Source organism: Scleropages formosus, chromosome 3, assembly GCF_900964775.1.
Source record: "Scleropages formosus chromosome 3, fSclFor1.1, whole genome shotgun sequence".
Taxonomy (NCBI): domain Eukaryota; kingdom Metazoa; phylum Chordata; class Actinopteri; order Osteoglossiformes; family Osteoglossidae; genus Scleropages; species Scleropages formosus.
In genome coordinates, this window is record NC_041808.1 from 6,629,409 (window position 1) to 6,773,587 (window position 144,179).

The following is a 144,179-nucleotide window of genomic DNA, read 5'->3' on the forward strand; positions in this document are numbered from 1 at the left end:
GTGTCTACTATGTAAATAAATACAAATATGAATATGAATATAGAATAGATGGTAAAGTACCAAATACAGTGCCAGACACACTATTAAGAAAAAACTACCAAAGTACCTGGGCGCTGGAGGGCTTTGGTAACCTTCTCGGGTGGGAATCAGAAGTCGAGTATCGAAGACACACAACAAAAGACCCAGTACAAATACAGTACCAAAGACATATAACCAAAGGTAAAGTACAGATGATGAATTACCAAAGTACCACAGGTTCTCGGTTCTGGATCCGTTGTGGTGGGACGATCTCCCCCTCTCGCTCAGAACTGCTGAATCTCTGTCCACATTTAAAAAGGGTCTTAAAACCCACCTCTTCCAGACTCGCTTCGCCAATCATCTCTTAAGTTCATGCAAGGTGTAAATGTTCATGGACTATAACTTTAAGATGATGCCCAGATAGACCTTTACGTAGTTACTCCTGCAATGTACAAAAATATTTGTATGTTTCATAAAAAAGAAAAAAATTATTACTAGGCGATCAAGAATCGTGGATATTCTGATAAAGTTTTATGCAGCTACTTGTGTGATTAACATTGGTTCATATGGTGGAAAGAAGCTAACCGTACTGAAGAATCACGCATCTCTATCTATGCGTCTTTCTCTCTATGAGATGTACGTTGCTTTAGAGAAAAGCGTCTGCTGAATAAATGTAAATTTAGGTAATGTACTAAAGGTTAAGTACTGACTGAATACCAAAGACAAATACAGTACATGAGGCAGAGTACCACAGGTAATGTACAAAACATTCAGATTAATTACCCAGGTATAGGGAGTACAGGTAGGTTCAAGGTTCAAGATTTATTGTCATCGGTACAAGTATAGTGCATTTGTGCCATGGCTTGTGTTCTCAGCGAAGGTACCTGCAGACGCAGGAGGCATTTCAACGCACGACTGAACAAAGTGGCAATGAGGATGACCTCCATACATATTTAAATATGCATTCATTAATATTTTGTCTCGTGATGGTGTTTGTCTCCAATGTGGACCACTTGTAAGCAAACACGCGTCGCTCCACAAATTTTCAGACGCAAACGTTTTACACGAGCTACGTGTATTTGTTTTAATTCAGTTTTCTTGGCAGTAAAGAGTGCCCGGACAGAAGAATAATATGGGGCCACCTTAATTCACCTTCTTTCCACAGTTTTTACAGCTCGTGCCTGGTGTTCCTGAATGTCAGTGAGCTGTAAGAAAATGATGAATATCGAACATGAACGGGATGAATTGTTCAGCAAGCCAGATGAAATTTTGGCTTGCGAAAGCAATGAATTTTTATTTTCAGTTATTTTAAATTAGCTTGTAATGTAGCTCAAAGTTAATAAAAAAATTAAATATCTTATGGTAAATAAAGAAACATCTTAATATCTTATTTTTTATTTATCACAGCTATATCAAAAGGTGGTTATATACTGCAACCCTTAACAAAGTTGAGGAATGTCGGAATTATTACCCTTTCGTTGACCGAGACCTAGTGACTGCAGGTGAAAACGAAGTATAGTGGGGTATCACGTCTCAGCTGTGTTCACGAGTTGAGCATTTTACTTTAAACTATTATAATTTCCATAATTTACAAGAAGCTGAGCATCCTTCAGTTCAGGGGTGCTGGTATGCAGATCGCTCTCCGTGTGTCTTTCTTGCTCCCCGCCAGGGATCGTGGCGCTCTGGTCCCTCGCCATCCTCGCCTTCGAGCGTTTCTTCGTCATTTGCCGTCCTCTCAAGAACGTGCGCCTGGGGGGTCGTCACGCTGCTCTGGGCCTGCTCTTCGTCTGGACCTTCTCCTTCATCTGGACGATCCCACCCGTGTTCGGCTGGAGCAGCTACACGGTCAGCAAGATTGGCACCACGTGTGAGCCCAACTGGTGAGAAACGGTGACGCGCATACACGCAGACTTGCTTAAAACGAGCCGCTTCGAAGCACTTCTGGTTTTGGGCAGCAGGTGGCGTAGTGGTTACAGCTGCAGCCCTCTAATTAAAGGACCCAGGTTGGAATCCTACCTCCTGCTGTACTACCCTTGATCGAGGTACTTATCCTGAATTAATCCAGTAAAAATTACCCAGCTCTATGAATGGGTGAATCGCTGTAAGTGGCTTAACAGTGTAAGTCACTGTGGTGAAAAGCATCAGATAAATAAGTCAACGTAAAGCTGTAAATTTGCCAGCTGAAAATGCAGAAGAGTTTGAATATTTCATCAACTCGGTGGAACGTAGTTTTCACCGTATCCAGTCATGTCCCAGAATTCCTCTCGGAAGCTCGAAAGCTCTGCTTCTGCCGTCATTTGTTGCATTAAATAATTTAACTCATGATGGAACCATTCGAACCGTGGTTGGAACCCCCCTCCCAACATCCTGCCCCATGACGCCACAGGAGAGCGGTGTCCGTCAGGCAAAGACTTCGTTCCGACCTTCCATCACAGCTGGATTTCCGTTTTCAGGTGTGTGAACACAGCCCCCGGACACTGAACCGCTCGTCGTCTGCATATTCATAAAAAGTGAGAAAATATTCACTAAAACTGAAGATGGATCTTTATGAAGATCAGGTGCAGCGATCAGTATACACACACACACTGGTGTGTTTATTCTCATAAAGTGAACGGTTCTGAAGCCCTGCAGCAACACCCATCTTCCATTCAAATTGTGAACAACTGCAAACCTGCTCTAACTGCAGATGATATTTTTAAAAAGGAAAAATATTAACGAATCGCATTAGTAATCTAATATGAGTACATTGAAATCACACTTCGAACCGAGGCGCCACGAATGATATATCGATGACAAGATTTCCGTATTGGTACAGTGACAAGTTTGTCTTGTCTTGCTCCGTAATCGCAGTACGAGGCACATCGGCTAAAACAGGAAAAACGGAAAGTGGTGCTTTATTAGACTGAATATTAAACCGAATATTAAAATCAAAGAAGAGAGGAGACAGAGAATCTAGCTGTCAACATGAACAATGCAAAAGGATTTTAAAGTACAGGAGAGGACATGCATCAGCCAGTTCACCACGCACACACACCCACACACCGCACAACTCACTGTATCACATATAAACAATCACACACTCCTTTCCACGGGCACACACTCCCTGTACCGTGCAGATACAGGACACACACAGACACCGTTTTCAAATTGTGGTTGTAACTGAGCTGCTACTTCCACAGTAAATCAAAGCAAGAAGTTTCCATTAAACAGGAAGCTGTTTAATTGGTCATCTGGGTGGGTGAGAAAGTTCTCCGTAATGATTTGGAGTTTTTATTTCATAGCATACGAGATTGATGTAAATGCAGATTTTGAAATAATAAAATAAAAAGGGCCAAATGTAACCAAAAACAGCCATGACCAAACCAAAAAAAACTTTGACCGTCATCCTTTCCCATTTGGACTGTGGTTCACGTCACGACTGCTTACCGTTACAACCATCTCAATCTCCCAAGCAGGTTGAACCAGGAAACCTCCAACAGCTGAGGTTTACTCTGGTAAATGTCACAGCTGAACAGTGTACGAGTCTTCTGGAAAGCTCCTTCTCCACCATGCTCGTGATACACCCTGTGTAGCTGTGGCTGGAAATGAAACCCTAGACTCCTCTTCATTATAATCTCTCCAGCAGCATCTTCTCATCATCCTCTCTTCATCAACATCTCCTCATCATGTCCTTTTCATCAACATCTCCTCATTATCCTCTCTTCTTCAAAATCTCCTCACCATCCTCTCTTCTGAAGAGGAACCCAGTGGAGAGTAACATGGTTGTAACTGAACAATAATGCCGGGTATTTTTCCCAGGTATTCTTCGGATTTTTCGGACCACACCTACATTATCACCTTCTTCACCACCTGCTTCATCCTGCCTCTGGGAGTCATCATTGGGTCATATGGAAAACTCATGCAGAAGCTGAGGAAGGTGAGCTGAGTGATCATATTATAATGTCCTGGAGAGGGATTTTGTGCACTTTATATGTATGTATGTATGTATGAATATATAGTACTGTGCAAAAATTTTTGGCACTTGGGGAAAAGCTGTAAAGTGAAAATGCTTCCAGAAATAATGCTTTTAATTAATCAACTTCCTACAAAGCTTAGTAACCGTCCATCGTCAAGAACCTCTCGTCGTGAGCTGGGTCGCGGTGGGCTTGGCTGAGTCCTGCTCTCTGGTGGGTCTGGGGTTCAAGTCCTGCCTGGGGTGCCTTGTGGACTGGCATCCCGTCCTGGGTGTGTCCCCTCCTCTTCCAACCTTACGCCTATGTTGCTGGGTTAGGCTCTGGTTGGGATAAGTGGTTTCAGACTGTGTGTGTGTGTGTGTGTGTGTGTGTGTGTGTACTTCCTTTCTTTAACACATACAAAACCCTTACTGTAATACTGTAACTTTTTGCAAAAGGAATGCTTGGAAATCTAAAATATGCTCTTTCCCATTGACACTAATGCAGAAGACATTGAATGACCATCTAAAACAAATATTTTTGTAAAACATCTAAGTGCCTAAGACTTTTGCACAGTACTCTATCTATCTATCTATCTATCTATCTATCTATCTCTATCTATCTATCTATCTAGGCCAGTTTTAGAAGAGACAATTATCTGTAATTATTTGTGCTCCAGCTAATTATGAATATCAGAGAAAAGTGGGTTGTTGTTTAGGTACTCATTATAGTTCTTGTTACAAACAAGTCTGCTGTTCTAGAGGAGCTTTTACTGATGAAATACTTTTATTATCGGTTTTCAAAATCGAGCACTTGCAGAAGTGACTGTTGTTCCAGATGTTTTATTTTTACTGATGTCATCTTACTCTGGACTGGGGAAACCCTGAACCTGCGTGACGTGTGGTATGGGTTCTAGGTGTAGATGTACCTAACGTTCTCACATGACCTCATGTGTGTCCTCAAGAATCACTGTTCACATGTGACGGGCCAGAGGGCGGCAGAGTGTGGCAAGGCGCCTCATTGTTTGACCTCCACGTGCAGGTTTCCAACACGCATGGGAGGCTGGGTAATACCCGCAAGCCAGACCAGGAAGTTGCCCGCATGGTCATTGTGATGATTGCAGCATTCATGGTGGGATGGACCCCCTACGCGGCCTTCTCTATCACTGTCACCATCTGTCCAACGATCCATCTGGACCCGCGGGTTGCCGCCATTCCCGCCTTCTTCTCCAAAACAGCTGCCATCTACAACCCCATCATCTATGTCTTCATGAATAAGCAGGTGCCCTTCCAGTAACTATACTTTTCAACTGGCCATTATTTGTAAAGGTTTGCTGTTCAGTTTCCCTGGAATTGCTCTTCTGTTTCCCCAGGTGCGCATAGGTTTGAAACATTGCCTGTTATTTTTACAGCGCTTATTGACACATTGTGGTATTTTACCTTCATTGCATCTCCATAAAGCAACTATTAATAGCAAATGTTCTGCATCACAGGTAGTTCTGTCACTGTGATCCATTCGTTCCTGTGGAGTGTGTAGAAGTGTTACTGTGCAGTACGCCACTATGACAGCTGCTGTTGGTATGTGAACATGACCTGATGCCTCCCTGTAATGCTTCCAGTTTAGGAAATGCCTGATCCAGCTTTTCAAAGGCAACAGTGCCGCCCTGAGCACACACCTGAATCCCACGTCAGATCGAGCGCCCGGCACGGCAGAGAGCAAGCTAGGCGAAATGTCCACCATTGCGGCCCGTATCCCGGTATCTGGTAGCAGCGTGGAGAGACCCGAGGAGGAGCACAGCGAAAGCATCAGCACTGTCACTGAAAACAGAGTGTGTCCTGTTTAGGGAAGGCTGCTGCTGCTGCCCCACTTGCCTCTACCGCATGACACATCCATCAATGAGAAAACCATCTGCTTCTGCCCAAATGCATCTTGTGACCCTGTACAACGACACCTGGTGGTTCAACACACACAAACACAAAAGTAGCTCCCTTTTCCACACATATGAGTCCACCTGATGCCCTGTTCCTACAGCAGATTGTCTACAAGCACGATCCACCCCAGTAGAGGATATGTTCACGTCTGCCCTGCAGCGCTGTTCTCTAGGCCAACTTCACGGGAAGAGGATTTAGGGGAAGATACACTAAGAACCACATGGGAAAGAAGGCATTTTGCACATACAGGCAGTTTCCATGGAAACCAGAATGTACAGTTGTGAGATATATCCTCTCAACTTTATAGTGTTTTTAGTTTTTTCAATTACTTTGGGACACACATCTTCTCTGGAAGGCAGTTAATAAGGACTCAGAGAGCTACTATTACCTCTGCTACACGGCTAGGTAAAGTAGCACCACTGATTTATATCTCTCTCAGTCTCTCGAATGTCCTGCTGTCTGTTCTATATGTAGATAGAATCTCTTCTATAGGTGGACGGACAGACTAATGGAATAATGTTCTGTGGACCAAACCTAAAATCTCTTTCTAACCATGAAGAATGGTGGTGGGCATAATGCTGTGGGGCTGCTTTGCTGCCTCAAGACCTGGGCAGCCAGCCATTCAGAGATCCCTTCCCTCTCTGTCTGAATTCAACTCCTCACATGGATAGCTAATACTGCATCACAAAAAACTGTACTGTACATTTTTTTCAAATGTCCATAGATGTAAAACTGAAAAATAACATCATAATGAAAGCTGCTGTAAGACATGGATTGTTAAAGCACTCTTTCACCCATCAGTGAAGCTACAGGTTTGCAACACATCTCACACTTAAAAGTAGAAAGGAAATATGAAATCGGCAGCTGTGTTACAGAATTAGAAACAGACTACAAAAGCTCTTGCTTAACAAATAACAGCAGTGCAATAACCCAAAGCATGATGGGTACAGAGTCAATGTGTCTTAGGAATAATTTTCTGGACAGCATTTATCTGCCTGAATATAATACGTAGCTCTGTAAATGAAATACTGTGATTTAGACATTAATTCAGATATTGATGTTTATTTGTAGCATGTCTGTCAGAATGTTTCCGGCGTTAAAAACGCCCCTTTACTGTAGACTGCCATATTGTACTTATATCACTGTAGAGGGTGACAGAGGTAATAAAATACAGTTGAAAAGCTGTTTGAACTTTTCTGTATCATTATGCTATGGATTTATCTGTACACACTACATAGTGATTTTGCCCAGAATAGATGTGTTCCTGTGTTCATGTGTTAATGGCAGGGGGTGTTAACAAGGAGCTGGAAATGGTAAGAACATCAGGCCACATGTTATAAATAATTAATGCAGAAATCCAGCTAATTCCAATGGGTTCACAAAGTTATTCTTGCAACCGTGACACATTTGGGTGCAGAATCTGAATGGTTCTTGATGTTGTCCTGAACTTTTGCATTTTTTTGAACATTGTACTAGAACATACCACCTAATAATGGAAATAGAGGTGCATGCCTTATAACATAAATGTTCCACCTTATTCTTTTTTCAGTGGTTAACTTGTCCAATAATGCTGTGAAAATATTTACTTTTAACACTTAATTTGCAAAGCCCAAAGTGTCTTCTTTAATGTATTCCCTCGTAAGTAGTTATATAATGTATACTTCTGGAGATATGAAGTTTTAATTGAGAAAAGGGAAAACAGGGAGAAACTGAATTTTTAAGGCCCTGTTCAAAGTGGTATGAATATGAAAACTATAAAAAATTAATAAAGAGGTTGCCATCAGACTAAATGACTGAGTGCAGTGAGTGTAAAGGCGTTGTTCTGGGAATAATGGGGAAACTGTGTTTCCCTCCATTGCTGGACTTTTCATAGGTTTCATGGTTTGTGATGGGGATTCTGAAGATGAAGGAGACCAAACCAAAAGACACCAAATCTAAAGCGCACACTTATCCTTTTGGTCACTTCCAGGGCCTTCATGAAGCTGATGAAGGATGAAGGTGAAACTGATGCGACTGTGACCAAGGTCTAGCTGAGTTTGGTGCTGGTAGCCAACTTTTTCCTGGTTGGTCTGAAAGTCAATCTTGAATCCAGAACAAGATGAGGCTGTTTGTGAAAAATCATTAGTCCTGGAGAGGACTTCAGGGTTTGATCTACAGTCACTAGTTCAGAGGGTTTTTGGCTATACAGTACATTTACAGTGGCTGAATTTTTCAGTGTTTATGGAGAAATGATAAACCCTGTCATGTGTGTTGCTTTAGAAATGGTCCGATATTTACCATCATATTTCAAACGCAATTGGATTCATCCTTTGATGATTTTTTAAATTTTCATCTCACAGGTCACCTGACAGCTTATTTGAATATTCTTATGTGTGTGTCGCAGTGACACTGCCCTGCCTATAGGAGGCGATGTTACACAATTCTGAACAGCACTGAAAAACCTCCAGAACCACTATAATTCTATCTCATGGACTGAAAATATCGTTTAAAGCCTTTCAGCCTCTTCAGTGACTTCTTTACTTTAAACACATTTTGTGCCCATCTGTGTTGTTCTGTATTTTTTGCTGTTTTTTTTTTTTTTGCATTTATTTTCTGCTCTAATAGGCTCTGATTATCTGTCTTTAGCTGGTTTATATATTGTGTTTTGTCTGTCTCTGTTGGGCTGCTCTGAGATGTGTGTCGATGTATTATCTGTCCTAATTAGTTCCTGAAAACTGAATGCTGAAAAGCAAGAAAATACTGTTGTAAAATTACTTATTCCATTAATTCTCTGCTGGCATCCTGAACAGTTGAGAATTAATGGAATGAGTAATTCCATCCAGTGCTTCCAGGATAGGGTCCACATCTTCACAACCCAGATCAGGACAAGTGGTCACTGAATTGGATAGATTAGCCCTAATTCACCCCAAATCCATGCCAAGTTCACACCAAAATTGCACTAAAGGATGCCTAATATTACAAGGAAAAAATAACACACTAAAATGGCAAGGTGGCACAGCGAGTAGCACTGCTGTCTCACAGCGCCTGTATGGTACGAGAGGACATGGGCTTAATCCACTGCTCAGTCTGTGCGGAGTTTGAATGTTCTCCCCGTGTCTGCATGGGTTTCTCTGGGTGCTCTGGTTTCCTCCCACAGTCCAAAGATATGCTGTTCAGGTTCCCCCATAGTGTGCGAGTGACAGAGAGAGTGTGTTCCACTGATGTATGGATGAGTGACCCAGTGTAAGTAGTGTATCTAGCAGTGTAAATCACCTTGGTGAATAAGGTGTGTGGGCTGATAACACTACATAGAGTTCATTGGAAGTCGCATTGGAGAAAAGTGTCTGCTAAATAAATAAATGTAAAAAATATAATAAATAACAATCAGTAAAACCATTATTTAATTTTTTAAGCTGATCTTCTCTACAAAGCTTTTTGGAATCTTGTGAGCGGTAATAGCAATAAACATGGTCCTGTATATAATGGTTTCCCCACTATTCTATATCTGAAAGTATTTGCGTTTCGAGGTGAGAACAATATATTTTGTTTTAATTTCATTATCTTTCACGTTTAACTTCTTTTTGCAATGTACCGTTTTCTAATTCACGTATAATTTTCTAATTATATGTCTATCTAACTTTTTAATTTATAAATTGAAGTGAGACCACAGGGATCAACAACTAAACTGAGAGCATAGGTACACTGTTCCCACAATGCAACGCTTCTCACAGTTTCTTTAATGCACCTGCTTGAAGTGCGGACTCCAGACTTGTGCCGGATGTCTCAGACAGGATTTACGAAAATCTGGACTGGTTAAAAATAAGTAATATTAATAATTGCGAACTGGAAATGTGACAAACTGGGGAATGAGTGTACATAGTATTGTAAGAATTCTAAACACTATAGCACAACGGGAGAGATAAAATAAACTCAGTTTTGTTCAAGGAAGGTTCAAAAACCCATGCAGTTTGTTGGTGTTCAGCTGCCCATTAGACCCCCTGTGTTTGATCCTTTACCTTTTTACCCCATATGGGCGTGAACTGTGGTTTCTACGACAGCCAAGGCCTCACTCCCTCATTCCCTGGAAGCAAATGCCGAATGTGTTTCTGTTTGTGTTATTTGTCTGTGGTATCTGTGTCCTGCTGTCCAGTCTGCTCCTCCCCAACAAGCATCTGTTTGACGCCTCCCAGCTCCAGGCCTGCCTTCTCTCAGCCCGTTTTTCACTGTTGTTTTCTGTCATGGTGTCACACCGGAAGGAAGCCGTCGGACCCAAGTGCAGAGCGCGGAGTTTAATAGAAGAATACAGGAACCGCAGTCAAAAACCAAGCAAAGGGTCGCCGATGTACAGACGTGATCGAGAGGACAATCCAAAAGCCGTAATCTGGGAAACAGGCAGGAGATCGTGGAAACCGTCGAGTCGAGAAAAGGATGGGAGAGGAAACGGGAGGACAGGGTAGAGGACGGGTGGAATGGGAAAGGTAGGCGAGGTAACGAGCACCCACTGATAGCGAGGAGCAGGGCTGAAGCAAGGTTCCGCGTCCGCGTGTGCTCCGAGCCGCCCTTTCATGCACCCGTCCCCTGATCTGCCGCAGGTGATCCTCGTTGCGCTGAGGGGGGCGTGACAATAACCCTTTTACTAGGAGATTTTACCGGTGTTTTTTTCGGCTGTTTTATATTTTGAGACAGCAGATTTCTACAAAACAGACGGACAATACGTAAAATCCCGAATGTGCGCAGTGTTATGTAAAACACATCACTTACAACATAGCTTTAAACATTCACCTTCTTTTATTTTTAATTGTTCTGAGTTTCTGCTATAACACTCATTTACATTGGTGGCTATTAAAGTAATGTGCCAAAAAAAAGGAAAAGTACAGTCAGTAATTTCTGTGACTGGCCTCTACTGTGGTTACAGCAGAGCTGTTATACCATTACATACAACATGTGGGCTCCAATGCCTTGCAACTGCAGCAGTGCCACACAGTGGCCAGTCTTGGAACTTACTGACTGTACCGTGTATTCAAATTTTTCTGTTACAGGCTGGAGTTCAGATCACAACCCCACCTCTCAGACCAGTTAAAAACCCTATTTGAAGAGACTGGGCTTCTGAGGAGGAGATGCATTTTGGAACTGAAGGCTGAGAAAGTTGGGTTTGAGAAGTTTGGGCAAAGATTTTCTTGAGAAAGTTTAAGTGGAGATGTTCAGGCAGTAGTGATTACAGACGATCACCTGTTGGAGTTTCTCCTCTAAATTTCTATGCCCTCATTAAAACCATGGTAATATATTCACTTTTCGATCCAACAACATGAAGTTTCAACCAACTAAGAATAAGTTTTGTTTACCACATAGAAGTCTTCTCTTATTGCACCTTCCTATGCATTGGGGAACAAAAACTTATTTAAGCTCATTCACAGGATCTCCAGACTATTTATATGCATTGTTCTCAGGGACATCTGAACTGTGCTTTAACTGTAAGGCCACTTCAGGCATTTTTATATCTTTGCTCTGGGAATATGACAGAATACAAACTTACTGGCATGCCATTCACTTAACCATTCAAAAAACTTCCATAAAAGTTTGATTTTTTCTCCTTTTATTTCCTTCTTAAACCACAACCCAAACTAATATTTGATGATGTTATGGAACACAGGCTGATTACTCTTACACACTTAGCAAAGAAATGCATTTTAACACCTGAAGTTCCCTCTGTAAATGTATGGATGAACAAAATGTTTTATCTTATTCCACTTGAGAAATTAATGTTTGGTCTGCATGATAAGTCAAAGGAACTGTGGAATTTCTCAACACCCTTCTGGACCTTATGAGATCATAGCTGTGAAACATTGTATCCTTTGACCTTCTGCCCTCCTGTATTTTATGTATGTGGAAGTATTGACATTTTCTTGGCATCTCTGTCTCTACGTTGCTGTGACCCAGGTCAATACTTCCACATACATAACAGGAGGGCAGAAGGTCAAAGGTTACAAAGTCTTTCTCTGTGCATCAGTGTTTTCTCAAATGAGGGTTGTGGCTCCTGAGAGGCTCATGTTCTGGGTTATGCTTGGATGGATAAACTTCACTTCAGGCAACTATGAAGCGCATGTCTGCAACTGAGGAAAGGCAGCTGCTCTGGATCTTCATCACCATTCTCTGAGGAGCTGTGCTGGCTTCAGCTTCCTATAACCCACGTTAGTTGATTCTGTGAGAATCCCTTGGCACTTTGAGGTTCCGTGGACCACTAAGGCTTCAGTGCACATTGATGATCCTCAACATGCTGAAACTCTAGAAGGGTCTACAGCACATCGAAGGCTATCAGTAAGCTTAGGCGTTCATTAACATTACAGTGGAACAGCATCTTCAGCAATGTCATGTGTCCTGATCCATATTTATTAATCATTATCTGATCATTTACTCTAAAAAACTGTAATTAATCTGTGACAGATTAATATACAAAGAATAGAAACATAAACATCCAAAGTTTAATACTTTTATGCAAACACAGGATTTCTAGAAGGATCATCAGTTCTTCTGGAGGACATATAAATGTACAGAGCTTCTGATACAACATATCAGGCGTTTCAAAATATTCAGCCCCCTTGGACTTTCTCAAATTTTGTTACAACATGGAGTCATAATGTATTTAAATGAGAATTTTTACCACTCATCAGGACAAAGTACCTATAATGTCAACATGAAAAAACCAGACATTTTAATAAATTAGTTAAAAATAAAAAAAAAAACAGAAAACGACTGAATGCAGAAGTATTCACACCCTTTCTTTGACACGTCTAAATTACCTCTGAATTATCCAGCTCTCTTCTCTAAATCACATAATTCATCAGAGTTCCACAAAGTCCAAGTAGTTCTGCCGTGTGCCGCACACTGACAGCTCAACACTTCAGATTTATACACATCTACATTCTGTCTCTTTCTGCATTTTGCTTTTGCCCGAATACAATGAGACAAAGCCACCGCTGACCAGTAATCCTCTGGACTCGGGTCCTAAAGAATTAGTCAGACAACAGACCACATGAAGCCCAAAGTGATTTCACTGACGCAGTGTGTTCCAGCTGTCTGGTGAAGCCCTTTCCCTCCACTGCGACATCTGACATGGCTCCAGGCGGGTTTCTTACTTGAGTTATTTTACATGAGATGGCTGATCTGGTGAGCAGGCCTTTCATTTATGCACATTGCGTTATTCATCTATTGACCCGCTAAGATTTACCTAATTTTCCACTTCAAACGAAATTTCTTAAAAGCAATATTGGGTTTAATTATACATGCTTATTATTAATGAAGAGGGCGCAGTGGGTTTGGCTACGTCCTGCTCTGGTGGGTCTGGGGTTCGAGTCCCGCTTGGGGTGCCTTGCGACGGACTGACGTCCCGTCCTGGGTGCGTCCCCTCCCCCTCCCCCTACGCCCTGTGCTGCCGGGCTAGGCTCCGGATCACCGTGACACCCACCTGGGACTAGCGGTTTTAGACAATGTGTGTGTATTTTAATGACTTTGTACTCCCTGATCTCATAAGTGCTCAGTCATAGTGTACGTAATTACGTTTAACAATTTTAATAATTTTTAAAATCACGGAACGTCTGTATGCAGCGACTGGTGTAATGCCTTATGGTTCATGTGATGGTATGTGACAAGTTGACTGTGTTCAAGAATCACATGTATACATCCGAACCTCTCCTACTACTGATGAAGTGCACTTTCTGTGTTGTTCTCTCAGATGTACATCGCTTTGGAGAAAAGCACCTACTAAATAAATAAATGTAAATGCTGTTTCTGAATCCTGGTTCTTTGGAGACACAATGATGAGAGGTGGTCACTTGGTTTTACAGTGTTTATTCATGCTTCCAGATGTTCGCCTTCTCTGTTCACACAAGTCCCCAGTCCCCTAGTTACACCAGTGTCTCATACCCTTTTACTGCTGCCTAACAATTTGCCACTATGACCCCTAATATCTGAACTGTAGTGGAGAAGCAAGAATAAAAGCAAAGCAAAAGTATTGCAGAATGTACACAAAGAATACTGCAATTATGTGATATTTTCAGATATGATAATAATATGACAATATTGCATAATTAGCGCTTAGGAACAGAAGCAAGAATAAAAAAACAAAAGAAAATCTGGAATGCAAAACAAAAGAAATGTGGAACAAATGTGAAAGAAAATATTATGAAAATGTGAAATTAAAGGATCGCACAGAAACATGAATGAAGGATAAATTTCAGACATGGGACGAAAATATCAGGCACGTTACAAAGCGACATGCTGGAAATTGTTGCTCAATTAAACAGTCAGTGAGCAATGACTTGCTGATTGATTGGTCGATTATAATGTTGTCTCATTCAGCTGTCAGCACGAGTTTCGCTTTTATTAGTTTGTGGGCAGCAGACCACTGTTACCGAGTGATTTTTGCAGAAACAGTGGATAATCAGTGATTGATTTGTCTCCACCGACTTATTGTGTCCTTTAGGGTTCAGCCTGGGGGTAGCTCATTACATTCATTGATCTAGCTGATGCTTTTCTCCGAAGATACTTACAGTGTTACGCTCCTTATCATTATTTACCCATGTATACCGCTGATTGAATTTTCCTGGAGCAGTTTAAGGTAAATACTTGGTCAATGGTACTGCTGCAATAGGTGAGATTCAAACCTATGACCTTTGGATCTAAAGGCAATGGTCTTCACCTATCTCCATCCTACCTCCATCTACTTCCATCCTACCTCCACTCTACACAATGTGTCTCTTTTTCTGCTGTGTTCAATTTGATGATTGCTATCTTCACTGAAACTAGATTTTTTTGCCTCTGTGATTTCATTTATCTTGTTTATACCCATTAGGCAGTATTATTAGTGACTGATGGCTGCAGTTAAATGCAAACAAATAGCATGGAAACCATTGGAGCTGCGGAACAAGTCCTTGGGGGGGAGGAGAGCGTTATTTCCGGCGTCTTGGACGTTCTCAGACCAGCCTCCTGTCTAATCCCATTAAACCCCCCGTGTTGTTTGCAAGACAGCCTGTGAATTTCAGCTCATTGTGGTTTGTGCTGGAGAGCGGCCAAACCCTCCGCACTGGAACCTCGCAAGTCCACGTGAAAGGAAACTCCTCTGTGACGACACGGATCCTCTGTGGATTATTCTTTGTACTCCGCGGGTCTGCAGCTGCACGAAACAGATATCTGAAATCCTATTAAAAACATGCGATTGAGTTGACATCTTATATATTCAAATGTGAAAAACATAGTGACAGATGTCCTCTGTATTATTTTTGTAGGCATTTTTGGTGGTGAGAGTACAGTACTAAGGCTGCTATATGACAAATAAATATATGTTTCATACACACAGACACACAGATACACACACAGACATAGACGAGGCCAAAAAGTGTCCTCAATAACATTTTAACTTTATCATAATATATACGGTATATATACACAAGAGTGTCAAATTCTAATATATATTTATTTATACAGGTAGTCTCCTACTTCCAGCATATGTGACTTAAAACCAGCCAAACAGTCCCAAAATTTTGTTGTATTTATATTATTTATTATTCCATAGGGCGCGGTGGCGCAGTGGGTTGGACCGGGTCCTGCTCTCCGGTGGGTCTGGGGTTCGAGTCCCACTTGGGGTGCCTTGCGATGGACTGGCGTCCCGTCCTGGGTGTGTCCCCTCCCCCTCTGGCCTTACGCCCTGTGTTACTGGGTTGGCTCCGGTTTCCCACGACCCCTATGGGACAAGCGGTTCAGAAGGGGGGTGCGGTGGCGCAGTGGGTTGGACCGCAGTCCTGCTCTCCGGTGGGTCTGGGGTTCGAGTCCTGCTTGGGGTGCCTTGCGGCGGACTGGCGTCCCGTCCTGGGTGTGTCCCCTCCCCCTCCGGCCTTATGCCCTGTGTTGCCGGGTTAGGCTCCGGTTCCCCGTGACCCCATATGGGATGAGCGGTTCTGAAAGTGTGTGTGTGTATTAGTATTATTTTAACAAAAACAATGAGTGAAATGAGTGAAAAAATATAATAAAGCTCTATTATACAATTAAGCATTCATGCATGTAAATAGATTATCTATCCTTATGATTCATATAATATAAGGGAATTTTCATCTTATGTAACTTGTAAGTCCAGGACCATCTGTTTGCATGTACAGTATATACTGTATGTACATGTGGCCATTACTGTGGTAAATTTATAAATTTGGGTGTTTGTGTGAAAGAGACCAGAACCTGACTCAAACAGACCAACCCAACCTGATCCCAACCAGAGCCCAACCTGAAACCAACATGAGCCCTGAAACCAACATGAGCCCAACTTGAGCCCAACCTGAACTCAAACTAAATTCCAACCTGATCCCAACCAGAGCTCAACCTGAACCCAACATGAGCCCAACCTGAACTCAAACTAAATTCCAGCCTGATCCCAACCAGAGCCCAACTTGAACCCAACCTGAACCCAACATGAGCCCAACCTGAACTCAAATTAAATTCCAACCTGATCCCAACCAGAGCCCAACCTGAACCCAACATGAGCCCAACTTGAACCCAACCTGAGTCCAACCTTAGCTTGGACAAAATCCTAACCTGAAACCAACCTGAGCTCAGCCTCGGTCAAACCTGACTTGAACAGCAACCTGAACCCAACCTGAACCTGAAGTCACGTGTATCTCCACAGTTCATGTATGTGCATTATTAATATTGCATGGAGCTCCTCCTCAAGCTGAGTTGGTTAAACACAATGCTATGATTTGGCACAAATTCAGGCCCCAAAGCAGTTAAATGTAGCATAATCCAGGCAGCTATTTTTGTCTCACGTCAGTTTTACCAACTGTTTGAAGTCCGACGGCATGCGCCGAGTGCCGTGGAGAGCCTCTCCTCTCGATGTGCGAGAACACACTGTTAGAACAGCGAAGCGAGGCGCCGCCGCAACTCTCGGACAGCATTCGCGCACCTCTGATGACCACCAGTAAATGGACCCACCTGTCCTGACCTCACCTGCCGTTCCAGATACATATTTACAGGAGGATGTTTGAAATGAAGCAAAGTTGAGTTTGTACGACACCGCATACAGTTATGCAACATTACACGTAAGTATTACCTGAGATTACGATGTTAAACTGGAGCTGGTAAATGTGGCTCATGTTGCAGTTTTCAGTGCCTTCTTCTATATATTTTCAAGTTACTGTGATGTGTGTTTGAAACGAAAAGCTTACGTTTCAAATTTGAATGAACTATGCAATTTTAATGAAGGTGGAATTGCTGCAAAATCATGATACCATTGGAACACTTTCATATATACCGTATGAAGATGAATAGGAATATTATACCATATATTATACACTATATAATACTGTAGGGATAGTAATAAGAAAATATGATTTTACAAAAGCATACAGTGGAAAAGCTGTAATATAAATAACATTTTATGATGTGAATTATGTATATTTTCCTGTCACTGATCAGAATTTTGGTTGATGCAGAATTGTGTTTGAATCTCAGTGATAGAGTGTGTGTGTGTGTGTGGTGTGTCTGTTATACTGTTTATAACATCAGAACACTCTCAATTCAGTGGCATCTGAGGGCTTTATGAACACCTAGATGCTTTGAGAAACAACATTTGATGGTTTTACCTTTGAATTTTGAATATACGGTTTTAAAACCCCTGATACGTTGAGATGCTGTCTTTATAAATAAATAAAATAAAGAAAAAAATTAATTACTTTACTGGTTTATTAATTCATTCATGTAGTTATGCTTTGATTTACTTGCTAGCTTGTGTGCCTATTAATAAAAAAAAACAAATCAATTGACAAATCAAAGACCGTTGGCTTGCTGCTAAACCCTCTTATGGCTCAGATTCAGTTTATTTTTTGATTCTTAGACCTCATTTTCTGGAATATTCCGTTACAGTGCAGATCCTTGGTTTTAGAAATGATAGAAATCCATGCGTGTCCTTAGGAAGCCGATAAGCCCGCAAATTCCTCTTCATACAACCACAATTTTGCGCGCAGCTCTTCAGTGTGAATGCAGTGTCTGGACGCGCCGAACCATGGACAACACGTTTCACCTTGGACAGTTCCAAAAGCTCTGTGCATTGTGCTGTGAAGCTCTGCGAGGTTCTCGATTCGAAGTGATCAGACGCCCAGCGATTGAAGCCTGGATCTCTGCATATGTGGACCTTCAAAGGAGGCCACTGGGGAAGCGAAACACACCCAGCGATTAGAATCAGCAGATCTTTGATGGAACAAATGGTTCACGTGGTTTTAATGGTTCACGAGGCTTCAGCGTCCCGTCACTAATGTGCGGCGGTGGGTTAGGAGGAGCCCCATTTACTTCAAAACGGAGCTGAACGGTTCACTTAGTTTTTCACTCCCCTTGTTTAATTCACACATCACTTCGTTTCAGATTTTTATAAACCCTGCTGAATACGCAAGAAAAGCGTGAGGAACGATATCGCGGTAAAATGATGGATGATACACCATTGTTTCTGGGGTACACAGGCTTTCAGCTCTGAGTTTACTTGGTGTTCAGCTCACTTTTATCAGCAAACCATGGGAAATCAGACTGGACTTTGGAGATGAGACTTTATAACACAGCTTCCCAGCCGCACCCAGTAATAGACAGCAGGGGCGTAGTTGTTAGAGCTGACATTTCCCACTGCAATGACCCAGGTTTGAATTCCATCTCCTGGTGTACCAGCTGTATAAAAGGGTAAATCACTGTAAGAAGCTGAGCTTTGAGAGTTGCTTTGGAGAAAAACGTCAGATAAATAATGTATTATGGTGATGGGAACCTAAGCAGAAAAACAGGGAATTAGTCCAGAAATGTATTAATAATAGACTCACTCACGTAGAATGAAACGGTTGGATTTTTATAGTATGTTATGATACATAATTATGAACCTGGGTATGATAGTGTGACTGTGGGTGGCTGTAGGGTGACAGTTGCTGAAATCGCAGAATCTTTGGCTAAATGAACAATTGAGATTATTACTTTGCTCATTATTATTCCATTGGCATCAGTTTTACCTGAACTGTGATCTACTTTTGAACGTCTCCCTTTAGGAGTTTTTCCACTATTGTTCTCAAAACAGTTTCCTTTCTCTAGCAGTGATGGGACATTTTAACTGGTCTTGGCGGCGCTATCATGGTAAGACAATGATATATGGCAAACAGTCTATACATTTCAGTTTACAGGCAACACTGACGTGTGGAGGTTTTTGAAACAGAGTACGAACAGTGATGGAAGATGCAGTACACTAGTTTGTTTAATATAATATTTAATTATTTCAAATTTATATTGTTTAATGATATGGGGGCATGGTGGCACAGCAAGTAGTGCTGCTTGTCTTACAGCGCCCTGGGGTGGGTGTGAGGAAACATGGATTTGATCCTGCTCAGTCTGAGTGGAGTGTGCATGTTCTCCTCATGTCTGTGTGGGTTTCCTCTGGGTGCTCTGGTTTCCTCCCACAGTCCAAAGACATGTTGCTTAGGTTCCCCCACAGTTGTGTGAGTGACACAGAGAGAGTGTTTCGCTGATGTATGGATGATGACCCAGTGTAAGTAGTGTATCTAGCAGGTGTAAGTCACCACGGTGAATCAGGTGTGTGGGCTGATAACGCACATAGTATCCATTCTAAGTCACTTTGGAGAAAAGCATCTGCTAAGTGAATAAATGTAAATATGTGACATTAAAAAAAATGTCTCATGAACAGCATTGGGTCACATCAACATGATAGAATCAGTACCACCACTTGTTGAAATGGTGTAAATGCAGAGGTTGTACCCATGATATGATTTTTTGTTCAGGGTTTGATTGTGCCCATTAAATGAACCTGAATGGTGGTTACCAGATGATTCCTAATGACATAAAGAACATTGAATGAAGACATATTCTGTTTCTATACTTATTCTAGATGATCTCAGCAGAAACCCCACAAGAGATGTCTCTGCTGAAGGCCGGAGGAGCTGTACTTTACATCCTTCTCATCAGCAGGTAGGAGAGCATCTCATAACGCGTAGAAGAAGGATTCTTGCGAGGTGTGTTTGTGAAAATTTAAATGCGATCGAATGTGAAAGTGTGTCGAACCGTGTGTGTCTGGTGCGCATATGGGTCAGCGCTGAGATTCTAACACTCCAGTGGAGTGGATGTGGGTCAGTGTTGAGAAGAACATATTGGTTGGGAAGAGTCAGTCAGGCCTGATGTGAGGAATTCACAACCACGGATATCAAGCCGCAGCCTTAGCATCTCACCTCATAATAGCTCCTTTGAGTCATTTTTTTGTCTATAAATAAAGTGCGAATAAAAAAAGGAAGAATACATCTCACCCATGATGGTTATATAAGGCAAGTGACAGGAGCTCTGCAAAGTCACATGTTTTGCACACAGCAGCGATTGTATTAAAACGTGAGCTGATTTCCACCGACCTCCGTGTCGTTATCCTTCCTCGGCCGTTGCTGCGATCGCTTTGCCGCGCGTGGGGGCAGTTCCTCCTGGGGGGTTGTTTGAGGAGACACTGGGGTGGTCTGTCACACGCACACTTCCCATCTGTGAACGCTGCACTCTGGGACTCGCATGAATAATAAGGGGTAACACTGCAAGACTGAATTAGCTCAACTCCCACATGCCCACAATGCATCAGAGCTCTGGAAAAAAAAAAAAAAAAAAAAAAAAAAAAATTTTTGGCATCATTTTGACAACATTAACTGGGGCTCCTGTTAGTATCATTTCGTTTAGCTGACACTTTTCTCCAAAGCCACTTACAATGTTAAGGTTACAATTAGTTACTGATTTATACAGCTGGGTAATATAAGTGGAATAGTTTTGACATAGGTACCTTACACAAGAGTACTACAGCAGGAGGTGGGGGAATCAAACCCGGGACCTTGGGTCTAAAGGTAACAACACTAACCACTACACTACCCTCTATTCGTTTTCTCATACCCTTTGTCTTAAAACACATGTTTTCTAACGCATTTCATCTCATTTTGCTGTTTCACACTTATTTTCCAAAATATTTTATTTCAAAGCGCTCTTTGTCTCACAGTTTTGTTTTAGTGTCAGTTTGTCTCATTTTTGTTTTGCAGCATCAGTTTCAGTGTCATTCGTCTCAAAGGTGTTGTTTTCTTCGACGGTCTGTTTTCCCGATATTGTTTCACAGCGCCGTTTGTTTGGCTATTACGTTTGTCTTGTATTTGGTCCCAAAGAGTTTTGTTTGGCTGCTTTACATTTACAGTTTACATTTACATTTATCCGCTTAGCGACGCTTTACTTTACATTCTCTCAAAGCGCTTTGGCGCTGTTTAACAGTTTTATTGTTTTTCGTGTGTATTTTTCTTTCTCAAATTCGACATTTCCTTGTTTTATAATATATTTATCACGCAGTGCTATCTGTTTGACAGTTTTTTTTTTTTTTTTTTTATGGTGTCATTTGTCCCAAGCTGTTTGACAGACAAAAGTACGATTCGGCAGATTTTTTTTTGTTTGCCTGTGTGTTTCTCAAAGGGATGTTTGACAGTTTATTTTCCAGCGTATTTAGTGTCGATGCAGTATTTGTGACAGTTCTGTTCGATTTCCGCTGTCGTTTGTCTCCAAGTACTCGACAGAAAAAAAAGTGCTGCTTATTGGTCAATTTCGTCTGTTTTCCGTAGTTTTCTGGTCTCAGAGTGTGGTTTGTTTGATAGTGTCCTGTCCCTCCCCCTCCAGGATGATGGAGGACTCCGTTTGCTCTGCTGAGGTGAAGGAGGGAGAAGTTCTTCCCCCCACCATACAGAAGCTGATGAAGGGTTACAACAAGTACTTGAGACCTTTCTTCGAGAGTATGTAGACGAACCGCCTATTCTTATTTACAAAATAACATTGAAGTCATCACTACGACTTTTTCCATGTATCCTCAGTCTTATTTCCGAGTTTCCATGACTCCAACATCTCCGGATTTTGTTTCCTCCTCAGATGGTCCAGTCACTGTGGGGATGAGCTTGGACATCGCGAGCATTGACACCATCTCAGAAATTAACATGGTGAGTATGCATCGCTTGTGTGTGTGTGTGTGTGTGTGTGTGTGTGTGTGTGTAAAGTTAACCATTATTGCTGCTTCCTGTGTTTCTAGGACTACACTGCCACTATATTCCTAAGGCAGCGCTGGACAGATGAGCGCCTGTGTTTCAATGGGAATAAGAGTTTAAGTTTAGATGGTCGACTGGTGGAGCTGCTTTGGGTGCCTGATACCTTCATAGTGGACTCCAAGAGATCTTTTCTTCATGACATCACAGTGGAGAACCGCCTCATTCGCATATTCCCCAACGGAACGGTCCTCTACGCGCTCAGGTATTCATGCTGGGTGTTTCAACAATCATCTTTGAGTCGATGTGCTGGACAGCAAGGAATGAACCTTGGGTGTGTGTGATGGACAGTCTTACTGGTGTGTGTGCTCTCTGGATGTGTTGATTAACCACATGGAGCCAACGTTCAGCCATTGCTGAGCTCCACACCCTGCTGTACGGTTCTCACCAGACTTTCCTTTCCTCCCGCGTCCAGGATCACCACACTGTGGCCTGCAACATGGACCTCACCAAGTACCCTATGGACAAGCAGACCTGCACCTTGCAGCTGGAGAGCTGTAAGTTGACAACCCCTGCAGTGTGTTTATCTGTGTGAGCATGAACTTGTGTGTATTAGTGTGACCTTAAAGATGTCGCCATCAAATTTATAAGGAGCTGTGTTCGCTTTAATTCTGTAATAATCCAGAAGTGACATTGTACTGTTATGGTCCATATCTGGAAGGTCCTTCTGTAAAAAGTGTATAGGAGACCTGAGTGAATTTTCTTCTGCTAGAAAATTTTACGTTTGATTTTTCAAATTCAGGAAAAGTGCTTTGATCAAGTTTTATAGTTGAAATGGCAATTCAAACTCTGCACCTTCAGCCACAAGGCAATGGCTTCTTCCAACGGCAACAACGGCTGCCCCATGGATGAACATGTACTGTATATACGAACCCTTCTTTCTTAAATCCTTTAGGTGTATATGAATAATTAACGGAAATCAACAAAAGTTTAATTTTTTGGCAGGGTCCCCCTTAGCACCGTCTGCGTTTGACATTTCTTGACTCGATGACTGAAGACACGTCTAACAGAGACAGTGTGTTTGCTGTCTTCATGTCCAGGGGGCTACAATGTGAACGACGTGATGTTTCACTGGACTCGGGGTAATGAGTCGGTCAGCGGTCTGGACACACTTCAGCTTGCCCAGTACACCCTGGAAGACTACTACACATCTGAGTCCGAAGCTGTTTATGAAACAGGTAAGAAAGGAAGGAGCCCAACCAGCTCAGAGGGCAGGACTGACATACACACACGCGCACACAGATAGTGGAAAGAACAAGGTAACTCTACCTTTCTAAAAGCTTATCTGAGATTCTGGAGAAAAATTTCTGTGGGTTAGGGGTTGGTTACCAGAGCCCCACCTGAGTCTTTTGCTTACAGGTAACTATCCCAAACTAATCTTCCACTTCAAGCTGAAGAGAAGCATCCTCTACTTCATTTTGGAGACATATGTCCCCTCCAGTGCTCTGGTGGTGCTTCCTGGGTGTCCTTTTGGATCAGCTTGTCTTCAGTTCCTGCTCGTATCTGCATAGGTACCCTCACACCTGGGCTCAGCGGTGTCATGTCTTTGTCTGCATGTGCTGTATAAATGAGCTTCCCACCTACAATGCATACAAAAACTATTCACCCCCAAAACCTTTTCATATTATACTGTTTTACGGCACTGGATCACAAGGGATTTCATCAGGCTTTTTGACACTAACATGAAAAATACTTTTTTATGCAAAAGTCAAAGCACATTTCTGCAAATCAGTTTTGAACTAATTAGAAATAGAATACATGACATAACAGGGCATAAGTATCACCCCCCGTACAATGATGGATGTCAATCAGCTGAGGTGCAGCATTGTTTTCTTAAGTCACTTAGTAAGCTGAATGGACATTATCTGGGTGCAATTAAGGTGATTTATGTGATTTTAGGATAAACACAGCTGTGTTTTGAAGAGTCCACAGGTGGCTAGTCGCTTTTCTAACAAATACTACACCATGCAAATCAGCAACAAGGTTCTTGAAAAGTAAATAATATATATCTATTATAATATATCATAGTATACTACAGTATATATCTTATTCTCGTATGAATTTCCATTTTGAAAAAAAAATTGCTTTTCAGTTTGTTAAAGTAAAAATTTGTGTTCTGTATGTAATATTTCTAAATGTATTGTAATTACAACAAAAAAATCCCTCATTTATAAGTTCAAATTTAATTTTCCCTTCCTCATAATCTGTATGTATCTAGATGTAAAAAAATATATATTTTTGTCATATGTATGTGTACCTTTATTCATTTAGAGAAAGACATCGATGGGGTGTCAGATTAATTCTAGCCTAGTGGTGCCAAAAATCCAAGCCCCGGCCCTGGGCCTATGTCACCTCTGAAAGAGTCACGACCCTCAATAGCTGAAATGGGAGAGAGAATTATGTTTCGCTTTGACATTTAACTAATATTTTCGTTGATTAATGTCAAAAAAGACAAATTAACCCATTGTGATTCAATGCTGCAAATCAACAAAATGCGACAAAGTCTGAGGGGATTGAATACTTTTTATAGGTTCTCTGTGCCCAGCAACACACTTCTTAAGCAGTAGGTCCCCACCTCACCTTTACCTCTTATATCTACCGTGTAACACAGTGATGTCGACATGTCGCTGCTACAGGAGTGACCACAGTTCTGACCATGACGACGCTAATGATGGGCGCTCGCACCTCCCTCCCTAATGCCAACTGCTTCATCAAGGCCATCGACGTCTACTTGGGCATCTGCTTCAGTTTCATCTTCGGGGCTCTGATTGAGTACGCAGTGGCGCACTTCTGCACACTGCACCAGCCTCATTCCTCCAGTGCGCTCACGGTGAGGGCGCTTCATCTTCCATGTCTTTTCACAGCAGTCACTTCGCCAGCTGATCTTAGGCCAACTGAACCTATTGACCCAACGTGCCTGGGTCAACCACCTGCCATATAGGGGTGCCACCTCCCGCTTTAGAAAGTGAAGAACAGAAAATTTACAGAAGCGGGGGACATACCAAGAAAGGAGCTTTTCCAAATTAAAACTGATCAAACCTTATCTAAGCTCCAACCAGGCCAAGACAGACTCACAGCTTCATAATAACATCCTTAGAATGTGTGAAGCAACAAACTTAAACGGACAAAACTTTGAGTTTGCGGAACAGAAAAGAGGAAACTTTCTTTATAGTTTTGTTTAGAGATGTTTTATGTCAAATATAAAAATCATAATATAGATGAAGGTACCTGGCTGTCCTGTGATGTGGCTTTCTGGTTTGTGATGCAGTTTGGTCAGGAGATGCGGGACTGGGAGGAGGAGATCAATGGCAACGTTGCTCCCGATGGAAGACGCTCCAGCGTGGTCAACATAGGGAGCCTCTGACACCCAGCTGCACATCTCGAGACCAGAGAACAGCGCCCCCAGCGGACATCCCCAGAAAGACGCTGGACGACTGCGTGCGGTGTGTGTCCCTCCTCAAGAGGACGCTCCGCTTTCTGAACTGCTGTCATGTGGAGAACCCCCATTACATAGACAACTACTCACGCATGACCTTCCCCCTGTCCTTCATCATGGTCAACCTGCTGTACTGGATCTACTACCTGTACTTCTAAAACCTTTTTTAAACACCAGTGTGAGTGACGGGGGGTGTGAACGAACATTCACATTTACGTCTATTCGAAAGACCCACACTTTTCTTCAAAGATACTTAGTTTACTAAAACATAAGAGAACAATCCACACCATGCATGTTAATTTATCGATTATGGGAATGAAAATAGCTTGTCTGAAGATTGGTCATGTTGTAAATATACACTGATTATGGATACACCAAATAAAACACCTCTGATGACTGCGGCGCTCGTTATCCAATTCCTTTCCATTTCTCATCCGTCACTGGAGAACAGACATTTTTCTAAAGGTGCTAAAGTCAACATGTGACACCTACCTCCCAGTGTCTACAACAGCTTTTGTTCTAATTTAAATTGTTTACATTTGATTTCTTGGCTTCTTTTGTCACAAATAATATCAAAATAGTCCTCTGACTTGCTATTAGGAATACCTGGGTTACCACACACCTGGATCATGTACACTCCTGTCACAGTTCACTGAACCTGACAACATTTTAAGGCCAGAAACGATTTTACGTGATTATACTAGACCAGCTGGATGCTATATGTGTGAATAACATGGTAAAACCTGGGTCAGTTAATTTTATACCCATCTATGTATCTAGTATATATTGATCTTGAGCTCAAGGTGTATTTAGTTTTATGTTTGTTCGTTGTGGGGTAACCATGGCAACCACTAGAAACATCCCCTTTACACAGTTTTTCAGGGCTACTCTGCATGTCAAGGCAATTCATTGTGCCTGTCGTTGGATTGCTGTGTGGCTGCTAATTCATTTGGATTTCAATACAATGGAAGTGAGAACCAAAAGTGAGCCATCCCTGAAAAACAACTGAAAATGTCTCTCACCAGTTTTCCGGACACGGGCATTTAAATTTGAATTAATACGAAAATGACAATGTCTTACCAATAGGTGGCGCTATAGTTTCAAACATGTCTATGGTTTGAGATGGAGAGGTTGTGGAATCTTATCACATTTCATTTCCATAACATGTTGCTTCCTTTCTTGGGATTATCTTGTCATTTTTGCAACAATACTTACCTTCCTCTTTAAACAATATTCAAGTTCACAATGTTCATTGTCCGCAGTCTAGATCTTCCCTTTCGGGCCGGAAGCCAAAGGAACATCAAGTGCCATCCAGCAGTGGATATTTTTGAAACAGGGCTATTTTAAGGTCCTATTAGAAGACTCTTCAACAAATAAACAAGTGTTAAATGCAAATAAAGTAGGAAACTTTAAACTTTATTATAACGATTTTATAAGAAATTCACATTTAGAATAAATTGCACAACATGAAGGTGCCTTTGTGACCAATCAGAATACGTTTATCATGTGTTCTGAACTGTCAGCACTCACTGGTCTGATGATGATCATTGTTTTAGCAGCTTAACTCAATTTGGGACAAAAACAAGAAGACAAAAGGGGGGAAGGGGGGCAGCCCATGTGAATTTGGAGCTGAGATCAGACTGGGGTCAGAACTGGGGTCTCGACCTACGCAGAAACAAAACTGGGGTCCCGCAGTGTGTTCAGTGAAGCCATCTAATGAAAAACAGATCATAACCTGAAGGATTAAGGATATAGACCAAATGTGGTGGTCATGGGTTCAAAAGTGAGCTGGGCTCCTACTGCCTTCCTCACTTTTCAAGTGTCTTTAACGGTTTGTATGAAAAACCAGTTTCATTTTACTGAAGATTATGAAGACAGTTTGGTTTTAGGGCAAAACCCCCCATGTTAGTAGAAAAGCCGGTAGGCTGTCCCTTTCAATTTGGGCAGAAGCGCTGGTCTGCCTTGAAGCAGAGATGGTTGGGACCATCTGCATGTCTGCAGGGGCCTGGCCGGAAAAGGAGAAGGAGGCAGAAAAAAGTAGAAGCAGGAAGAACAAGAAGGAAAGATAAGAAGAGGAAAGAAAATGAGAAAGATGGAGAAACAAGAAGAAGGAGAGAAGGATGAAGAAAAGGCAGAGAAGGAAGGAGGAGAAAGGAAGAAGAAGGAGTTGTTGGAGGAAGGAGAAAGAGGGAAGACGAAGGGTTAAGAACGGGACAGCGGAGGAGGAGGAACATGAACATGACGACGCCCTGAACTTCAGATCAGATGAGTCTCAGGATGGAAAGTGGACTGAAAGATGGAAACACCATCTCACTGGGGGCGTTTTACTGCAGGATTACTTTTTTGTTAATATATTACTTATTACTGTGTTTTTTTGTTTCATATCCATCTTACAGTTCACAGTTGATAGGTTTACTGCATGTTTTTGTGGGATTTTGTGCATTTTTTTATGCTTTTTAATGTTGATTTCACACCAGTTTCATTCACTAAAATAGGTGATGACAGTATTTTATAATCCAAAGCTGTTTATTCCTGTAAGGTTTTGAATCTTTGAGTCTTGCATCTGAAGGTCCCAAGTTTAAATCCCTCCTCCTGCTATAGTATCCTTGGTCAAGGTACTTAGGTAATCCATAACAGGTACTCTGTAAATGGGTAAATCAGTGCAAGTAGCTTCGTGTACAAAGCTAACACTGCTGGCTACTTTTAAAGTATGGAGTTCCACAAAAGGTAAACGCATCACTCTTGCAATATGTGACATAAAATTACACCTTTATTACTTACTGACTTTTGCTTTATGTATATTTGCATAATTATAAATATAGTTCTCCTGAATGACAATCTTGGTACCCTTTTCAGATAATTACAGTTTATCACATACCAATATTACCTTGCTTCAATATTAAGGTCATGATCTCATACAGGTAGAAGACACAAAATCACAGGAGCTGTCACTCCTTATCACCCTTTGACTGTGTAGGTCAAAGAAACACATTAAATACCTGCAGTTGGATCTCTGTGAAAACAGCGAAGGCTGCAGGGTAAAGTGTGTGAAAGATGCTTTATGGAGAGAAGGTGCTGTAACAAAAGTGCTGCACATGACTGAAGGACCCTGTGATGAATGAGGGAAAAGCCTCAAAACAGTGAGAGTCCATTTCTTCCTCTGATGTGGAGATGAAGCTCTGCAGAAAGAGTTCAGGTGTGTGAACACACACACACACACACACACACACACACACGTGTCCAACTATTGGGAGAACGTTGCGAAAGTTCAAGTTCATGCAGCGATGTGTTTCAGTACCATGGACAGTGACACACAACATGGTGGAAACCTGGACCACCTTACATGGGTGGATGATGGCAGAATCACGTAAAACAAATATATGAACATTTAAAGGGGCAGAAGGTGGTGCAGTGGTTAAAGTGGCTGCCTCTGAAGAGGAGTCTACCTTACTGGATGGGTAAATCAAAGTAAGTCGCTTTGGAGAAAAGCACTAGCAAAATGAACACAGAAATTTCAAAATTATTTATGCTGAAATAGTTCAGTAAATGGCAATGTTTGTGTTTTCATCTGCTGTGTCAGTGCTGCCAAGACTGGAAAATTATGAACAAGTAGTTTTTTAACAAGTAGTTATTTTTATCTGCACTTTAAGTTCAGTATCAGTGAACACTAAGAAAAATTAATGCTAAGAATGCTTAAAATGTAATACTAACAAAAATACTAATACAAGCTTTAGTCTCACTGGCTTCTTTATTTTTCATTCAATATTAAGTCATGCTATTACTTTAAAGAAATAAAAAACCAAACCAAACCATCAAAGGTTTCCTTTTTAATCACTGCTTTTAAAATTAAATGAAAACATTCAAAGTGGCAAATTAGTTAAAAAACAGACCCAGTCTGTAACACAAAGCCACCAAAATTACATTTATAAATTTAAAAAAAAAAATCATTGTCACTACACTAATATTTTATGTTGTGAGTCTATCTCAAAGTATGTGGGAGAAACCGAACTGCAAAGTGTTCTTTCTGTTCAAATCAAAAAATGGATTTTATAAAACATTTATTCCCATTTAAACAACTTCTCAATAAACACTGATAGAAAAAGTGCAACTTACAGTAACGAGGAGCGCAGATTCATCGTGTTTCTCGCCTACACAGCGTTGTCACTTGAGGACAACAAAGGCAGTGGGGTTTTAAACATGTCCTGAAACACAGAGGTGGTCTTCACTTGGGTTCCAACATGGGATGGTGCTGTGTGAGCCTGGCGCCCCCATGTGGCCAGAGGAAGGACTGGCAGGTTGTGCACTGCAGGAGCAGCAGTGTTCTCATATTGCACGTCGCCCTCCTGACCTGGGGGCACCCCTGGGGGGTCCACGGGACCCGTGGTCAAGGACCGAACTTCCATTGTGCCTGAAGTGTCTCCGGTTTGATTGTCAGAGCTTGCTGCGGGGGCTTCTTGGGTGCTGTTGTTGAGCAGAGGGGTGCAGGAGAGCGACTTGTACTTGTGCAGAGAGTCCACAGCGTGAGCGAAGGCGGGCCAGGACAAAGTGAGTTCACCGAGCATTTGGTATGGACGTCGGGGGTCCTTCAGCACCACCCCTGGTAACAGATCCAGAGGAATGACCACTGGAGTGTCCTTTAGCCTCGCCTCAGTGTCCTGCTCTTCATATGTGGAACCTCCACGTACAGCAATGGGCTGAAGACGGCCCACTTTAGCCTCGATCTTCTGGTCCTCAGCATCAGAATCTGAAAGCAAGTTACCAGCATGGTACAAACAGGAGTATACTTACTCATAATCATTCATTCATATAAGTCTACTTTACGATTCAAGATTAAAATTTTCTACATTTAACATTCTGTACAGAGTTATGAACATTCCTATAGGGTTTGCATACTTTCAAACAGGACTGTATATTAATGTTCTTTTCTCAGACAAAACTCCTCCTCTCTGTGTGTTTAGCGAGTGACACTGGAGGAGTGTGTTCCACACAGCTGCTCAGCGCTCACCTCCAGGGGGCACAACAGGATGTGGGCTGGAACTGGGGCTGTTAAGTGGTTCCAGGGGAGGCAATGGAGAGAACAGGCTTTCAGCTGGGTTGTCTGCAGTGACCAACGACACTGAAGGGAGTGGGGGCCCTGACAACAGACTGGAACTGTTGTAGAAGTTGGGCCTGAAAGACAAATACACATGGTAAACGTCTTCATAGACAGCAGCTACTGTTTGACTGACACCCCGTGACAAGTGTCAACAATGCCGTAGAAGTGAACCTAACCATGGGTACTGACCTGAGACCCAGCTGCAGTGGTTTACTGTCAGTAGACGGAGGTGGGGGCGCTGTGGCCGAGGGAACTGAATTCTCCTGTTTTCCCTCATCTTCCTCATTTTTGTTTAGAACCTGCACAGAACACACTCGTTACTTTTACTCATTTATCCACTTTTGTCCAAAGCGTTTTACAACGTTAAGCTGTTTACACTGATTTACTCACTGATTTGTACTGCAAAGTAATTTTACTGAATTTAATTTAAGGCAAGTAGGTTGATCAAAGGTATACAGCAGTAGGTGGAATTTTAACCTCTGTCCTTGGAATCTGAAAGCAGCAGATTTATCCACTATGCTTGAAGATGGTCTATTATATATGGAATAAACAGACACAATGATGTAAAAACTATCTGTTAGAAAAGTGTGTGTGAGGAAAAGAAATTCATCAGGTGACAACCAAACATGGCCAAATTACTTCTGCTCAAAACTTCCACACAACAGTCATTGGATTGAAGCTCACATCTCCCATCTGTACAGAGGTTCAGAAACACCGACCTTCTCCAACAGGGGTCTTGTCACCTCTGTCAGGGGATCATGGGAAAACTTGCAGTGGTCTCCTTGGTAACACTTTGTCCCTGTGTGGAAGAATTTGCACGGATAGTCATCTGAGGACGTGGTCAAGGACATAAACGGGGCACACAACGCTAGGAAACCCAGCACTGTTGAACGTGGTAATAGGAAGTCAGCGCTGTAACAAACATAAGCAATTATTAATTATGCAGAGTCAAAACCACATAAACACAGAACTAAAACACACAGACTGTAGAAACACTTGGCAGTTATACACTGAATCTAACACCCTGGAGTCGTTCAGATTACCATGACGTCCTTGCTGTCACTTTTTAAAAATCACCCGCTGAACCAACCACTGATGAGTTTATCCAACTGAAGGAAAGAACTCTTATAGTACAGTACGGTACAGTACAGTACAGTAGTAACTGTCAAGGATACTGTGCATGTAGATACAATCCGCTCCTTTGGTGCAGAAGCCCAGTACGTAGAATTTACAGAGTTCCTGCTTCTTGTCCGGAACCACAAACTCATGTTCAAACTTGCACGCTTCCTCCTGTCACAGAGGAGATAATATTAATATAACAACAACAACAACAACAATAGAAATGATCAACCGTAACTGTTCATCGTCTCCTGTTTGACAGACTGCGAACTGATCATTCGCCCTGATCACGCCAACATTTCTGTTAAATGTGTTGCGTTACGGCTGTGGTTTCACAGCACTGTTGAGTCCAGGGTCGTACTTTGATGCACCTCCCGCTGAGAAAGAACTTGCAGAAGAGTCGTCCGTCACGCTGAATCGCGTGCTGGCTGATGAATTCCTGCGACAAATACGGCTGTTTCTTCACAAAGCTCGGGGGGCCGTTTACTCTGCCCTGAGGAAAAGACAGAGTGCTCGATAAACAATCCTGAAACTCAGTGCAACGTGACACATGTACATTACTGCAAGGTTTACCTTTCTTCATTTAGCAGACACTTTTCTCCAAAGCAACATCCAATGAACACTATGTAGTGTTATCAGCCCACACACCTTATTCACCAAGGTGACTTACACTGCTAGATACACTACTTACAACAGGTCACTCATCCATACAACAGTGGAACACACTCTCTCTGTCGCTCACACACTAAGGGTGAACCTGAACAGCATGCCTTTGGACTGTGGGAGGAAACCCACGCAGACACGAGGGAGAACATGCAAACTCCATACAGACTGAGAGGGGATCGAACCCACATCCTCTCAAAACACCCAGGTGCTGTGAGACATAAGCACTATTCGCTGTGCCACCGTGCCACCGCTGAAAGGTTCAAAAGGAAAACATGCCATCTTCAGAAAGAGGTTGGGCAGTGCCACAGCTCACCCTCCGGCACTGCTGTCGGTCTTCTACTCTGTTGTCCTGCTTTTTGCCCTTTTTTTTCTTGCTCTTCTTGGGAATCTTTTGCCCCCTTTCCTCCATGTCTAAAATGGGCACAGAAGATACACACTGATTACAAGTGTCATTTTGGCAGGGTAGGTACTTTGCTTTTTTAAAAAAAAGAAATATATATATTTAAAAAAATACTGTTACCACATTAACTCCCAGTATCCTACTTCCAGGAAATGATTTTAAACTGTGGTATATGACCTTGTGGGAAGAGATGATAAAAATATCCACTGAACATGAAGATGACTTGTTGGGCCATCCTGTGATTCAGTTCTTGTCTTTAGAATCAGTTTTGGCTTCCAATTCGTACAAGTTTTTTTTTTTTTTTTTGTTTTTTTTTTAAAAAAAAAAAAAACATTTCCTTCTGCAAATTTTCTTCCCCCTCAAAGTTAAAACTAAACTATAAAAGTTTAACTATTTTTCTTTACATTTATTTTGCTCAACTTTAATTACTGGAACAAACAGGTTTTTTATTACGGCAATTCTTTTATAAATACCGATGTCCTATAATTTGGACACTGAAATGTGTCCCCCTCCCCCCACACTTTTCCATCTACTGTGTGGCTGATGATATTTTTTTTCCAGATGCAAGAAAATCTGAGTTGACAAATATTCAAAACTGTTGAGAGACAACTTTAGAGAATTTTAAACATGTACTGTATTTTTCGGTTCTTAATGAAGTAAAATAAAAGCACAATTACATTCATCCTGTTTTTGTAATTTTTATCATATCAGTAACCATCATTGCGTTCATCAAAAAATACATTTTGGACGCCAAGTAAACTATATATAGGACAATAATTTTTTTCTAAAAGTTTCGTTTTCATTTAAATTAACATTTTTGCTATACATTATAAAAACACATCACATATATGACCACAGTGAAAAAATGGGGGGGGGCAATTTAGGCATTATTGTTGACAGCAACAGTTTTGTCCAACACACAGTTTGCATCACATTCTCAGTCTCACGCTTGTTTCTGCAGACCTTTCATTGCAGGCTCTTTACCGCGGTGTGGACCATGCCCTACTGGGGCAACAGCTCCGGGTCCCTGGTTCCGAACCCTCTGCACAGCGCAGCCACTGTGGTGTGCTATTTGCTGCTGGGGACCAGGATGCATGAAAGATTCAGTTTGAGGGCAGAGACAGGTGGTGGGTCATAATCATTTAATAAATAAATAAATAAATAAATAAATAAATGGGGGGGAAAAAAAAATCTGTACACCGAAGCCCTGGTTTCGAACCCTGCACCTAGTAATGCATAAACTACATACTCATATGCATTAAAAAAGTAACAACACAATTTGCTCTTTTGCTGAAATGCACTTCTGAGCTGAAAAGGAGCAGTAAACCTCCAGAAAAGCAGACAGTAAATGACGAGTAAACAATACCAGGAAACACTCGAACTCTGAATGAAACATGACACAGTGAATCTGAGTGCAAAGAGATGCAGTCCAAGCAGAGTTTACTATTCTCAATGAGTACCTGAGTACTTTGAATGAGTGTTCAAGTACTGTGAATGGGTACCGAGCAGTACAGAGGACAACAGACCTGCGTGTGACCCCTCCTGGGTGTGCATCTGTCTCTCTGGTTCCCCTCAGAGTGCTGCTGCTTATCACTCCCGACACTCTTCCTGGACTTATTTCTCACCTCTTTCTCTTCAGATTCTCTCTTTCTTTTGACGCTGAAAGAAAAACAGATCACGTCACAAATAAGAGAAAACATGTACCAAACTCAGTTGAAATCCCCAGCCATGGAACTAATGGAAGAAACACTCTGAGATCATGTTACAGGAGCGGCATTTCAGGTATGAAAAAACAATTCAATCACTGCCATCATATCAATAATTCAATTTTTGTGACACATAGCGCTTTAACGCAGGCATAAGGCAAGAAAAACAGACACAAACAAAGACAGTCGACTAATGGCTACCATAATAAAGTACTTTTATAGAGCTACAAGTATGCCTACTGGCCACTGAAACAAGAAACAAAAACTCCCAACTGAAGGCTGAGGGAGAAAAAAAAAACCTCTGGGGGTCCACGGGCCAGTGGTTGCCCACCCCTCCTGGGCATTCTAGAAAGTAACAATTGTAAGCCAGTGTAACAAGTAATAATGATTACGTTGCTAAATGGCATCTTGAATCCCCAGCTTAGCATAATCATTAATCATTATCAACAATTAAAACTTTGCTTTAACTGAAACAGGAAACTCACAAACATCTTTTTTTGGAACTGCTGCAATGACAGGAGACAAGTTGGACACCCAACATCAACCCCCAGCAACTTCAACAACCATCTTATTCAATATGAATTGTACAAGAACAGTACAAGAATAAGTTTTTCTTAGTGTAATAGTGTACACACACACACACTTTCTGAACCGCTTGTCCCATACAGGGTCGCAGGGAATCGGAGCCTAACCGGTAACTCAGGGTGTAAGGCCGGAGGGGGAGGGGGACACACCCAGGACGGGACACCAGTCCATCACAAGGCACCCCAAGCAGGACTCAAACCCCAGACCCACCGGAGAGCAGGACCCGGTCCAACCCACTGTGCCACCGCACCCCCTCAGTGTAATAATAATGTTAGCAAAATATTAATTCTGGCTGAATATCACTGTTGTGCAGTAGTATATTAAATGTTAAGTATGTGAGTAAAATAAGCTAGGTGAGTAGTACAGCAGTAAAATATAAATATTAGCAAAACATTAATGTAAATATTTGAGAAATGAACACCGTGGAGTAAGAATGTTAGTGGAATATAAATGCTAATGAGAATATCACAGTATGTTAATGAAAATTCCACTATTATGATTAGCATATATAGAAACATAGAATTAATTATCATTATTTATAGAAGCATTTAAGGCTGTGAATGTACAAAATCATGTTAATGTTACATAAATATGAATGTTGTGTAATAATGTTAGCGCGAAACCAATAATGTGAATATTACAATATGAACCGTAGAATTGGTTGTGCAGTAAAGTAAGAATGTTAGTAGAAAATGAATATTAATTAGTATGCTAATCGATATGCTAATGAGAGCGCTGCTGTGCTGCGCACTGTCATGCCGAACCTGTGGCTGTGCGCGTTCCCGGTTCCTCCTCGATCCTCTTCTTGGTTCGGAGGCGAAGAGAAAAGTTGCGCGAAGTCCGAACTGAAAGTACACATGACAGCACAGCGACTAACGACCGCAAACGCGAAACTACAAAACCCTACGCGGTCAGGGCTGAGCTTCACGTGCTGTTTAATGTTTTTATTTCACGTCACGTGGTGTTGTTTGTCTCATGCGTCCCACTCGTCAGCCTCCTTCAGACACTTCCCTGCCTCCTTGCCTTCATCGAACCCGCCACGTGTCCGTAGACTCGCCAACGTCACTCAAGGGTTATGAAAAATCCGTAATTATAAGAAACACAGGAGGACCTCCTTATTGCACCGTTCGTACTGTTGAAAGCAGTGAGTCGCCAAATCACTTCCCGGACGCACGTGGACGCCCACGCACTCTGCGTGCATCCGCCTCTTTGGTCCGACCTGCAACCGTTCCTCAGAGTCCGCTGTAATTTGAACCGTTAAGTCAAGCGTCAATACTTTCCATACGTTAAGAAAAAAAAAAATATTCTCATATAACGCGAATAGCTAAAACTGCATGTTTGGCAGTCTTAGTTTATTGTAGTTTTTACGTAGCCCTAGTACAGTGAGTTCGAACTTGTATCTCGGCTTCTTCAACACAGTGATGATGATGATAAATTTATCGTGTTGCTTACATTCTTCATCTACATCTTCGTGGAAAAGAAACAGATTAATAACTTTTGCAGACAGAATTTTTTTTTAACTTCATAGTAATACACGACTATAACCTTTTCTGTGTAACCACTAGCTTTTGCCACACGGTTGTGAAGTTGATCAATAATTTTAAGCGTTAGTGCTGCTCATCAAAAGCATCAACTCAAATCACCATCGCTGTATTTAATTATTAAATTATATTTCATAAAAGTTTGTGACAGTCAGTTATTTCCCTGCATACAGCTGTTGAAAAACCAAATATCCCCAATTTGCACATTTTACCACTGGTACAGAATGTGACACCGTAGGCCAAGAGCTCTGGGCTGTTTCCAATTCGCCCGCTAAATAACCCACTAATAACCATTAAGTAGCCAATCAATAAACAGTTTCTCCAAGTTATTCACCTATGTCTATGTCAGAGACTCACTCCCTCCTAATCCAGTTTACAGATAAGGATACACGTGCAGATACACGTGCAGGTCTGACCAGACAGGACATCCGTTAAGGTTTATTCACATGCCGCTCGAATACAGATCACCTAATGACCTCATAAGACCTTTAAAACACTGGAGAAAATGATCACGGCCACATTCCTGTTATAAAACAGTGAGCAGTGGTGTAATGATGTTAAATATACACTTATAGCACTACCTTACAGTGCTTGGGCTGGTTGGATGTAGGTTGAAATTGAGCTCAGTCTGTGTGGAGTTTCCATATTATCTCTGTGTCTGTGTGGGTTTCCTCCAGTGCTCTGGTTTCCTCCCACAATCCAAAGACATGCAGTTCACTTGACAGACAATTGGCTGCTGTAAATTTCCCTTAGTGTGTGTGTGTGTGTGAGGGGGTGCGGTGGCGCAGTGGGTTGGACCACAGTCCTGCTCTCCGGTGGGTCTGGGGTTCGAGTCCCGCTTGGGGTGTCTTGCGACGGACTGGCGTCCCGTCCTGGGTGTGTCCCCTCCCCCTCCGGCCTTACGCCCTGTGTTACCGGGTAGGCTCCGGTTCCCCGTGACCCCGTATGGGACAAGCGGTTCTGAAAGTGTGTGTGTGTGTGTGTGTGTGTGTGTGTGTGTGTGTGTGTGTGTGTGTGTGGCTGCAATGTGATGGACTAGTATCCTGTGTAGTGCGGCCCTCCCCCAGCTTTGTGTTCACTGATTCCAGGATAGGGTCTGCACTATTGCAACCCTGATCAGGACAAGTAGTTATGGAAACTGAATGAGTGATTTCATAATGTAAAATTTCTGTGATCATGTGTACATGGACTGGCTTGAGACTATATGTGAGATTCACATAAAAAAATAACCCAAACATTCCAGCCCAATAGTATACAACAGCAGATGCAAACAAACGCGGGAGTATGAAAGCGAGACTGTAAAGTGCCAGAACGTAACTGAGAGCATGGGCACATGGTTCCCACAATGCAATGCATCTCGCAGCCATTTGGTGCAATTTTCAAACGCCACCTGATGTCACAGACCATGTAAATGACAATTTGGATCAATTACCAGTAAGTGCTATGATTTAGGCTGGATAAGTGTACAATAGAATACCGGGAGACTGAGAAATGGGCAATTAATGTCCTTTAATTTTAAAACCACCCCAATTTTGACAGATTATGGTAGTCATACCCATATTAAGTTGCTTGACTCTTCCTGGAGTCTGAAGATTGCTGCACGTGAACCTACAGGTGAAGCTCATGAGACACGCTAATCTCATCTGCTAAGTACGGTGTGATTTCCTAGAGCTTAACAGTCACTTGGCAGCACAGGCTTTTCCTTACATAGGCAACGCATGAAAATCACATGTCAACCAGAGTATGTCAGTGCCTCTTTTATTAATGATAACGGATGCTACTTTTTATTGGATCTTTTAAGGCCTTTCTAAGAAATCCTAAGGAAATCCTAGGGAATGAATCAAGTCTTATGCACTGTGACTCCAGTAAGATGTCTAGGGGGTTAACAGCGTAATCTTAATCAGTCTTAATCTTCGCCAAGTTGCTTTGCTGCACGTTTGTTGGAGGCACTACACCTTCCTTTTAGCATTGAACCCACATGAAAGGGAGTAAACTAAGGAGATCTCCAAGCAGACTGGCTGGATGTGGAGAACTGAAAGAAGGGCTTCTCTAACCCAGGAGGGTAATGTTCCCTCAGCAGCATGCAGCAAGATTTCATCATATTTGGGCTTTTTTAGAAAATTCAAGTCAAACGCAGAGTTTATATCCTACTTAATTTTATGCTTTATTAAAATGCCTTTCCCTCCAGTTCGCCTGCATCAGAGAGTCTTCTCCCCAGGAAAAAACAAGACCACCAATGGACACCTGTCCTTACCCAGTAGTACAACAGGCGATGATCAAGAATTGAAGCTTGAGAGAAGCACTTTCTCTCGGAGATCTCCGGATAAGAAGCACATGTGTGGAAAGATTCAGCAGAAGAGCAAACTTCCCATTCATAGACCTGCTGCCAAGCTGCAGGTAGAAGGAAGGAGTGTCTGTTCGGCATCACCCAAAATCCTGACCAACTCCCAGGACAACAGGTCAGGTTTGACACGTAATGGTTGGTCAAGGAGCTGCTGGACAAGCAATGGGGATGAGGAGGGTGAACAGTTTTCACTCAACCTGTCCTCTGAGGCAACGGAGATCATTCAGAAGCGTATTTTGGAGAAGCAGATGGCATTAGACCGTGGATTTCGGCTGGATCACAGTTCCAAACGATCCCCGGAAAGCAGAAGTAAGGTGCGGTGTAACAGAACGGAGACTGTAAATGACATTAGAACTGCGGTTAAAATTTCCCTGTTGAATGATCGATACAAATACGACGATGAGGAGTACGAAGATGAGAGTGGTGGCATTGATGAGAGTGTCCTCATAAAGTGTCAGGAGTGGCTCAAAGGGGTGGAAAGATCTTGGCCTTTGGGAAAGTCAGCAAAATAGAGAAGCCTATATAGTAGAATGCCTGTGAAATGGGGAGGCAACAGGGGGCATAGTGGTTAGAGCTGCTGCCTTTAGGCATAGAGGTTGCAGATTTGAATATCACTGCCTGCTGTAGTACCATTGATCAAAATACTTACCCTGATTGCTCCAGTAAAAATGATCCAGCTGTGAAAATGGTTAGAATAACTGTGGGTAACAATGTTGTAAGTTGCTTTGGAGAAAATGATGACCTAAATGAATAAATTACTGTTCAAAGTAAATTATTTGTAAAAACAAGCAGTATTCCACATACTGTATAGTTATATATGATTATTTACTCTGTGTAGACATTATTTGTATCATTTTTTATTTTGTAATTTTCTTTCATTGTTTAAAATGGCAGCTCAGCTCCAAGGTGTCTGTATTTCATAAAGAAGATTAAAATAAAATACAGAAATTGTCATTATTATTGATTCATCTTTTTGTTACACTTTGTATCATTTACAGTGTCATGTATCCTGAATAGCACTCCCATTTTTTTCTGGAATAAGTAGGGATAAATGGTGAAATGTTATTGCAGATTCCCTGTACAAAGAAACTGGGGTAAATAGAGAAGTAATTCTCAGTAAAATCTTTATTTGTAAATCCTGGGAGTTTATAGGTTGTTGGCGTTTCCTCACAGTGTTTTTTGTACTGCAATAAGCTACATATAAATGTGTTGCTGGGCTGAAAATATCACTTTATCAAAATGAACTGAATTGAACTGAAGATGTAAATAATCCAGAGTTCACACTTGTATTCAGAATATTGTACATATGTAACTGCTGAATTTATGCTCTGTCTTTGTTACAGACTGAAAAAAAGGGTGAAATTTAAAAAATTCTAACATTTTAAAACAAGAAAGTTTTCATATATGCTTTTCAGAAATTTCACACGTGCGCATGCTGTCCAGGTTGTTTCTGTAACTTTCATAAATGTACATATTTGTATAACCAACTTTTCATGTTAAAAAAGATTCAGTTTTTTCAAAAACATGAAAATACGTGGGTGATTCCAAACCTTGGAGTTCAATTTCAAAGAACAGAATCTTTTTTAATCAAGGTAACATGGAATTGGTTTAAAAATACCACCAAGACATCATTACTAATACTGGAAATGGCTATTACTGCTTAATATGTTAGATTGCCAGGAAACTGGAGATTTCAAATAAAGGTGTACTCTTCTATGTACTACTACTCTTCTATTAGAGAAGAGGCTAAGCTGGATCAAACCAGGACAGAAAAAGGAACAGAAACCGCAGGGCAACGATCCAAGGCATGCTTCTAAGCTATGCAAAAATCAAAAAACGTCTAAGCTACGGAAAAAGAAGAAACAGGAAGTCAGAATACTGCCCTTGATAGACTGGCTGGAAGAATTCCCAGATCTCAATCCTACTGAGCTCTTGTGGGAAAAGCTTCACCCAAAGGTCATAGAAAAATAGCCCACAGGGCAGCCACACCTCTGGAAAGAGATGCAGAAGGCTTGAGATGAAATTTCCCTTGAATATCTTCAGAACCTTGCAGGTAGAATGCCAAAGGTCTGCAAAGTTGCAATTGTTGCATCAGGCGGATTCTTTGATGCATAGCACAGGTATAGACAATAAAATAATGTTATGACATTGTCAACATATTGCCTATCTTTTCTGATCAATTTAATGCCACCGTGGCGAATGAACGTGTCAGTTTATATTAAAGACATGAAACTTAATGGGTGATTCCAAACTTTTCTGTAGTAGGCTAGTGTATGTGTATGTATGCGTGTGTGTGTTCAGGAAAGTATATATTCAGAAAAGAATATATACATACACACACACACACACATTTTCTGAACCGCTTGTCCTATACAGGGTCACGGAGAACCGGCGCCTAACCCGGCAACACAGGGCATAAGGCTGGAGGGGGAGGGGACACACCCAGGACGGGACGCCAGTCCGTCGCAAGGCACCCCAAGCGGGACTCGAACCCCGGACCTACCGAAGAGCAGGACCTGGTCCAACCCACTGCGCCACTGCGCCACCACGCCCCCCTTTATATACATACACTATATCATAATATATGTATAATGTGGTCATATACAGTATAACTACATATATCAGTAATATATATATATATAAATACATAAAACTGAACATAAATATTTATTCCAGAATATATTATTAATATAAATGCATACATACATATAGTTATACCTAAGTACACTTTTATATTATGACATATGTTATAACATAATTATTAGTTTTCAGCTGAAACAATGGATATGAAAAGAATGCAGTAGTATAGGTATGTGGCCTTTGCCCTTCCAGCACAGGCCTCTCCATTCTGGATGCTGTTGTCACCGGTCGAAGTCCAGGTTCAGGCACAGACACAGGGAGACCGTAAGCAGCGGTGCGAGACTGTAAGAGGTGGTGTTTTTGCCCTGCTGTCACTCTACGTAAGGACCATCCATTGCTGCAGTGTCCTGCACTGCTCCTCCCTCGCTCCCCAGGCCACCTTCAACACCTCATCATGCTGCCTTCAACCCTGCTGGTACTGTGCCTTATCCTGGTTTCAGCCCTTGCTCAGGACCCTGACCCTAAGGCAGTAGTGTCCAACAAAGGGGCCAACGACACACAAGGCACGGACGACGACTCGGACTGGGGTATCGGTTCCATCCGGGACAGCTTCGAGGCCGTCAACGGGTATTTTGACTCCTTCCTGGAGGTGCTGGGAGGTCGCAACGGCGTGTGCCAGTACCGCTGTCGTTATGGTGAGCATAACATGGTTGGAATTTTGATTGATCCCTGTACTGGAGCAGAGAGTTACAGCAAAGACACAACTGTGTATTATGGATATAATATATAATATAATACATGTAATTTTACATATAATATATAACATATAAAAATGCTGTGTGGAGAGGTGTTACTCTGGTTGCTGGTGTGTGGAGAGGCAAGATACCTGTCTAGGGTGTGTAGACAAACTGTGAATTAGGTACTGCTGTGAACATAAAGTGATTGTTATCTTTTGTTTTTTTTTAAAATACAGTTTTTTCCCCATCAGTTAATTAAAAAAAAAAATCAGATTTCCCCATCTTTATTAGCTGGGTGTACTATAACATTTCATTTACATACTGAAAGTGGTTTTCTTTTTTAACGTTACTTTTCAAATTTATCAGCCACACTGGGTCACGGCAACATAGTAATTCGCTACCACTCTACTTGGGACAAGCGGTTTCAGCCAGTGTGTGTTTATAAAACATAAAACAAGGGCAAACGATTACAATATTTCACACGTATGATCAGATTGCATGATCTAAAAAGATCCAGAAAGGTGTCCAGACATTCCTGGATTCCTTTGAATGATCATGTAGATTGAAAGTTAATTTTTCTAGCAAAAGAAAATAAAAAAATTTTGTTCACCCGTTTATTTACAGAGGGAACTTCAGGTGTAAACCATAGTATTAAGCACATTTCCTTGCCAACTGTATAAGAGTAATTGGCCTATTTTCCATGACTTTATTTAAAAATCAGTTTGGGTTGTGGTTTAACAAAAAAAATCAACTTTTTGTAAGATTTTTTTTGAATGCTTTAGTGATCCCCATTCCAGAAAGTTTGTATCCTATCACATTTCCATAGTAAATATATCCAAAGTGCCTCATATGAATTGGCATTTAAAGCACAGTTTAGAGTTAGGGTTAGGATGTTCCCAGGAATATCCTATAAAGACATACTGGACTAAGGTAGAGTCTGTGAATAGGCTTTGTTCACTGAGGACCATCAGTGGAATGTGTTGCATAGGAGCCTCAGAGAAAGAAATGCTCTCCTGCTCTTATTTTTATGACCATTAGTGATAATAACATTCACCGTGGTAGATAATGACTGTAATCTGACTGTTGGCCTATAAATGCAAACACTGATCCACAGTAAGGACTCTGGACAGTAGTTTAGGTGAGGAATTTTATATGGTCCTGGTGTCTTCTGACCTACCAAAGTCAAACTGAGCAGTTGTTCTCAGTCTCGGCTGTCACGCGGAACACGGGGGCCGGGACGGCTGAACCCAAGTGCAGCGTTGTTCGTCAGAAGTTGAGGGAAGAGGCAAGTTCTCAAAACCAGGGACGGGCGAAGGGTCGGTCGATCGGCGAACAGGACAGGAACGAGGATCCATGGACGTGGTCGGAGAACGAAGCAAGGAGTCAAAAAAAACGGAGATTGTGAATAGACTAAGAGTGTGTGTAGTAACACGAGGAAGGGCGGTTGTCCCAAACAAGATTCCGCAATGGTACGGGAGCTGAAGAGAGTCTTTATAGGGTGAACAATTACTCAGGAGCTAGTGCAGAGTCAGGTGTTGTCGCTTGTGTTGTGGGCGTGGACGTGACATCGGTCATCAGGTACCTGCCAAGTGCAGTTCTTTGTTCTGATCTCCTACTTTCATTTGGGTTTAATAAGCTGTTAATTAGATGTGTTACACAATTAACATACTAAATTCAATGCGTTGTACAAGGACAGAAGCTGCTTTTTTCTACACATTTTTTTGTCACTTGAGCTTTAGTGAAAGACCAACAAGATATATAAACTTTTTCTTCCATCGTTCTTTCTCAGCTATTTAAAATTCTCCATCAACAGGATACTTTCTGATGTGCAGTGTAAATAAAATTGTTACATTTCTTGCACATCGTATTAGTATAAAATATTGTTTACTCTCTTAATGACTGTGCGGCCATGACCAAGTGCTGCAGTTGTGATTTGTAACTGATATTATAAAGCTACTTTCTAATTTAGTGTAAGTAGTAGTAATATTTTCTTCCCATGTCTGCATGAGTCTCTCCTAGGTGCTCTGGTTTCCTCTCACAGTCCAAAGATATACAGTTCAGATAAGCTGGTGATTCTAAATTGCCCATTGTGTGTGTGTGTATGTGTGTGTCTGTGATTGCACTGTAATGTGTCCTGCTTCACACCCTCTGGACTACCACAACCCTCCAGTGGACAAGTGATAATTGATAACGGTTACTGATTATTACTAACATTGCTATGCTGTGTGGATGGTTTGGTTATCATGTATGTTTGAAAACTCATCAATGTGTGATTATGGGAGTCTGGACAAATTTGTGTAGATCAGGATATGAATGCAATAGCAAAAGGTCAGCATAATAATAATAATAATAATCTTCACTCAGGCAAAGCCCCTCTTCCTCGGCCCGACTACCAGACTCCAGAACCTGATGGCTGCGGCTCCCATTTTCTGGGCCTTCCATTACCAGAAAGAGTGTGTATCCTCATACACATGCCTTCACACAGTTATATCCAATCACCTTCACACATACAAACTTGTCCAGACTAACATGTTCGGCAGTACTCCAACACAAACTCAGCCACAAAAACTGGAATACACAGGAAAACTCACACTCGCACTCTCACTCTCTCACACATGCATGCTCTCACACATGCATGCACACACACACACACACACACACACACACACACAGCAGTAAGTGGTCTCCTTCTAACCACAGCTCGACTTTGGCATCCCAGCCATGACCAAGTGCTGCAACCAGCTTGACTTGTGCTACGACACCTGCGGCTCCAATAAGTATCGATGTGACTCCAAGTTCCGCTGGTGTTTGCACTCCATTTGCTCCGACCTCAAGAAGAGCCTGGGCTTCGTGTCAAAGGTTGAAAGTAAGCTGCTTTCTTAAACACGTTTCCCCAATTATCAGTCCTAATTAATGCCTGAAAATTGACCAAACATTGAAAAAACATGTCATGAGATTACTCCATTATCATTTACAATTTACCCCAAAATCAACCTAAATGATGCCCGATATAAGGATAAGTTGTATAACGAATTAAAAAAGAAATAACAATTAATAACAGGACTTTGTGTGAAATAAAAAAGGTGCATAATTTAAAGTTTTTGTGATAGTGTGCATGAACTGGCTTGTGGAAAAAGAAGGCAGCGGCATTAGGCAGATGAGTGAGAGGTGGCTGATGGAGAAGACTACGATAAAGAGGGCATCGCTTTTCAGCTTTCTTTTATTTGATCTCATAGAATACATTTTTTGCACTTGGGTTTTATAAACATGTAACACAAGAAAGATATCTATTTTTCACCACGTGCTATTTGCGTTTAAGACTAATTTATTTCACCAAACTGTTAGAAACTCAAGAACCCTTTGGATATTAGATATCAGGAGACCAGATATTGGGGGCTGAGTGTAAATCCAAGTATATTCAGTCATCCCTTAATTTGTGAACCCAAATTTTGGTATGGCTTTAACACTTAATTTTTGATTTAAGGCACAAAAATACACATATATACACACACACACACACTTTCTGAACCGCTAGTCCCATATGGGGTTGCAGGGAGCCGGAGCCTAACCCAGCAACTCAGGGCATAAGGCCGGAGGGGGAGGGGACACACCCAGGACGGGACACCAGTCCATCGCAAGGCACCCCAAGCAGGACTTGAACCCCAGACCCACTGGAGAGCAGGACTGTGGTCCAACCCACTGCGCCACTGCGCCACCGCACCCCCCTATGGCACAAAAGTAATTGTAACAAAATTTATCTGAAGAGTGTCCATCCATCCATCCATCCATCTTCCTCCGCTTTTATCCGGGACCGGGTCGCGGGGGCAGCAGTCCGAGCAGAGTACTCCAGACCTCCCTCTCCCCGCACACCTCCTCCAGTTCCTCTGGGGGAACCCCAAGGCGTTCCCAGGCCAGCCGGGAGACATAGTCTCTCCAACGTGTCCTGGGTCTGCCCCGAGGCCTCCTCCCAGTGGGACAAGCCCGAGCACCTCCCCAGGGAGGCGTCCAGGAGGCATCCGGAACAGATGCCCGAGCCACCTCAACTGGCTCCTCTCGATGCGGAGGAGCAGCGGCTCTACTCCGAGCTCCTCCCGGGTGACTGAGCTCCTCACCCTATCCCTAAGGGTGCGCCCAGCCACTCTGCGGAGGAAACTCATTTCTGCCGCTTGTATCCGCGATCTCATTCTTTCGGTCATGATCCAGAGTTCATGACCATAGGTGAGGGTAGGAACGTAGATCGACCGGTAAATTGAGAGCTTCGCCTTACGACTCAGCTCCCTCTTCACCACAACAGACCGGTACAATGACCGCATTACTGCAGACGCCGCACCGATCCGTCTGTCGACCTGCCGCTCCATTTTTCCCTCACTCGTGAACAAGACCCCAAGATACTTAAACTCCTCCACTTGAGGGAGCAACTCCCCCCTAACCCGGAGGGAGCAATCCACCTTTTTCCGACTGAGAACCATGGCCTCGGATTTGGAGGTGCTGATTCTCATCCCCGCCGCTTCGCACTCGGCTGCAAACCTCCCCAGTGCACGCTGCAAGTCTTGACTTGATGAAGCCAACAGGACCACATCGTCCGCAAAAAGCAGAGACGAGATCTCGCGGCCACCAAAACAGACACCCTCCGTTCCCTGACTGCGCCTAGAAATTCTGTCCATAAAAATAATGAACAGAATCGGTGACAAAGGGCAGCCCTGGCGGAGTCCAACATGCACCGGGAACAGGTCTGACTTACTGCCGGCAATGCGAACCAAGCTCCTGCTCCGGTCATACAGGGAACGAACAGCCCGTAGCAACGAGCCCCGAACCCCATAATCCCGAAGCACCCCCCACAGGATGCCACGAGGGACACGGTCGAATGCCTTCTCCAGGTCCACAAAACACATATGGACTGGTTGGGCAAACTCCCACGAACCCTCCAACACCCTAGTGAGGGTATAGAGCTGGTCCAGTGTTCCACGGCCAGGGCGAAAACCGCATTGCTCCTCCTGAATCCGAGGTTCGACTATCGGTCGGATTCTCCTTTCCAGTACCCTGGCATAGACTTTCCCAGGGAGGCTAAGGAGTGTGATCCCCCTGTAGTTGGAACACAATCTCCGGTCCCCCTTCTTAAAAAGAGGGACCACCACCCCGGTCTGCCAGTCCAGAGGCACCGTTCCCGAACTCCACGCGATGCTGCAGAGGCGTGTCAGCCAAGACAGCCCCACAACATCCAGAGACTTGAGAAACTCGGGGCGGATCTCATCCACCCCCGGAGCCTTGCCACCGAGGAGTTTTTTGACTACCTCAGCAACTTCAGCCAGGGTAATGGACGAGTCCCCCTCCGAGTCCCCAGCCTCAGCTTCCTCTACGGAAGGCGTGTCGGAGGGATTGAGGAGATCCTCAAAGTACTCCTTCCACCGCCCGAGAACATCCTCAGCTGAGGTCAGCAGCGCACCACTTCCACTGTAAACAGTGTTCGTGGAACACCGCTTCCCCCCTCTGAGTCGCCGGACGGTTTGCCAGAATCTCTTTGAGGCCGACCGAAAGTCTTCCTCCAGGGCCTCACCGAACTCCTCCCAAGCCCGAGTTTTTGCCGCGGCGACTGCCAGAGCCGCGCTCCGTTTGGCCCGTCGGTACCCGTCAGCTGCTTCAGGAGTCCCATGAGCCAGCCAGGCCCGATAGAACTCCTTCTTCAGCTTGACGGCATCCCTTACTTCCGGTGTCCACCACCGTGTTCGGGGATTGCCGCCGCGACAGGCACCGGAGACCTTATGGCCGCAGCTCCGAACAGCCGCACCGACAATGGAGGAGCGGAACATAGTCCATTCAGACTCAATGTCCCCCACCTCCCTCGGGACCTGGTTGAAGCTCTGTCGGAGGTGGGAGTTGAAGACCTCTCTGACAGGGGCCTCCGCCAAACGTTCCCAACAGACCCTCACTATGCGTTTGGGCCTGCCAGGTCTGTCCAGCTTTTTCCCCCGCCATCGAATCCAACTCACCACCAGGTGGTGATCAGTTGACAGCTCAGCCCCTCTCTTCACCCGAGTGTCCAAGACATATGGCCGAAGGTCAGAAGAAACGACTACAAAGTCGATCATCGACCTCCGACCTAGGGTGTCCTGGTGCCAAGTGCACTGGTGGACACCCTTATGCATGAACATGGTGTTCGTTATGGATAAACCGCGACTAGCACAGAAATCCAATAACAACTCACCGCTCGGGTTCAGATCAGGGAGGCCGTTCCTCCCAATCACGCCCCTCCAGGTATCACTGTCGCTGCCCACGTGGGCGTTAAAGTCCCCCAGTAGAACGACAGAGTCCCCAGTGGGAGCGCTTTCCAGCACGCCCCCCAGGGACTCTAAAAAGGCCGGGTACTCTACACTGCCGCTAGGCGCATAAGCACAAACGACAGTGAGAGACCGTTCCCTGACCCGAAGGCGTAGGGAGATGACCCTCTCATTCACCGGGGTAGACTCCAACACATGGCGGCTGAACTGGGGGGCTATTAATAAGCCCACACCAGCCCGCCGCCTCCCACCTTGGGCAACGCCAGAATAGTGGAGAGTCCACCCTCGGTCGAGTAGAGTGGTTCCAGAACCCAAGCTGTGAGTGGAAGTGAGCCCGACTATATCTAGACGGTATCTCTCAACTTCCCGCACCAGCTCAGGCTCCTTCCCCGCCAGTGAGGTGACATTCCAAGTCCCAAAAACCAGAGTTGGCGCCCGAGGTTTGGGTCGGCCGGGCACTCGGCCCCGACCACCGCCCAAATCACAACGCACCGGCCCCCTATGGTTTCTCCGGCAGGTGGTGAGCCCACCGAAGAGCGGCTCCACGTTGTGGCTTCGGGCTGAGCCCGGCCAGGCCCCGTGGGCATAGACCTGGCCACCAGGCGCTCGCATGCGAGCCCCCCCCCCAGGCCTGGCTCCAGGGTGGGGCCCCGGTGACCCCATACCGGGCGGGGTAAACGGACGCCTTGATTTTTTTGTCATAAGGGGTTTTTGAACCGCGCTTTGTCTCGTCTGTCATCCAGGACCTGTCTGCCATGGGAGACCCTACCAGGGGCATGTAGCCCCAGACAACATAGCTCCTGGACTCATTCAGGCACTCAAACCCCTCCACCACGATAAGGTGGCGGTTCACGGAGGAGCTGAAGAGTGTCTAAAAAAAAAAAAAAAAAAAAAAAAAAATTAATTCACACATTGAGTAAAGCCAATATTCAGTAACATATTGTAATGAGTGTGCCTGCCTCCAGATCTTTCTCTCTACTGGTATGTTAGAAATGTGAGAGTGTAGCTTTAAGAGAGTTTATGGTAACTATGAAAATTCCCCAGGAATGTCTGTTAGTCATATTGGGTGTGTTATTTAATTGAGTGATTTCAGAGATAGCAGAGCAAATAACAGGAAAATTTTAGCTGGTTGTTTTTTGGACAGGTATAGGCACTTTTGGAGCAGTGTGCAGTTTTAAAAAGTTGTTCACCATAAAATTGACATGCTCAGTGGAGCCCTCAGTTAGGAGAGAGCTGGTGGCATAGTTCTTAGAGCTGCTGTCTTTGGACCCAAGGTTTGCAGGTTTAAGTCTTATTTCCAGCTATAATACATTTGTGAAAGGTACTTTGTGTTAGAGGAAGCAGGAAAGGTGAAATACTCGCCTCTCGGGGTCGTGCAGGGGAAGGTAATAGCAGGGGAAAGGGGGGAACCAGGAATTGGTAGAGCGGGGCGGTGCTTCGGGGTTGTGGTCGGGATCGGGGTCGTGGCTGTCTCGGGTTGTTCTCTCTCTCTCTCTCTCTCTCTCTCTCTCTTTCTTTCTCTTCCGTCTCTCTCATCTCCTCACTGGCGGGTTCGGGGTGGTAGAAGGAGGTTGCAATTAGCCCCAGCTGCGGCTGGCTTACCCTGCCTGCCTCGGCATGTTACATACTTACTTGCTCTATTACAAATTACCCTGCTCAATAAACGGTTAAGTAATTGTAAGTTGCTTTGGAGAAAAGTGTTACCTAACTGAAGTAACAAAGTTCTCACCCTCCAATTTTCCTTTTAAAAAGAACAGTGGGAACTATCCCAGAGCAGTAAGTGTGTAAATGTAAGTGATATCTAAGAGCAGCATGGCGGCACCTCACAGAGCCTGGATGGTGTCAGAGAATGTTGGTTCAATTCCCTGCTGAGTCCCTGTAGAGTTTGCATGTTCTTCTCATGTCTGTGTGGGTTTCCTCTGGGTGCTTTGCTTTCCTCCAAAAATCCAAAGACATGCAGTTCAGGTAAATTGATCTCTCTTAATTGGGTGTAGTATGTGACTGGGTGAGTGACTTGTGTGTGCCTACCCTAAGATGGACTGGTGTATGCCCAAGGTGTACCCCCCTCAGCCTTGTATGTAATGGTTCCAGGATGGACTCCAGTTCACTGCAACTCTGCTCAAGACAAGCAGTTATTGGATGTATTGATAGTGATCTATGGGAAAATTTATTTTGAGGGTTTTTGGATAGGCTGTAAATACATTCTTTTTTCTTACTTTTAATGTATCGAGTTATTAAATACAGCATTTCTGCACTGTAAGAACAGATTAAAATTTCATAATTATTGGTTTTTGATGTGTTTTTCTATATTCCTCCTCTTTCTCAGCGTGTGAGGCAATGGCCGATACCCTGTTTAACACAGTGTGGACCTTGGGCTGCAAGTCCTTCATGAACAGCCAGAGAGCTGCGTGTCTTTGTGAGGGAGAGGAAAAAGATGAGCTGTAGAGGGTGCCATTGTGAAACACACCACTCCAAGCATGATTTGGAGCACTGCTTCTCAGTCCTGGTCCTCAGAACCCACCTCAAGGGCTGCTTTTTGTTCCATTCAGTCTTAGTAAATTAAATATCTGAAAAAGTATGTGATTTTGTGAAGTCTGAATTTCTTAACTGTTATAAATTATGAAAAACGTATGTCTGTGTCCAAATGCTTCTTATTTATTAATTGATTTATGATGTTCATTATTAATTACTTAGCTTAGTTGCTGTTTCTGAAAATATAATGATTCAGTAAACACCTTTGATGCGAAACATGACTGTTTCTTTTGTGGTTCATAAATAAACCAAAGGAAGCTGATACCATTTTACCACAGCAAACAACTTTGAGCATTTGCTAAAGACCTGTTGTTTGCTGTATTTAGCTCACCATTTGTCCCAAAGTGATTTATTTCCCCATTTAAACTGATAGCTGATATTTTTAGCAGAATGATTTTTTTGACCCTTCTTGGATGGGGGCCTTGGCGTGGCAGAAGGGCCTGCGTGATCTAGGGATCTCCAGAGCTATGTTGTTGGGAGCAGTATGTGTCATGTCCCCCGCTCCCATGCAACCAGAGACACCTGCGACTGATCGAGGAACGGGAGTATAAAGGGCTGATCCGGAAGCAGCGGATCGTGGAACCTTCGTTCAGCCTACAACGACCGCTGCGTTAAAACCTGTTTTCCTCAACTCCCTCTATGTTCCCTGTTCCCTTGTTTGTCTTGCAAGAGAAACTGGCTCTTAGCACATGGAATATAACCTCACTTGGGGGATGAGTCAGAACTGATGCGGGAGGTTGAGAGATACCAACTAGATATAGCTGGGCTCACCTCCACTCACAGCTCTGGAATCAAGCTCCTCGATATGGGGTGGTCTCTCTCCTACTTAGGAGTTGCACAAGGTGAGAGGCCCTAGGAGGATCTGGAGATACTCACAAGCCCCCGTCTGGCTGCCATACAGTTGGAGTTTATCCCGAAGGACAAGAGGGTCGCCTCAATGTGACTTAAGGTCGCAGAGAGGAAAACTTTGACTGTTGTGTATGCTTATGCACCAAACAGCAGTTCAGAGTATTCAGCCTTCTTGGAGAAGGTGGGTAGGGTTCTGGACAGGGCCTTACCTACAGACTCCATAGGCCTGCAGGGGGACTTCAACGCTCACGTTGGCAAAGACTGGGAAATCTAGAGGGGGGTGATTGGGAAGAATGGCTTGCCTGATCTAAACCTGAATGGTGAAATGTTATTGGACTTCTGTGCTAGTCATGGTTTGTCCATAACAAACACCATGTTCGAACACAAGGATGCTCATAAGTGTACTTGGTACCAGAGCTCCTTGGGCCAAAGGTCAATGACCGACTTTGTAGTCATTTTGTCTGACTTGAGGCCACATATTCTGGACACTTGGGTGAGGAGAGGTGCTGAACTGTTAGCTGATCACCATCTGGTGGTGGGTTGGATCAGATGGCTGGGAAAACTGATGGGCAGACATGGTAGACCCAAGCGTTTAGTGAGGGTGTTCTGGGAATGACTGTTGGAGGACCCTGTCCGGAGTGATTTTAACTCGCACCTCTGGGAGAGCTTCTCCCATGTCCTGGAGGAGGTAGGGGACATGAAGTCTGAATGGACCCTGTTCAAAACCTCCCTTGTGGAAGCAGCCAGGCATGGCTGTGGCCAAAAGCTTGTTGGTGTCAGTCACGGCGGCAACCCAAGAACACGCTGGTGGACACCTCTAGTGAGGGAAGCCGTCGAGCTGAAGAAAGAGGCCTTGAGGGCCTGGTTGGCTCTGGGGACTCCTGACTCAGCAGGCAGGTACTGGCAAGCAAAAAAGGCAGCAGTGGGTATGGTTGCAGAAGCAAAATCCCCCTCCAAGGAGAGAATTTGCCTCAGGTGGAGGAGTTTAAGCATCTTGGGGTCTTGTTCACGAGTGAGGGGAGAAGGGAGCATGAGATCGGCCACAGACTGGGAGCAGCGGCAGCAGTAATGCAGTAGCTGTACCGGGCTGTAGTAGTGAAGGGGGAGTGGAGCCATAAGGCAAAGCTCTCTATTTACCGGGCGATCTACGTCCCTACCCTCACCTATGGTAATGAACTCTGGGTAATGACCGAAAGAATAAGATTGCGGATACAAGCGGCTGAAATGAGTTTTCTCTGCAGGATGTTGGGACTCTCCGTGACAGGGTAAGGAGTTTGTAAATCTCAAGTCAAAGTACCTTGATCAGGGCACTAGAGCAGGAGGTGGGATTTGAACCTGGGGCCTTCTGAGGCTAAAAGTGGTGGCACTAACCACTATGGCACCTGCTGGGCTAACTAGATGCAACATGTAGGTGATCATTTTTAACTGTCCAGTGACACTTGAATTCATGAGTAAGGGAAGGGAAAAAGCAGAGACGAGATCCTGTGGCCACCAAAACAGACACCCTCCATTCCCTGGCTGCGCCTAGAAATTCTATCCATGAAGATAATGAACAGAATCAGTGACAAAGGGCAGCCCTGGCGGAGTCCAACATGCACCGGGAACAGGTCTGACTTACTGCCGGCAATGCGAACCAAGCTCCTGCTCTGGTCATACAGGGAATGAACAGCCTGTAGCAGCGAGCCCTGAACCCCATAATCCCGAAGTACCTCCCACAGGATACCACGAGGGACACGGTCGAATGCCTTCTCCAGGTCCACAAAACACATATGGACTGGTTGGGCAAACTCCCATGAACTCTCCAACACCCTAGTGAGGGTATAGAGCTGGTCCAGTGTTCCACGGCCAGGGCAAAAAGCGCATTGCTCCTCCTGAATCCGAGGTTCGACTATCGGTCGGATTCTCCTTTCCAGTACCCTGGCATAGACTTTCCCAGGGAGTCTAAGGAGTGTGATCCCCCTATAATTGGAACACAATCTCCAGTCCCCCTTCTTAAAAAGAGGGACCATCACCCCGGTCTGCCAGTCCAGAGGCACCGTTCCCGAGCTCCACGCAATGCTGCAGAGGCGTGTCAGCCAAGACAGCCCCACAACATCCAGAGACTTGAGAAACTCGGGGCGGATCTCATCCACCCCTGGAGCCTTGCCACTGAGGAGTTTTTTGACTACCTCAGCAACTTCAGCCAGGGTAATGGACGAGTCCCCCTCCGAGTTCCCGGCCTCAGCTTCCTCTACGGAAGGCGTGTCAGAGGGATTGAGGAGATCTTCAAAGTACTCCTTCCACCGCCCGAGGACATCCTCAGTTGAGGTCAGCAGTGCACCACTTCCATTGTAAACAGTGTTGGCGGAACACTGCTTCTCCCTTCTGAGTCGCCGGACGGTTTGCCAGAATCTCTTTGAGGCCGACCGAAAGTCTTCCTCCATGGACTCACCGAACTCCTCCCAGGCCCGAGTTTTTGCCGCGGCGATTGCCAGAGCTGCGTTCCGTCTGGCCCGCCGGTACCCATCAGCTGCCTCAGGAGTCCCATGAGCCAGCCAGGCCCGATAGAACTCCTTCTTCAGCTTGACGGCATCCCTTACCTCCGGTGTCTACCACCGTGTTCGGGGATTGCCGCCGCGACAGGCGCCGGAGACTTTACGGCCGCAGCTCCGAACCGCCGCCCCGACAATGGAGGTGTGGAACATAGTCCATTCGGACTCAATGTCCCCAGTCTCCCTCGGGACCTGGTTGAAGCTCTGTCGGAGGTGGGAGTTGAAGACCTCTCTGACAGGGGCCTCCGCCAAACGTTCCCAACAGACCCTCACTATGCGTTTGGGCCTGCCAGGTCTGTCCAGCTTTTTCCCCCGCCATCGAATCCAACTCACCACCAGGTGGTGATCAGTTGACAGCTCAGCCCCTCTCTTCATCTGAGTGTCCAAGATATATGGCCGAAAATCAGAAGAAACGACTACAAAGTCGATCATCGACCTCCAACCTAGGGTGTCCTGGTGCCAAGTGCACTGATTGACAGCCTTATGCATGAACATGGTGTTCGTTATGGGCAAACCGTGACTAGCACAGAAATCCAATAACAACCCACCGCTCGGGTTCAGATCAGGGAGGCCGTTCCTCCCAATCACGCCCCTCCAGGTATCACTGTCGCTGCCCACGTGGGCGTTAAAGTCCCCCAGCAGAACGACAGAGTCCCCAGTGGGAGCGCTTTCCAGCACGCCCCCCAGGGACTCTAAAAAGGCCGGGTACTCTGCACTGCCACTAGGCGCATAAGCACAAACGACAGTGAGAGACTGTTCCCTGACCTGAAGGCGCAGGGAGACGACCCTCTCGTTCACCGGGGTAGACTCCAACACATGGCGGCTGAACTGGGGGGCTATTAATAAGCCCACACCCGCCCGCCGCCTCTCACCCTGGGCAATGCCAGAATAGTGGAGAGTACACCCTTGCTCGAGAAGAGTGGTTCCAGAACCCAAGCTGTGAGTGGAAGTGAGCCCGACTATATCTAGACAGTATCTCTGAACCTCCTGCACTAGCTCAGGCTCCTTCCCCACCAGTGAGGTGACATTCCAAGTCCCAAAAGCTAGAGTTGGCGCCCGAGGTTTGGGTCGGCCGGGCACTCGGCCCCGACCACCATCCAAATCACAACGCACTGGCCCCTTACGGTCTCTCCGGCAGGTGGTGAGCCCACCGAAGAGCGGCTCCACATCATGGCTTTGAGCTGAGCCCGGCCAGGCCCCGTGGGCATAGACCTGGCCACCAGGCGCTCGCATGCGAGCCCCCCCCCCCCCCAGGCCTGGCTCCAGGGTGGGGCCCTGGTGACCTCATAACGGGCAGGGTACACGAGAACCTTGATTTTACAGTCATAAGGGGGTTTTGAACAATAAATAGAAATAAATTGGGCCATTCCCTGAAGTCAAAATATAAATGGAAGATGTCTTTTGTTGAGGAGGATCCAGCAAGTTCATTCCAAAAGAGTAAAGGAGTACAAAGTTTATAAGAAATAACTCTGAAAATGACACAGATTTTAGCAGAATGCTGTGTTTGATTTGTGACAACACCTGTTAAGTGCGCAACCAAATCGCAGAATATAGCAGTTTTGTCATGGACACTGATGTGTAAATCTCACTGTTTTATACATTTTATTTAGCATTTTCTCACGTGCACGCCCACACCTGTACCGCAATCAGGCACCTGATTTAAAAGATCCTACTCAGCTGAGTCCTTGCACTCGGGGAATCTCACTGAAACAACCAGCCCCCTTTGTGTTCTTGTCCCAATCTCCTTCATTCCTCACCCCAGTTCTTCATTCCCTGGCTTCAGACAATTCGCCTCATCTCCTGACTACGTCCACGGATCCTTGCTCCCACTCTGACCGTCAATCGACCGACTCTTCGCCAGTCCCTGACAACGAGGACTCGCCTGACCCCTCGGTTCTTGCCAAACAATCCTTCACTTGGGTTTAGCTGTTCCCATGTCCTCTGTTCCGCTTGACACTGTCACGCCTTTCACCTCAGCAGCGAGGAACACCTGCGGCTGATCAGGGTCCAGACGCATAGAAGGACAGCCTGGAGCGCAGAACGCTGCGAAACCACATTCAGCCTTACTGTTCACTAGTGCTTCACACACCGCCCTGTTTACCTTTCCTGACTTCCCTGTCCTAACTCCTGTTCCTCGACCCTCTTCCTCCTCACTCTCCTCGTCTTCTTCGTTTCCTTCGACCCATCGCCTGATCTTCAACTCACGGTTTTCAGAATCTCCTCGTAACGACGTCTGCTCCTTGGTGACCCTTGCTAGTTTCCTGACCACGACCTTCGGATCCTCCCATTACCTTGTGCGCCCCTGCGCTGCACTTAGGTCTGATGACCCACTTTCTGGACAGAAACATGACAGACACATTTTTATCAGAAGTCAGAAATATTCAATAAAAATCAACAATGTAATATTTGGATCATAATCAAATTTGGATCGAACAGTAAGAAAACAGCTGTTTATTGCCAAAATATTCCTAATGGTTTAATTTTGTGACACTGGTCCTAGGAACAGTGTGAAGTTCTCATCTGGTGTTATCCGAAGTACAGCACAGTATTGCACTGAAGATAGGAGGTAAAGAAATAGTCTCAGAAATTCAAATTCAGTTAATTAATTAAAGGCACAAATGCCCAAAACAACAATAACACACAACACAATACCAAAAAGAGTGCATATAGCATTGCACAGCCATATAAAAAAAGAAAAGAGCAACATCAGGGGTATAGATTACAGCACAAATATGTTCTGTGAGAAAAGATTACACTTCATTTTTTTATTTTTACATTTTGAAACTACTTGTGAAAAAGCCTTTACATTTAACTTAAAGTGTTGAAAGGCAGGACTCTTCCCTGACCATTTTGTTCTGTGTATGTAGTAAACGTACTAATATGACAAGTCAATTACTGTAGTAATTACAGTAAATTACTGTAATTGTATAATAATTTTACAATAATTGCATCTATACTTTTTTTAATGTAATTAAAGTTTGTCATCACACCTATTTCTTTAAAATAAAATATTTCCCTTTTGAGGGGGTGCGGTGGCGCAGTGGGTTAGACCGCAGTCCTACTCTTCGGTGGGTCTGGGGTTCGAGTCCCACTTGGGGTGCCTTGCGGCGGACTGGCGTCCCGTCCTGGGTGCGTCCCCTTCCCCCTCTGGCCTTACGCCCTGTGTTGCCGGGTAGGCTCCGGTTCCCCGTGACCCCGTAAGGGACAAGCGGTTCTGAAAATGTGTGTGTGTGTGTATTTCCCTTTTTTAAAATATTACATCCGAAGTGTTTTTACCAGGGGGCATAACCAAAATAAACGTTGAATTATTTCAGGGGTACTTTCACAAGAAGCGAATTGATCATTTATATTCATCTTAATTCTTTGGACAACAAACATTTTTACTGGGTCATTTACATTCATCTTGATTCTTTGGACAACAAAGGTTTTTACTGGGTAAATTTAATGGAGTAATTTATATTAAACCTCCCTAACTTTAGTAGTTATACAGTATTTATTGGGGATCATCCAGATTTTTTCCAATCAATCTGCCTCCCAAGTGAGGACTTCCAGTATCTTGTAACCCAAGGATATTGTCAACATACAGTATAAATCTTAGAAATGTGTTATTATATCCACGACTCAGATATCCTTTCCTTGCAATCTGATATGTGATTTAAATTCTACTAATGTTTCAAAAAGATGATTACTGTAATTTTGGAACAACATCAATATTTCTTTAGGAATGACATTAATTACAATAAAATATTGATCAGAATTAAAAGACGGTTTGTATCAACAAAGTCAAGGTAATTAGATGTTTCACTATCAGGATTTATTAGTTTAACCAAAATTATGCCAGTTTAAACCCAGTTTTCAAAAAATAAAGTTTTATTTCTAACTTTTATATACCTATTGTGGGGAAAACTTAAGCTTATACCTAAGAGTCCATGTAAGAAGTACATGCTTATGAAATCTAGCAAGTTTCAAAGGGTTTTTTCCAATATCAAAATTACATTTAAGTAAAAATTCTATATACCAACTTTTTATAAAAATTTTAATTGTTATATTTTAGATATGTAGACTATATACAATACACACACACACACACTGTCTAAAACCACTTGTCCCAAGTGGGGTTGCGGCGAACCGAAGCCTAACCCCGGCAACACAGGGCACAAGGCCGGAGGGGGAGGGATACACCTGGAAGGGGATGCTAGTCCATTGCAAGGCACCCTAAGCAGGAGTCAAACCCCAGACCCACCAGAGAGCAGGCCCCAGCCAAACACGCTGTGCTGCCACGCCCCCTCCTGTATACAATATACTTTGGTTCTTTTTAAAACTTTTTTTTATCCTTTTTATTTTAAAAATGGCATTAGATCTCCAAAAGAGTATATATACTTCCTATGATAATAAAGTTTTTTCCACCCAAAAATTTTAAAAAGTTTAGAATTGATTGTCATAATACATGAATACCAGTGAGGTATATACTACTCTAGATTCGCTTTCTGACATCCCAGGGTACTTCTGGAAGAGTGGAACCTAACCCAACCCTGATGAATGTGCTATCCCCAGTCCTAAACAAAATATTCTCATTTAGACACCAGAATAATGTTAATAATGCTTTTTACAGAAGAGTTTCTGGTTACAGTCAGCTATTATAACTATATGTAAATGTAATATGTAAATATTCATCCCCTATATTATACAGTTTGTCCTGGTACTGTGATTTGCACTATTTTATTGTATCGTCTTTGCACTGTTGCATTTATTTTGCACTCCTGTATTGCTTTTCCCTCTGTTATCTTTTCCTACACTATTGTTTTGTATTGCTTCTTGTTTGGTTATATCAAAAGGACTCTGATCCTGCTGTAATGACTGCAGTCTCCATAGCTGTTGATCTGTTGCAGTTTCCACTGTCAGATTTGTGAATCCACAATGATCTGAGGATAAAATGTGAAAAGGATATGTTAGTGTCTTTTGGTGCAATATTACAATACCAGTGATAAGTTTGAGGAAACTTACCTGAAACCAGGATTATTGGCATTTTAAACTGTGTAAACTTGTCTATAAAAACCAGGCAATGCTGCTTGGAAGTATGTGAACCCTATAGGAATGGTCATTATTCTTGTATATAATATTAAAATTAACCCATAATATCAAAATATTAAATCTTAAAATAAACTTATAACATGAAAAATGATTATGATTTACACACCTGATTCTACTTAGCTACTTGTTTAACCAATACAACTTGGGGTTCACCTGCACTACTTCTGTATTTCTATTATACACATGATTTTCTCTGAACCAACAAATGGAATTAGTAATTACACACCTATTATGCCAGATGAGAAAGAGTGGTTTTGATTACATTATGGTTTTGTAGTAAAACGAAGGGGCACAAGATTTTCACATACTTTCAAACAGCACTATATATTTCAATGTATGATCTTCATACTTATAGCAAGCAGACAAAATGAAAATTGTAAATGTCTGCAATGAGCTGGTATCTCGTTAGAGGTCTACAGTCCAGTATGCTTCCAGAATAGACTCCAATCTGCTGCCACCCTGCCTTAGGATAAGTGGTTCTGATAGTGAGTGAGAAAAGTCCAAAGTAAACTTGAAAATTTTGTATGTTTAAAAAGTATTATTACCCAGGACAGGAGGATTTCAGTTTGATTTAAGTCTGAAATGTTTTGGCATTATGATACCCTGCTGTCCTAAATAGTGTGGAAGTGAAACTCCACCGGTAATCTGGTCTTCCTTTGTTGTCTGGTGTGATGTGTTAATTAGAGGTTAACAGGGGTATGTGACTCATAAAAGCATCACCTGTGTATGTTGGGTTGTTATGAAGAACAAGTGTCTCCCAGTGAAACACCGCTCAGCAGATTCTCAATCATCTGAAATAAAATCAGAAAGAGGCTGGATAACAGTATTATTTTCATTACATAAGAAATTGTCAGGAATAATAAGTTCACCTGCATTGAAAGCATGGTACAGAGGTTTCATAGTAGTTAGGTAAGAAGACAGAAAAATAGATTACCGTCTGTATCAGCTGAGGATCTTTGGGATTCAGCTGTAGACCTTTGCTAGTCACATGAACCCTCAAGAACACCTTATATGCTGCAGTAAACATATTGAAAAAGAATTCACATGTGTGGTCTGAATCTTGATTCAAACATTATTTGCACATGATAATATATGATTGTTCCCTTGAACATCAAGCTCATCTGCTAAATTGTGCACTGATTTAATGGAAAACTACTTATAACCCTCCTTTTGGTTTAAGTCAACATTTCCTTCATCTTCATGACACTGGAGGAAATTCTTAATTTCATAAAAGCCTATGAAGTGTAAAAAGAAATTTAATTATTGTGTCTTTTAGGTAAAAATGTTACCTTTGACACAGCTGCCATCTGTCTGAAACACCCAGCGACCATTGACATTGACATTTTTGCTGAAAGTCAACCCTGCGATTGAAGTAGAGCTCAATATATTGTAGTGGTGTGCTGAATCTGCTGTGTTATAGCCAGCCTGAACATAAGACAGACAGAAAGACAAACCGTTTAGATATTTTATGGACTAAAATCATTAAGACTGATCAAAAATGTGGCATAAATTTGCTAATAATGTTACAAAAATTTAAGTGTAAATATCATGCTTACCTCTGCATATGAAATTACATCTGAGATCCGACCATAGTTGAACAGTACAAAGGACAGATCCCCATTTGAGACCAGAACCACCTGGAAGGAGGTTTCCTAAAAAGAGATGTATATGTTTGGGTACTGGAATTTGTTCTGGAATTCCTCATTAACAAAATCATTGTAAAGAATAATGCTTGAACATCGCTGAGGGTAGCTGGTCCATTTCTGGGACTGGAATTAAGAACCTTATGAACAGAATTTCAAATTCATCAAAAATTTTTGTTTTCCTCTATGTTTATATCCATTAATGTGCACATTTATCGATATAAAGCACACCAAAAAGATTACAGAACAGGTCATATTTTTCTGTTGAAGAGTATAGAATATAACCAGCTCATTTCTGGGACTGAAATAGTAACCAGAAGCTGAGAAGTCTTAAGACTTTGTTTGAATATAAATATCATAAAAAGATTTCTTTCTTGATTCTTTACTCAGGACTCTCAATCTTCTTTTAATCTGAAGCAACGACAGATTTCTTTGCTATTTCAAGGTGCAGTGCCAAGGAGTAGCGTTTTTACCGTGTCCATGTTGTAGAAGGCCACACTGTCCCATGTGGCAATGAAGACCCAGGTAGCAGTGAAGTTCAGCTGAGGAAAGTACTGGTTTATGTCACTTGTGGCCCGTTGGAGATCACTGCCACTGGTCACTTGACGGTAAGAGATGATGCCACTTTTTGTGGTGTTCCAGTTACTCCATAAAGGAGCAATGACATCATAGCCAGACTGAAACATTGAAGAGTATGGACTGCTCACTGGTTGATCAAAGGTCAGGAAACCATTGTTGTTCACCTGAAATAAAAGAACAAATAAACGGGTGATGCTCTTAAATGTGCGGTAATATATATCTGTGCACCGTGTGAAGTAAGAAAAGAAGTACAAATGTACTTGAAAGTCTCAAGTACAATTGCTTGAGACTTTCATGTCTGCAGTTATGTCTCCATCTCTTCATGTAATGCATAAATTGTTGTACTTTTGCTGAGATGTATGTCGCTTTGGACAAAAGCGTCTGCTAAATGAATACATGTAAATGTAAATGTAATACAAAGAACATGGAGCGAAGAGACACGCTGAGTGTGTTCTCGTAAGGAAAACTGAATTAGTGCAGAACTCAGAACCCTTTAATACCAGTATTCAGCATATTGGAATGGGTTGTGGTTTGGTGCTGAACATGAAACAACAGCACGACGCAATAACAATATACTGGACAATTACCATGTCAAGTAATAGATAAGACAACAACACGATGGCAAACTGAAGTACTACATTACCTGTTAAAGCTATTAAAAAAAAATCGGAAGAAAGCGAGAATGCGGAGAAAAAAATTTTTTAAGGAAAGTTTGAAATAAGTTCTAATGTAGTGTTCTTGTGGGGGTGCGGTGGCGCAGTGGGTTGGACCGCGGTCCTGCTCTCCGGTGGGTCTGGGGTTCGAGTCCCGCTTGGGGTGCCTTGTGACGGACTGGCGTCCCGTGCTGGGTGTGTCCCCTTCCCCCTCCGGCCTTACGCCCTGTGTTACCGGGTTGGCTCCGGTTCCCCGTAACCCCGTAAGGGACAAGCGGTTCTGAAAATGTGTGTGTGTGTGTGTGTAGTGTTCTTGTTATGAAACGTGTTATGCCACTTACATAAAGTTGGTTGTATGGTTTTCCAAAGTATGGAAACATATTAATTAAGGGGATAGCAGAGGAACTTCCGTCATCCACACTTGGGTTCACTGTGTCTCCATTACTGGGCCCATATGGGTAGAAATTTTCTAAGACAAATGAGAGAAAAGTAAAAATCTCAGACTGCAATGGACTTGTGTCCCATCCATTTACTCAAAGTTCCAACTCAGGTTAGTTTTTAGGACACAACGCTAACTTATCCAATAAAATAAACTGCATAATTAATATTGAAAACTTGCTTCTTAAACCCATCATATCAGTAAAAATATTTACCTTGGAAGAGACAATCATTCAGACAGTAATCGGTGCGAAACACCCAGCGACCCGATGTGTTGACATTACTCGTGAAAGACAAGTCGGTGATGTTGCCTTGGAATGATTCGGCCATACTGAAGTAATTTGATGAATTTAATGAGTCATATCCAACCTAAAAAAAAGAACATTAATAAAATCAAAACCAGGATGTTTTGTTTACTTCACTGCCAGAAACGGTCAACAGTTCGATCAACCAATGGGAACAGTAACGAATTAGTACTTCTATGGACTGTAGTATAATCTTGACAGTTATACCTTGTCAGGTCCGCACACGTCCTGCGTCACCACAGTACAATGGTCAGGAGGGGTGGGGGGAGCCATTGATACTTGGAACCCCAGAGGATTAATTGTCTCCCTTCTTCTTTCAAGTTGGGATGGGGAATTTTTTGAATTTCTCTCCAATGTTGTCAGCTGACTTAATGTATTGTTAATTATGTATGTTATATGTGTTATTTTTCAGTAACATTATTTAGCATTCTAACTTTGTTCAGTGCTCAGTGTCACTGGTGAGCAGTGTTCTGTAAAAACTAATTGAATTTACTTGAATTGTGTCTTCATCCGAATTTCTGAATCTTGTGCAGCACACAAATATATAATACTACCATGTTCACATTTTTCGTGTTTTAATGCAGTAACTAAGTTATAACTGTAGCAACAGGCATATCATTATGTTTCTTTCCCCAGACATGTACTTCAATCAAAGAGATGATACTCACACATTATAATTTAATAAATCACAGACTCCTTACCTGGACATTTTCACTAATTGGGGCAAGGTTTCCATAGTTCATCATGACAAATGACATATTCCCATCTGAGACCAGAACAACCTGGAACATGATGTCCTGAGAGGGACAGGAAGGTTGCATAGGTAGATTTTTTTAAAACAAACAAAATTATTATTGCCATCTTCATTGCTGGTCTTACAATTTATATAGCTGATTTAAGGTATGAAGTAATTTTTAAAAAATATTCAGATTCACAAATATAGTAATGATTTTCTCTGTGAATGAACTAGCCATGCTCCATCACAACAAATAAAAATATTGCTTATACAGTCATGTGCCTCTTAATGACATTTCACTTATGACTGACCAAATATATGGCGGTGGTCCCATAAGATTATAATAGAGCTGAAAAATTCTTGTCAACTAGTGACATCATAGCTGTCATAACGTCGTAGCGCAATATGCTTTGTGTTTGTGGTGGTGCTGGTGTAAACAAACATCCTGTGCTGCCAGTCGTATAAAAGTAGAGCACATTCAGTTGTGTACAGTACATAATACTTGATAATGATAAATACCTATGTTACTGGTTTATGTATTTACTATACTGTACTTTTTATCATTAGAGTGTACTCTTTCTACTTATCAAAACGTTTCCTGTAAAACAGTGTGCTGTATTATGCCAGCAGCAGCGTCATAAATCTTGTGTTTACCTCATCTCTTGAGTGTATTGAGGCTATACCATCTAAGCGTGTATAAGTACACTCTGTGATCGAGGCTATACCATCTAGGTGTGTATAAGTACACTCTATGATGTTTGCACAATGACAAAATCGCCTAACAACGCATTCCTCAGAACGTACCCCTGTCATTAAGCGATGCATGTTTGTATACACACGCTACATAGCCAAAGGTATGTGGACACACAAACATCACACCCATGTATGCTTGTTGAATGTTTAATTTCAAAACCATGGGGATTAGTGTCGCTGGTCACCTTTTGCTGCTATTGCAATCCCTTCTCTTCTAGGTAGACTATCCACTGGATTTTGGAACATGGGTGAGAAAATTTGCTTTCATTCAGACACAAGAGTATTAATGAAATCAGGCACTGATATTGAGCGATGGGACTTGACTTGCAGTCGGCTTTCCAATTCATCCCAAAGGAGTTCAATGGGGTTCAGGTCTGGGCTCTAAACAGGCAAGTCTTGTTCTTCTACACAAGACTCAATAAACCATTTCTTTATACAGCGTGCTTTGTGCACAGGGGCATTGTCATGCTGAAACAGAAATCCCCAAGCTGTTGCCTCAAAGTTGGAAGCACACTAATGTCCGGACGTGAAACAAACACAGATGTGTTTTGCTGTTACAACTGGACACAGGTGTAAAGTGCAATGCTTTCAACAGCAGAGTGTTGATACAAGTGTGCAGTGCAGTGCAGTGCATGGGTGACAAGGAGTCAGAGAGACACACAAAGTGTTCTTACATGACTGTATGCTTGATTTTTTGCATCTATTAGTAATGGGTATGGCTGAAACAGCCAAACCTGTTAAGCAGAAAGGGTGCCCACATACTTTTGGCTGTCTAGTGTGTGTGTGTGTGTGTATATATACCTATATATAGCTTTAGCTCTTTCAGAAATAATTCAGTTTCAGCAGATCACCTGACATTTCTTCACCCCAAAAGTGCCCAATATCTCTGAGAAATGCTCCAGAAGATCTGAGAGGACATGTCTTGATAACACAATATATCACACGGTTCTATAGGAAAACTGCTTGTGGAAAATTTTGCTATAGTCTTGGTCCAAAAGCCTGTAGTATTTTGTGTGTGTGTGTGTGAGGTGCTACTGTCCAGCAGAAATGGAAGAAGGCTGATAAGCTACATGGCCACCTGAGCAAGACAGACTGACTCCACCAGAAGGATTTGTGGGGTTCTTACTGGTGTCATCAGTGTGCAGTGTTGTGAACTGTATATTTTGTTTGAGACCTTGTTCTCATTCATATGCACTAAAAGTTGTATGAAGGCTTTGTAAATAGCCTGTAAAAACCCCAGCTGTGTATTATGTGTAAATCATTTTTTTTTTTTTTTGTAAATAAGTGTAAATAGGCAACTGCCTGTTTTTTTTCAGTTACAAGACAGGCTAGATTGGTTTTTTTGGTTTGTTTGATTTGATAGGGTAAGTAGGCATCACTAAGGGCAGGCTTCATTTCTGTTTGTTGTGTTGGTGTGGCACACCCCTGGAGAGACGGCTTATGGGTTGCTTGTGTTCAGTAAAACAGACCACCTTCTTGCAGTGTGAAAGAATTGGTGACCTTCTTTCTGGTGGTAGCTGATCTCAACAACCTTGTGTCACTGCCCAACCCTAGACTGGGCTGTAACAGTTTGCAGACATCAGCAGTGTATACTTTTACATTAAACTAATATCTGACACTTACATTGTCCATTGCTGGTTGATATTCCGGCCAGTTCCATGTGGCAATGAAGACCCAGGTAGCATTGAAGTTCAGTTCAGGAAAGTAATGGTTTATGTCACTAGTGGCCTGTTGGAGGATGCTGCCACTGGTCACTTCACGGAAGCTGCTCACACCTCTTTGGAGACTGTTAATGTCCATCCAGAAAGGAGCAATGATATTATTTATTGAATAGGTTGGGATGGTGGCAGGGTAAGAGGTGGCTAATACTGATCCTAAGCTCAAGAGCCCATTACCATAAACCTACAAGTGGAGAAAAAGAACAATACGAAAATTCTTTTATTAATAAAAATCACACGTTCTAAGTTCCATGAAGCTGGCTACCCTAGAAAAAGCACAGAAAATCCCCTATAACTTGTTACTACTGTGTTTGTGCTGTTTTGTGCCAAGACAATTGAAGCTTGTGCCATTTTTGTTTTTAAGATAATAGAAATTATTAATTGCAGGCTGAGACATCACCCAGCACCCCTATAACAGCCAAATAGATCCGAAACCCGGCTCATTCATTAGTGGTGCTTTTGTGCTTTTTGCGCTGTTGAAAGCATCATTCCATTTCTTTTACTTTTTGAGATATTAATAACTATTAATGAGAAATTATATAGCATTATCATATTTAAACAGGTGTTTAGAAACTGTAAAAGAACAAATTAAAACATTTGCAATGTTTCCACTTACAATTGTTTGATAATATTTGCCACCAAAGAAGGGAAAATTGTTTGTCTGACTCTGACTTGAATAATAATAGTGATAATAATAATAATAATAAAAGTAATAATAATAATTCCAGAATTGCTGTGTATCTCCATTATTTGTGCCAAATGGGTAGAAAGGTCCTGAAAAAGCAGAGTAAAACACAGACTTGGTATTCATTCACAAAATTATATACAATGCAATAGAACAAGGAAAGATTAAAAAAATCACCCAAAGAGATGATGCTACTACTGCTTTAGTGTATAACACTCTACATCGCACTCAGTTCTCCACCTCTCTGATGTCTCCACTGGCTTCCCTTTCTCCGAATTCTGATACTGTCTTGATCATAACCCCTGCTTTGTTTGCCTTTTCTCAGTGGGTCTTTCCTAATGCACAGTGAACAATCGCTCATTATCTTATTTCAAATTTCACTCTCAAACTGTGGCATGAGCTGCCATTTGACATCAGCTGTGCTAAAAGTCCTGTCCTTCTGGCACCTTTGGAAAATTTCTCTTTTCTTGTAACCTTGGACCATCTTAAACACCTTCAGCCACTGCTGCCATCTCACTCTTCTGTTTCCTAGGCTAAAAGCATCTTCTTCCACAGCAAACTACAGTCTGGAATCAACAATCCACACAAACTCTTCTCCACTTTCTCAGTCTACTCTGCTCTTCTCCCCCTCTTTCCTCCTCTCTCGCTGCTGATGATTTTGCGTTGTTCTTCAACAAAACAAAGTTAACTCTATCACAGACAAGTTCTGAGCACTTTCCTAAAGCACAAAGAATTAATATTTTCACTAAGAAATAACTATTTTTTGCAGATTTATTATACCTTTGGTATAATTCATGTTTAACTGAAAGACCCAGCGACCTCCGTCATTGATGTTGCTGCTGAAAGTTAGGTCTGTGTATGAAATTTGATCCAGGATACTGAAGTAAATCATTGAATCAGCAGTGACAAATCCAGCCTGAAAGCAAAAATTAAACAGAATTAAGATTTTTTAAATGCACCACAGTTTGCTCTATAGCAGTGACTGTATTTTAAACATTTTTAAACAGTGAATAGAATTTCTTTAATTATAATTTCCAGATTTTTTAAATATTATGATAAAAAGTGGCCTAAAATACCAGGCAAATATCACAAATGTTTTACAGGTTAACACAAAAAAATTTTCTGCCTACCTGCATATTTGAGATCACAGAAGAGATTCGCCCATAGTTCAACAGTACAAAAGAGAAATTTCCATTTGAAATCAGAACTACCTGGAAAGAGGTTTCCTAGATAAAAAGAAAGATCTGTAAGTCTGGCACTGTGGCTTTCTTTCGGAGGGAAAAATCCCTGCTCATGTTCTTTAAAATTCTAAAATTCTTTCACAGTGACTTTATCTTTTAGTCTTAATAAATCTTTGATTTCTTCAATATGTAAAACCCAACAAACAAGAACAAATCATTTCAGAAGCATTTACTGTGTCCATGTTGCCATAGGCCACGCTGTCCCATGTGGCAATGAAGACCCAGGTAGCAGTGAAGTTCAGCTGAGGAAAGTACTGGTTTATGTCACTGGTGGCCTGTTGGAGATCACTGCCACTGGTCACTTGACGGTAAGAGATGACGCCACTTTTTGTGGTGTTCCAGTAACTCCATAAAGGAGCAATGGTATCATAGCCAGACCCAAACATCGAAGAGTAAGAACTGCTCACTGGTTGATCAAAGGTCAGGAAACCATAGTTGTTCACCTAAAGGAAATGGTAAGAACATGCAAATATATTGTGAATTGCATATTTGTTAAAAAGTTCTATCAATGTGAGAGGGTGGTGTAGTGGGTTGGACTGGGTCCTGCTCTCTGGTGGGTCTGGGGTTCGTGTCCCACTTGGGGTGCCTTGCGACGGACTGGCGTCCCGTCCTGGGTGTGTCCCCTCCCCCTCCGGCCTTACGCCCTGTGTTGCCGGGTTAGGCTCTGGCTCCCCGCGACCCCGTATGAGACAAGCGGTTCAGACAGTGTGTGTGTGTGTGTGTATATCAATGTGAAATCATTTTTTAATAGCAGGCAATATTTTGACAGTGGAATTTTACATTGTCACCATACCATATTTACACAAAAAATGCATGTGCACACACACAGTCTGAAACCACTCCTCCTGAATGGGGTCACGGTGAACTGGAGCCTAACCCAGCAACACCCAGGATGAGACAACAGTCCATCGCAAGGTAACCCAAGCAAGATTTGAACCTCAGACCTACCAGAGAGCAGGACCCAGCCAAACCCACCGCACCATCACACTTCCCTGTTGTATTTTTTAATACTTTAAATAAAGATGTATAAACTCAAAAATGTTATTGTGTTTAGCAACTAATAGAACCACTTACATAAAGTTGATTATGGACCGATCCAAAGAACTGAAAAGTCTCATTTAAGAGAATAACAGAAGAACTTTCATCATCCGCAGCTGGGTTCACTGTGTCTCCATTGTTTGGACCAAATGGGTAAAAGTTTTCTGAGACACATGAAGAATAGAGAAGAAGCTCAGTAATTCAGTTCAGAGATTGTATGTTGCAACAGTTGGAGCAAAGTAATCCCACAGCATGCTATATATGATGTATGGTAGTATACATTTCAAATAATACTATTCAGTGACTGACAATGAAAAACGTAACTAACTAATTAAGATTTTCTGAATTAAGGTCATTCTTAAAAGGCCTTTGGCAAAAAAAAAAAAAAAAAAATCAAATTATCACATAAGAATATTTATATGTGATAATGATATGAAATATTTAATTTTTTAACAAATATATGACACTATGAATGTGATTCTAATTTGAAATGTGTCTAACACTTCTGCAGTTATAAGTATCCAGGGAAACAAAAACTGCCAGATTTCCTAATTAATGTTCAGTCATTTTTGGTTCACTCTACCACATTACAAGTCTGAATTTAGAGTGGTAAAATTAAACACGTATTTATGTATGACCCACCACCACAATTAACCTTTTGGGCCACAAATATTAACTTGTTGACATACAAGTGGTATTCCACTTTAACCAATCCAGTACTGCAAACTAAAAAAAATTTTTACCTTGGAGCAGACAATTATTAGGACAGGAATCAGTGCGAAACACCCAACGACCTGTTACATTCACATTACTGGTGAAAGACAAGCTGGTGATGTTGCTTTCAAAAGACTCGGGCATGCTGAAATAATTAGTTGAATTAATGGTGTCATATCCAACCTTAAACAGAGAAACACATAAATAAATAAATGAGAATTAATTTCGTTGCAAACCAAACTGATTAATGACATGACATTTTTAAGCTTGATAGCCCATCACATTTTGTTTCAAGCAGGCTGGACTTTTGTAATTTTTTTACTGTCGGGTTGTTCCTACCAAACTGTATCCAGGCTACAGTTGGTGCAAAATCCTGCTGCGAGAATTGTCGCTAGAACTAGGAAGTACGGCCACATAACACCGGTATTGAAATCGTTCCATTAGCTCCTGGTTACATTTAGAGTTGAAGGTGCTGAGCAAGCTGGGAAGGCTGGTTTGAAGCGCAGGTCCTTGAGGAAACAGGGTGCTCGGACCAAGAGCATTATTTTCCCGTGTGCCGGTCTTCAAATAAACGTTTGAGATGAACGCTGCCTGTGCGTCCTTTTTCACCCCATCCAAACCTACGGTGCCGCGTGCCGCAGTATTAAACTTATTTCTTCAAGATATGTTACTAACAATTTCTTGTTGAGCATTGTCTCCCTAGAATAAGAAATGAAGAGGCTGGCCGGCCATTACAGAAGCACTCCATGCTGACTGAAGATGATGACTGACCACCATGATGGATGAGGCGTACCTTGCTGAACTGGGAAAACAAGTTACCATGCAGCACCGATGCCTTTGTTACCTGTAATATGATTTAGTAGTTTTATTTAATATAGAATGCCCAGGAGGGGTGGGCAGCCACTGGAAGTTGGACCCCCAGGGGTTCTTTCTCCCTTTCAGTCGGGAGTATTTGTTCTTTTCCTCCGTGGAGACTAGGCTTACTTATAGCTTTATAAAAGCATTAATAATGTATTACGCTAGTCTGTAGTTTCTTTGTTTCCTTATCTGATGTATTTGTTTCTTTGCTCTGTGCTCATGTTCAAGCGCTGTGTCACAGCGTGAGAAGAGCTTTCTATAAAAAATAAATTGAACTGAATTGAATGACAAATATTTGTTGTTTACATGTGATGAAAATTTTGCATGCTAATTATTTTTTGCTAAAATAATTGGTTGAATTAGTTGTATTGAATCCAACCTACAAGAAGTATTTATCATTTATATACAAGAAATTTTACACATATAGGCATGACTGATGTTATTTGATAAGCCCACCCTACTGACAACTTGACATAATTTTCCAACAAAATAGGCATTTATTGAATGATATTACTAGTAATGATCAAGTTGTATTCAATCAGCCACCAAACACACAATGTTTTGCATGAAAAATACTGTAGTATTTTATATTAATTCAAACCATAGTAACAAAGTGCCTTTTTACACCAGAAATGCACCTCAATAAGAGACTTCACACTTATTTAATATATTAACCAAAATAAGGCAGTCTTTGTACCTGGACACTCTGAGTTTTCGGTGCAAGGTTTCCATAATTCATCATGATGAAAGATAAATGTCCATCAGAGACCAAAACCACCTGAAAGATTGTGTTCTAAAAGAGGAAAAAGGATTGTCTTTTGAGAAAAAAAAACTTTAAAAACTCATACACAGAAAAATACTGATGAAATTCTTTTGTTTTATTTTAAAGAATTACTGCAAACTTTGGCAATACTGATCTCGAAAAAAAAATTCAAAATCATAATATATTTCAGTAGAAACACAACAAAATAAATCTTGTAGCATATGCTAAAACTAAATTGTGGGATTTTATCCAGTTTGTTCCTTGTGCAGGTGACAGAGTTTTGGAGGAATAATGCAAGATGAGTATTGGTTATATAATCATTCAGCAGTGTGCACTTATTACAATAACATTCATTATGAAATTGTATTATGTACATACCAGAGTAAATATTTTAAACCATTTATATATGACACTTACGTTGCCCATTGTTGGGTAATATTCCATCACGTTCCATGTGACAATGAAGACCCAGGTAGCGGTGAAGTTCAGCTCAGGAAAGTACTGGTGTAAATCACTAGTGGCCTGTTCAAGGACACTGCCACTGGTCACTTGGCGGTAGGAGACCACGGCGCTTTGTGTGTAATCAGTGAGCAACCAAAAAGGAGCTATGTAATTATTTCTAGAATAGGTTGGGAACTGGACAGGTGTTGTGTAAACATTCTGAGGAAAGGTCAAGTAGCCATAGGGGTAAATCTATAAATAGAGAAAAGGTACAATAAGAAAATGTTTTTCCTAAACAACTTTCTTTCTGATTTCAGTCATTAATTTCAATGTGAGATAATTATTTAGTTCCATTTCCAACCCAGAAAATCAGATGTACACTTAAAAAATAATTTTTGAAAACACTTACATATAGCTGATAGTATTTGCCACCAAAGAAGGGAAAATTAATGGGTGTTCCAGTCTGAGAATAATAACTATAATAATAATACGAATAATAATAGCCGTAGTAATAACTTGGAATGTATTGCTGTGTATCTCCATTGTTGGTGCCAAATGGAAGAAATGGTTCTAAGATAAATAGAATAAAACAGTGTATTGCAGTGTAAATGACAAACAACATCTTATGTGGTGCAATTCACAAAATACTTCACAAAGTGCCAGAGAAAAAAAAAGAAATTCTTGATGGTTCGATTAACTGTTGGGGTTATCTGAGGTTAACTAGTAGCACAGGGTGTTCCTGTGGGAAGACTGGAACTGCCTACTGCGTATATAGTAGATTATTAAGGTGAAGAGAGATTTACATGAAGGAGTGAATTGTAGTAAAGTATGCAAATATAAAGAGAAATAGAACATTGTTAATCATCATGCAGTAACTGTGGAGGAGAAATAAATAATTCATACAGCTATACCTTTTTCATAATTGATGTTGGTTTGAAAGACCCAGCGCCCTTTAACATTGACATTGCTGCTGAAAGTTAGATCTGTGTATGAGCTATATTCCATCATATTGAAGTAAATCATTGAGTCTGCAGTGACAAAGCCAGCCTGAAAACAACAATAAAGCAATGACACTTAGAACGTAACAGAAAAATTTTTTAAATAAGGTCAGAACAGGATTACAACTCAAATATCAATGTAAGTTAAAATTTGCTGATACCAGACAGAAATTTTCTCAGAAATTACCTGCATACTTGAAATCACAGAAGAGATTCTCCCGTAGTTCATTAGTACAAAAGATTGATCTCCATCTGAAATCAGAACCACCTGGAAAGAGGTTTCCTACAAAAAAGACAAAGATCTACAGGAGGAGTTCCGCTTTTATCTTAATGTTGCTAAGTACAGTTAATATCATGGTCCTAAGGGTTACGATCTCAACAAAAATACAAAAACAATCAGAGTCTCTTATTTTAAATTGGTTATTTAGTACTACATTTTTGCATATATTATGGGAGAAAATGTACACAATGTTGCTTGCTGAACTGCATAAAATAAGTATAAACCCATTTCTAGAATTTCTATTGAATCATCAACTAATAATGTAACGAATAATTAATATAATGTATTAATGTAAAATTCTTTTGAAGATTGTAAAGGAAAGTTGTATATTGTCACACCCACACCATCAAGTCAAGCAACCGCACCTGCCACCAATCAGAGCGACTGGGGATAAAAAAGCCGTGATAAGGTCCTCACCCTCCCCTCAGTCCCCTGTCCTCGTTAATGATATATACGTATTTATATTAACATTGCTCATTGAAATAAGTCAAGCTCCTTAGCCAATAATTCGTGGTAAGAAATTTTCCTTGTATTCTAAATAAATATTTGATTTCATCAATATAAAAAAGCCAATAAACACAATAAAGTATCTGAAGTGTCCTTACTGTGTCCATGTTGTAGAAGGCCACATTATCCCATGTGGCAATGAAGACCCAGGTAGCAGTGAAGTTCAGCTGAGGAAAGTACTGGTTTATGTCACTGGTGGCCTGTTGGAGATCACTGCCACTGGTCGCTTGACGGTAAGAGATGACGCCACTTTTTGTGGTGTTCCAGTTACTCCAGAAAGGAGCAATGATATCGTAGCCAGACCGAAACATCGAAGAGTAGGGACTGCTCACTGCTTGGCCAAAGGTCAGGAAACCATTGTTATTCACCTGAAGAAAAAGTAAAAAAAAAAGGAAGAAAAAGCACATATAAGTATATGGAGAATTACATTTTTTATCATAAGTAACCTAAATAAGAGGAAATGTTCTTCATATTTTTTCCATTCAGTTGATGATTGCATGCAAAGCAATTTACAACATGATTTCTGTGCTAAGCAACTTACAGCGACTCTCCTGATTTGTGTACAACTGGTAAATTTATACTAGAAAAATTCTGATTTAGCATTATGGTAATTATAATAGTAGTATAACTTTGGGCCAAAATATTACAGCTAGAACTGTTTTTATAACAAAAAATAAAAATATTTATTTTATGGTTTCGTAAACCAGACTAAATAAGGACACATAAAAACAAGGATTTTGCTGTTTTCCTTCAATGAAGAAACTAAAACTATTGCATAACTCAAACTCACACACACACAGACTGAAACCGCTTGTCCCAAGCGGGGTCGCGGCAAACTGGTACCTAACCCACCCAACACAGGGCGCAAGACTGGAGGGGGAGTTGACACACCCTGGATGGGAAGGGATGCCAGTCCGTCGCAGGGCACCCCAAGTGGGACTCGAACCCCAGACCAGCCAGAGAGCAGGGCCAGACCAACTGGGTTCAGTATTTCCAGTTAAGAGCAGTTTAGAATATTCTGTGGTCACTGAAAACTAGTTATGCCACTTACATAAAGTTTGTTGTATTCTGTTCCAAAAAACTGGAGAGTCTCAGTTAATAGGATCACGGAGGAATTTCCATCATTCACAGGTGGGATCAGTGAATCTCCATTGTTTGGGCCATAAGGGTAAAAGTCATCTGAGCAAAAGGAACAACAAGGGAAAAGTATATTTTAGAACAAATAAAATCCACATGAAAAAAATAAATGTAGGATGGAAGAAGTAGAGCAAATATACTGTACTTTTAAATCATAATGTGTTACTGCGTTATGGTGAGGTATTGCAAGACTATAATATCTTGAAAGATAAGATATTGTAGGTATTGTAAGATATCTAAGTTGAACATTTATGCACAATTGTGATACTTCAGCGGTCTTTGATACACTAAAAACCAAAAAATCATGTAACAGTGTGCACCAACAATTGTAATTATTTTATTTTTGAAACTAATACTGCAACAAATGAAAATAGAGCGATTAAATTAAATGTATATTTTTCTGTACAACGCACCACCACAATTAACTATTTGTGCCACAAATATTAACTTGTTCAAATACAACCAAGTGGTATTACACTTTAACCAATCAACTATTGTAAATTTAAAAAAAAAACTTACCTTGGAACAGACAGTTATTGTAACAGTAATCAGTGCGAAACACCCAACGACCTTTTACATTGACATTACTGGTGAAAGACAAGTTGGTAATGTTGCTTTGGAATGATCCAGGCATGCTGAAATAATTGGTCGAATTCATTGTGTCATATCCCACCTTAAACAAACAAACAATTAAATAAATAAATGAGAATATTTCTTTGCAATCCAAATTAAGGACATGTGAGAAATATTTATTGTTTACATGTAATAGAAATGTTGCATACAAATATTACGAGGTTAGCAAAGGTTAGAGTGAAACTTATTCTGAACAGCTAAAGAACAAAATGCATACATGACCACATTTTAGGTAAATGATAACAAAATGCAACAGTGAGAAAAACAAATAATGGAATAAAAATGTGATGTAAATAGTGAGCACATGGTGGCACAGTTGATAGCACTGGTTTTCATGTTCTCCAGGAGTTCATCTGAATTTTTTCTGGGTGCTCTTGCTTTATCTCACATTTCAAATAACAAGCGTTTAAGGAAAATGCTGACATGACACTGGTCTTAGTGTGTATATTTACGTTTACATTTATTCATTTAGCAGGAGACATACAACTCGGAAAAAAATAATAAAAAAATCATTACATGAACAGACGGAGAGATTTGGATGCAAACACCTGATTCTTGAGGAGATTCAATTTTTCGCATACCTCCATGTAAAGCAGTATACATTAATCAAGGAGAGAGAGGCTGCTCTGGCCGACCGCAGACCATATGATAGTGGAAGGAGGGCAGTTTTGGTGGAATGTCTAAATTTGAATCCAGGCTGATAACCGTCAAGAAAATCATTCTGGACAAGGAATACAGATACCTAGTTACTTTTTGCCTTTTCCAAAGATTTTGACAGAAAAAAGTAGAAGAGAGATTAGCCTGTTGTTTTAGACTAAGTCTGGATCCAAAGCGAGTTTCTTTAACGGCACTAAGATGAGGGAAATTTTGAAAGCAGATGGGAATCAAACTTGAGGAGAATGGGCAGCTGATGATCGTGGAGATAAAAGAGACAAATTGCTGGAGAATGTCTTGTAGGAAAGGTGAAGGGATGGGATCGAGGGAGTAGGCTGTGGCTCTGTGTAACAGCAGAAGGTCACATATTTCACCTTCTGACAGCGGGTGAAATGTGGAGAACGAGACTTCTCATGGAGATTAAGGTAGGAGGGTGCTGAGAACTGTGATGGAGTTGACTTTGTCTCTGAAGAACAAGGCACAATCGTCAACACTGAGACAGGAGGAGGCACGTGAATGAGTGGGGAAGAGAAGGTGGATTGTGGAGGATATCAGCACCAGCACTGCAGGATGTCCTAGTTTCAGCAAAATAAGGGTTAATAATAGAAGGTGGACTGTGGACTGCGGAGTGTAGCTTTTTGTGGAAGAAAGTGGTTTTAGCCGAGGAACCAGAAGAATGAAGTGTTTTCCGTTATCATTGTTCTGCAACTTGAAATCTTTTGCAGGTAGTACGTCAGATAATAGAGTGGAACTGGGGCATGCTGGTGTGGATGTTAGAGGACAGAAACCGTCTAGAGAGGAAGATACGTGCAAGAGGTATCATACTGGTAAGAGCTTTTGCTTTTGAATCCCAAAGTTTTCAGTTTTAATCCACCTACTGCTTGAGTGGCCTTGATGAAGGTGCTTAAATTGCTCCAGTGAAAATTACTCTTCTGTCTAAGTGGGTAAATCATTGTAAGTACATCGTAAGATGCTTAGGAGAAGTGTCAGTTAAATGGGTCGTAACATTCCATCTCAGTGTAATAATATGGAATAAACATTTACATTTACATTTATTCATTTAGCAGATGCTTTTCTTCAAACCGATGGACATCTCAGCAAAAATACAATTTGTGCATTACATTAAGAGAAAGAGACATAGCTGCAGACATGTGACTCTTAAGTAAACCTAGTTTGTTACCTTCAACTTGATGTTCATCGCTTGAGTAGGTGCATAAAACGCAGGATAGATGAATTCGACAGATGGGAAAACATAGCCCAACATAGTTAACGTTTTTTTAATATTCACAAGCTATGGCTGGGTACCTTCATCAGCATGCATGCATACTATACCCAGAGGCAAATGTGTGAAGTTTAAAGAATTTGTTGATGTACTATTTGCAGTATTTCACTACTGGATTCCTTCTGTTACCTGTGTGTCCAGTAATTACAAAGTCAAAACCTGTTGCATCAAATCACGCTCTTCTGAGAAACACCTATACAATAGTAATAGCTCATTTTCACTTGTTTTCGGAATGAATTCAATGGCAAATCAGACAACATTGTCACTTGTTAAACCACAGTCTCCTTACCTGGACATCTGAAGTAGCAGACAGGTTACCATAGTTCATCAGAACAAATGATAAAGTCCCATCTGTGACCAGAACCACCTGGAAGGTTGCTTCCTGAGGTGAGATGAGGGATGCAGATTTAGTTGGGGTATATGGTAATATATTTACTTGGAAGAGAGATATAAATTAATACTTTTCAAAACAGAAAAAATTGTAAAGGAAAAATTCTTCTGCAGAAGTCGTTGTTATTGTTCATTGACAGAAGACTCCATTGTATAATAACCCAACATGGTCATCCAAGGATACTGTACACTGACATTAGAAATAATACATTTAACATACACTGGCTCCTCAGGCTAAAAACACAACTGAGCCTGGAAGCGTGTTCATAAATCTAGAGTAATTTTTAAGACTAAGTCCCAATCAGTAAAGTTTATTACTGAAGATTTCTCTTGGTTTATTTCTAAGTCACATTCTGAAAAAGTTTCAGATATAGGAATCAACTTCTAAGCTATGTGTTCGGACTTGCATTCAAATCCAGTTCTCTCAGGGTTTTACCACAGGTACACAGGTTTCCACCCGCAGGCTAAGGTCATATACTTCAGGTTAATGGGATATATTAAACAGTATTTACTGTGCAACTGGACAGATCTTTCATAGAATACAGCATAGCATACACCAGCAGATGGATGAGTTAATAATTGTAATACGATCTTATCACTGCAGGATGTCCTGGTTTCGGTGAAATATGGACCAATAATAATAAATCTTTAGAGTCACACACATTTCTGAACCGCTCGTCCCATGCGGGGTCGCGGGGAGCCGGAGCCTACCCGACAACACAGGGCGTAAATCTTTAGAGTCAATAAAAGTTAAAATACAGACTTCTGTTTTTTCTATACTCAGCTGACAAAGGCAATGCTGACTGGTGTCCAGTTTCTCTGAGAAACATCTGCGCTGTCTGTTACGTTGTTATTGATCGCTGTTACTCACTAATATCAGACACAAGATATAAACACCGTGGATGCATTCTAAATCAATGGGATCCCAAACTTCTGTTCTCACGGGATGCATTTTGCCAGAAATCTATCGGCTGGCTGAAAAACTGTTGGCTTTGCTGTGCGTGCTGTAAGATGTAGAGTAGCGTGACCATTTGCAACACAAAAAGCCAGTGTACATTGTTTAAAAGCCAAACATCAGTGAATGAAATGCAAAGTGAACTGAAATGCAAAGAATTATATTAGTTACAGGGGGAGCTGCTGAGTCATATTTCGTCCAGTTCCATGTGGCGATGAAGGCCCAGGCGGCGCTGAAATTCAGTTGAGGGTAGTACTGGTTTATGTCACTCGTGACCTCTTGTAGGACACTCCCACTGGTCACTTCACGGTAGAAGAGTGCACCATTTACACCATTGTTCCAGGTGGTCCAAAATGGAGCAATGAAGTCATTTCTAGAATAGCTTGGGAATTGGATAGGATAATAGTAGTCTGAAGTTTGTCCGAGGGTCAAGAACCCTTGCATGTAAATCTATAAATAGAGGGAGAAAAAAACGTGAAAAAGCGTTTCTTTCTAAAAATCAAGTTTTATATTAATTCCAGTTTTTATGGTAATTTATGAACACATGGATTCCAACTATATGATATTCGAGTAACAGCTGATACTGTATTTAGCATTTAAGAAAAGAAAAAGCACAAATGCAAATTGTCTGAATGAAAAAATATGCACTTACATTTATCAGATAGTATTTGCCTCCAAAAAATGGAAAACTAGTTTCTGGCTGAATCTGAAAATAATGTCCATAGTTGTAATAATAACTATTGTAGTCATACTGTGTGTCTCCGTTGTTAAGGCCAAATGGGTAGAAAGGTTCTGAAAGGAACAAAATGAAAACAAAGGACACAGAATTATTTATTATGCTGAGAAATTTGATCCTTGTCCCCTGATCCTTTTTAGTGCTCTCTGTCACTGTGTAATAAGAGTATGTAAAAAAACTGAGTTGTTTAAAAAACATATCAAACTGTTGATGTATAATGATAATTCTGATTACGGATTTTAATCAAGAATGGTGCTGTGGACTGGAAGGAATTGTCCACCTTTTCATAAATTCTGTACTTTTAATATTTTAAAAACATGCTATGAATACTGAAAATTATTTTATAAGTACATACTATACATTTTCAACATACTCCTTACATATATTGCACAGAGATTCACAGCTTGTTGAACCACTTAAATGTATTGCAGTAATATTTTGTATGAACAGTGTGAATCAGGTTATTCCTTTAAAAAATCTGTTTGTTCAAACTCTGACTTAACACTACAAATACGTACGTGTGTGCAAACACACACACACACACACACACACACACACACACACACACACACACACACACACACACACACAGAGGCTGAAGCTACTTGTCCCAAGCGGGGCCGCAGTGAGCCGGAGCCTAACCAGGCAATGCAGGGAATATGGCTGGAGGTGGTGAGGACGCACCCAGGACGGGATGCCAGTCCGTCACAAGGCACCCCAAGTGGGACTTGAAACCCAGACCTGCCAGAGAGCAGGACCCGCCAAGACCACAGTGCCACCGCGCCCCCCACTGTGTGCAAACAGTATATGAAAAATGTATAAAGTAAGCATTTAATGCTGTCTAATGTATTTTCTTTCTTGTTCTTACTTTGCTTTACATTTACTTAGTTCAGTTTATCAAAATTACCTGACTGAGCCGTGTTCCCAGAAGCTGCTGTTAATGGAAATACTGATTAATTGTCCTTGTCAGTTATGCAGCATATAGATTTTGATAGCATGATAGTTCACAATAAGACCATAAAACTATTATTCTAATTCATTTCTAATTTACAAACATTGTAAATACATTTTAATTGGACATTTACAAAATTAATATTCAAATTAACAGTTACACATTCAACGTTTCACTTTTAAATGTGACCATTAAATGTGATCTTTTCAAAACAGTTTAGCTTGTCAGAACTAAATAAATAAATAGCTCTAAATTAATAATGGACAAAATTGGGCATTAGTTGTAAACAAGTGTGCATAGTGATAACATGATAATTTTTCTCACCATATGTAGTCAATAAGGAAACAATTTCAATATAAATAGAAGATGAACTGCATATAGCAGTACAAAATATTGAGAATTTCACTTGACAGGAAATATTCCTGCTGACATTGTCAAGCCCGCAGCCTCACGCTTCACCTCTCCTTTTGCAGACAATCAGGGCGGCCAAGCATAAAAGGATGCAACCAAGCGAGATCAGATCGCGGAACCTGCTCCATGAGCAACCACAACACTGTGCCTAGTGCCCTGTGCCTTCTCGAGATGTTTTCTCTCACCTATCCCTTATTCCTAGTTCACCCCCTTTCGACGACTCCCTTGGCTCCCTGACCTCTTGTTTGCACTTTGACTCCAATATCTGTCCGATCCTTCTGACGACGTTTGCGAATCGCTTGACCCTTGCCTGTCCCTGACCGCTCTTCCTGGATTATCCTTCAACACAAGCACCAGCACTTGAGTACGCCTAGACCATCATCCGGCCATCAACATGACAGACATTGTACCTACAGTCTACATTTTGTTTCATATCTAGGAAATCAAAAATGTACCTGTCTCAGCGCTTGTCCCATCAGCTTCTGGGAAAAGAAACATTAATTTAATACAGTATCTGTTCAAGTTTATTTTGATATTTATGTTTGCAAAATAATCATACCTTAATTCAGTCATTATCAGTAATCACTTAAGAACTGCAACAGTTCAGAGTCTATCTTAGGAGCGCAGGCTGTAAAGTACAGTACAGCCTGCAGTTGAGGTCTGTTAGTCACTGTCAAACTCTAGTCAATAACACTTAAATCTGTTTTTTTGCTATGTGGGGCATTATAATTCATATGTTTTGTTCTCATTCAATATTTCACCTAAATTTTACGAAAAAAACACACAAAAAGCTAGAAAAGCAGTATGTTTTAGAAGTAGCACCACCATGCCTAATCATTAATGATAGTTGTCATATTAATGTATTAATATTGGTAAAAAAATTAATAACTCACCTAAGAGCAGCAGGTGCACCACACACAGAGATGCAAGAAGAAAACCCATGACAGCTTCTGAGAAAGAAAATCATGCAAAATATTAAGTATAAACATACACTTTCTTCTGTATAAAAACTGAACACTTATTTATTCATGAATTTTCACTATAATTCAGTTTGGTTTCCAGTTTTAAATGACAAAATAAGTACTTGCTGAACTGAATAGAAAACTAGTCTGTTGTGTTGAAGTGAAAGTGAGCTACTGTATGCCATGAGGTTAAAATGTTTTTTAGCAGCTTGCGCTGCCCTTTAAAGAGTGAGACGCGTGCAATACATTGTTTTGTCACTTTATGGGTGTGTTGCATTGTTGTCATGTCAGTGTTGTTATTCTGGTTTTGAGATGAAGGACACAAATGTCAGAGTATCACATGGTTTTAGAAACTAAAAATTAAAAATCTGCAATTAAACTACTTTTATAAGACCCTGAAAAACTCCAAAAAAGAGAACTATTCTTACCTTTAGAGCTGTGTCGCAGGAATCTCTACTCTCAAATCAAAGGCTGTGTTTATGGAGCCCAGGTTTTTTCATACATTAACAGAAACCATTAAAGTCCACCTTGGACAGAACACCTGTCCATAGCTGAGAAAACACAAACAAGCTCATCCACTCACACATCCACACACCAATTTACCTGAAACATATGTCTTTGAGTAGTGGGAGCAAACCAGAGCACCCAGAGGACACCTGCAGGAACATGCAATCTAGTGATGTGTAAGTGATAGTAAGGTAACAATAATAGCAAGGCAAATTATAAGAGGGAAATGAATAAAAGGGAAAGAATGTGTACACATGTGGGACTTGTTTGGATGTTTTGGACATAGTTTTAAATTAGATTTTCTCATATAAGTAGGACCTTCGCAGGTTTGATGAAATAATGTGTTTGCCTAATTTTTTTATCAGTTTTATAATTTTTAATAAATTACTTTCAAACCATGGGGGGTGTGGTGGCGCAGTGGGTTGGACCACAGTTCTGCTCTTCAGTGGGTCTGGGGTTCGAGTCCCGCTTGGGGTGCCTTGCGACGGACTGGCGTCCCGTCCTGGGTGTGTCCCCTCCCCCTCCGGCCTTACGCCCTGTGTTACCGGGTTGGCTCCGGTTCCCCGTGACCCCGTATGGGACAAGCGGTTCTGAAAATGTGTGTGTGTGTACTTTCAAACCAATTTTAATTTATTTTGTAAGATTTATTTTTACAATTTAAATTAATGGCAATTAATACTTAATTTTACAAGAATCCGAATGTGAAATTCTACATATTGCTTCATACCGATGAAGACATAAGAAGAGATAAGAAATGTAGAGTAGGTGCCTGAGCACTCTAGTTGTTGAGAATAAACATTAACTCATACATTCATTAACAAAAACTAGAATAGGAGAGAAAGATGACAATGTATATGGAACTGGTGCAGCAGTGCACCTCTGAAGGCTGGAGGGCAGGGCATGTGTCTATTAAACCAGTAGAATAGTCATAAAGATTGTTTAATATCAAGTTTAAATGAATTTCTACAAAGATATACAAAATTACGGAAAGAATTTAAAACTATTTAAAGATTCAGTTTTACATCCAGTTCAGTCCAGTACAATGAAAACTGACTAACAATGGAAATAATATACAACGTCTTGCAAAAGTATTCAAGTACCTTGAAAGTTAGTACCATTTTGTTAATTTCAAAAAATGCATAGAATTTTTTTCCAGTAAGCACTTTTATTGTAAACCTTACTGTTACAACAGTTTATTTTCAAAGCCAAAACCAAAATAAATAATTTGTGAAAAGATTTAAAAAAAAAACAAAAAAACAAACATGAAAAACCGGTAAATCTGAACCACCTTTCTGGCACCATTCTTTCAGATTATTTACCGTTCATCAACGTTGGCTGCATGGTATGTCTGGATTGCACTCTTCAAAAAGTGCCACAGATTCTCAATGGGGTGGAGATTAAGACTTTGACTAGCCCATTGTAGAGGATATACTTTTTTTGTTTCTGAGCCACTCCAGTGTTGCCTTGGCCTTGGGATCGTTTTTTATCTGGAAGGTGACTCTTCTCTCAGCCCTCAGCATCCCCACAATACTATGCTGCTATCACCATCCTTCACTGTAGGGAGGGTGTTTTCGAGGCATGAGCAGTGTTAGGTTTGCACTATACATAACTCTTTAAATTTTGGCCGAAAGCTCTATCTTGGCTTCATCCGACCAGTATTACTAGCTGGGTCCCCCTCATGCATTGTGGCAAACTGCAGACATACTTCTCTATGGAAGTTCTTGAACAACGGTTTATTTTTTGCCATCATCACAAATAAATCATGGTTATGAAGACCGCTTGATACTGTGGACTTGTACTGTTCCTTCAAAGTGATGGTTGGCATCTTTGTTGCTTCCTTTACTAGTTTATGTCTTGCTTGGGCGCTATTTTTGATGGACATCCTTCTTCACACAGTGACTAGCTGGTGTGAAACACTTTCCACTTCTGATAATGGAACCAATAGTGCTTACTGAGACATCTAAGCACTTTGACACAATCCTTTTCCTGACTTATGCATTTGGGTCACTTCATCTATTACTTCTGTGGTTTGTACTTTAGTCTTCATTATTGCAGTGTTTTCACAACCTGGGTAATCACCCCTACACATGCTGACTTTTATGTCCAAAGAATGTGACCTTCAGAGGTAGAAACTAAATTTTCAGTTATGTCCATTTAAGGCAATGTGTTTTTTCTGGAACAATTTGTCACTTGAAGCCTGTGAAGCACAGGGACTTCAATACTTATGCAAGCAGCAGATTTTAGTTTTCTGTTTTATTTTTAATATCTGAGGACAAATAATAAATTATGGCTTTAAAAGTAAAGAGGTGGCCAGTGGTGTCATAATTGAAGTGGCTGCCTTTGGCTCCGAAGGTTGCTGGTTTGATTCCCACCTCTGGCTGTAGTGCCTTTGAGCAAGGTGCTTGCCCTGCAACTGCTCCAGTACCTTTGCCCAGTTGTGTGTCTGGGTAACTAGTTGTGCCTCTGCAATGAACTGTCTTCCTGTCCAGGGTGTGTGCCCACCGACTGCGGGAATGGCTCTGGCTTGCTGCAGCTCTGCTTGGGACAAGTGGTTATTAAAATTAGTCTGCTGGCTTTGTAATAGACTATTCATGTAAAATGGATCTGAATATGGAGGGTACGGTGGCACAGTGGGTTGGACCAGGTCCTGTTCTCTGGTGGGTCTTGGGTTTGAGTCCTGCTTGAGGTGCCTTGCAATGGATTGGTGTCCCATCCTGGGTGTGTCCCCTCTCCTTCCAGCCCTGCACCCTGTGTTGACTGGTTAGGCTCCGGTTCGCTGCGAGCCTGCTCAGGACAAGCATTTTCGGCCAGTGTGTGTGTGTATATATATACATTTATTTTGTAGGTTGCTAAAATTATATAAATTAAAAGGTAATGGCTGCATGAGAAACAGAAACAGGCTGCTGCTGACAAACTGCACTTGTCAGTACAGTCAAACAGGTTTAAACAAAACCAGCCTTGGTACATTTTGTTTCATGTCAGAAATATGGAAAGCTGTCACGCCCCTGGGAACAAGCCAAGCGACCGCACATGTGGCTCGTTGAAACGATCAAGTATAAAGGGAGCTCTGTAACCGCACAGGAGTGTGGATTCTTACAAACGCTTCCCTTCATGGATTTGCAGTTTCAGTGTTTACTCCTTGCCCTTAGTCCCTGCTTCATTCTCTGACTGTCCTGGCTCCTGACCCTCACGTGCTCTCCTGACTCCTGAGATTAGCTTCACCCTCGTATTGACGTCTGCACCTCGAAAGACCTTTGCCTGTCCCCGACCATTGTTTTTGTCTACCCCAGTGAGCCCTTCCTGAAATAAAGTTGACCCACACTTGAGTCTATTCTCTCATCTCCTGTCTCCAGTGCTCTTGTCTGACAGAAGAATCCACCTTTACGATATGGACCCAGCTGAACTGGAACACCTGCAAAAGGCGGTGTCCGCGCAGGGAGACCAGACCGTGTAGCAGATATTAGAAACACTACAAAACGTGGTGCCAGCGTTGCCAGGTCCTGGAACCGCCATGGCGAGCATGCCGGCTGCTGTGGAAGCTCCTGCTACCGCCTTTGTAGCCCCCCGCGTCATCAGAGGTTGCCCTGTTCCTGCTAGCAATTGGCCCCTGGCTGGCCACGCCCAAAAAGTATGACGGTTCATCAAAAAAATCCCGGGGGTTCATCCTACAGTGTAATCTTGTGTTCGCGAGCCATCCCCACATTTATCAATCAGATGCTAGCAAAACAACTTATCTGATCTCTCTGTTAACCAGACCCGCACTGGACTGGGCTACGGCTATTTGGCAGTAGAGGGAGTCCACCACCTACGAGCACTTCCTGAAGCAGTTCCAGGTGCGTTCGATCACCTGCTGTTGGCGCATGCAGCCAGCGACCACTTGACTGTGATCTGGTAGGGGAATCTGACTGTGACTGTCTACTCCCTAGAGTTCCGGACTCTAGTGGAGCAGAGCGGCTGGAACCAGGCTGCTCTCATGGTCTCATTCTGCCGTGGGCTTCACCTGCGGATCCAAGCCAAACTGGCGTACAGAGGGGAGTACTGGACCCTGGATCGCTTTATTAAAAACACGATCATCGTGGATAACCCCGCATGGGACCAACTACACTGTCCCTCGCTATCCCCCTTGGAGACACTAATGACTCCTGAAGCCCCAGAACCGATGCAGCTGGGACAGGGACAGCAGCGGTTCTGGGGCCAGCTGTGTCTGTACTGTGGAAGGACGAGGCACTTCAAAGCAGAGTGCCCAGTGAAACCACCCGCCAGCATAACCTGCCACAGAGCAGAGGTGATTGCTGTCCACTGTACTGATACACAACTGACGGTACCACTAGAGGTGTCCTGGGGGGCCTCCTGGCTTCAGGCTTGCGCACTGATAGATTCAGGGGCTGCCAGCTGCTTTATGGACGTGAACTTTGCCCAGCACCATGACATCCCAGTGCGGGAGTGCGAGGTGCCCTGAATGGGGAACCATTGGGTATGGGGGTGGTGGAGAACGCAGGTCTCTTTCCTCGGGTTCATTTTGGTGGCCGACAGTATGGCTATGGACTCAAAGAAGGTCCAGGCAGTGCTGGATTGGCCCGGGCCCACATCTGTGAAGTCCCTGTAGTGCTTTTTGGGATTTGCTCATTTTTATCACAGGTTCATCAGGGGTTTCAGCTCGATGACAGCCCCACTGACTGCTCTGTTGCGGGGAGAGGGGACAAAGCTGGTGTGAACTGGAGAAACACAAACAGCCTTTCAGACCCTTAAGGAGAATTTTATATCAAGTCATGTAGGCTTCCACGGACGTTGTCATTAGACTGGAATTGATGATGTCATTGACTACATCAGTGATCCGTGAAGACAACGTGTAACGGTTTACGATGCAGAGCCCTGAGGATGTTTCCAACATAGGAAACGAAACGCTGGGATTAGTCTCTATGAGAACGCGGTCTACTCCGGAAGATGCTAAATTCCTCAAGAAGTTCACAACAGCATTGATCTTGCAACACCCTGATCCATCGTTCCCATTCATGGTGGAGGTGGATGCCTCAGAGGTAGGAATCAGCGCAATTCTTTCCCAGAGACAGGGTACTCCCCCTAAACTCCACCCCTGCACATACTATTTGTGGAAGCTGACTCCAGCAGAGCAAAATTATGACATTGGAAACCGGGAAGTCTTTGCCATCAAATTGGCGTTGGAGGAATGGTGACATTAGCTAGAGGGCACTGCGTACCCTTTTCTCGTTCTGACAGACCACCGGAATCTCAAGTACCTGCAGAAGGTGCTGTGTCTGAACCCTCTTCAGGCACGCTGGGTCTTGTTTTGTTTTTTTTTTTTTTTTTTTTTTTACCTGGTTTAGATTCACCATGACTTACTGGCGGGGGTTGAAGAATACCAAAGCAGATGCCTTGTTGAGATTGCATGGCAGGGAACTGGACACGTCCTTGCCCGTTCAGATCTTACTGGAACAGTGGGTGGTGGCCCTGATCAGATGGCAGTTCCACCAGGAGCTCCAGGCAGCCCAAGAAGAGGATCCTGGTCAGTAAGGAATATGTGCTGGTCAGTCTCTGACCCTCTCTCCTACAGTGGGCACGCGACTCCCTAGCGGCAGGGCACCTGGGCCACTGACAGACCCTGTCCCTCCTCCAAGGACACTACTGGTGGCTGTCCATCCGGGAAGATGTACAGAAATACGTGGAAGCATCTGAAATGTGTGCACAGGCTTGGACCCCCACTCAGAAGCCCAAAGGTCTGCTCAAGCCCTTCTCCATCCCAGCTCAGCCTTAGTCGCACGTGTTGATCAACTTCTTAGTGGATCTCCCCATGTCCCATGGTATCACCGTTATCCTCGCTTTCCTTGATCGGTTCTCAAAGTCCTATCGGTTGATACCCTTGCCACAACTCCCATCAACCTTGGAAGCCCTGTTCCACAATGTCTTCCACCTCTATGGCCTGCAAGAGGACATTGCTCCTGATAGAGGTCCACAGTTCACCTCGAAGCTATGGAAGACATTCTGGCGGAAACTCGGCGTCTCGGTAAGCCTAACGTCTGTATATCATCCGTAGGCTAATGGACAGGTGGAGAAACTACACCAGGACCTAGGTGGATTCTTATGTTGTTACTGCAGCCAAAAGCAACAATAATGGGCCCGATATCTACCCTGTGCAGAATACGCCCACATTTCTCTTTCCCACTCCTCTACTTGACTCACCCCATTTCAATGTGACCTTGGGTATCAGCCTCCCCTGTTCTCTTGGCATCTAGAATGCGCCAAAATCCCAGCCGTCGATGCCTGGTACCGGAACAGTGAAGAAACCTGGAGGTCGGTAACAGCCTGGCTACACCAAAGCGTGCACCAGTACAAGCACCAGTTGCCCCGTCTCCTTTCGTCCCGGCCAGTGGGTCTGGTTATCCACCAGGGACCTGAAACTGTGTCTCCCGTCCCGGAAACTCAGGCCCTCGAACATAGGCCCCTATCAGATCATCCGTCAGGTTACCCCGGTTACATATTGCTTGTGTCTGCCCCCTACTCTCTGGGTCCATCCTTTCTTCCATGTCTCCCTTCTCAAACTGTATAAAGTCTCGCACCTCCAGGTTCCAAGAGATGCAGTGCCTCCCCCGCTGGTTCAGGTAGATGGGACCCTTGCATATCAAGTTCAAGAGCTCCTAGACTCCTGACGGTGCTATGGCCGCATGCGGTATCTGGTGGACTGGGAGGGGTATGGCCCGGAGGAGTGCAGTTGAGTTCCGGCAAAGGACATCCTGGACCTGACCATGATTTCCTCTTTCCATAGGGACCATCCAAACTGCCCTGTGCCATGGCCCAGTTTTAGCATTTACTCCTTGCTCTTAGTCCCTGCTTCGTTCTCTGACTCTCCTGGCTCCTGACCCTCATATGCTCTCCTAACTCCTGAGAATTCTTTTACCCTCGTATCGATGTGTGCGGCTTGAAAGACCTTTGCCTCTCCCCAACCATCGTTTTTGTCTACCCCAGCGAACCCGTCCTGAAATAAAGCCGACTGGGTCCATTCCTCTCATCTCCTGTCTCCAGTCCCCTCGTCTGACAAAAGCAAAGGCTCTGTGTTACTCAGATAAAATCTCCAGAATGAAAGAAGATGGTATTTATTTAATTTAGTCCACGGACGTTGTATTCATTTGGATTTTGATTCAAAACTGAAAAACAAAATTCAAATTATGATGCTTTCTGATGATTAATTATGATGCAGGAGGGCTGGGCAGCCACTTGCGCTTGAACCACCACAGGTTTTTTTCTCCCTTAAATTTCAGTGGGGAGTTTTTTTGTTCCTTTCCTCTGTGGCCAGTAGGCTAACTTATAGCTTTAATAAATGCATTGATAATGTGTTACGCTAGTCTGTAGTCAACTGTCTTCTTTGTTTCTTTACCAGATTTCCTTTTTTCTTTGCCTTTTGCCTGTGTACAGGTGCTCTGTAAGTTTTATAAAATACCGTCATCTCATTAATCAGAGTACAGCTGTGACAGCAAGGAGCAGTGCTTCCTCATAGTTACCGGGCTGTAAGTTTAGACATGGGTTTAAATCATGTTCAATGTATGCAGAGCTTGCATGTCCTTCCCGTGTTCACATGGGTTTCCTCTAGGTGCTCTGGTTTCCTCCCTTGGTGCTGTGAAGCAGTCTTGTGGGCTCACCACCTGGGGGTCAGGGGCACAGTTCAATGGGACAAACAGTGGCCTCAAGAGTAAGACTCACAGAGAGAGAGAGAGAGAGAGAGAGAGAGAGAGAGAGAGAGAGATATGATTGTACCTGTTCCAACCAGTCACCCCAGCCCTGAGCACCTGAATTCCCAAGTAAGGGAAGAAAAGGTGACACATGGAGAGAAAATGGTGTTGAATCACAGTTAAAAGTCTAAGAAACCATTACTGTCAATGCTGCATGAATATGTGTATAAATATGTACATATTTTGCTTATACTGATACTAAAATACTATCACTAGAAACACGAAAATCACCAATAAAGCCATCAATTAGGCATCATTTTATTGAAGATAAAAATTGTGCAAACATTATTTAGATAACACATCAGGGTGTTTTTGGTCAAGGGTGTGACCAGTCATGAGGCAGAAATGAGTGGATTTACATATTTTGCTAAGCAAAACACAGTAATAACAAAACAAGTAACAAGGGAATACTGCTGTAACAACTGAAGAAAAGATGATGATGGAAAATCTAACAAAAGAAAACACTCTGGTAACTAATAATAATCCTAGGGGTCCTGATCGGTTGTTTGGGTGTGCCATGTATCAGTGCAGTCAAAGGGGTGGAGACAAAACTGAAACCTTTAATAAACTAACTGTAAAAATTTGGAAAGTCCAAAAATAGTTGCATTTGCTTTAAAGACTTGGGTTGAGGCCAGGAAGTAGTGGCAGAGAATTTTTTTTGGTCCATTTCTACACCGTATTAAGTCAGGACTAAACCCATAAACTCTACTGAATCCCTGTAAAACTGATATTTCTCTGCCCTTATGAACAGCTTGTTTTCCAACAAGGTGTTGCAACACCTCTCGTGTGGAAGACATGCTCTTCATGAGAGTGAAGAAATATCAGGATTTCATAGAAATATACTTTAAGGAAGTTGTACCTCATGAACAAATGCCTGAAACACCAAAGGTGCATTAATCAAACCAAAAGGCATGACAAGATATTCATAATGGCCAAGCGAAGTCCTAAACGCTGTCTTCCACTCACCTCTCTCTCCCTTATAATGACTAAATTGTCTAAATCTGCAATATCTAATATTTACATCTATCATCATATATCTATGGGTACAAGCAGACGAGTATTTTTTGGAAGTGTACAAAGACTGCAGACACATGAGAGCATTTACATCTGCGATTAATAACAGCTGCTTAGAGTCTGCAGAACAGTAATAACCTGTTTTTAAGCTTTTTTTTGTGCCTCATTTTTGAGTCTCCGAAGGACCTCAGACTGGAAAAGATCCAATCAAAAACAGAGGAAGACTTTGTCTGAGGCCTCTGAAGCTCCCCAGACATAGTGGATTTGTTCAAATTGTATATCGAGCATTGTGTTTAAAGAGGTTATAGGTGCCACCTTCAGCTGGAAAGTCCCAGGTTTGACTCCCACCTACTGCTGTACTATCCTTGATCAAGATACTTATCCTGAACTGATAGAGTGAAAGCTGGTCTGGAGAAAAGTGTCACCTAAATAAGCAATTTTGTACTGTATCTCCTCCTCTGGGCTTGTGCAAGAATGTTTCCTCTGGGAAGATTTACACTTGTCCTTTTGACCTGCATCTTCTTGCATCTTTTTTCCCAAGATCAGAAGAGGAGTGACATTGAAAGGGTTCCATTGCTGATGGTATTCAGGCAGAAGTTCAACCCTGAGTGTTTAGATAGTTGTGATGTATTTTTGTATTTATTATGGTTTAAGATTCATTTTGTGTCCCTCAGTGTCTCACTCTATCCTCTCTCACTATCAACCACACTGGGGTTTTGAGCCCCTCACACTTTCTCCCTTGTTCCACCATCCAGTTATGTCATTCTCTCATTCTGCGAATCCTCACTAAGGTCTTCAGAGTACCCAATAGCTTGGTTTGCTGGCCCAGTTTTGAAGATCTCTCCCTTGTTTGTTACTGTGAGGTGGTCAAAGTGCTGGAAGATGGAAAATCGTGGCTGGTGGATGGAGAAGATGATTGTCTTCTCATTCCTTTAAAGGCTGCAGTTAGAAAACAAAAAAATTACAGGTGGCCTGAGCGTGATGCTTTTAAATGGGCACCAGTAGAATATGACAAGCAAATATCTGTTTGATTAATGTAGTGAAGGCCAAACCATCTTTCAAAACTATCTTTCAAACACATTCCATTGCTAATGAAATTCATTATTTCTGTTCCATTGTTCCATAGATGAGCTGCACTTATCTATATTGAACATTGTATATTCAAAAGTGAATTGTGTTCAAATAAACTAACTTACCCCTCCGCGAACCGCCACCTTAAGGTGGTGGAGGAGTTTGAGTGTCTGAATGATCTCAGGAGCTATGTTGCCTCGGGCTATATGCCCCTGGTAGGGTCTCCCAAGGCAAACAGGTCCTGGGTAACAGACGAGACAAAGCGTGGTTCAAAACCCCCTTATGACTATTAAATCAAGGTTCTCGTTCACCCCGCCCAGTATGGGGTCACCAGGGCCCCACCCTGGAGTCAGGCCTGGGCAAGCCCTGGTGGCTAGGTCTATGCCCACGAGGTCTGGCCGGGCTCAGCCCGAAACCAAGACGTGGAACCGCTCTTCGGTGGGCTTACCACCTGCTGGAGAGGCCGTAAGGGGCCGGTGCGTTGTGATTTGGGCGGTGGTTGGGGCCGAGTGCCCGGCTGACCCAAACCTCGGGCGTCAACTCTGGCTTTTGGAACTTGGAATGTCACCGCACTGGCGGGGAAGGAGCCTGAGCTAGTGCAGGAGATTGAGAGTTACCGTCTAGATATAGTCAGGCTCACTTGCACTCACAGCTTGGGTTCTGGAACCACTCTTCTCGACCAAGGGTGGACTCTCCACTATTCTGGCGTTGCCCAGGGTGAGAGGCGGCGGGCGGGTGTGGGCTTATTAATAGCCCCCCAGTTCAGCCGCCATGTGTTGGAGTCTACCCCGGTGAACGAGAGGGTCGTCTCTCTGCACCTTCGGGTCAGGGAACAGTCTCTCACTGTCGTTTGTGCTTATGCGCCTAGCGGCAGTGCGGAGTACCCGGCCTTTTTAGAGTCCCTGGGGGGCGTGCTGGAAAGCGCTCCCAATGGGGACTCTGTCGTTCTACTGGGGGACTTTAACGCCCACGTGGGCAGCGACAGTGACACCTGAAGGGTCGTGATTGGGAGGAACGGCCTCCCTGATCTGAACCCGAGTGGTGAGTTGTTATTGGATTTCTGTGCAAGTCACGGTTTGTCCATAACAAACACCATGTTCATACATAAGGGTATCGATCAGTGCACTTGGCACCAGGACACCCTAGGTCGGAGGTCAATGATCGACTTTGTAGTCATTTCTTCTGATCTTCGGCCATATGTCTTGGACACTCGGGTGAAGAGAGGGGCTGAGCTGTCAACTGATCACCACCTGGTGGTGAGTTGGATTCGATGGCGGGGGAAAAACCTGGACAGACCTGGCAGGCCCAAATGCATAGTGAGGGTCTGTTGGGAACGTTTGGCGGAGGCCCCTGTCAGAGAGGTCTTCAACTCCTACCTCCGACAGAGCTTCAACCAGGTCCCGAGGGAGGTGGGGGACATTGAGTCCGAATGGACTATGTTCCACACCTCCATTGTTGGGGCGGCAGTTCGCAGCTGCGGCCGTAAAGTCTCCAGCGCCTGTCGCGGCGGCAATCCCTGAACACAGTGGTGGACACCGGAGGTAAGGGATGCCGTCAAGCTGAAGAAGGAGTTCTATCGGGCCTGGCTGGCTTATGGGACTCCTGAGGCAGCTGATGACTTTCGGTCGGCCTCAAAGAGATTCTGGCAAACCGTCCGGTGACTCAGAGGGGAGAAGCAGTGTTCCGCCAACACTGTTTACAGTGGAAGTGGTGCGCTGCTGACCTGAACTGAGGATGTCCTCGGGCGGTGGAAGGAGTACTTTGAGGATCTCCTCAATCCCTCCGACACACCTTCTGTAGAGGAAGCTGAGGCCAGGGACTCGGAGGGGGACTCGTGCTGAGGTAGTCAAAAAACTCCTCGGTGGCAAGGCTCCGGGGGTGGATGAGAGCCGCCCCGAGTTTCTCAAGTCTCTGGATGTTGTGGGGCTGTCTTGGCTGACACGCCTCTGCAGCATTGCGTGGAGCTCGGGAACGGTGCCTCTGGACTGGCAGACAGGGGTGGTGGTCCCTCTTTTTAAGACGGGGGACCGGAGATTGTGTTCCAACTATAGGGGGATCACACTCCTTAGCCTCCCTGGGAAAGTCTATGCTGGGGTACTGGAGAGGAGAATCCGACCGATAGTCGAACCTCAGATCCAGGAGGAGCAATGCGGTTTCCGCCCTGGCCGTGGAACACTGGACCAGCTCTATACCCTCACTAGGGTGTTGGAGGGTTCATGGGAGTTTGCCCAACCAGTCCATATGTGTTTTGTGGACCTGGAGAAGGCATTCGACCGTGTCCCTCGTGGCATCCTGTGGGGGGTACTTCGGGATTATGGGTTCAGGGCTCGTTGCTACGGGCTGTTTGTTTCCTGTATGATCGGAGCAGGAGCTTGGTTCGCATTGCCGGCAGTAAGTCAGACCTGTTCCCGGTGCATGTTGGACTCCGCCAGGGCTGCCCTTTGTCACCGATTCTGTTCATTATCTTTATGGACAGAATTTCTAGGCGCAGCCAGGGAACGGAGGGTGTCTGTTTTGGTGGCCGCAGGATCTCGTCTCTGCTTTTTGCGGACGATGTGGTCTTGTTGGCTTCATCGAATCAAGACTTACAGCGTACACTGGAGAGGTTTGCAGCCGAGTGCGAAGCAGCGGGGATGAGAATCAGCACCTCCAAATCTGAGGTCATGGTCCTCAGTCGGAAAAAGGTGGATTGCCCCCTCCGGGTTAGGGGGAGTTGCTCCCTCAAGTGGAGGAGTTTAAGTATCTCGGGGTCTTGTTCATGAGTGAGGGAAAAATGGAACGGCAGGTTGACGGACGGATCGGTGCGGCGTCCGCAGTAATGCGATCATTGTACTGGTCTGTTGTGGTGAAGAAGGAGCTGAGTCGTAAGGCGAAGCTCTCAATTTACCGGTCGATCTACGTTCCTACCCTCACCTATGGTCATGAACTCTGGATCATGACCGAAAGAATGAGATCGCGGATACAAGCGGCAGAAATGAGTTTCCTCCGCAGAGTGGCTGGGCGCACCCTTAGGGATAGAGTGAGGAGCTCAGTCACCCAGGAGGAGCTCGGAGTAGAGCCGCTGCTCCTCCACATCGAGAGGGGCCAGTTGAGGTGGCTCGGGCATCTCTTCTGGATGCCTCCTGGACGCCTCCCTGGGAGGTGTTCTGGGCTTGTCCCACTAGGAGGAGGCCTCAGGGCAGACCCAGGACACGTTGGAGAGACCCACTGAACCACTGCACCACCCCACCCCCCTCAACCATTTACAATAAATCCATTTCCTCCTCAAACTCCCGGTAATGTGGGTTGTTCCAATATCTTTATTACGATAATTTACAAGTTGGGAAAAAGAGTGTTGTGACACCAAACTAATGGAAGTTAGTGGAACAATAAATAGAAATCAATTATTCCATTCCCTCAAGTCAAAATATGAATAAAAGATGTCTTTCTTGAGGAGGATCCAACAAGTTAATTCTGAAAGAGTATTGGAGTAGGGGGTGGGGTGGTGCAGTGGCGCAGTGGGTTGGACCGGGTTCTGCTCTCCAGTGGGTCTGGGGTTCATGTACCGCTTGGGGTGCCTTGCGACGGACTGGCGTCCCGTCCTGGGTGTGTCCCCTACCCCTCCGGCCTTATGCCCTGAGTTGCCGGGTTAGGCTCCGTGACCCCGTATGGGACAAGTGGTTCAGAAAGTCTGTGTGTATTGGAGTAAAAACTGTGTATGAAATAACTTTGAAAATTACACAGATTTTAACAACATGCTGAGTTTTTATTTGTGATCTCTCTGCATTGGCTTCTCATAGGTCTCCGGATAAAATTTAAGACCCTGGTTTTGGCTTAAAAATGCATCAATAGAACTGCTCCCAACTATCTTCAAGACTTGATCATTCACTACACCCCAACCAGACTGCTATGTTCTTCCACATCTGCCCGCTTTGTGGTCCCATGCATGAAAGGTAAAGCACAGAGGTTCTTGGTTCTGGCTCCATTGTGGTGGAACGACCCCCCCTTCTTGCTCAGAACTGCTGAATCTTTGTCCACATTTAAAAAGGGTCTGGAAACTCATCCCTTCTGGATTCACTTCGCCCATGATCTCTTAAGTTCATGAAAGGTATAAATGTTCATGATCATGCTCAGATCAATCCTTTATAGAACTACTCCTGCAATATAATACAAAGGTTTATGTGTATCTCAAAAAAAAAAAAAAAACTACTGGGTGAGAAAGAACTGGCGATATTCTGGTAAAGTTTTATGCAGCTACTTGTGTGATGAACGTCGGTGCAGGAAGGAATCAAACCTAAGAGTCACACAGCAGCTATGTTTCTTCCTCCCACAGTAATGCACAAATTGTATTTTCTGTGAGATATATGTCATTTTGGAGAAAAGCATCTGCTAAATGAATAAATGTAACTATAGAATAAAAGTTAGAAATATAGCAGTTTTGTTATGGACACCAAAGCATAAATCTCACTGTTTTATACATTTTATTTACCATTTTCATCATATGACAGAAATATTTAATAAAAATCCACAATGTAATATTTGGATCATAATCAAATTTGGATCGAATAGCAAGAAACCAGACCTGTTTATTGCCAAAATTTTCCTAATGGTTTGATTTTGTGATTCTGGTCCCCAAAACAGTGTGACTGTCTTATCTGGTCTTCTCTGAAGTAAAGCACAAGATTGCATTGCAGACAGGAGCTAAAGAAGCCACAAGTAACTATAACTCAAAATACGATAAAAAAAACGCTCACATTTAGCATTCCACAGCCATGTCAGTAAAGAAAAGAGCAACATCAGGGGTATAGATTACAACACAAATACACATTTTCAGAACCACTTGTCCCGTACAGGGTCACGGAGCCTACCTGGTAACACAGGGCGTAAGGGGAGGGGACACACGCAGGACGGGACGCCAGTCTGTCGCAAGGCACCCCAAGCAGGACTCGAACCCCAGACCCACCAGAGAGCAGGACCATGGTCCAACCCACTGCACCACCGCACCCCCAACACAAATACACTTTATGACAAAATATTAAATAGAGGAAATAAGGATAAGCTTCACTTTTTATTTTTAGATTTTGTAATTACTTGCAGATTTGCCTTTACATATTATTATGGCAGGACTCTTCCCTCACCATTTTGTTCTTTTTATTTAGTGACATACTACTTGGACAAGTGAATTACAGAAGCAATTAGAGTCAATTTACACTTACATTTATTCATTTTACAGAAACTTTTCTCCAAAGTGATGTACATCTCATTACGACATTAATTACACAATCTCAGTTACTGTAATTACAGCAGTAATTTCATATTTTATTAATAATTTTCCATGCAATTAAAGTTTATCATCACATCTATTTCTTTAAAATGAAAATCAATATTTGCCTATTTTTAATATAAGATTTCAGTTCAGTCTGAAAAGCTTTTTCCGGCATAACCAGAATAAATGGAGAATTATTTTGGGGAGGGTGCAGGGTCAGGGGCAGGGGCCGGGGAATGGCTGAGTGGCAGTGTGGTGGGCTTGGCCTGTTCTTGCTGTGTGGCGGGTCTGGGGTTCGAGCCTTGTTTGTGGTGCCTTGCAACAGACTGGAGTCCTGTCCTGGGTGTGCCCCCTCCCTTCTCAGCCTTGCACCCTGTGCTGCCAGGTAGGCTCTGACCTGCTGTGACCCCACTCAGGATAAGCGGTTGTTGATGTTGTTTGGTTATTTCAGGGGTACTTACACAAGAAGTGCATTTAACATTTATATTTATCTTGATTCTTTGGACAACAAAGGTAAATTTTATGCAGTAATTATATGAAACTTCCTTAACCTTAGTAGTTATACAATATGTATTGGGGATCATTCAAATTTTTTTCCAGTCAATCTGTTTCCCAGGTGAGGAGTTCCAGTATCTTGTAACCGCAAGGATGTTGTTGTATAGATTTTAAAAATGTATTATTATATCCATGACTCAAATATCCTTTCCTTGTAGTCTCATATATGCTGTAAATTTATCCAATGTTTCTAATGGATGATTATTGCATTAATAATTATTAATTTTGAAACAACATCAATATTTCTTTAGGAAGGGCATTAATTACAGTAAATATTGATCAGAAGTAATGAAAGCTTTGTATCTGTTAACAAAGTCAAGGTAATTAGATGTTTCACCATCAATATCATTGATGAGTTGTTTATCAAGAATTATGCCAGTTTAAATACAGTTTTCAAAAAAGAAAGTTTTATTTCTAACTTTTATAAACGTACCTATTGTTCCACATCGAGTATTTGTGTGGGAAGAACACTTATATTTAAGCAAAAGAGGCCATATAAGAAGTACTTGTTTATGAACACTAGCAAGTTTCAAAGGATTGTTCCAATTTTGAAATTACAGTTAAGTAAAAATTCTGTAGCACCAACTTTTAAAAAAAATTTATATTGTTACATTTCAAATTTGATGTATAGATTATATCCAGTATACTTTGCTTATTTTTTATTTTTATTTTTTTATTTTATTATTATTTATTTTCTGTACAATACATATATTTCCTAAAATAATGGGATTTATTCCTCCGAATAATTTTAAAAAAATTACAATTGATTTTCGTAATAGAGGAAGGTGTCTAAAACCAGTGAGGTATATACTAGTCTAGATTAGCTCTCTTATGTCTCAGGGTACTTTTGCAAGAGTCGAACCCAACCCTGATAATGTGCAATCTGCAGTTTTAACCAAAATATTCCCATTGAGAGACCAGAATAATGTTAATAATGCTTTTTACAGAAGAGTTACAGGTTACAGTCAGCAATTAGAACTATATTTGCAGACTCAACAATATTACTTTATAGTTGAATATGTAAATATTCATCCCCTATATTATATGTTCCGGTACTGTGATTTGCAATATTTTATTGTGTTGTGTTGCACTGTTGTATTTATTTTGCACTTCTGTATTGCTTTGCCCTCTTATCTTTTCCCACACTATTGCTTTCTATTGTTTCTTGTTTGGTTGTATCAAAGGGACTCTGATCCTGCTGTAATGACTCCAGCTTCCATAGCTGTTGATCTGTTTGTTGCACTTTCCACTGTCAGATTTGTGAATCCATGCTGACCTGAGGAGAAAACATGAACGGTATATGTTAGTGTCTTTTGATGCAAAAGTACAATACCAGTCATAAGTCTGGTAAAGGCTTATGACCCAGTGAGGTGCCAAAGGCTGTTTTCCACTTGTTCCACAAGACTTTTTAAACTGTGTAAACTTGTCTGTAAAAACCAGACAGTGCTGCTTCAAAATATATGCAACCTATAAGAATGGTCATTATTCTTCAATAAAATATTAAAATAAACCTATTAAATCCACACACACACACACAGTCTGAAACCACTTATCCCAAGTGGGGTCGCAGCGAACCAAAGCCTAACCCTGCAACACAGAGCGCAAGACTGGAGGAGGGCACAAACCCAGGACGGTATGCCAGTCCATCACAAGGCACCCCAAGGAGGACTCAAACCCCAGACCCACCAAAAAGCAGGACCCGGTCAAGCCTACTGCTTAAAATAAACTTGTAAAATGAATAGAGATTATGATTTGCACACTTGATTCTGCTTACCAACTTTGTTTAACCAATACAACTTGGGATTCACCTGCACTGCTTCCATTATTCTACTACACACTTGATTTTCGCTGAACCAACATATGGAATTAGTAATTACACACCTATTATGCCAGATGAGAAAGACCAGCTGTGATTAAATTATAGTTTTGTAGCAAAATAAAGGAGCACAAGGGTTTTACATACTGTAACAACCCGCGTTACTGTGTTTAGGTGGGAAACCTGCTCAATGTAAATATTTGTATTGTGGGGAAAAAATGTGGAATGTAAGTGTGCAGTCACTGGGGGCACTTCTGGGGAAAATAAGGGGGTGACTGTGTCCATCAGTGTATTGGGAGAGAGCCTGCGGGCACTAAGCAAGCTGGGGAGGTTGGTTTGAGGTGCAGGTCCTGGAGGAAACGTGATCCTCGGACCAAGAGCATTATTTTCCTGGTGCCGGTGCACAATAAAGTGTTTGAGATGAACACTGTCTCTGCATCCTTCTTCGTCTCATCCAAACCCACAGTCCTGTGCGCCACGATACCTCCAAACAGCACTGTGTATTTCAATACCTATACTTTTACCAAGCAGAAAAAATTAAAATTGTAAATGTGTGTGTGTGTGTGTGTGTGTCTGCAATGAGCTGGTTTTTTTGTCAGATGTCTTTTGTAGTCTAGTATGCTTCCAGAATAGGCTCAAATCTGCCACCACCCTGCCTTAGGATAACTGAAAGGGAGTGAGAAAAGTTCATAGTAAACTTGAGAATATTGTACATTTTAAGAATATTATCTTCTACAGGAGGATTTCATTTTAATTGAAGTCTGAAATGTTTTTGGCATTACAATACCCTGCTGTCCTAAATAGTGTAGAAGTGAAACACAGGTAATATGGTTTTTCTTTCTTGTCTGGTGTGATGTGTTAATATTAGAGGTTAACAGGGGTTCTTGGGAACTGATATGTTTTCTATCAGGATTTCTCACTCATATATCAGATTTACAAAAATATTGCAGACCTACATTTTCACGATCTTCAGATATTCAGTATTTTTCTCTAAAACACTGAACTAATAAATATATCTATCATTTAAAGTAGTTATACAGGTTCATTAAAGGAACTGATTTTGGTTAAATGTCACAAGTTTTTCTAATAATATTTCTCCAAATTGGTATTTTTCTCAAGATTGATTTCTCTGTGATTTATGCAGTGTGATACACAAAAACTGGGAATTAACGCTGCCTTTCTTCCCTCTCGGTTAACCATCACTAACACCACCATGCATTCTTTTGACTCAAAGAGTTCAGTTATTTATTTCTACAGTCAAAAGTGATGTTGCATTTGCAATGGAAAGTGTAAATTTCACAATGTACTAAAAGCATTTTAATAGCTGTAACTCATAAAAGGGTCACCTTTGCATGTTGAGTTGTTATGAAGAACAAGTGTCTCCCAGTGAAACACCGCTCAGCAGATTCTCAATCATCTGAAATAAAATCAGAAAGAGGCTGGATAACAGTATTATTTTCATTACATAAGAAATTGTCAGGAATAATAAGTTCACCTGCATTGAAAGCATGGTACAGAGGTTTCATAGTAGTTAGGTAAGAAGACAGAAAAATAGATTACCGTCTGTATCAGCTGAGGATCTTTGGGATTCAGCTGTAGACCTTTGCTAGTCACATGAACCCTCAAGAACACCTTATATGCTGCAGTAAACATATTGAAAAAGAATTCACATGTGTGGTCTGAATCTTGATTCAAACATTATTTGCACATGATAATATATGATTGTTCCCTTGAACATCAAGCTCATCTGTTAAATTGTGCACTGATTTAATGGAAAACTACTTATAACCCTCCTTTTGGTTTAAATCAACATTTCCTTCATCTTCATTACACTGGAGGAAATTTTTTATTTTATAAAAGCCTATGAAGTGTAAAAAGAAACTTATTATTATGTCTTTTCGTTAGAAGTTTTACCTTTGACACAGCTGAAAGATGTTTGAAACACCCAGCGACCACTGACATTGACATTTTTGCTCAAAGTCAACCCTGTGACTGAAGTAGACCACAATATATTGTAGTAATGTGCTGAATCTCCTGAGCTATAGCCAGCCTGAACCTAAGACAGACAAAAAGAGAAAGCATTTAGATATTTTATGGACTGGAATCATTTAGACTGATAACAAATGTGTCATAAATTTGCTAAAAATTTACAAAATTTTAAGTAGAACTATTATGCTTACCTGTGTATTTGAAAGTAGATCTGAGATCCGACCGTAGTTGAACAGTACAAAGGACTGACCTCCGTTTGAGATCAGAACCACCTGGAAGGAGGTTTCCTGAAAAGAGAAGTGTATGTATGGGAACTGGAATTTGTTCTGGAATTCTTCATTAAGAAAATCACTGGAAACAATAATGCTTGAACATCACTGAGGGAGTTGGTCCATTTCTGGGACTGGAATTAATGATGTTTTTTAACAGAATTTCAAATCCATCAAAAACTATATTACAGAAGAAGTCAGAATTTTCCTGTGGAGGAGTGTAGAATTCAACCAGCACATTTCTGGGATTGAAATAATAACTACAAGCTGACAAGTCTTAAGACTTTGTCTGAAAATAAACATTGAGGCGTGCAACACCATGGGTTTGGATGGGGCAAAAAAGAATGCAGAAACAGCGTTCCTTACGAACGATTTATTTAAACACCAGTACCAAAGAAATAATGCTCTTAATCCAAGGACTCCATTTTCTCTAGGACCTGTGCCTACACCCAACCTTCCCAGGATGCCTAGTACACGCAGCTTCTCTCCCAACACACCCATCATTTCCCTCAGAGGTGCCCCCAGTGGTTACACACACTATTTACAAGTTACCCACAATGCAACTTTTTACATTTAACATCTTCCCACCTAAATGCCAGTAACGCGGGTCGTTACAATATCACAAAATGCAGCGTTCTTGATTCTTTACTCAGTACTCTCAATGTTATTTTAATCTGAAACAACTACAAATAACTTTGCTATTTCAAGGTGCAGTGCCAACAAGTAGCGTCTTTACCGTGTCCATGTTGTTGAAGGCCACACTGTCCCATGTGGCAATGAAGACCCAGGTAGCAACGAAGTTCAGCTGAGGAAAGTACTGGTTTATGTCACTGGTGGCCCGTTGGAGATCACTGCCACTGGTCACTTGACGGTAAGAGATGACGCCACTTTTTGCGTTGTTCCAGTAACTCCATAAAGGAGCAATGGCAACATAGCTAGTGTACAGGTAAGGGTAAGAACTGCTCACTGATTGGTCAAATGTCAGTAATCCCATGTTCTTTACCTAAAATAGATAAACAAATAAAGATAAACGACACTGTCACAACTGGTGGTCATGCTGACAGGAACTTGTTTTACTGTGTGTCCAAATGCAGATGGAATGGGTGATACTCTTAAACGTGCGCGAATATATATCTGTGCACCGGGTGAAGTAAGAAAGGAATCAGCGATATAATACAAAGAACACGGAGCGAAGAGATGCGCTGAGTGTGTTCTCGTAAGGGAAATTGAATTAATACTGAACCCAGAACCCTTTATTACCAGTGTACAGCATATTGGAATGGGTTGTGGTTTGGTGGCGAACATGAAACAACAACACGACGCAATAACAACATACTGAACAATCACCATGTCAAGTAATAAATAAGACAACAACATGACTGAAAACTGAAGTACTACATTACCTGTTAAAGCTATTAAAAAAAAATTGGAAGAAAGCGAGAATGGAGAGAAAAGCATTTAAAATGACATTTTGAGGTATTTTTTTAAGAAAAGTTTGAAATAAGTTCTAATGTAGTGTTCTTGTTATGAAACTTGTTATGCGACTTACATAAAGTTGGTTGTATGCGTTTCCAAAGTATGGAAACGTGTTAATTAAGGGGATCGCAGAGGAACTTCCGTCATCCACACTGGGGTTCACTGTGTCTCCATTGCTGGGCCCATATGGGTAGAAATTTTCTAATACAAATGAGAGAAAAGTAAAAATCTCAGACTGCAATGGACTTTGGGTCCCATCCAGGGTAAACTCTACATATTCTTGCACTCCACAGTGCCAGGATAGACTCCACACCACCATGACACCATGACTGGATGAAGATGATTGGTTAAAGGAGTCCTGTACAGCAAAACACTTCAAGAGCTTAAGAAAATGTATTTTCATCCATATATATTCTTATTTTTACATTAAAGGCTTTTATTGATTGTATTGTATTCTTTTTTATTCTGATTCTGGTCTGGCTCTTATCTGGTTACAAAGTATATTAAAAGTGTGTTCAAGTGCCCCTGTGTATTAAAATCTAAATTACACTGGAAACAAAGACTGTTGTTGTAAATAAAGCCTTAAATTTTTGTTCTCTCTACCAATTCTATGTGCAGCTACCCATGTAAGGTATGGTGGATCAAATGGTGACATCTGACAAAGTGACTTCTTCGAGAATCACGTGTCTGTAGCTATATCTCTGTTGGTGAAATTCACTTATTTGCTGTTATACAGCACTTTGGCTAAATGTGTGTGCTAAATGAATGAACGCATAAAATGAACATTCATCGGGTGATGCTGTTTTTCATTTTGAACCTTTTTTCCCATTTTACCCAGGAAACCGTCTTTATTGAGTATGTGCTAACTGCGTGTTGTCTTTGTCACTTTGTTGAGGAAAAAAACACTATATAAAATTGTTAAATTACTTTTTCTGTGCTTGGTTAATTGTGTGTTGCAATACAATATCTCTTTCTAGACTGCCATCAGCTGTTATCATGCAGTGCTGTAAACATATTTTGTCTTGTCTTAATCTAATGTCTTAAAATATATAAAATTTCTAAAAGTTCCAACTCAAGTTACTTTTTAGGACATGACACTAACTTATCCAATAAGTTATCCAATAAAATAAACTGCATAATTAATTTTGCAAACTTGTTTCTTAAACCCATCATATCAGTAGAAATATTTACCTTGGAAGAGACAATCATTCAGACAGTAATCGGTGCGAAACACCCAGCGACCCGATGTGTTGACATTACTCGTGAAAGACAAGTCGGTGATGTTGCCTTGGAATGATTCGGCCATACTGAAGTAATTTGATGAATTTAATGAGTCATATCCAACCTAAAAAAAAGAACATTAATAAAATCAAAACCAGGATGTTTTGTTTACTTCACTGCCAGAAATGGTCAACAGTTCGATCAACCAATGGGAACAGTAACGAATTAGCACTTCTATGGACTGTAGTATAATCTTGACAGTTATACCTTGTCAGGTCCGCACACGTCCTGCGTCACCACAGTACAATGGTCAGGAGGGGTGGGGGGAGCCATTGATACTTGGAACCCCAGAGGATTAATTGTCTCCCTTCTTCTTTCAAGTTGGGATGGGGAATTTTTTGAATTTCTCTCCAATGTTGTCAGCTGACTTAATGTATTGTTAATTATGTATGTTATATGTGTTATTTGGGGGTGCGGTGGCGCAGTGGGTTGGACCACAGTCCTGCTCTCCGGTGGGTCTGGGGTTTGAGTCCCGCGTGGGGTGCCTTGCGATGGACTGGTGTCCCGTCCTGGGTGTGTCCCCTCCCCCTCCGGCCTTACGCCCTGTGTTACCGGACAGGTTCCGGTTCCCCGTGACCCCCGTATGGGACAAGCGGTTCTGAAAGTGTGTGTGTGTGTGTGTGTGTGTGTGTGTGTGTATGTGTTATTTTTCAGTAACATTATTTAGCATTCTAACTTTGTTCAGTGCTCAGTGTCACTGGTGAGCAGTGTTCTATAAAAACTAATTGAATTCACTTGAATTGTGTCTTCATCCGAATTTCTGAATCTTGTGCAGCACACAAATATATGATACTACCATGTTCACATTTTTCATGTTTTAATGCAGTAACTAAGTTATAACTGTAGCAACAAGCATATTATTATGTTTCTTTCCCCAGACATGCACTTCAATCAATGAGATGATACTCACACATTATAATTTAATAAATCACAGACTCCTTACCTGGACATTTTCACTAGTTGGGGCAAGGTTTCCATAGTTCATCATGACAAATGACATATTCCCATCTGAGACCAGAACAACCTGGAACATGGTGTCCTGAGAGGGACAGGAAGGTTGCATAGGTAGATTTTTTTAAAACAAACAAAATTGTTATTGCTGTTTTCATTGCTGGTCTTGGAATTTATGTAGCTGATTTACAATTTTAAGTAATTTTTAAAAAATGTTCACACAAATATAGTAATGATTTTCCCTGTGAATGAACTAGCCACACTCTGGCACAACGAATAAATATATTCTTCTTAGTGGTTCGGCTGGGTTCAAGTCTGGGCTCTATGCAGGCCAGTCAGGTTCTTCTTTACAAGACTCAGTAAACCATTTCTTTATAGACTTTGCTTTGTGCACAGGGGCGTCAACATGCTGAAACCAAAATCCCCAAACTGTTGCCTCAAAGTTGGAAGCGCACTAACGTCCGGACGTGAAACAGACACAGATGAGTTTTGCTGTTACGACCGGACACAGGTGTGAAATGCAATGATCTCAACTGCAGTGTTGATACAAGTGCACAGTGCAGACCCGGAGATATTAATTAGAAACGGTGCCCATATACTTTTGGCTGTGTAGTGTGTGTATGTGAATATACCTATATATAGCTCTTGCCCTTTCAGAAATATTTCAGTTTCAGCATGAGATCACCTGACAATTCTTCACCGCAAAAGTGCCCAATATCTCTGAAAACTGCTCCAGAAGAGCTGAGAGGACATGTCTTGATAACACAATATATCACACGGTTCTATAGGAAAACTGCTTGTGGAAAATTTTGCTATAGTCTTGGTCCAAAAGCCTGTAGTATTTTGTGTGTGTGTGTGAGGTGCTGCTGTCCAGCAGAAATGGAAGAAGGCTGATAAGCTACATGGCCACCTGACCAAGACAGACTGACTCCACCAGAAGGATTTGTGGGGTTCTTACTGGTGTCATCAGTGTGCAGTGTTGTGAACTGTATATTTTGTTTGAGACCTTGTTCTCATTCATATGCACTAAAAGTTGTATGAAGGCTTTGTAAATAGCCTGTAAAAACCCCAGCTGTGTATTATGTGTAAATCATTTTTTTTTTTTTTTTTTGTAAATAAGTGTAAATAAGCAACTGCCTGTTTTTTTTCAGTTACAAGACAGGCTAGATTGGTTTTTTTGGTTTGTTTGATTTGATAGGGTAAGTAGGCATCACTAAGGGCAGGCTTCATTTCTGTTTGTTGTGTTGGTGTGGCACACCCCTGGAGTGACGGCTTATGGGTTGCTTGTGTTCAGTAAAACAGACCACCTTCTTGCAGTGTGAAAGAATTGGTGACCTTCTTTCTGGTGGTAGCTGATCTCAACAACCTTGTGTCACTGCCCAACCCTAGACTGGGCTGTAACAGTTTGCAGACATCAGCAGTGTATACTTTTACATTAAACTAATATCTGACACTTACATTGTCCATTGCTGGTTGATATTCCAGCCAGTTCCATGTGGCAATGAAGACCCAGGTAGCATTGAAGTTCAGTTCAGGAAAGTAATGGTTTATGTCACTAGTGGCCTGTTGGAGGATGCTGCCACTGGTCACTTCACGGAAGCTGCTCACACCTCTTTGGAGACTGTTAATGTTCATCCAGAAAGGAGCAATGATATTATTTACTGAATAGGTTGGGATGGTGGCAGAATAATAGTAGAGTAAATTTGATCCTAAGCTCAAGAGCCCATTACCATAAACCTACAAGTGGAGAAAAAGAACAACATGAAAATTCTTTTATTAATAAAAATCACACATGTTCAAAGCTCCATGAAGCTGGCTACCCTACAAACAGAACAGAAAATCCCCTATGACTTGTTATTACTGTGTTTATGGTGTTTGTGCCAAGAAAATTAAATTTTGTGCCATTTTTCTTTTTAAGATAATATGAATTTTAATTGCAGGATGAGACATCACCCAACACCCCTATAACAGCCCATAGATCCAAAACCCAGCTCCTTCATTAATGGTCCTCTTGTGCTCTTTTTGCTATTCAAAGCATCATTCCATTTCTTTAACTTTTTGAGATATTAATGATTCTTAATGAGAAATTATGTAGCATTATCATATTTAAACAGGTGTTTGGAAACTGTAAAAGAACAAATTAAAACATTTGCAGTGTTCACACTTACACTTGTCTGGTAGTATTTGCCACCAAAGAAGGGAAAATTGTTTGTCCATCTCTGACTATAATAAGAAGAATAATAATAGTAATAATAATAATAATAATAATAATAATTCCAGAATTGCTGTGTATCTCCATTGTTTGTGCCAAATGGGTAGAAAGGGCCTGAAAAAACAGAATGAAACACTTTGTAATAACAGACTGGATATTCATTTACAAAGTTATATACAGTATAATAAAACGAGAAAATATTAAAATATCACGCACACACACACACACATTTTCAGAACCGCTTGTCCCATACGGGGTCACGGGGAACCGGAGCCTACCCGGTAACACAGGGCGTAAGGCCAGAGGGGGAGGGGACACACCCAGGACGGGACGCCAGTCCGTCGCAAGGCACCCCAAGCGGGACTTGAACCCCAGACCCACTCGAGAGCAGGACTGTGGTCCAACCCACTGCGCCACCGCACCCCCCTATTAAAATATCATCCAAAGAGATAAATTTTTTCTGTGATTTTTTTAAATTATCCAGTCAGTTAGCTCACACTTTTCTCCAAAGTGATGCAATGTTACCGTACTAATATATTTATTTATCTTTTGACAGAAGTCATACCCCAAGATACACCTCTTCCATCCTACAGACTTTCTAATGAGACTTTTCATTTCTTCCCCTACAACATCTAACCCTTTATCAGTGACTATACTACCCAGCTCAGCTCCTTGTCAAGACCCTTGTTTTCTCCAGACTTGCTTAAGGTATTTCCATTATTATTATTATTATTATTATTATTATTATTATTATTATTATTATTGTCTTCCTATATTTCCCATATGCTCTCACCATCTCATACAAAATATTACTACTCCTTTGGTGTATAACATTTTACACTGCACTCAATACTCCACTGCTCTGGTCTCTCCACTAGCTTCCCTTTCTCCGAATTCTCATACTGTCTTGATCATAACCCCTGCTTTGTTTGCCTTTTGTCAGTGGGTCTTTCCTGATGCACAATGAAGAAATTGTCTTATTTCAAATTTCAATATCAAACTGTGGCATGAGCTTCCATTTGACATCAGCTGTGCTAATAGTCCTCTCCTTCTGGAATATTTGGAAAATTTCTCTTTGCTTGTAACTTGAAGCATCTTAAACACCTTCAGCCACTGCTGCCCTTTCACTGTTCTGTTTCTTAGCCTTTAAAGAATCTTCTTCCACAGCAAACTACAGTCTGCAAGCAACTATCTACAGAGACTCTTCTCCACCTGTTCATTGTGCTCTGCCCTTCTGCCTCTGCATTCTGTTCTCTCACTGCTGACAATTTGACTTGTTCTTCAACAAAACAAAGTTAACCCCATGGCAGACAAGTTCCCGGCACTGTCCTGCCCTCATCATGCTGATTCCTCCCTGCAAAGTCTCATTCTCTAACTTTCCACCCTTGTCAGAACTCAGTATACAAATAAACTCAAAATACAAATAAGAAGTTGGCCACAAATTGAATTACTACAATTACTATGTAAATTATTAAAGCTGTAAGCAAACCAATTGGCCATGGAGAAAAGAAAGAAAAAAGTGCCAGCCGAAAGACAAGGGAGGAAAAAAACCTTTGGAAGTCCAAGTGCCAGTGGCTGCCCACCCTTAATGGGCATTCTAGATTAAACTAGCCACACTCAGTACTTTTACAGCTACTTATTACATAATAATGCTAATAAACTGATATCCCGGTTCACATAAGCATGTTGTGTCCTTCATGTATGGAGTTATCGGTTTCTGTCAGTTATCAGTATGAATTCCAAGTGACTCTGTCAAGGAAATCATTTTGAGTGAGGATTGTTAATATTATATATATATATATATATATATATATATATATATATATGTAAACTGCCAGTACCATTGCGAACATGCAATTCAATTTAATTCAATTCATTTTAAAATTTTTATATTCATTATATATATGGTAAACTGTCAGTATCATTGCGAACATTTTAATGTCACATCACATTAGTAAAAGATAATGAATTGGTCTCCCATCCATGGTGTACCCTGTAATTAATTTAAAGTGTACTTTGAAACATTTACTGAATTGTTAAATGGGTTTATTTCTGAACTATGCTGGGTTGTTTGCAACAGTCTTTCAGCTGGTTTTGGTTCATACAAACCAATGAAAGACAGTTGTTTTGGAGATAGGTGTCAGCTAAAGACAGAGTAATAATAAAGTCTAAGGTTTGAAAACAGAAAAGAAAGGACAAAGAATTATTATTTTCACTTAGAAAAAAACTATTTTATGGAGATTTATTATACCTTTGGTATAATTCAAGTTTAATTGAAAGACCCATCGACCTCTGTCGTTGATGTTGCTGCTGAAAGTTAGGTCTGTGGATAAAGTTTGCTCCAGGATATTGAAGTAAATCATTGAGTCAGCAGTGACAAATCCAGCCTGAAAATAAGAATTAAACAGAATTAGGATTTTTCAAAAATCTATGTTGTACCACAATTTGCTCTATAACCATGACTGCATTGTAAACCATTTTACAGTCAATAGATATTCTTTCATTATATATTCCAGATTTTTAAAAAAATCAGAAAAAGTGGCCTCCAGTACCAGGCAAATATTGCAAATGTTTTGTAGATTGACACAAAAAATAAATATTTTGCCTACCTGCAAATTTGAGATCACATAAGATATTCGCCCATAGTTCAGTAGTACAAAAGAGAGATTTCCATTTGAAATCAGAACCACCTGGAAAGAGGTTTCCTAGAGAGAAAGAAAGATCTGTAAGTTTTGCACTGTGGCTTTCTTTTGGAGGTTAACAACTCCTGCTCATTAAAATAACTACCATGTTCTTTAAAATTCTTAAAATCTTTCACGGTGACTTTATGTTTTAGTTATAATAAATCTTTGATTTCTTCAATATGTAAAACCCAACAAAAGAGAACAAATCATTTCAAGAGCACTTACTGTGTCCATGTTGTCAAAGGCCACATTATCCCATGTGGCAATGAAGACCCAGGTAACACACACATTTTCTGAACCGCTTGTCCCATTCAGGGTCATGGGGAGCAGAGACTAACCCAGCAACACAGGGCGTAAGGCTAGAGGGGGAGGGGACACACCTAGGACAGGCCGCCAGTCTGTCTCAAGGCACCCCAAGCGAGACCCAAAGCCCAGACCCACCGGAGAGCAGGACCTGGCCCAGCCCAACCCACTGCGCCACCATGCCCCCCACACTCAGGTAACACACACACACACACACACAGTTTCAGAACCGCTTGTCCCATACGGGGTCGCGGTGAGCCGGAGCCTACCCGGTAACACAGGGCATAATGCCAGAGGGGGAGGGGACACACCCAGGACGGGACGCCAGTCCGTCGCAAGGCACCCCAAGCAGGACTCGAACCCCAGACCCACCAGAGAGCAGGGCCATGGTCCAACCCACTGCGCCACCGCGCCACCGCACCCCCCTCTCAGGTAACAGTGAAGTTCATATATATTTACGCTAACATTGCTCATTGAAATACATATCATGTTCCTTCGCCCATAATCCTTAGTCAGAAATTTATCCATTCATTCTAAATAAATGTTTGATTTCATCAATACAAAAATGTCAGTAACCACAATAAGTATTTGAAGTGTTCATACTGTGTCCATGTTGTAGAAGGCCACATTATCCCATGTGGCAATGAAGACCCAGGTAGCAGTGAAGTTCAGCTGAGGAAAGTACTGGTTTATGTCACTGGTGGCCTGTTGGAGATCACTGCCACTGGTCGCTTGACGGTAAGAGATGACGCCACTTTTTGTGGTGTTCCAGTTACTCCAGAAAGGAGCAATGATATCATAACCGGACCGAAACATCGAAGGGTAAGAGCTGCTCACTGGTTGGTCAAAGGTCAGGAAACCATTGTTATTCACCTAAAGAAAAATGTTACGGACAGGCAAATATATTGTGAATTACATATTTGCTTAAAAGTTATTTCAGTGTGAAATCATTTTATTTTATAGTAGGCAATATTCTGACAGTAGAAAATCACATTGTCACAAAACCATATTAGCACAAAAATAAGAAAATTGAGTATATTAAGCTTTTCTCGGTCAAACTGAAAAAGAACAATCTGAAACATACGTTTGGGTATTTCCTTCATTGTGAAAAAGATAAGAAAAACACCTTTCTAATTATTTAAAAAAATAGAAAGCACACATTTCTATTTAGTCAAAATAATGTTATGTAGGGTTGAGAAACATTTAAGAAAACTAAATTTTTTCCTTTTAGTGCTATAAAAGACATGTGCAAAATGAAAAATTTTATTGTGTTTGGCAACTGATTCAACCACTTACATAAAGTTGGTTGTGGTCTGATCCAAAGAACTGAAAAGTTTCATTTAATAGAATTACAGAGGAACTTCCATCATCCACAGCTGGGTTCACTGTGTCTCCATTGTTTGGACCAAATGGGTAAAAGTTTTCTGAGACATGTGAAGGGTAGAATAGAAAATCAATCATTTAGTTTAGGGATTGTATGCTGCAACAACTGGAGCAAAGTAATTCCACAGCATATTGTATATAATGTATGGTTTTGCACATGTTATATCATACTATTCAGTGACTGACAATGAATAATGTAACAGTAATTGAACAGTAAATTAAGAGTAATTTACATTTTCTTAAAGTCATTCTTTTAGGGCCTTTGGCAGAACAAAATTCAGATTATTACATACCAATATTAATGTGTGACACTATGAATGTGGTTCTAATTTGTGTAACATTTCTGCAATTTTAAGTACCTGAGGACACACCAACTGATCCAAACTCCCAGATTTCCTTATTAACGTTCAGTCATTTTTGGATCCGTCTAACATACACACATTGTCTGAAACACTTGTTTTATTTGGGGTTCTGGGAGCCAGAGCCTAGCCCAGCAACACAGGGTGTACACACCAAGGGTAGGATGCCAGTGTTGGAGGGCACCCTAGGCTGGACTTGAACCCCAGGCCCACTGGAGAGCAGGGCCTGGTCCAACCCACTGTGCCACCACACCCCCCCCACACACCCCCCACACACCCCACACACCCCCCACACACACCCCCCACACACCCCCCACACACCCCCAACCTTCTAACATTTCATTTTTCAGAACCGCTTGTCCCATACGGGGTCACGGGGAACCGGAGCCTACCTTCTAACATATTACAGATAAAAAGTATTCAGCCTGAGACAGACCTTGAGTCTGAATTTAGAGTGGTAAAATTAAACATGTATTTATGTATGACCCTCTACCACAATTTTGGGCTAGAAATATTAACTTGTTCATGTGCAAGTGGTATTTCACTATAATCAATCCAGTATTGTAAACTAAGAAAAGCATTTTACCTTGGAGCAGACAGTTATTAGGACAGGAATCGGTGCGAAACACCCAACGACCTGTTACATTCACATTACTGGTGAAAGACAAGGTGGTGATGTTGCTTTGAAAAGATTCAGGCATGCTGAAATAATTGGTTGAATTAAATGTGTCATATCCAACCTTAAAGAAAGAAACAAATAAATAAATGAGAATTTCTTTGCAAATCAAACTGATTAATGACATGACAAATGTTTACTGTTTACATGTTATGAAAATGTTACATACTAATTATCTTTGCTGAAATAATTGGTTGAATTAATTGTATTGAATCCAATCTATAAGAAGGATTTATATATCGGAAATTTTACACATGTTTGATGTGATGTGACCACCCTACACTACTGACAGCTCTACATGATATTCCAACATCATGGGCATTTATTGAATGAGATAACTACTAATGATCAACTTCTATTCAGTCAGCTGTCAAACACACAATGTTTCACACAAAAAAAGTTTCACACATCCTGGGGGAATGTAAATACAAAATACTATATTATGTTTATGTTAATTAAAACCGTAGCAACGAAGTGCCTTCTTCCACCACAAATACATGTCAATAAAAGATTTTACACATATTTCATTTATTAACCTAATAAAACATAGTCTTTGTACCTGGACACTTTGAGTTTTCGGTGCAAGGTTTCCATAATTCATCATGATGAAAGACAAATGTCCATCAGAAACCAAAACCACCTGAAAGATTGTGTTCTGAAAGAAGGAATAGTACTGTATTTTTTTAAAAAACTTTCAAAATTCATACAGATTAGTATACTGTTAAAATTCTACCCTTTCCCTTGAAAGAACTACTGCAAACTTCAGCAATACTGATCTAAAAAAAATCACAAAGTATTTCAATAGAAACTGAAGAAATCAAATCTTATAGCATGTGCTGAAAATAAATTTTAGGATTTTATCCAGTTTGTTTCTTGTTCAGATGACAGCGTTTTAGAGGAATAATGCAAGATGAGTATTGGTTATATAATCATTCAGCAGTGTGCACTTATTACAATAACATTTATTATGAAATTCTAACTGTATTCTGGACATACCAGAGTCAAAATTTTAAACCATTCATATATGACACTTACATTGCCCATTGTTGGGTAATATTCCATCCAGTTCCATGTGACAATGAAGACCCAGGTAGCGGTGAAGTTCAGCTCAGGAAAGTACTTGAGTATATCACTAGTGGCCTGTTCAAGGACACTGCCACTGGTCACTTGGCGGTAGGAGACCACGGCACTTTGTATGTAATCAGCGAGCATCCAAAAAGGAGCAATGTAATTATTTCTAGAATAGATTGGGAACTGGACAGGTGTTGCGTAAACACTCCAAGGAAAGGTCAAGTAGCCTTTGGGGTAAATCTAGAAATAGAGTAAAGATACAGTAAGAAAATGTATTTCCTAAACAATCTTCTTTCTGATTTCAGTCATTAATTTCAATGCGTGAGATAATTATTTAGTTCCATCTCCAACCCAGAACATCAGATGTAGACTTAGAAAATAATATTTGGTATCACTTACATATAACTGATAATATTTGCCACCAAAGAAGGGAAAACCGAGTGTCCCAGTCACAGAATAATAGGTGTAATAATAATAATAGTATCTGTAGTAATAACTTGGAAGGTATTGCTGTGTATCTCCATTGTTGGTGCCAAATGGAAGAAATGGCCCTAAGAGAAACAGAATAAAAAAGTGTAGTGCAGTGTAAATGACAAACAACATCTCATATGTTGCAATTGACAAAATACTTCACAAAGTGCAAGAAAAAAAATTCTTTATGGTTCGATTAACTGTTCAGGTTATCTGAGGTTAACTAGTCGCACAGGGTGTTCCTGTGGTTAAAATGGAACTGTATACTGAGTAGTAGATTATTAGAGTGAAGAGAGATTTACATGAAGGGGTGAATTCTATCAAAGTATGCAAAATATAAAGAGAAATAAAACACTGTGAATCATCACACAGTGGCTGTGGAAGGGAAGTAAATAATTCATAGAGCTACCTTTTACATAATTGATGTTGGTTTGAAAGACCCAGCGCCCTTTCTCATTGACATTGCTGCTGAAAGTTAGATCTGTGTACGAGCTATACTCCAGCATATTGAAGTAAATCATTGAGTCTGCAGTGACAAAGCCAGCCTGAAAACAAGAATAAAGCAATGACACTTGGAATGTTACTGAAAAATTCTATAAATAAACTCAGAGTTGCAAGTCAAATACAGATGTAAGTTAGAATTTGCTGATACTGGAGAGACATTTTCCTAGAAATTACCTCCAAATATGAAATCACAGAAGAGATTCGCCCGAAATTCATTAGTACAAAGGACTGATTCCCATCTGAAATCAGAACTACCTGGAAAGAGGTGTCCTACAAAACACAAAGATCTTCATGAGGAGTTTCATTACATAGGTTTTTACCACTATTATGTTAATGCTGATAAGAACAGTTAATATCATTGTTACGACCTCAACAAAAATACAAGCACAATGAGAGTTTGTTACTTTAAATTTGTTATAAACTAATAAATTTTGGCTTATATTATCATCGGAAAAATGTAGACAATGTTTTTTGCTGAACGGTATAAAATAAGTATAAACCCATTGCTAGAATTTTTCCTGGGTTTTCAGCTAATTAATGTAAAATTATATTGAAGATTTCTTGCAAAGGAAATCTGTATATTTATATGAACATCGCTGATTGAAATAAGTATTATGTTCCATAGCCCATAATTCCTGGTCAGAAATTTTTCCTTTCATTCCAAATAAACATTTGATTTCACACACACACATTTTCAGAACCGCTTGCCCCATACGGGGTCGCGGGGAACTGGAGCCTACCCGGCAACACAGGGCATAGGGCCAGAGGGACACACCCAGGATAGGATGCCAGTCCATCGCAAGGCACCCCAAGTAGGACTCGAACCCCAGACCCACTGGAAAACAGGACCTGGTCCAACCCACTGCGCCACCACACCCCCCACATTTGATTTCATCAATACAAAAAAGTCCGTAACCACAATAAGTATTTGAAGTGTCCTTACTGTGTCCATGTTGTAGAAGGCCACATTATCCCATGTGGCAATGAAGACCCAGGTAGCAGTGAAGTTCAGCTGAGGAAAGTACTGGTTTATGTCACTGGTGGCCTGTTGGAGATCACCGCCACTGGTCACTTGACGGTAAGAGATGACGCCACTTTTTGCGTTGTTCCAGTTACTCCATAAAGGAGCAATGATATCATAGCCAGACCGAAACATCGAAGGGTAAGAGCTGCTCACTGCTTGGTCAAAGGTCAGGAAACCATTGTTATTCACCTAAAGAAAAATGTTACGGACAGGCAAATATATTGTGAATTGCACATTTCTTTAAAAGTTATGTAAATGTGAATAATTTTATTTAATTGCAGACTATATTTTCACAGTGAAAAATCACATTGGCACAATACCATATTTAAATAAAAATAATAACATTGAACATGTTAAGCGTTTCTCTGTGAAACTGAAAAGGAACAATCTGAAAGCCACATTTGGCTATCTACTTCATTGTGAAAAAAAAAAAATTATGAAAAACACCTTTCTAATTATTTAAAAAAATAGAAAGCACACATTTCTAATTAGTTAAAAAAATTATGTAAGGTTGAAAAACATTTAAGAAAACTAACTTTTGCTTTTCAGTACATTAAAAGACAGGTGTAAACTGGAAAATTTTATTTTGTAGGGCAACTAATTCAACCACTTACATAAAGTTGGTTGTGGTCTGATCCAAAGAACTGAAAAGTCTCATTTAATAGAATTACAGAGGAACTTCCATCATCCACAGCTGGGTTCACTGTGTCTCCATTGTTTGGACCAAATGGGTAAAAGTTTTCTGAGACATGTGAAGAGTAGAATAGAAAATCAATCATTTAGTTTAGGGATTGTATGCTGCAACAACTGGAGCAAAGTAATTCCACAGCATATTGTATATAATGTATGGTTTTGCACATGTTAAATCATACTATTCAGTGACTGACAATGAATAATGTAACAGTAATTGAACAGTAAATTAAGAGTAATTTACATTTTCTTAAAGTCATTCTTTTAGGACCTTTGGCAGAACAAAATTCAAATTATTACATAACAATATCAGTATGTGGTAATCATATGTAATATTTCAGCTTTAACAAATATTTCACATGATGAATGTGGTTCTAAATTGTATAACATTTCTGCAGTTTTAAGTAGCTGAGGACACAAAAACTTATCCAGACTGCCAAATTCCCTAATTAATGTTCAGTCATTTTTGGTTCCATCTACCACGTTACAAATAAAAAGTATTCAGCTTGAGACAGACCTTGAATCTGAATTCAGAATGGTAAAATGGAACATGAATTAACATTTTGGGCCACAAATATTAACTTGTTCACATACAAGTGGTATTTCACTTTAACTAATCCAGTATTGTAAACTAAAAAAAACATTTTACCTTGGAGCAGACAGTTATTAGGACAGGAATCGGTGCGAAACACCCAACGACCTGTTACATTCACATTACTGGTGAAAGACAAGGTGGTGATGTTGCTTTGAAAAGATTCAGGCATGCTGAAATAATTGGTTGAATTAAATGTGTCATATCCAACCTTAAAGAAAGAAAGAAAGAAAGAAAGAAATAAAAAAATGAGAATTTCTTTGCAAATCAAATTGATTGACATGACGAATATTTACTGTTTACATGTTAAAATTATAAATACTAATCACACACACACATATCGTCTGAACTGCTAGTTCTATACAGGGTTGCAGGAGCCTCACCCGGCGACACAGGGTGCAAGTCTAGAGGGGGAGGTGACACACCCAGGACAGGATGCCAGTCCATTACAAGGCACCCCAAGCGGGACTTGAACCCCAGACCCACAGGAAAGCAGCACGAGGTCCAACACACTGCACCACCGCACCCCCCTCATATACTAATTATTTTTGCTGAAATAATTGGTTGAATTAATTGTACTGAATCCAATATTCATGAAGTATTTACAATTTATATATCTGAAATTTTACACATAAGCATGATCGATGTGATGTGATAACCCTACACCACTTACAGCTCAACGTGATTTTCCAACAATATAGACATTTATTGAATGAGATAACTACTAATGATCAAGTTGTATTCAGTCAGCCGTCAGACACACAGTGTTTCACAAAAAGAGTTTCACAAATCCTGTGGAAACGTAAATGCAAAATACTATAGTATGCTTATGTTAATTTAAACCGTAGCAACGAAGTGCCTTCTTCCACCACAAATACACGTCAATAAAAGATTTTACACTTATTTCATTCATTAACCTAATAAAACACAGTCTTTGTACCTGGACACTTTGAGTTTTCGGTGCAAGGTTTCCATAATTCATCATGATGAAAGACAAATGTCCATCAGAGACCAAAACCACCTGAAACACTGTGTTCTGAAAGAGAAAGAAAAATTGTATTTTTAGAAAAAAACTTTCAAAATTCATACAAAGAACCATACTGATGAAATTCTCCCCTTTCACTTAAAATAACTCTTAAAAACACTGGCAACACTGACCTAGAAAAAAAAAAAAAAAAATCAGAAAATATCTCAATAGAAACTCATGAATTTAAATGAAAATAAGAAATAAATTTTAGCATTTTTTTCAGTTTGTTTCTTGTGCAGATGACAGAGTTTTGGTGGAAAACTACAAGCTGAGTAAAAAATATGTAATCATTCAGCAGTGTGCAATTATTATAATAACATTTAGTATGAAGTACTAACTCTATTATAGGTATACCAGTGTAAATCTATTTAACCATTCATATATGACACTTACATTGCCCATTGTTGGGTAATATTCCATCCAGTTCCACGTGGCAATGAAGACCCAGGTAGCGGTGAAGTTCAGCTCAGGAAAGTACTGGAGTATATCACTAGTGGCCTGTTCAAGGACACTGCCACTGGTCACTTGGCGGTAGGAGAGCACACCGCTTTGTGTGTAATCAGTGAGCATCCAAAATGGAGCAATGTAATTATTTCTAGAATAGATTGGGAACTGGACGGGTGTTGTGTAAACACTCCCAGGAAAGGTCAACAAGCCGTAGGGGTAAATCTAGAAAAAGAAAAAAGATACAGTAAGAAAATGTTTTTTCTAAACTATCTTCTTTCTGATTTCAGTGATTAATTTCAATATGTGAGGTATACGTTTACCTCTATTTCCTACCTAGAAAATCAGATGTAGACTTAGAAAATAATATTTGGTATCACTTACATTTAACTGATAATATTTGCCACCAAAGAAGGGAAAACCGAGTGTCCCAGTCACAGAATAATAGGTGTAATAATAATAATAATAATAGTAACTGTAGTAATAACTTGGAAGGTATTGCTGTGTATCTCCATTGTTGGTGCCAAATGGAAGAAATGGCCCTAAGAGAAACAGAATAAAAAAGTGTAGTGCAGTGTAAATGACAAACAACATCTCATATGTTGCAATTGACAAAATACTTCACAAAGTGCAAGAAAAAAAAATTCTTTATGGTTCGATGAACTGTTCAGGTTATCTGAGGTTAACTAGTCGCACAGGGTGTTCCTGTGGTTAAAATGGAACTGCATACTGAGTAGTAGATTATTAGAGTGAAGAGAGATTTACATGAAGGGGTGAATTCTATCAAAGTATGCAAAATATAAAGAGAAATAAAACACTGTGAATCATCACACAGTGGCTGTGGAAGGGAAGTAAATAATTCATACAGCTACCTTTTACATAATTGATGTTGGTTTGAAAGACCCAGCGCCCTTTCTCATTGACATTGCTGCTGAAAGTTAGATCTGTGTACGAGCTATACTCCAGCATATTGAAGTAAATCATTGAGTCTGCAGTGACAAAGCCAGCCTGAAAACAAGAATAAAGCAATGACACTTGGAATGTTACTGAAAAATTCTATAAATAAACTCAGAGTTGCAAGTCAAATACAGATGTAAGTTAGAATTTGCTGATACCGGAGAGACATTTTCCAAGAAATTACCTGCACACTTGAAATCACAGAAGAGATTCTCCCGTAATTCATTAGTACAAAGGACTGATTCCCATCTGAAATCAGAACTACCTGGAAAGAGGTTTCCTACAAAACACAAAGGTCATCATGAGTGTTTCACTACAGCATTTGTTTCTCTTTTATGTTAATGTTGCTAAGTATAGTTAATATAATTGCCTTAAGGGTTACAACCTCAACAAAAACACAAACAAAATGACAGTCTGTTACTTTAAATTACACACACTTTCCGAACCGCTCATCCCATATGGGGTCACGGGGAACCAGAGCCTAACCCAGCAACTCAGGGCGAAAGGCTGGAGGGGATACACCCAGGACAGTACGCAGTCTGTTGCAAGGCACCCCAAACAGGACTTGAATCCCAGACCCACCGGAGAGCAGGACCCGGTCCAACCCACTGTGCCACTGCACCACTGTGCCACCACACCCCCTGCCCCCACTTTAAATTTGTTATATACTAATAAACTTTGGCTTATATTATCAGACAAAAATGTAGACAATGTGTTTTGTTGATGAGTGGGTATAGTGGTGCAGTGGGTTTGACTGGGTTCTGCTCTCTGGTAAGTCTGGGGTTTTGGTCCTGCTTGGGGTGCCTTGTGACGGACTAGTATCCCATCCTGGGTGTGTCCCCTACCCCTCCAGCCTTGTGTCTTGTGTTGCCAGGTTAGGCTCCAATTTGCTGCAACCCCGCTTGGGACAAGCTGTCTCAAATAGTGTGTATGTGTATATGTGTGTGTTTCTTGCTGAACACGATAAAATAAGTATAAACACATTTCCAGAATTTCTGCTTGGTTTTCAGCTGATTAATGTAAAATTCTTTTGAAGACTTTTTGCAAAGGAAAGTTGTATATATATGTATATTAACATTGCTCATTGAAATAAGTCACGCTCCTTATCCAATAATTAGTGGTCAGAAATTTTCCATGTATTTTAAATAAATATTTGATTTCATCAATATAAAAAAGCCAATAAACACAATAAAGTATCTGAAGTGTCCTTACTGTGTCCATGTTGTAGAAGGCCACATTATCCCATGTGGCAATGAAGACCCAGGTAGCAGTGAAGTTCAGCTGAGGAAAGTACTGGTTTATGTCACTGGTGGCCTGTTGGAGATCACCGCCACTGGTCACTTGACGGTAAGAGATGACGCCACTTTTTGCGTTGTTCCAGTTACTCCATAAAGGAGCAATGATATCATAGCCAGACCGAAACATCGAAGGGTAAGAGCTGCTCACTGGTTGGTCAAAGGTCAGGAAACCATTGTTATTCACCTAAAGAAAAAGTAAAAAAAAAAGAAGAAAAAGCACATACAAGTCTATGGCGAATTACATTTTTATCATAAGTAACCTAAATAAGAGGAAATGTTCTTCATAATTTTCCATTGATTGTATGCAAAGCAATTTACATGATGAACTTACAGCGACTTTCCTGATTTGTATACAACCGATAAATTTATACTATAAAAATTCTGATTTAGCACTATGGTAATTATAACAGTAGCATAACTTTGGACCAAAACATTAGAGCTAAAACTGTATTTATAACAAAACAAAAAAAAAATTATTTTATGCTTCTGTAAACCAGACTAAATAAGAACACATTAAAACAAGGATTTTGCTCTCTTCCTTCAATGAAGAAACTAAAACTATTCTATAACTGAAACTCACACACACACTGACTGAAACTGCATGTCCCAAGAAGGGTTGCGGCAAACTGGAGCCTAATACGCCCAACAATGGGTGTAAGGCTAGAGAGGGAGGGGACCCATCCAGGATGGGATGCCAGTCTGTTGCAAGGCACCCCAAGCGGGACTCGAACCCCAGACCAGCCAGAGAGCAGGGCCAGGCCAACCGGGTTCAGTATTTCCAGTTAAGAGCAGTTTAGAATATTCTGTGGTCACTGAAAACTAGTTATGCCACTTACATAAAGTTTGTTGTATTCTGTTCCAAAAAACTGGAGAGTCTCAGTTAATAGGATCACGGAGGAATTTCCATCATTCACAGGTGGGATCAGTGAATCTCCATTGTTTGGGCCATAAGGGTAAAAGTCATCTGAGCAAAAGGAACAACAAGGGAAAAGTATATTTTAGAACAAATAAAATCCACATGAAAAAAATAAATGTAGGATGGAAGAAGTAGAGCAAGCATACTGTACTTTTAAATCATAATGTGTTACTGTGTTATGCTGAGGTATTGCAAGACTGTAATGTCTTGAACAATAAGATATTGTAGGTATTTTAAGATATCTAAGTCAAACATTTATACATGATTGTGACACTTCAGTGGTCTCTGATACACTAAAAACCAAATAATCACATAACAGTGTGCACCAACAATTGTACTTATTTTATTTTTGAAACTAATACTGCAACAAATGAAAATAAACTAGAGTGGTAAAATTAAATCTATATTTCTCTGTATAACCCACCACCACAATTAACTCTTTGTGCCACAAATATTAACTTGTTCAAGTACAACCAAGTGGTATTACACTTTAACCAATCTACTATTGCAAATTTAAAAAAAAAAAAAAAAAATTACCTTGGAACAGACAGTTATTGTAACAGTAATCAGTGCGAAACACCCAACGACCTCTTACATTGACATTACTGGTGAAAGACAAGTTGGTAATGTTGCTTTGGAATGATCCAGGCATGCTGAAATAATTGGTTGAATTAAATGTGTCATATCCAACCTTAAAGAAAGAACCAAACAAATAAATAAATGAGAATTTCTTTGCAAATCAAATTGATTATGGTGTAACTGTTCACACATCGTAATTCCATAAGCATCCCCAGATAAAACCTTTATTCAGCCACTACTCTGCCATTGTATTTGCTTATTTGTGTGTCTTATAACATTTTTTTAAAAAAATTAAAAAAATCGGTGGGAGGGTATCGGGATTGTCTATCCTGTGTTTTATGCACCTACTCAATTGTTGAACCTCGGTGCAGCAAGTAGTAGGTAATGAATTGGGTTTGCTTGAGACTTTCATGTCTGCAACTGTCTCCTTCTCTTAATGTAATGCATAAATTGTCCTTTTGCTGAGATATACATTGCTTTGGACAAAAGCGTCTCCTAAACGAATTAATGTAAATGTAAATGTAAATGATTACTGACATGACAAATATTTATTGTTTACATGTAATGAAAATGTTGCATGCAAACATTATGAGGTTAGCAAAGGTTAGAGTGAAACTTATTCTAAACAGCTAAAGAACAAAATGCATACATTACCGCATTTTAGGTAAATGATGACAAAATGGAACAGTAAGAAAAACAAATAATGGAATAATAATGTGGTGTAAACAGTGAGCACATGGTGGCACACTGGATAGCACTTGTTTTCATGTTCTCCCAGAATTCATCTGAGTTTCTTCTAGGTGCTCTAGCTTTATCTCACATGTCAAATGAGAAGTTTTTAAGGGAAATACTGACATGACACTGCTCTTGTTGTGTATATGTTTATATTTACGTTTAGATTTATTCATTTAGCCGGAGACCTACAACTCAGAAAACAAGGCAAAAAATGGCATTACATGAAAAGAAGGAGAGATTTGGGTGTAGACACATGATTCTTGAGTAGAGTCAATTTGTAACATACCTCAATATAAAGCAATATAAATTACCTGATTAGCAGTATATAGAGATTTTTTAATTAAATATTATACATGTAACATATTACATGTTTACTAAGCAAACAGGAGATCACGGGAGAAGTGAGTCCTCACAGAGATTTAGCAGTTCTGAATGAGAGGGGGAGGTCATTCCAACTATATTGGAGCCAGAACCTTAAATGTTCATGCTTTTAACTTTGGACCTCTTGTGCTTGGGACCACCAAGCAGGCAGAGGTGGAGGAGTGTATTTGTATGATTGGGGTGTATCGAGCGATGGTCTTGTAGGATGTAGGTAAAATGATGAATCTGATAGGGACAGCAACAGGCAGTCAATGGAGCGAGAAGAGGAGTCGCGATACAGAGGAACGCTTTAGGTCTGATGTCAAGGACCAGTAGGCCAGACAAGAGAAACTTTCAGGAATACACACACGATATCACCATGGCCTGGACCAGAAGTTACACAGAGTTTCTTTGGAGATCAAGGGAGAACCTGAGGATATTATGCATGATGTTTCTGCAGGACCTGATTGTGACTTTGATGTGTTGAGAGAAGGACAGACTTGAGTAGACCGTTACTTTAAGGCTCTTAGTCAATGAAGTAGGAAAAAAGACTGAGTTGTTCAGCTTGAAGGAAAGTCCTTGACAAAAACCTACACCACCATGAAGTACGTCTGTTCTGGAGAGGTTGAGTTGCATGTGGTGATCAAACAATAATGCAAAGATGTCCGAGAGACAGGCAGCGATAAATGAAGGAACTTCTGTAGCCGCAGGATGAAAAGAGAGGAAGAGCTGGGTATCGTCAGCATAGCAGTTGTAGAAGAATCACTGGAAGGTGATGACAGGGATGAGGGAAGATGTGTAAATGAGGAAGAGTAGGGGGCCCAATACTGAGCCTTGTGGAACACCAGCTGAAAAGGAGCCATGTTAGACCACTTGATAAGACCTACCAGAGGACTCAAACTCTTTCAGTAGTGTTCCTTTGGTGTCAAGCTGTGCAAGGAAAGAGAATCAAATCCGGTGGTTGACAGTGTCAAATGCTGCAGACAGGTCAAGGAGGATGAGCATCAAGTAGAGACAGGCTGCTCTGGATATGAGCATATGATACTGCAAGGAGGGCAGTTTTGACAGAATTTCCAAATTTGAATCCAGGCTGATAACCACCCAGAAAATCATTCTGGACAAGGAATACAAACATCTAGTTACTTTTTGCCTTTTCCAGAAATTTTGGCAGAAAAAAGGAGGAGACAGATTAGCCTGATGTTGTGGACTAAGTCTGCATCCAAAGAGGGTTTCTCTAACAGCAGTGTGATGAGGAAAATTCTGAAGGCAGATGGGAATTAAACTTGAGGAGAATGGGCAGCTGATGATCATGGATATAACAAAGAAAAGTTGTTGGGGAATGTCCTGTAGGAAAGGTGAAGGGATGGAATCGAAGGAGCAGGTTGTGGCTCTGTGTGACAGCAGTGTGAAGTCACAGATTGCACCTTCTGACAAGGGTTGAAATGTGGAGAATGAGACTTCTGATTGAGATTAGGGCAGGAGGGTGCAGAGAACTGTGATGGAGCTGACAGAGAAAGTATAGATACAAAGATGGGTGCATCAAGTATTATAGTGATAGTGGTTACAGCTTCTGTTTCTGAATCCAAAAGTTTTCTGTTTGAACCCCACCTACTGTTCTAGTGTCGCTGGTTTTTGGATTGGTGTCTTCATCATTGTGCATACATACTACAGCAAGAGACAAATGTGTGAACTTTAAAGAATAAGTTGATGTACTATATACACTATTTCACTACTGGATTCCTTCAATTATCTGTGTGTGCAAAAATTACAAGGTAAAAATTTGTTGCATCAAATCAGCTCTTCTGAGAAACACCTATATAATACTAATAGCTCATTTTCACTTGTTTTGGAATACATTCAATGATGAATCAGACAACATTGTCACTTGTTAAACCACAGTCTCCTTACCTGGACATCTGAAGTAGCAGACAGGTTCCCGTAGTTCATCATAACAAATGATAAAGTCCCATCTGTGACCAGAACCACCTGGAAGGTTGCTTCCTGAGGTGAGATGAGGGATGCAGATTTAGTTGGGGTATATGGTAATATATTTACTTGGAAGAGAGATATAAATTAATACTTTTCGAAACATAAAAAAATTGTAAAAGAAAAATTCTTCTGCAGAAGTCGTTGTTATTGCTCATTGACAGAAGACTCCGTTGCATAATAACCCAACATGGTCATTCAAGGGTACTGTACAATGACATTAAATATAATAAATTTAACATACAATGGCTCCTCAGGCTAAGAACACAACTGAGACTGTAAGCGTGTTCATAAACTGATTTATTCACAAATCTAGTTTTTTCTTCACTTCTCTAGGTTTATTTCTAAGTTAGATTCTGTAACAGTTTTAGCTATACAAATGGTCCCCAACTTATGACGAGGTTACGTTCTGATAAACCCATTGCAAGTCGAAAATATCGTAAGTCAAAAATGCATTTAATACACCTAATCTACATAACATCATAGCCTAGAATACATGTGATGGCATTTATGAGCTTGCCGCCTTCATGCTGCCTAATTATAATGAGTTTCTCCCTAAGAGTAATTGCATTTCTCTTCTTCTTCTCACCAGTAGCAAGACACACATGGACGTTTCATAGAGATGATGGATGTAAAAAACACTGGCAACACAGAACACTATAGAATATCGGCTGTATACTCTAGCAACCACGTAGCAGTCTGGGAGATGCGGATAGCTGGTTATGCCCAGCTGCCAAGCATTACGAGAGAGAGTCATACCACATATCACTTCTATCAACTGTTGTAATATTTAGAAATACTTATTAATACATTTAACCGAAGTTAACCGAAATCGTTCTCTTTTTTTTCTGTCCTCAGCAGTACGCGCTTGAGCTCAGTGTTTAAAGGTGACACTTCTTAATGGGGCAGGTGGCTGCATACAGGAAAAATTCAAAATTTGAAGTACGGTTTCTACTGTATGTGTATCGTTATTGCATCATCGTAACTTGGGGACCATCTGTAGGTGTCAACTTCTAAGCTATATGTTCAGACCTGCACTGAAATTCGGTTCTGTTTGGGTTTATCACAGGTACACAGATTTCCACCCTCAAGCTAAGTTCATGTACTTCATGTGAAATTAAATAGTCTTTACTGTGCACCTGGACAAATCTTTCACAGAACATAGCATAGTGTGCAGTAGCAGATGGATGAGTTAATAATTGTAATACAATCCTATCACTGCAGGATGTCCTGGTTTCAGTAAAATATGGGCCAATAATAATAAAACTTTAGAGTCAATAAAAGTTAAAATATAGACTTCTGTTTTTTTCTCTACTCAGCTGACAAAGGCAATGCTGATTGGTGTCAAGTTTCTCCGATTAACATCTGCGTTGTCTGTCACATTGTTATCGATTGCTGCTACTCAGTAATTTCAGAGAAAAGATATAAACACTGTGGATGCATTCTAAATCAATGGGATCCCAAACTTCTGTTCTCACAGGATGCATTTTGCCTGAAATCTATCAACTGGCTGCAAAAACTGTTGGCTCTGCTGTGCGTGCTGTAAGATGTACAGTAGCGTGACCATTTGCAACGCAAAAAGCCAGTGTACATTGCTTAAAAGCCAAGCATTAGTGAACTGAAATGCAAAGAATTAGAACAGTTACAAGGGGGGCTGTTGAGTAGTATTTCGTCCAGTTCCATGTAGCGATGAAGGCCCAGGCGGCGCTGAAATTCAGCTGAGGGTTGTACTGGTTTATGTCACTTGTGACCTCTTGTAGAACACTGCCACTGGTCACTTGACGGTAGGAAAGTGCAGCATTTACACCGTTGTTCCAGGTGGTCCAAAATGGAGCAATGAAGTCATTTCTAGAATAGCTTGGAAAGCGGATGGGACTTGAGTAGCTTGAAGTTTTCCCAAGGGTCAAGAACCCTTGCATGTAAATCTACAAATGGAGATAAAAACATGAAAAAGTACTTGTTTCTAAAAACCAATTTTTATATTAATTCCAGTTTTTATGGTAATTTATGAACACATGGATTGCAACATGATATTCGTGTAAAAGCTGATACTGTACTTAGCATTTAAGAAAAAGGACAAACGCTAATTGCCTGAATGAAAAAAATATGCACTTACATTTATCAGATGGTATTTGCCTCCAAAAAATGGAAAACCAGTTTCTGTCTGAATCTGAAAATACTGTCCATAGTAAAAATAATAATTATTGTAGTCATACTTTGTGTCTCCATTGTTAAGGCCAAATGGGTAGAAAGGTTCTGAAAGGAACAAAATGAAAACAAAGGAAACAGATTAATTTATTATGCAGAGTAATTTGATCCTTGTCTCCTGATCCTTTTTAGTGCTCTGTGTCACTGTGTAATAAGAGTGTGCAAAAGAACTGAGTTGTTTAAAAAATATCTCAAACAGTTCTACAGATGTATAATAATAACTCTGATTGCTGATTTTAATCAAGAATGGTGCTGTGCACTGGAAAGAATTGTGCACCTTTTTATAGATTTTTGTACCTTTATTATTTCAAAACCATGTTATGAATGCTGCTGCATACTATACATTTTGAAGATACTCCTTACATACATTGCTCACAGATTCACAGCTTCTTTGAACCACTTAAATGGATTGCAGTAATATTTTGTATGAATATTATGAATCAGGTAATTCTTTTAAAAAATTTGATTGTTAAAACTGTGACGTAACACTACAAACTTTAATTCGTACGTGTGTGTGCAAACTGTATATGAAAAATGTGTAAAGTACGCATTTAATTCTGTCTAGTGTATTTTCTTTCTTGTGTGTGATCTACTCATAACGTTATTAAACTGCTTTACACTGATTTTGTTTAATTTATCAAAATTACCTGACTGAGTCGTATTCCCAGAAGCTGCTGTAAATGGAAATACTTATTAATTGTCTTTGTCAGTGAAGCAGCATATAGATTTTGATATATAATAGTTCACAATAAAACCATAAAAGTATTATTCTAATAGAATTCCAATTTACAAACATTGTAAATACATTTTAAATTGATATTTACGAAATTAATATTCAAATTAATAGTTACACATTCAACATTTCACTTCAAATGTGACTGTTAAATGTGATCTTTCAAAACATTTTAGCTTGTTAGAACGAAATAAATAAATAGTTTATATAAATTATGGACAGAATTTGGAATTAGCTATAAACGAGTATGCATACAAGTGTCTGTAACATGATAATTTTACTCACCTTATTTAGACAATAAGGAAACAGTTTCAATAAAAACAGAAGATGAACTGCATATAGCAGTATAAAATATTTATAATTTCACTTGACAGGAAGAATTCCTACTGGTATTCTACTTATAGTGTACATTTTCTTTCTTATTTAGAAAATCAAAAATGTACCTGTTTCAGCATTTGTCCTATCAGCTGCTTATAAAAGAAACATTCATTGAGTACATTAACTGTTCAGGTTTGTTTTTTTATGACTGCAAAATAATCACACATTAATTCAGTCATTATCAGTAATCACTGAGAAGCTGCAGCAGTTCAGGGTCTATCTGAGGAGCCCAGGCTGTAAAGTACAGTACAGCCTGCAGCTGAGATCTGTTAGTCACTGTCAAACTCCAGTGAATAAGTCTTAAATCTGCATTTTGAAAAATTACTCCATTATTACTGAAACGTTTTGTTCCCGTTCAATATTTTTGTTTTAATATTGGTAAAAAACTTAATAACTCACCTAAGAGCAGCAGGTGCACCACACAGAGAGATGCAAGAAGAAAACCCATGACAGGTTCTGAGAATTAAAACCATGCAAAATATTAAGTATAAACATGTACTTTCTTCTATATAAAAATTGAAAACCTATTTATTCATGAATTTTCATTACAATTAAGTTTGGTTTCCAGTTTTAAATGACAAAATAAGTACTTACTGAGCTGATCAAACAGCTATTCTGTCTTGTTGAAGTGAAGGTGAGCTACTGTATGCCATGAGGTTAAAATGTTTTTCAGGAGCCTGCACTGCCCTTTAAACACTGAGAAGTGTGTAACACATTGTTTTGTCACTTAATGGGTGTGTTGAATTGTTGTCATATCAATGTTATCAGTCTCGTTTTGAGGTGAAGGACACAACTGTCAAAGTATCACATGGTTTTAGGAACTAAAAGTAAAAGAATCCTGTAGTAAAGTAAAAGACCCTGGAAAACTCCATAGAAAAAGAGCTATCCTTACCTTTAGAGCTGTGTCCCCGACATCTCTACTCTCAAATTAGAGCCCCTCTTTACGGAGCCTAGGTTTTATTTAATACATTAACAGAAACCATTAAAGTACACCTTGGACAGAACACCTGTCCATAGCTGAGAAAACACAAACAAGCTCATTCACTCACACATCCACATACCGATTTACCTGAAACATATGTCTTTGCACAGTGGGAGCAAACCAGAGCACCCAGAGGACACCCGCAAAAACATGGGGAGAACATACAATCTAGTGATGTGTAATAGTAAGGTAAAAGTAACAGCAAGGTAAATTATGAGAAAGAAAGAAAAGGGCAATAAAAAGGGAGCACGAGCACACACACACACACACACACACACACACACATTATCTGAACCACTTGTCCCATACGGGGTCACGGGGAGCCGGAGCCTACCCGGCAACACAGGGCGTAAGGCCGCAGGGGGAGGGGACACACCCAGGACGGGACACACCCAGGACGGGATGCTAGTCCGCCGCAAGGCATCCCAAGTGGGACTTGAACCCCAGACCCACCGGAGAGCGGAGAGCAGGACCCGGTCCAACCCACTGCGCCACCATGCCCCCTCACAGGGAGCATACAAATGCATACAAATGTGTTATGTATCAGCAACATGAACACATGACTTGTTTGGATGTGCTGGACATAGTTTTTAATTAGGTTTTCTCATATATGTAGGACCTTTGCATGTTTCACAAAATACAGTCAGCTCGCTTTATCCGTGGGTATATAGTTCCAGGACCCCCGCGGATGTGCAAAAACTGTGGAAGCTCAGGACACTTATATAAAATTAGAGAATTTTACCCTATATATGTTCATAACTTGAAACCCTAATTATATGTACTACTAAGAACTGCTAAAACCCACTTTAAATCTGTCATGTAGAGCAGACCGGAGACCCAGGTCTGGACCCGATTTAGGTGTCATTGTTTATAAAGATATACAAGCCGAGGCAATACTCTCAGTTGGGGGCAGGCGTGGTTCAATCCGAGGTGGAAACAGGGTGAGGGGAAAATCCAAAGACATGGCTGATGAAGCAAAGCGAGGGCGATACTGTGGGAAACAGGAACAGGGACAAGGAGACGGGCAAGGGAACACAGAGCGGAGTACACTGAGGAGAACGGGTAAGTCCCTGAGAACAATTCGTGGACGCAGGGGGAACAATTGTCTCTAAGAGATTCCGCAAGTAGGAAGGAGCAGGGGATGGTTTTTATGAATGAAGGCTCGAATTGCGGACAGGTGCCGGTGGTTGAGGTGCTTGTCTGGTTGTGACAAAATCATACTGACTATAGTATTGTAGCATACTGGATGCCATCATAAGAATACAATTTACTGTACAGTAATACAATACACCAACTTACATAAATGTACAGTACATTAATATAGAATATGGCACAAGCGACATGCCACCTTTCAACAAATCTAATATTTTCACTTTATCACTGACATTAAGCATTTTATAATCCATCCTTGTCTTGGAGGGATTATCATTTTTTCCTTTGCCTTTTTCAAGCCATCTTATCACTAATATAGCAATTAAGGGCAGCAAAATTACATATTTAAAGTCAAGAGTAAAGGAGCCAGGGAAACACAGAGATGGGGTAGGCAAACACGGGAACAAGGAATGCGAGGTAAACTTAGGAAGCGCTGGGCATGGAAGCAGCAGTATGCTCTAACAGGTTCTGCAACTGGAGGTGGCTGGAAGCCCTGCTTTTATACTCCTGTGCCCTGATCCGCTGCAGGTGCAACCGCTCCGTGCGGGGGCGTGACAAATATGTTGCTGAGAATAAACATTAACTCATATATTTATTAACAAAAACTACAACAGAATAGAAAGATGACAACACATATGGAACTGGAGCAGCAGTGCACCTCTGAAGGCTGGAGGTCAAGGCGTGTGTCTATTAAACTAGTAAAATAGTCAAAAAAGATTGTTTAATAGCAATTTTAAATGAATTTATACAAAAGTATACACTTTTAAGTAACAATTTCAAACTAAAGATTCAGATACATAGAAATTTTCTTCCAATAAGTACTTTTATTGTAAACCTAATTTTTTGCAACAGTTTATTTTCAAAGCCAAAATAAATAATTTGTCAAATGATTAAAAAAAAAAAAAAACGTGGAAAACTGGTAAGGCTGAATCAGCTTCTGGCACCATTGTTTTGGGTTATCTGCAGTTCATCCAGGTTGGTTGGATGGCATGTCTGGACTGCAACAAGCGAGCAGAAGTAGAAAAGTGAAGGGGTCTGGTTAGGGTGTAGCAGTTGATCAGGTCATGTAAATAGCTGTGAGCAGTTCTATTGATGCATTATTAGGCAATAACCAGGTTCTTAAATTTTATCCGGGTAGCTATAGGAAGCCAGTGCAGAGAAATGAGTAGTGGAGATACATGGATCTCTTTGGCAAGTCAAACACAACTCGTGCAGCAGCATTCTGTATCAGCTGTAGAGGTTTGATGGCAGTAGCGGGAAGGCCACACAAGACAGAGTTGCGGTATCCAGACGGGATGTCACCATGGCCTGGACAAGTAGTTGGGCAGAGTCACTTGTGAGGTAAGGAGAGATCCTGCAAATATTATGCAGTACGTATCTGCAGGACCGGGTTATGGCTTGGATGTGCTGAGAGAAAGATAGACTTGAGTCAATCATCACTCCCAGACTCTTAGTCAAGGAGGTAGGAAAAATAACTGAGTCGTCCAGTTTGATCGATAGATCGTGACAGGAGGACAGGCCAACTGGGAAATGAAGAATCTCTGTTTTGGAGAGGTTGAATTGGAGGTGGTGATCAGACGTCCATGTAGAGATGTCCGACAGGCAGGCAGCAATGTGTGCGGAAGTGTCTGATGTTTTAGGTGGAAAGGAGAGGAAGGGCTGGGTATCATAAGTGTAGCAGTGGTATTTGAGTCAATGGGAGGTGATGACAGGGTCGAGGGAGGAGGTGTAGATCAAGAAGTAAGGGGGTGGTTTGTAACTATGGGCTGTACGTAAGTCGGACGTTCGTAACTCAGGGGTTGCCTGTAGGCTCCTTTGGTTGCAGAACAATATATCGCAATGATGTCTGTGATAATGAGACACAAAAGGGTGTTAAGCTTCTCAAGATGGACCATTTATTTCAAGTTACCCAGAAATGCTTAAAAGATAGAGTAGCACTGTTCTTAGTAGGGGAGAGAAAAAAATTACTTGCAGTCAGATAAAATTTTCTTTGCCATCCCACTACTACTGAAAAGCAAATGGATTTATTAAAAAAAAAAAAAAGAAAAAGAAAAGATTCACACACAAGTGGCCATATTTACTGTAAAGTGCAAAAGGAAAAACAGGGCAGCAGCTGCTTTAGAAACAGACAAACTGCTGTTAACAAACTGCACTTCTTGTCTGTTCAGTCTAGCAGGTTTTTCAGGTATGTGTTACAAGACTTATGCATTTTGTCTCATGTCTGAAAAAGTGAAAGCAAAAGCTCTGCAGTACTAAGATAAAACTTCCAGAACAAAATGCGGCTGTCACCGACCAAAATCAAAAAACACTTGGCCCAGGCAGGGCAGAGTGGCACAGTGGGTTTGGCCTGTGCCTGCTCTCAGGTGGATCTGGGGTTTGAGTTCCACTAGGGGTGCCTTGCAATGGACTGGTGCCCTGTCCTGGATGTGTCCCCTCCCCCTCCCCCTCCAGACTTATGCCCCTTGTTGCTGGGTTAGGCTCCGGCTTGCCGCAACCCCACTTGGGACAAGTGGTTTCAGACTGTGTATGTGTGTGTGTGTGTGTGTGTGTGTAAGTTGTCTGAGGCAGAATTGCAGTGAGCCAGAGCCTGACACAGTAACACAGGGCACAAGGCTGAGGAGGGAGAGGACACATCCAGGACAGGATGCCAGTCTGCTACAAAGCACCCGAAGCAGGACTCGAACCCCACATCCACCACACAGCAGGCACCTACCAAACCACACCCCACCACACAAAACTATCACATGAACTGCAAGCTACTGCAAACCATGGTAGCAGAATAATCATAACGTCTGGTGTATTATCAGATGTCCATGCAGAGGTGTCCGACAGGCGGGCAGCAATATGTGTGGAAGTGTCTAATGATCCTTATTAGCAAATAAGGAATAAATGGTTGATAAGTTTCAACTGTCACATGTCTAGGGTGTAACAGAAAACAGAACAATGTACTTGTGGGTTTGTGATGTACAAACAGAACAAAGTTCATACATTAAACACACATTTCCAGACAGCTGTAATCAAAGTTTTGGGACTTGAATTTGCTTCAGTTGTACTGGAGAGAGATGTGGTGGTGCAGTGTGTTTGGCCAGGGCCTCCTCTGGCGTAAGTCTAGGGTTGGAGTCCTGCTTGGGTTGCTTTGGGGTGGACTGGGGTCCCGTCCGGGGTGTGTCTCTTGTGCCCTATGTTTGGCTTTGGTTTGCTGCAATCCCACTTGGGACGAGCGCTTGTAGACATTGTGTCTGTATGAATTGCACTGTGTGCTGGCTCAGGTTCTTGAAAGTATTCCCACTGACTTGGGGTTTCCAGATAGGGTGGAAATGAATTAAATTTTTTTCATTTAAAATACTTGAAAGCAGGTTCACAACATTTTCTGGAATAGATTATTTTTGTAAATGATGCGATAGCTCTATTGTCTCTGTTAAATTTTTATCACAAATCAACGTGCTAGTAAAATGACGTATGCAGAAGTTTAATTTTCCTGACCTGGTTAACAAATGAATGGTCAATTGTCATACTCAAATCTGCTACAAGTGTTAATTAGGTCCATTTCTGTACCATGCTGTTTGCTCTCCTTTAAGGCCCTTGATCTGGTAAACACCTGCCAAATGTCCTCTTGAGCTCACTGAACCAGGACAGCCATTCAGGATACAGGTGAAGGAATCCAGACAAGATATCACCATGATCTGGATCAACAGATACCTAGTTTCACAGGGCCGAGATAGCGAGATAAGGGCGGATCCTACAAGTGTTATGTATCTGCAGCACAAGGTTACGACTTCGGTATGCTGAAAGGAGGACAGACTTGAGTGAACCATTACTCCCAGGTTATTAGATGATGAAGTAGTTGAAATGACTGAGTTGTCCACTGTGGTAGCTGCAAAATCAAAAGTCATGGCAGGGTGAGAGAATAACATTCAGCAAGCTTTATTTCATGATGTTGGGGACTCTATCTGCATACTCACAAGAGCCTACAGGGAGATCTTCTGTACAGGAGTTTGTTCCTTGTTTATATACTTTTACTCATGCACACACACTGTATGGAAAATGTTAACATCAGCATTATGCAGCTTGTTTGACAGACTGTCGCAACACATCAGAAACCTTCTTTGTTGAAATACCAGATATGTCTTATTTACATATCACCAGTGTAGACTCAATTCATTCTCTTTTAGATTTACAATAGGTGCATTTGCTGCACAATATATCCTGTTTTGCATGATTTTATCGGATCAACAATTCCATGCATTCCATAGATTCCTGTTTATCATGCAGGACGTCCTTTAAACTAAGCAGGAAAAGCAGTGCATAAATCACTTTCAACAAAGATTAAATCCCTTTTTTTATATATAGTAATAGATTTATATATTCAATATCAGAATAAGTTTCATTGGCAAAGTGTACTAATGCACACAAGGAATTTGCCTCCAGTGTTTATAGGCAAACAAACAGGTGACACAGAATTACAAAATCCATCCATCCATCTTCCTCCGCTATCCGGGGCCGGGTCGCGGGGGCAGCAGTCCGAGCAGAGTCCTCCAGACTTCCCTCTCCCCGCACACCTCCTCCAGTTCCTCTCGGGAAACCCCAAGGCGTTCCCAGGCAAGCCGGGAGACATAGTCTCTCCAACGTGTCCTGGGTCTGCTCCGAGGCCTCCTCCCAGTGGGACAAGCCCGGAACACCTCCCCAGGGACGCGTCCAGGAGGCATCTGGAACAGATGCCCGAGCCACCTCAACTGGCTCCTCTCGATGCGGAGGAGCAGCGGCTCTACTCCGAGCTCCTCCCGGGTGACTGAGCTCCTCACCCTATCCCTAAGGGTGCGCCCAGCCACTCTGCAGAGGAAACTCATTTCTACCGCTTGTATCCGCGATCTCATTCTTTCGGTCATGATCCAGAGTTCATGACCATAGGTGAGGGTAGGAACGTAGATCGACCGGTAAATTGAGAGCTTCGCCTTACGACTCAGCTCCCTCTTCACCACAACAGACCGGTACAATGACCGCATTACTGCGGACGCTGCACCGATCCGTCCGTCAACCTGCCGCTCCATTTTTCCCTCACTCGTGAACAAGACCCCGAGATACTTAAACTCCTCCACTTGAGGGAGCAACTCCCCCCTAACCCAGAGGGGGCAATCCACCTTTTTCCGACTGAGAACCATGGCCTCGGATTTGGAGGTGCTGATTCTCATCCCCGCCGCTTCGCACTCGGCTGCAAACCTCCCCAGTGCGCGCTGCAAGTCTTGACTTGATGAAGCCAACAGGACCACATCATCCGCAAAAAGCAGAGACGAGATCCTGCGGCCGCCAAAACAGACACCCTCCGTTCCCTGGCTGCACCTAGAAATTCTGTCCATGAAGATAATGAACAGAATCGGTGACAAAGGGCAGCCCTGGCGGAGTCGAACATGCACCGGGAACAGGTCTGACTTACTGCTGGCAATGCGAACCAAGCTCCTGCTCCGGTCATACAAGGAATGAACAGCCCGTAGCAGTGAGCCCCGAACCCCATAATCCCGAAGTACCTCCCATAGGATGCCACGAGGGACACAGTCGAATGCCTTCTCCAGGTCCATAAAACACATATGGACTGGTTGGGCAAACTCCCACGAACCCTCCAACACCCTAGTGAGGGTATAGAGCTGGTCCAGTGTTCCACGGCCAGCGCGAAAACCGCATTGCTCCTCCTGAATCCGAGGTTCGACTATCGGTCGGATTCTCCTTTCCAGTACCCCGGCATAGACTTTCCCAGGGAGGCTAAGGAGTGTGATCCCCCTGTAGTTGGAACACAATCTCCGGTCCCCCTTCTTAAAAAGAGGGACCACCACCCCGGTCTGCCAGTCCAGAGGCACCGTTCCCGAACTCCACGCGATGCTGCAGAGGCGTGTCAGCCAAGACAGCCCCACAACATCCAGAGACTTGAGAAACTCGGGGCGGATCTCATCCACCCCCGGAGCCTTGCCACCGAGGAGTTTTTTTGACTACCTCAGCAACTTCAGCTAGGGTAATGGACGAGTCCCCCTCCAAGTCCCCAGCCTCAGCTTCCTCTACGGAAGGCGTGTCGGAGGGATTGAGGAGATCCTCAAAGTACTCCTTCCACTGCCTGAGGACATCCTCAGCTCAGGTCAGCAGCGCACCACTTCCACTGTAAACAGTGTTTGTGGAACACCGCGTCCCCCCTCTGAGTCGCCGGACGGTTTGCCAGAATCTCTTTGAGGCCGACCGAAAGTCTTCCTCCTTCCTCACCGAACTCCTCCCAGGCCCGAGTTTTTGCCGCGGCGACTGCCAGAGCCGCGCTCCGTTTGGCCCGTCGGTACCCGTCAGCTGCTTCAGGAGTCCCATGAGCCAGCCAGGCCCGATAGAACTCCTTCTTCAGCTTGACGGCATCCTTTACCTCCGGTGTCCACCACCGTGTTCGGGGATTGCCACTGCGACAGGCGCCGGAGACCTTATGGCCGCAGCTCCGAACCGCCGCCCTGACAATGGAGGCGCGGAACATAGTCCATTCAGACTCAATGTCCCCCACCTCCCTCGGGACATGGTTGAAGCTCTGTCGGAGGTGGGAGTTGAAGACCTCTCTGACAGGGGCCTCCGCCAAACGTTCCCAACAGACCCTCACTATGCGTTTGGGCCTGCCAGGTCTGTCCAGTTTTTTCCCCCGCCATCGAATCCAACTCACCACCAGGTGGTGATCAGTTGACAGCTCAGCCCCTCTCTTCACCCGAGTGTCCAAGACATATGGCCGAAGGTCAGAAGAAACGACTACAAAGTCGATCATCGACCTCCGACCTAGGGTGTCCTGGTGCCAAGTGCACTGATGGACACCCTTATGCATGAACATGGTGTTCGTTATGGATAAACCGTGACTAAAACAGAAATTCAATAACAACTCACCGCTCGGGTTCAGATCAGGGAGGCCGTTCCTCCCAATCACGCCCCTCCAGGTGTCACTGTCGCTGCCCACGTGGGCGTTAAAGTCCCCTAGTAGAACGACAGAGTCCCCAGTGGGAGCGCTTTCCAGCACACCCTCCAGGGACTCCAAGAAGGCCGGGTACTCTACACTGCCACTAGGCGCATAAGCACAAACGACAGTGAGAGACCGTTCCCTAACCCGAAGGCACAGGGAGATGACCCTCTCATTCACCGGGGTAGACTCCAACACATGGCGGCTAAACTGGGGGGCTATTAATAAGCCCACACCCGCCCGCCGCCTCTCACCTCCCAGGCCTGGCTCCGGGGTGGGGCCCCGGTGACCCCATACCGGGCGGGGTAAACGAAAGCCTTGATTTTATTTTCTTCATAAGGGGTTTTTGAACCGCGCTTTGTCTCGTCTGTCATCCAGGACCTGTTTGCCATGGGAGACCCTACCAGGGGCATATAACCCCAGGCAACATAGCTCCTGGACTCATTCAGGCACTCAAACCCCTCCACCACGGTAAGGTGACGGTTCACGGACGGGTTTGAGTAATCATTGGTTTTTAATCTGTGTTTCTATGTGGGGCAGTGGCCTATGCCCTGTTTAACATGGTGTGGACCTTGGGCTGCAAGTCCTTCATGAACAGCCAGAGAGCTGCGTGTCTTTGTGAGGAAGAGGAAAAAGACGAGCTGTAGAGGGTGCCAGTGTGAAACAACCCACTCCAAGCATGATTTGGAGCACTGCTTCTCAGTCCTGGTCCTTAGGACCCACCTCAAGGGCTTGTTTTTGTTCTATTTAGTCTTAGTAAACAAAATGTCTGAAAAAGTATGTGCTTTTGAAAGTCTGAATTTTTTAACTGTAATAAATTACGAAAAATGTACGTCTATGTACAAATGCTTCTTATTTATTCATTGATTAATGATGATTAATGATGTTATTTATTAACTAATAGGGGCAGCTGGTAGTGTAGGGGTTGAAACTATTGCCTTTGCACCTAAAGATGCAAATCATGTGCAAATCCCACCTTTTGCTGGAGTAGCAAGGTACTTATTGTAAAATTGCCCAGCTGTAGAAATGGGTAAATAACTGTAGGTAGCTTAACATTGTAAGTCGCTTTGGAGAAAAGCATCAGCTAAATGAATAAATATTAATTGACTTATAATTTTATTTAGTTCAGTTGCTGCTTCTGAAAATGTAGAGGTTCAGTTAATATAACCTAACCTCACTGTTTCTTTTGTGGTTCACATTAAGATGATACTCCTTTACCTCAATAGCAGAGCTAACCATCTTGAGCATTTGCTAACAGTGTGTTGCTTGCGGTCTATTTAGTTGACGCTTTGCTCCGAAGTTACTTATTTACCTTTTTAAACAAAAACCAGACATATTTTGAGGCCAAGTACCTTGATAAGGGTATTAGAGCAGGAGGTGAGATTTGAACCTGAGTCCTCTGAGGCTAAAGGTGATGGAACTAACCACTACAGAACCTGCTGCTCTAACTAGATGCAATGTATATGTGGAGTGAATTGCTGAACAAGGGAAGAAAATGCGGCACGTGGGGAGGCTTGTCCACAGGGAGGATCCCCAGGATGTGACAAAAACCAAGATCTGATGAAAAAAAGCACAGGAGCATACACAAGACATGAAGCTCGGAACAAAAAACAGTTGAACCTCACCGTCAAAAGCCAAAGAAACCACTAGTGTCTATATCGATACTGTATAAAGTTGTGTATAAAGAACTTACATTAACACCAAAGTCACCAATAAAAGCATCAATTTAGCCATGAATTTATTAAAGATAAAAATTTAATTATTTTTTTTAAACATTGATTTTGATGACACATCAGGGTGTTTCTGGTCCGGGCAGTGACCAGCCACAAGGCAGCAATGAGGGGGATTTACCAGTTTTGTTAAGGGCAATACAGTGATAACAAAACCACCACAACACCTAGTAATCAGTTGACTCTTCACAGCTGGTGCTGAGCAATAGCCCTACATGCCTTTATAAAACAACAGTACAAGTAGTAGAATCAGATATCTGAACTAAAGCATTTTTATTTTTCACTGTGTAAATGTATTCAAAAAAAATTATTTATCGAACTCTGAGTAGCTAGATCATGTAACAAAAAGGATGCTTCGGAGTAGGATGGTATGAAAATATCATAATATCCTAGTTTATTTTGTATTTAAGTTTAATTCCGTATTTTTCGGTAATACCAGATGCTCCCTCCATGATTTTACAGCAGGTGGCGTAAGTATTTGTGAAGTAGTAGAAAAGTTGGTAGCTTGATTGGTAAGTTTGTAAACTGCTGAGCTTCTTCACTTCCAGCGGTTGATCCTGAGCAGCTGGATGTAGGCCAGCAGCATGCACACCGACATGATGCCCAGCAGGGCAATCTCATTCTGCCAAAAGCCCCAGAGGCTGTAGTCAATGCCTTGCATCTTCAAGTACATTTCTCCTGTCAAGCTGGCAGGTGAGGTGAAAAAACAGAAAAATAAAAAGTTACAGTAAAATATAGAAACATTTCACAGAGCTGAAATGATCATATGGAATCAATTAATTTAGCTGATATTTTTCTCCAAAGCAACTTACACTGTTAAGGTTAAAATTATTTACCCATTTACAGAGCTGGGTAATTTTACTGGAACAATTATGGGCAAGTACTTTGCTCAAGGGTATGACAGCTAGAGGTGGAGATCAAACCTGCAACTTATGGACCCAAAGGGAGTAGCTCCAACCACTTTTGTTTTGCTATGATAACACATACCCACACTACAATCACTTCTCCCAAGGAGGGTTACAGCAAACCAGGGCCTAACCCAGCAACACAGGGAGTACAGCTGGAGGGGACACACCCAGAATGAGACACCAGTCCATCACAAGGCACCCTAAGCAGGACTTGAACCCAGGACCCACCAGGGAGCAGGCCCCAGCCAAACACACTGCACCACTGTGCCCCCGCCCTCCACATACTATGGTAATAATATAGCAAATAAAGTATAATCCATTAGAAATGTTGTCTATATTGTGACACACTCAGCCCTCACACAATGAGGTCCCACTCAGCGATAACACCGGCGCAACTATATGTAAATACAAACTCAGTTCTTTTAAAAATGGGCTTTTTACACAAAGGGTGTTTTTCAGTACAAAGGCCTGATACATGACCGTTTTAACTTCCGCAACTAATATGTAATTCGGCTTGTATCAGACATTTTGGAACAGTGATAGAGCGATAGTGCTCTAATTCGGACATGTTTTTGTCCCTCAAATGGTGTTACACACACACACACACACACACACATTTTCAGAACCGCTCATCCCAAGCGGGGTCACGGGGAACCGGAGCCTACCCGGTAACACAGGGCGTAAGGCCGGAGGGGGAGGGGACACACCCAGGACGGGACGCCAGTCCATCGCAAGGCACCCCAAGCGGGACTTGAACCCCAGACCCACTGGAAGGCAGGACTGTGGTCCAACCCACTGAGCCACAGCACCCCCCCCAAATGGTGTTATTTTCCTTCAAATTTTCAACATGGTCAAACTACTTCTTTAACAGCAGCTATATATTCCTACCTGACAGTCTCAGCCAGTCATAACCACCATCCATCCATCCATCCATCTTCCTCCGCTTTTATCCGGGGCCGGGTTGCGGGGGCAGCAGTCCGAGCAGAGTCCTCCAGACTTCCCTCTCCCCGCACACCTCCTCCAGTTCCTCTGGGGGAACCCCAAGGCGTTCCCAGGCAAGCCGGGAGACATAGTCTCTCCAACGTGTCCTGGGTCTGCTCCGAGGCCTCCTCCCAGTGGGACAAGCCCGGAACACCTCCCCAGGGACGCGTCCAGGAGGCATCCGGAACAGATGCCCGAGCCACCTCAACTGGCTCCTCTCGATGCGGAGGAGCAGCGGCTCTACTCCGAGCTCCTCCCGGGTGACTGAGCTCCTCACCCTATCCCTAAGGGTGCGCCCAGCCACTCTGCAGAGGAAACTCATTTCTGCCGCTTGTATCCGCGATCTCATTCTTTCGGTCATGATCCAGAGTTCATGACCATAGGTGAGGGTAGGAACGTAGATCGACCGGTAAATTGAGAGCTTCGCCTTACGACTCCACAACAGACCGGTACAATGACCGCATTACTGCGGATGCCGCACCGATCCGTCTGTCGACCTGCCGCTCCATTTTTCCCTCACTCGTGAACAAGACCCCGAGATACTTAAACTCCTCCACTTGAGGGAGCAACTCCCCCCTAACCCGGAGGGGGCAATCCACCTTTTTCCGACTGAGAACCATGGCCTCGGATTTGGAGGTGCTGATTCTCATCCCCGCCGCTTCGCACTCGGCTGCAAACCTCCCCAGTGCACGCTGCAAGTCTTGACTTGATGAAGCCAGCAGGACCACATCGTCCGCAAAAAGCAGAGACGAGATCTCGCGGCCACCAAAACAGACACCCTCCGTTCCCTGACTGCGCCTAGAAATTCTGTCCATGAAGATAATGAACAGAATCGGTGACAAAGGGCAGCCCTGGCGGAGTCCAACGTGCACCGGGAACAGGTCTGACTTACTGCCGGCAATACGAACCAAGCTCCTACTCCGGTCATACAGGGAACGAACAGCCTGTAGCAACGAGCCCCGAACCCCATAATCCCGAAGTACCCCCCACAGGATGCCACGAGGGACACGGTCGAATGCCTTCTCCAGGTCCACAAAACACATATGGACTGGTTGGGCAAACTCCCACGAACCCTCCAGCACCCTAGTGAGGGTATAGAGCTGGTCCAGTGTTCCACGGCCAGCGCGAAAACCGCATTGCTCCTCCTGAATCCGAGGTTCGACTATCGGTCGGATTCTCCTTTCCAGTACCCTGGCATAGACTTTCCCAGGGAGGCTAAGGAGTGTGATCCCCCTGTAGTTGGAACACAATCTCCGGTCCCCCTTCTTAAAAAGAGGGACCACCACCCCGGTCTGCCAGTCCAGAGGCACCGTTCCCGAACTCCACGCGATGCTGCAGAGGCGTGTCAGCCAAGACAGCCCCACAACATCCAGAGACTTGAGAAACTCGGGGCGGATCTCATCCACCCCCGGAGCCTTGCCACCGAGGAGTTTTTTGACTACCTCAGCAACTTCAGCTAGGGTAATGGACGAGTCCCCCTCCAAGTCCCCAGCCTCAGCTTCCTCTACGGAAGGCGTGTCGGAGGGATTGAGGAGATCCTCAAAGTACTCCTTCCACTGCCCGAGAACATCCTCAGCTGAGGTCAGCAGCGCACCACTTCCACTGTAAACAGTGTTCGTGGAACACCGCTTCTCCCCTCTGAGTCGCCGGACGGTTTGCCAGAATCTCTTTGAGGCCGACCGAAAGTCTTCCTCCATGGCCTCACCGAACTCCTCCCAAGCCCGAGTTTTTGCCGCGGCGACTGCCAGAGCCGCGCTCCGTTTGGCCCGTCGGTACCCGTCAGCTGCTTCAGGAGTCCCATGAGCCAGCCAGGCCCGATAGAACTCCTTCTTCAGCTTGACGGCATCCCTTACTTCCGGTGTCCACCACCATGTTCGGGGATTGCCGCCGCGACAGGCGCCGGAGACCTTATGGCCGCAGCTCCGAACCGCCGCCCCGACAATGGAGGCGCGGAACATAGTCCATTCAGACTCAATGTCCCCCACCTCCCTCGGGACCTGGTTGAAGCTCTGTCGGAGGTGGGAGTTGAAGACCTCTC

General features: G+C 41.9%; 7 protein-coding genes, 1 long non-coding RNA gene and 1 pseudogene across 9 annotated transcripts in view; 3 read left to right on the forward strand and 6 right to left on the reverse strand.

The window, feature by feature from the left end:
* LOC114910251 (vertebrate ancient opsin-like) overlaps positions 1-5,793 on the forward strand; it is a 6,222-nt gene extending 429 nt beyond the window's left edge. The window contains exons 2-5 of the mRNA XM_029250591.1: positions 1,688-1,898; positions 3,817-3,934; positions 4,992-5,231; positions 5,569-5,793. Coding sequence (XP_029106424.1) covers positions 1,688-1,898; positions 3,817-3,934; positions 4,992-5,231; positions 5,569-5,793 — 794 coding nt within the window. The remainder of the gene's footprint in view (positions 1-1,687; positions 1,899-3,816; positions 3,935-4,991; positions 5,232-5,568) is intronic.
* Positions 5,794-21,559: 15,766 nt separating this feature from the next.
* On the forward strand, positions 21,560-25,569 carry LOC114910245 (gamma-aminobutyric acid receptor subunit pi-like; annotated as a pseudogene).
* Positions 25,570-29,324: 3,755 nt separating this feature from the next.
* Positions 29,325-36,174, reverse strand: LOC108940436 (zinc finger CCCH domain-containing protein 4-like). Of its 2 annotated transcripts, none has more exons than XM_029250582.1 (10): positions 35,747-36,174; positions 34,218-34,350; positions 33,655-33,766; positions 32,605-32,702; positions 31,987-32,118; positions 31,682-31,796; positions 31,226-31,335; positions 30,696-30,805; positions 30,417-30,580; positions 29,325-30,155 (listed from the first exon to the last, which is right to left on the reverse strand). In XM_029250582.1, the coding sequence occupies exons 1-10, from the start codon at positions 35,839-35,841 to the stop codon at positions 29,560-29,562; spliced, it is 1,665 nt and encodes a 554-aa protein (XP_029106415.1). In that variant the 5' UTR covers positions 35,842-36,174; the 3' UTR covers positions 29,325-29,559. The 2 variants fall into 2 exon arrangements, with proteins under 2 accessions (XP_029106415.1, XP_018618115.2); XM_018762599.2 differs by having other exon boundaries at positions 33,655-33,769.
* Positions 36,175-41,806: 5,632 nt separating this feature from the next.
* Positions 41,807-50,904, forward strand: LOC108940438 (group XIIB secretory phospholipase A2-like protein). The gene is made up of 4 exons (XM_018762601.1): positions 41,807-42,142; positions 44,549-44,637; positions 44,885-45,050; positions 50,786-50,904. Exons 1-4 carry the CDS (start codon positions 41,902-41,904, stop codon positions 50,902-50,904), a joined length of 615 nt encoding a protein of 204 aa, XP_018618117.1. The 5' UTR covers positions 41,807-41,901.
* An 8,148-nt stretch (positions 50,905-59,052) lies between these two features.
* Positions 59,053-60,472, reverse strand: LOC114910255 (uncharacterized). Its single transcript, XR_003797574.1, has 3 exons — positions 60,397-60,472; positions 60,183-60,253; positions 59,053-59,293 (listed from the first exon to the last, which is right to left on the reverse strand). It is a non-coding gene; the product is annotated as an uncharacterized LOC114910255 (long non-coding RNA).
* A 262-nt stretch (positions 60,473-60,734) lies between these two features.
* On the reverse strand, positions 60,735-72,569 carry LOC108940429 (uncharacterized). The gene is made up of 16 exons (XM_029250135.1): positions 72,437-72,569; positions 72,004-72,279; positions 71,521-71,616; positions 69,995-70,148; positions 69,288-69,415; positions 68,387-68,656; positions 68,103-68,198; positions 67,753-67,888; positions 66,904-67,061; positions 66,193-66,471; positions 63,782-63,877; positions 62,991-63,144; positions 62,679-62,806; positions 61,579-61,848; positions 61,019-61,114; positions 60,735-60,887 (listed from the first exon to the last, which is right to left on the reverse strand). Exons 2-16 carry the CDS (start codon positions 72,028-72,030, stop codon positions 60,735-60,737), a joined length of 2,241 nt encoding a protein of 746 aa, XP_029105968.1. The 5' UTR covers positions 72,031-72,279; positions 72,437-72,569.
* Positions 72,570-72,924: 355 nt separating this feature from the next.
* On the reverse strand, positions 72,925-81,904 carry LOC108923746 (uncharacterized). Its single transcript, XM_029250137.1, has 10 exons — positions 81,856-81,904; positions 81,418-81,444; positions 79,516-79,655; positions 79,035-79,313; positions 77,808-77,900; positions 75,469-75,622; positions 74,864-74,991; positions 73,911-74,180; positions 73,213-73,308; positions 72,925-73,074 (listed from the first exon to the last, which is right to left on the reverse strand). Exons 1-10 carry the CDS (start codon positions 81,902-81,904, stop codon positions 72,925-72,927), a joined length of 1,386 nt encoding a protein of 461 aa, XP_029105970.1.
* A 17,072-nt stretch (positions 81,905-98,976) lies between these two features.
* Positions 98,977-130,102, reverse strand: LOC108933457 (uncharacterized). Its single transcript, XM_029250138.1, has 39 exons — positions 130,022-130,102; positions 129,827-129,883; positions 129,493-129,516; positions 128,964-128,990; positions 128,225-128,364; positions 127,755-128,033; positions 126,031-126,123; positions 122,986-123,139; positions 122,369-122,496; positions 121,447-121,716; positions 120,419-120,514; positions 120,150-120,285; positions 119,662-119,819; positions 119,227-119,502; positions 118,747-118,842; positions 117,864-118,017; positions 117,139-117,266; positions 116,444-116,713; positions 115,675-115,770; positions 115,406-115,541; positions 114,925-115,076; positions 114,490-114,765; positions 114,014-114,109; positions 113,365-113,518; positions 112,333-112,460; positions 111,640-111,909; positions 110,659-110,754; positions 110,301-110,436; positions 108,006-108,163; positions 107,296-107,574; positions 105,830-105,925; positions 104,797-104,950; positions 103,679-103,806; positions 102,866-103,132; positions 102,052-102,147; positions 101,786-101,927; positions 101,432-101,511; positions 101,218-101,288; positions 98,977-99,331 (listed from the first exon to the last, which is right to left on the reverse strand). Exons 2-38 carry the CDS (start codon positions 129,873-129,875, stop codon positions 101,235-101,237), a joined length of 5,472 nt encoding a protein of 1,823 aa, XP_029105971.1. The 5' UTR covers positions 129,876-129,883; positions 130,022-130,102; the 3' UTR covers positions 98,977-99,331; positions 101,218-101,234.
* A 10,212-nt stretch (positions 130,103-140,314) lies between these two features.
* The window catches only part of LOC108923763 (ATP-binding cassette sub-family G member 2-like), a 16,545-nt gene continuing 12,680 nt past the window's right edge, over positions 140,315-144,179 (reverse strand). Inside the window, exon 15 of the mRNA XM_018734713.2 lies at positions 140,315-140,938. Within this exon, the coding sequence (XP_018590229.1) occupies positions 140,791-140,938 (148 nt within the window). The 3' untranslated portion in view covers positions 140,315-140,790. The remainder of the gene's footprint in view (positions 140,939-144,179) is intronic.

Coding starts and splice junctions, on each gene's coding strand:
- LOC108940436 (XM_018762599.2), bottom strand. CDS start 35,841: ATGTGTACTTTCAGTTCGGACTTCGCGCAACTTTTCTCTTCGCCTCCG. Junction 31,336..31,681: donor GGATTGTATCTACATGCACA/GTATCCTTGACA, acceptor CCACGTCCTCAG/ATGACTATCCGTGCAAATTC. Junction 30,806..31,225: donor CAAGACCCCTGTTGGAGAAG/GTCGGTGTTTCT, acceptor TGTTCTGTGCAG/GTTCTAAACAAAAATGAGGA.
- LOC108940438 (XM_018762601.1), top strand. CDS start 41,902: ATGCTGCCTTCAACCCTGCTGGTACTGTGCCTTATCCTGGTTTCAGCC. Junction 44,638..44,884: donor GCCTTCCATTACCAGAAAGA/GTGTGTATCCTC, acceptor TTCTAACCACAG/CTCGACTTTGGCATCCCAGC. Junction 45,051..50,785: donor CTTCGTGTCAAAGGTTGAAA/GTAAGCTGCTTT, acceptor CCTCTTTCTCAG/CGTGTGAGGCAATGGCCGAT.
- LOC108940429 (XM_029250135.1), bottom strand. CDS start 72,030: ATGGAATATTACCCAACAATGGGCAAC. Junction 68,199..68,386: donor CCTATGGCAACATGGACACA/GTAAATGCTTCT, acceptor CTTTTTATCTAG/GAAACCTCTTTCCAGGTAGT. Junction 66,472..66,903: donor GCAAATATTATCAAACAATT/GTAAGTGGAAAC, acceptor CTCCACTTGTAG/GTTTATGGTAATGGGCTCTT.
- LOC108923746 (XM_029250137.1), bottom strand. CDS start 81,904: ATGGGTTTTCTTCTTGCATCTCTGTGTGTGGTGCACCTGCTGCTCTTA. Junction 81,445..81,855: donor GGTGCACCTGCTGCTCTTAG/GTGAGTTATTAA, acceptor TTCTTTTCCCAG/AAGCTGATGGGACAAGCGCT. Junction 73,075..73,212: donor CTGTGATTTCAAGTATGCAG/GTAATTTCTGAG, acceptor TGTTGTTTTCAG/GCTGGCTTTGTCACTGCAGA.
- LOC108933457 (XM_029250138.1), bottom strand. CDS start 129,875: ATGGGTTTTCTTCTTGCATCTCTCTGTGTGGTGCACCTGCTGCTCTTA. Junction 121,717..122,368: donor CAGAATACAACAAACTTTAT/GTAAGTGGCATA, acceptor CTTTTTCTTTAG/GTGAATAACAATGGTTTCCT. Junction 103,807..104,796: donor GAATGATTGTCTCTTCCAAG/GTAAATATTTCT, acceptor CATTTGTATTAG/AAAATTTCTACCCATATGGG.